Below are 143,159 nucleotides of genomic sequence, written 5' to 3' on the forward strand. Positions count from 1 at the left end.
CTCCAGACCTTGGAAGCCTGCGCAGGAACACACACTTTAATCGTGACACTGAAAGGTATTTTCTCTTGTACAGGCAATTCCCTCTGCAGCTCCGACCGTGCAGCGCCTCCATCCCCAAGCCCCCGGGCAGCCCAAGCAAAGCCTTCCCTAGAACAGAGGGTGTCTTTCATCTCATCTGTCAGAACCTCCCCTCCCCGAGATATTCCAGTAAATGTGACCCTGCAGGTGCTGCTCGGGCCCGGTGCCGTGCCCTGGGCGGGGGTCCCCGGGCAGCAGCAGCGGCAGCAGCGGCGGCAGGAGGCGCGGTGAGCCCGGCCGGGCGCTGAGCTCACCTCCCTCCGCCCCCCCCGCTCCCTTCTCCCTCCCCCTTCCCTCCCTCCTCCTCCGCCTCCTCCCGCGCCCAGCCTGCAGCCGGGATCTCAGTATTATGGCATCGAGGAGAATGGAGACCAAACCCGTGATAACGTGTCTGAAAACCCTCCTCATCATCTACTCCTTCGTGTTCTGGGTGAGTGCGGCGCGGCGCGGCTCGGGCATACGGGGAGCGCTGGGCACCCCCGGTACCCCCGGTACCCCCGGTACCCCCGGCACCCCCGGACCCGCTGCCCTGCCCTGCCCGGGGCGGGGGGCACCGCGGGCTGGCACCGCCGGGCGAGCGGGGACGGGGCAGGTCGGCCGGAATATGGATCTGCAGGCACACACACATATATGAGCTCACACACATATACACACACATATAAAAAATGATGGGTTTTGCCTCCCGGCGCGACGAGCACATCCCCCCGAGCCCCCGCGGGGAAAGTTGCGGGGTGTCCCCCGAGCCTGTCCGTCCCCCCGGCCGGACCGTGTCCCCTGCCCGTCCCCCAGTGCAGGGGATGTCACCGAGCCCCGCTACCTGCGGGGCTGCAATCACCCGGCCGCGCTGCCCGCGTTTCGTAACCGGGCTCGGGCTCCCGCAAACCATTCTCCTGACCCAGATGCATTAATTGAGTCGCCGCGATTGCCTGCCGGGCAGCCCGGCCGTGTTTTCCAGGCGAGCCCGGGGGCTGGAGGTTTTCGCAGCGCCCCGGCCTGTTAGTCAGCAGATCCCCGGCGGGAGCCGCGTATCGCGGCGGCGATCGGCAGGTTCAGCCCTTGGAATGGCACACGGTGACAGCGCACGGTGACAGAGCTCGGTGACAGCGCACGGTGACAGCGCTCGGTAATGGCCCCGCCGTGTGCCTCTCGCAGCACCGACACCGCGCGTCCGCCGCTTCCAGCCCGGGGAGATGGTTGTGCTCCCTCGGTTCGGTGGCTTTGTGCTGGGGAAAGTGTCTGTGAAACACTCGAGTCTTCATCTTTCTGCTTAAAGAGGCGTTCTAAACAAAGAATTGCTTATTCATGGCAATAACGTTTGACATCCTTACAGTGAACGTAGGACTTCAACTGTTTCAACTTTAACTTCACAGGCTTTTTTTTTTTTTTTTTTTTTTTAGCATAACCAAAACACATTTTGCTTATCCTTACTTAGGGCAGTACCTTGGTGTTTTTGGCCCCCTCGTATCCCCTCGATATTTAACATATCCCCCCCCCTTTTTTTAAAAATAATTTTGGTGGCAGCAGATGTGTCTGATGACTGAAACGGATAGGAAGCCGGAATCATCTGTTGGATTTTTTGTTGGCAAGTAGATCCTTCACAGTAGTCACAAGGAGGTAGGAGGCTAAGTTTATACACTTACCACAGTTTCAAGATTCATCCTTTGCCGTGCTGGTTCCTAGTGGATCTGTAAGAAACCCCTCTTCATCCTGTGACGAGTGAGCAACTGCGGGAGCTCAGGCGAATTCATGGCATCTTTTAAAATTGTATCTTTTTTTAAGCGATCGTTGTATCTGCCGTAGCCCGAGTAAACAGAGGACTTAGATCAGCATGCCCGTTGAGCTAGCACATTTCACCAACGCTAATCTCATTTTAAAAGGGAGAATTGTGCACTGAGCCAAGCAGCTGGCTGAGGGCATTTGTGCCGTAGGCTGTCACGCTGCCAGGCCAGGTTGACAGCTGGGACCTCGTAGGGTGAATAAATAACACAGCTGAGCTCTGCTTTGGGCTCCGGCAGCACGGCCGTGCTGGTGGGATGCTCTGCTGCAAATTCTTTTCCTCTGAACTGTGGGTCAGGCTCCTGTGTGCTCTGAGCTTCTCCAAGGGCATGGCCCACTCTTCCAGTTACTTAACATTTGACTGCCAGAGTCTCTGTTTGTCCTCTTCCTTGAGCCTGGAGAAGGAGGAGATCAGTGGATGGGCACAGAATCCTGCAGCCATGATCAAAGGGGAATGAACAATCACGCTTGCTGTTGCATCTGGCTCATCAAGGCACCAGCCTAGGGACACCTAGGCAGGTCTCAGTGGGAGAAGACAGCAAAGGATTTGGTAAAGGTCCAGAGCATTTGACAGCAGATCCTAAGTCTTTATCAGTTCTTCTGTGCTAAAAGGAAGAGCAAAAACTAATTCACATTTTTGTCACCTTTCTGGGCTCTGAATCAATTTAGGATACATTGGAGCAGGATGCAGTTATATCGATGAGGAGAGCAAAAACAAGGTGTGCTCTGGCTGTATGTTAATTTTCTGGGGTGATTTTTGTACTCTTAGAGGCTGCTGGTTCCACAGTCTGTGTAACTCAACTTGAGTCCTTGTGAATTCTCAGAGCTGAAAATATGGGAAGGATCCTATTGGAGGAACCATTAAAAAAATTTATTTCTTGGACCGATCTAAATACCAGAAGGAAACCGTGCCAGCGCCACAAATGGCTGGTTTGTAAATTTTTATTCTGACGGCTTTCCCACATTTTTTGGAGAGGTTGTAAGCTGATTTCTGAAGGAGAAAGCTCTGTGTTGCTTAGCTGCAGTTTGTGTGGGTTTTTTTCTAGCCATGGGAATGGAGCTGCAATACAAGACAGGGCAGAAACTCGTCCTGTGGCAGGGTGGTTTGTGGTGGCAACCCTAAGAAGAAGCTTCTTAGCACCCAGTGAGCTGTTCTGAACCATCATGAAGGACTTCTGTGTGTTTCACATTGTTTATGAAATAAGAAAATCTGTGTATGCAGCATGTTCCCCCAACAAGTGATTTTTTGTCAGGGTTAAATATGAATTGCATTTATGTCTGTGGGACAGATGTATATAGGTGAAGGCTTTTAGCTCACGCAGTAAATGAGGCTGCACAGGTTTCATGGGAGCTGTAGGACTGTAATGAGGAGACACAGTTCATTCAAATTTCATACTGCATAGCTTATTCCTTTCCAAATGGGTTTTGTTTAATGTAACTTGTTATTTTGATAGCTTCCTCTCCTCCCCCTCACCATACTTCCCAACTTCTTTCTGTAAATGTATCAACATGGCAAAAAAATTCCATAAACAGAGATAACAAGCTTTTTGTGTGCTCATATGTATTGTTATTCATAGAACACATTAAATGCCTAAGGTTACCGCTTTTGGTCCTTAAGGGATGTAGCAATAAAAATTCAACAGCCATTTTTTTCCTAATCAGAATTCTGTACTGAATGCATCTGGCTTGGAACTAGTAGATTAAAAAAGGTGATAAAAGCTCTGCTTGGCTGCTAGCTATTTTTATTTTTTCCTTTTGGGTATCATAAATTGCTTGCATAGAAATCCGAGATACAGCCTGTCTTGTTTTTAAGAGAAGAAGAATTTTGGATTAGAATTCTAAGTGAATTTTTAATAGGAGAGAGAAACCTTGAAGCACCCCTCAGTACCTTGTACTTCTCTAGTACTTAAATAACCTTTGGTCTTAAAACATGTGTATAATTAATATTTCACTATAGCCTTCTAAATATATTTTGTTTCCAAATTAACTGCCTGCCTCAGTGTGTTTTGGGAGGGAGCTTTAAGGCTGCATGCACTTGTCCTTAAAGTTATATGGCTGAGGAAAATGGGTTTTGCCTTCCATGCAAAGCTTGCTGGTGCCCCAAATAGGCACCGTAGCAAAGTGATTATTGATCCTGGGCCCTGTGAGACACTTGGCACTCAAATGAGAGCTCTGTGTGTGCTGTCCTGCTGGAACTGGGGTTTCTGCTGTCAGTTAATGTAATGAAAGCTTGTAAGTCAGGTTTCCATTTAGATAACATTCCAAGATGGACACTGATCTGAAAAGCATCTTCCAAAATTTTTGGGGACTGCATCAGGTTCTTAGAACTTTGCGTGTCTTTGGCTGTGTGACAAAATCAGAGCTAAGGTGGGTACACATAGTCAGTGGTAGTTTGGTTTTATGAGTTTTTATTGCTTTGAAAATAGACCTGTGCATGTTGGTGTGAGCCCTTGAAAGTCAGCAGGTGGCAGGAGAGTGGTGGGGCAGGTAAGTGTTGCTTGGCTGTGAGGACACACCAGGGCTGTGATTTTATAAAAGGTTGAAATTGCATGTTTTCATATGGTTCCTCTTCTTTCAGCCAGTTCCTCTGGCAATGTGGTGTCACTGGTGTGGAGGGCAGGGGCTCTGGAGATGGCCCCATGAAGGGTGATGGGCTCAGCGCCCTGCTGGCATGGGAGGTGTGGAAAGTCTTGGGGAGCGCTTTGAAGTGCCTCCCCCCATTTCCATCGTCTCAGAATTCCCCCAAAAGTTCACCTGTGGGTGCTGGGAGTGGCTCTGCTGTTGGGACAGGCAGCTCCTGCTGTGGCAGGGGGTGGAGGGGGAATTCCTCCACCATTCCAGGGGCTCACAAAGCTGTTTTCCAGGAAATGGCCAAGACAAAAGTGAGTGTGGCAGCCTGCTCTGGAGCACAGATTTATGGCTCTACTCCTGACCCATCCTCAAATGCAGCCATCTGAGCTGTGCATTATAATGTGGGATTAAATTTTCTTGTCCCTTTGAGTTACTAGTGGCATTAGTCATCTCCCCTGTAAATGTCCAGCTGGATTGCTAAAATAACTGGTTTTCTCCCCAAATATTCTTTCCAGTGCTTCTGCATTGGTTCCTGCATGTTTCTGGTCTTTTTAATACCTCTTACCATGCCTGTGTTTCTTTTCTTTTAATTCTTTTAAAATATATGTTAGCAGATGGTTTTAAAGGAAATATTTAGGGAAATTTTTAGCTTTCCCATGTGGCTTAGATTGCTCAATCTCTTGGTGGTTCCATTTGATTGCAAAGTCAACATTGCTATACTTTTAGAAGGAAATATTATTATTCATATGTAGTCACCTGAAATACAGGTAACTACATATGAGTGAAAAACCCAAACTCTCAGAAATGCACAGTAACCCCCCATCATTGCAGATTTTAAGTGCTCCTTTGGTCAGGCACAAACCTCATGCAGTTGCCTCCTTAAGTCAGTTGTTTCCTGTTCTGTTCTCATAATGATATACATGAAAGATTAAAGATAATGGTGTTTTATGGTAAGCATAGCCTAAGGTGAATTCTGTTGGCTAAATAAATAACTGGATTAAAAAAAAAAATGGTGTTTGAAACCATAACTCCAGAGTCAGCTTTCTAAGTTTCTTCTTGGGATGTGTACCCAGCTTGGCTTAATTTAGTGGGGTTTTGACTGGGATTGCCACATTGTGAAAATTGTGTGGTTTTGGTACAAATTAGCATTTTACACCTCATTTAATGGAATAATTGACTTTGCCGTAGGCTAAATGCTCCTTGTTTTCTGTTTGTGGAGCTGTGCTTGCATCTCAACCCCTCGACCTTGGAGTTTGTACCAGGAGTTTGAGCATGGTGACATTTCCTTATTAATGGGTCAGCCTGCCCCGGTGAAGGGAGATAGGGAGTGGCTTGGAAGTTGTTTCAGTTCTGTTTGGGAAGGCATGGGATGCATTCATAACCAAGCAGTGCCAGGAGCCCTTGTTTGTCCCAGGAGGGGGGTGAGGCTGTGGGGAGTGCCGTGTATGTGTAGTAAACATTTGGTTGTTCAGCATTCCCTCCTGCTCTGAGCAACCTGTTGTGTGGCTAAGCAGGGTAAATATAAATTCTAGGGAAAGGTGCTGGGGAGTCTTGTTAGCACTTTTCCATGAAAACAGCAGTAGAGTCCTTGCATGCTGGTTCATTCCAGCCTTGCTTGTCAAGGAAACGGAGGCAATTATCGTAGGTAAACCAAGGGAATTTAAAATGGATCCAATAATCTGATTTTATCTCTGATTCTGTGACTATTTATCAATTCCCTGTGCTGTCAGGGAGGGAAATTAGGTTACCTGGTACCGTTAGTTGTCTCCATCTCTGGATTCTTATCATCATTTCTCCTGTTGTTGCGACTGTCCTACAAATTTACGTGCCAGTGAGTTAATAGATGAATATCTAGAAAGGCTCTTTGTGCATGTGAGCTTGCAGAAACCTCTCCTTCAATCTTTCACATGCTGTTTAAGCCCAGTGATGCTTGTTACAGAGAAGCTGGCTTTGCTGTAGTGCTGAGTCTGTTCTGCAGCCACCAAATTTGCACTTTGCAGCTCTGTTGATCCCAGTGCCTTGCAAACCTTGGCAACTAAATATTTAGAATAAAATGCAGGACTCCAGAAGTGGGGGAGCAGATGACAGATATTTTACGGCCATTTTTATTTGCACAGTGTTACTTCTTCAGGCTCATTTCTATTAATTAGCATTTAATAATCTCTCAGAGAAGAGATCCTTCACATGGGCAGAGCAGGCTTCTTTCCATCTTAGCTCTCTCTCACAGTGGTGGGCAGATGGTTGAGATGTTCTGTCTCTATTACAGTGCTGGGTTAGGAGAGGGAAGCATTTGAATTTCCCTTGCACTGAAGCATGGCACACTTGTGTCTGACTGGATTATCATTACTGCATAGCTGAACTGGTTCTTTGAGCTCTGGGAGGAGGACACAGGGTTTTTAGGAGCTGTAATAAAAGAGTGGAAGTTAATGTTGTTAATACTAATCTTGCTGTAATTTCCACATGGTGTTTTGCAAGATGTTTTCCAGATGTGCTTTTTTCATCTCTGACTTTCTGGGGACTGTATTAAAATCTTTAAAAGAAACAAGCAGCCCCCCTTCCCTCTCTGTTTCTTGCTTTTCCCATCTCCCTGAATTGCTGTGCTGAGTTCAATTGGTGGCTGGTCACTAGCAAAAGCATCAACCTCTCCCAAAAGCCAGGCAGGATTCATCACATTCACAGCAGCCTGGGCTGAGCAGAAGGTTGAAATTTTGTCTTGCCATCATTTATTATTGGGAGATATTTGCTGAGAGCTTTGAGGAAAGGTTGGGTTTGATTTGGGCTGAATGTGGATTTGGATGGATCAAACAGAAATGTTATTTTTTTGTTTTATATTCACAAAGGGTCTTGTTTAAGAGTTTAATTGCTAGGAGAATGTGATGGGGTGAATAATGACGTGATGGACTTAATCTGCAGAAGCCTCTGGATTGTGGGAGCAGACCTAAGGAAAAGGCTGGCATGCTTAAAAGGTGCTGCAGTGAAGTCAGAAGAGGGAGTGAAATCCTGTAAATCTCACAGGAAGAGGAGCACTTACTTTTCCCTAAAACTGGGAAGAGAAGGAAGCCCCTGGTATCTGACCCACATAACCACTCAGTGCCTTAATGCCTCTGAGCAGAAATATCAGCTCAGACCTGCTGCTGCCACAGGACTGGAGCTACCAGTGAAGCTGTCAAATTCCTCAGGATCTTGTTCCTGCCTGCATTACAGGCACTGCTTCAGAGAACGCAGTGCACAGGAGCAGCAAATTGCACTGAATGCCACCAGCAAAGCATGTCTGCAACTCAGCACACGAGAAACTCTTACTGCAAGGACCTGAGCACATCTCCTGCAACTGAAGATTCAGCTGGGCCAGGCTGGCTTAGTCATTTGATAAGTTTTAAAAATGTCATTTGGATGGAGTTTCTCATGGGTTAGCCCCCATCTGGAAGCAACTTTGAAGTGTTTGGAGAATTCCTTTTAGCATTTTTTGGCAAAAGAATATGAAAAACTGCTCATTTTGTATGTTTCTAAAAGTAAATGGGAACTATATCAAAACCTGACATTTTTTGATGGAGGTAGTCTTCTCAGCAATAAAAATGTAGTGATTTGGGAATTCTTAAAAAAAAATGAAGTTTTCAAAGAAATGAGAATTTCCTGAATATGCCAGGTAGTACTGAAATTCCCGTTGGGCAGTGCCAGGGCTTCCAGGCTGTGTCTGGGGCTTGGAGCCAGGCACAGGTGAGGGTCTGTGGCAGAGATGGGGACTGGGTCTGCAGGCCATGCAGCCTGCAGGGATGTGCACTGCACTGGGATTTTTGTCCATGACTGAAGATAATACAGAGATGCAGAGCAGTGTGCAGCTTGCTTGACTGTCCAGATACTCTGCTGTGACCTCAACCAAAGAAAAGGTGGAGGACATTGTAAACAGATTATGGAAACACGTCCAAGTCAATTCCAAAAGCTATTTGAGATGGAGCACTGCTGCACGTTTCCTTCAATGGACTACCCATGATTTTTATTGTCTTTTCTAATAGTTTCCTGCCCAAAGCATTTTTATTACAACTTGCTGTGGCCACCACTGAATCAGAAGACAGTCAACACACCAGAAATGTGTCACACAAGTTGTGCTTTTGATTCTTGGAAAAACAGGTTAAGATAGAAGACACTTTCCAGGTATGCATTAACAGAAGAATGGGTAGAAACTCAATCCTCCTGTTTCACTTCAGTAGTACTTAACATCTGACTGGCTCTAATTAGGCTTGGAATGGGAACATAATTAAGTGCATGTCTGTTTCCCTTTGAAAACAAAGAAAGGAAACAAATACAGGTGGGTTACCTCAGTGCCTTGATGCTGTCCCTGATGGCTCTATCTCATGGCTGGGCTCATTTTCACTGCTGCAGCTGCCCTGTGCTGGATGTAGCATTTATTGCTCTGTGGTGTGCACTGATTGGAGGCAGAGCATGATTCAATTTACCTGCAAAATAATGTCTTAGAGGAAACCAGCAGCTGATATTATTGCATGTTTTTGAGATTTTGTTTTTTTCAAATTTCCTCTGTTTTCAGATCACTGATGCTGTGCTAGAGCTTTTTTTTTTTTTTTTTTTTTTTGTGTAGCGGAATCTTTGAGTCAATTAAAGCTGATCCACCATGCAATTGCTTGTAAATGTTGAGTGTTACCTGGAACTGAGTTCCTCTTTCCAGTATACTTCAGGAAAACTGCTAAGTTAAATTGTGTGGCTCAGATAATCTAGAGGCTTAAACTGATCTCTCTTGTCCCAGAATAACCTGTAGGCCATCTGTGCATCACCTGCAGTCTTCAGGGTTTTGGTTTTATTCTATGCAAGTGTGATCTAAAACCTCCTGGAGAAAGAACCAGGACCTCAAGATGTTGGAGAGCTGACTTTAAGGAATGTTTTCCTATTATTTCCTGGAACATACAAGCCAACCCTCACTATATTCCTTGCTTCTTGTTCTCATAAAACAGGAGCTGATGCAAAGGGATTGAATCAGGATTTTCCAACAGAAGGTCACACCATTTAAAAAGAAAAAAAAATGTAGTTCACAGAGACAACCTTACAGGTTTATTTCTGTCATGGCAGGTAGGACTGGGACAGAAAACAGCCTTTCTAGGAGGCAGCATGACCTTGCTGCATTTTCTGAATATGTGCAGGGTGTCTGTGCAGCTTCCAGAGCACTTGTGCAAAACTCTCACTGGCAGGATGGGGCAGCTGCTGGTTTTGCCCCTGGCCTTGTAGATAAATAGTTCCTTATGGGAAAAAAGCCACTCCTTTTTAAACCTTTCCCTATTGCTCTCCAGCCTCCAAGTGATGTTTTCACTGGGCATCCTCCCAGCATGGAAAGGGCAGCTCAGTGCCCTGCTCAGCACTGACTTCACCCACCCCCAGCTGTGTTTATTGGCATTCTCACCACAGAGACCTGCAAGACAGGGCCACTGGTCCTTGTCCCATCCAAGGTGGTCCCTGCCACAGCAGGGGACAGCCAGCAGCCTCCTGGCCAGCAGGAGAGCACTGCCAGGCAGCTGTGGGCTGGGGTCTCCTTCTGTGCTCACCAGCCAGTGAAATTACAAACTGCAGGAGATGTGCTGGACCAGCCAGGGTGGTAATAAACAGCATTTCATCCAGCACTTGTGTAATTTTCAACCGAAACCAGCAACAAAAATAAAACCTCCCACTCCCAGGACTTTTGTGTTTTGTAAGCAACAGCTAGTTGCTTTGTGACAAGATGGTTGTACTCAAAATAGGCATGGCTGTGGTAGACAGAATTTTCATCTCATGGAATTGATCAGAATGATACGGAAAAGTTGCCTCAGGTTCTGTGAGCTGGCATGATATGTATGTAATACTCCTCAACACAAAACAAACCTGGTTCCTGTTGTACAGAAAGCTCAGCATGCTGCACCATAGCTGTTTTTTAACAGAAGTATCAGATTTAATGTGTTCCCTTCCCTCCTGCTCACTGACCTCAGATTGCTGGGAGTCCAGACAGGATTAATCCCTATGCCATGAAGAATATCCAGTATCAAAGCAAGGAGCTTGGTTGTTTCCTCGAGCAATGCAATCCCCAAATGATAAAGAATATAACTGAACCACAACCACTTAGTTGATTTCTTCTCTCAATTTCACTTAATTTCCGGTGTCATACCAGGTGTTGGACCAAAAATTAATTCCTTTTTTTTTCCAGCATTATTGAATATGAAAAATATTTGAGATTTCAGACCTCTAAATCTGAAGGATATAGAGAAGAATTCCATGCTAAGTCTTAGCTCTTAGGCAATCAATCAAGTTGTTAATGAAACAAGAGCCACCTCATCAGGGAGGAGCAGAAAATTACCCAGTTTTTCCCCTAGTACCATTAATCAGTTTATCAGTTGTGCCCCAAGCCCAAGTCTGTAGGGCACAAAAATTCCCATTTTGAAAACATATTTGCTCTACATCATATGATATGCAATACTGGTAAGCAAAAGAATATGAAATAAAAAGACATTTCAAGAAGAATCACATCAGCTCTGATTGATGAGCACATGTGGGTGGACTCAGCTTGGTCCATATGAAAGGTGTAAAATGTCTTTCAACATCATCTTGCTCTCCTTAAATTCAGTGGGAAATAAACATGACCAAACTGTCTTATGCAGTCAGGCAATGGTTTTTGAAACTCACCTGTGCTTAATATTCATGTTGAGTGGAACAGACAGTTACTCTGGCTTGGATTCCACAGAATTCCTGTGGACATGTGGTTGGGAGGGTTTATCACTCATTTGTGTGCTGGATATCTCAACAGGATAAACTTTCCTCCCTCTGTCAAGTTAAATTCTGCCTCTGGTCTCTAGACTTGCTTTGGTTACCCCGTGATTTTGCAGCATTTTTTACATCATTTTACAAGAAGATATGCGATCCGCTGGTGTGGTGGTCCCAATGAAGCTTAGATGGACCCCAAAAGAGGTAACATTGTGTTTAAAATTTTGCAGCTTGTATGAAAACAAAGCCTAAACTAAAAGAATGCAAGAGCAAAAAACTTATCTCTGTGTTGATGAGATGGTGCAGTGTGAGACCCCACGAGTCAGCTGGTGGAAGAATAAATGCTGGCTGTTATGGCTGGCATCAGAGGGCATGGCAGAGTGGATTAAATTCAGGAAAAAACAGACCCTGGATGTACCCTGTATGTTGATAAAATGGGATTTTTTTACAACATCGATAGCTGTATGTTATATTTTCTCTGTTCTTAAGAAGCATTGTGTAATTACTTATGGCAACACTAAAGCTTTGGATTAATTTACCAGTGGTAGTCCTTAAAAAATAATAGTTGGCATGTCCAATTGATAAGACAGAGGCACTGATGCAAGTCAGGCAATATGTCTAAGATGTGGCACAGCTGTGGGTTAGTTATTTTAAGTCCCTAACTGTAATAATTATTATGTTGCAGCATTCACTTTGACATCTTACTCCAATTGCAGGAGTAGCAAGCTGAAATAAAAATTAGGATTACCTGAGGTTGCTTGTAGAGTATGGGAATGCTTCTGAGAAGTTTAATGAATACTGCTTGTGAAGACAATTAAGATTAAGATGGAGCAGCTGAATCTGAGCTATGAAGTTGATACATCATGATGCTTCTTTATTCTGAAGCTGCACAGACAATGCTCTGAAAAAAGCTTTCAGGCTGCCCAGTATCCCGGGAGAGGGAGTGGAGCTGCTGGTGCATGAGAGCAAGCCCCAAGGTGAGTGGGATTCCACAGCTGGGAATGATCCACACAACTTTCCTGGCTTCACAGATCAGGCAAGCCCTGTTGTGGGGGGAAAAAAATCCTGTCATACAGGGAATAAGTTTTCTGTAGATGGATATCCACCTTTATTTTGGAAGATGATTTGACTGGGGCACAGGCATGTTGGCACACTTCCCCAAGGAGAGGAGACTTGGTGTACCTGCTTAGGAACGTCCTCATCCTCTTTGTGCTGAGTGCCAGCGATCTGTTATCTCCGTGGTATGTTCCACGTGTGGCAAGCAGGATCAGGTTTAGGTGGTGACCTCCAGAATAAGGTGGCTGGCTTACTCTTACCCTGCTGCAGACATGAAGACACAGAGGAAGGTTTTGCTAATGTGGAGTTCTGGTTAAAGACCAGTGTGCAGAATTTTGTCATTTGAGGATTCTGCCAGGATTTGTGAGTGGGATTGTCAAGTGCTTCTAGGAACTGGACTGACTTCTAGCTCCAGAAGGGTTTCTCTCTAGTTTGCTCATGCAGTGAATATTATGACAGCTGCAAAGAGTTATTGGCAGTTTTGTTTGATAAATTGAAATCAGGCAGCTAAAAAGAGCGCTCTGTGTGAGGATACAGCTCTCAGGACTGTTTTAGCACAGGAAGAGAGCACCAGCACCTGCTGGGGCAGAGGCTGTGCTGGGAAGGACAGTGGGGGCTGCCCAAGCTGTCATTTATGGCTACAACATGTTACAAGGAAAAGGATATCAGGTAACTTAGTGCTTGGAGGAAACTTTTAATTTGGGGATTTCTTCGCATAGAAGGGAGATTGTTCATGCTGAGAGCCTATTTTGTAGCTTGTGCTTTCTCCCACACCTCAGTGAGACCCTTCTGGGAGAAATGAATGCTGGCTGCTCTTGGTTTTGTGTCAGAGTTAAATTAAGGCTTTCCACTAGCCTGGATTAAGGTGTATTTTGGTGTTTGGTGAGTGTGGGCGGTGACAGCTCATGGAAAGATGTGATCATTCACCCTAGTGTGCATCTTGGATCTGAGTGGGTGAATGACAGGCTGGTTTCTTCTGATGGCCTTGCAGTTCTGAAATCCCCTGTAATGGCTATTGCCCAGCTGGTCAGGCTGAGAGCAGAGCAGAATGGCTTAGAGCAGTCAGTGTTTTGTTCTTATCCTCTCCTATGGCTTGGTGAACAAGAGGGCAAAGGGCTCAGCAGGGACTCAGCAGAAGGTAATTAATTTCTCTGGCTTTCCTGGACCATGCTGCTTTTAGGCAGAGAGAATTTTCAGGTTAGCCACAGCATGATTTCTGTTTCCCACTTCTCCTTCCCCCTGAGTGGGTATCATGTAGGGACAGAGATTGCTCTGTGGCGTAGTTCATGCTTTGTTTTCTTTTATCACCTTATGTGGTGCAGTTTAAATTACACTTTTCAAATGGCAAATTGCTTAGGAAAGACTTCTTAATGCCATTTTTCCTGGCAGTTTATTTCATACTTTTCATGCAAGTCGTACCAATCAAATGTCTAGTGGGGCTGCCTGCTAAGCAGTAACAGATGGCCCATGCTAGTGAGGACAGGAAGGATCACAGGGGTAGGAGCCAGTGATATCTACATATGTGTTTTGGATTGCATCATGAATGCTCCCCAGGAGGAAGCACAGCTGGCACTGGAATTGCAGAGACCTGAATTTTGACACTCTCTATTCCAAGTCTTGGCATATGTGAAAATCAAGTTCATGTTGGGCTAGATCAATAATATTGAAATTATACCTTTTTTTTTTTTTTTTTTTTTTTTTTTTGCTTATCCTGTAATCCAAAGCACTCTGTGAAAATACACAGAAGAGAGCAGCCAGGTCCATGATACAATCTTGTTTCCATGTGTGTTCTACCACAGGATGGCCTGAAAATGGAGTAACTAGAGCAAAACTGAAGGAAGAAAACCAGAATTAATCATAGATAGTTTAACCAGTGTTTTCCCCTCTAGCTTGCTCTGGCACTAAAATACTTGGGTATCACAATAGGCAAAAGGCCAGAGAGGAGAGGGGATATGTCAGAAAGTGGCTGCCTTGCAGAACTCGTGTTCTGGGGAAGTTTCTTCCTCCTGCTGGGCTGGCAGCATCCCCTATGCTTTGACCTGGTTTTCATCTGCAGCAGTGGGCACATCTCCAAGGGGGCAGGGAAAAAGCATGAATGAAGAAAGCTGTGATCTTAAACACAGTCTGTGGAGGCCAAACTTTGATTCTGTCTGAGTAGCCAGGGTTTAGCCACAGCCACCTTGGCTTTGTGTACTGTATTATATTGGATGTTTGTCCAGGTGCCAACAGTAGAAGGCCAAGAGATCCTAGACATGGCCATGTGATTAAGATTTGGCACATGAGGCCTTTCAGAGCACTCTTATAGTCTGTATTGGTACCTGTCTTCTCTTCACACTAAAACATAACATGAATAAAAATGTGAGAAACTTCTTACTGAAAAATTCATTATCATACAATCACGGGAAATTCATTCTTTTGGGGGGTTTTTTTGTTGTTGTTTTTTGTTTGTTTTGGGTTTTTTGGTTTTTTTTATTTTGTTTTTATTGTTTGTTTGTTTTGGCTTGCTTTTTTTTCTTTTTGTTGTTGTTTCTGTCCTAGAAGCCTTCAGTTTAGAAGATAGCATTTCATTTGGTTCTGACATTTAAATAACTTTCCTTCCCCTGCATAGACAGAGGCTAAGCAGTCCCTGCTTTGTGTAGGGCAGCTAGAGCTTGTGTCAGTCCTGGGATCATGCAGTCATGGAATCACAGAATGGTTTGGATTGGAAGGAACCTGAAAGATCCTCTGGTTCCAATCCCCCACCAAGGAGAGGGATGTCACCCGCTAGACCAGGTTGCTCAAAACCTCACCCAGCCTGGCCTTGAACTCTTCCAGGACTGGGCAGCCACAGTTTCTTTGGGCAAACTCTTCCAGTGCCTCACCACCCTGTGGCTTCTATTCTCACCTGTAGTAGGTAAAACACATTACAGCTGCTCAGAGAATGATGTGGAAGATCTTAGGAAGATAACCTAAAGCAATTCTGTCAGCATATTGCCCTTGCCCTTGGGCAGCTGGACAGGGGAAGATCCTTCTTGGCAGCCTGGCCTGGAAGGATTTGTCTCACAGATCTCTTTGTCTCTTGCCTTATGAATTTTGCACTTTCCTGGTGCTACATCACTGTGTTGCCCATGGTTCCTGCTGTCTTGATGTGTGTCTTTTCGGCATAAGCAGAAAATGTTGGCAGTGTGTCGGGAAAAAATCCATGAGAAATGCCTCTAAAATGCCCTGGGAGAGAGGAGGAAACCAAGCAAGGTGGTGAAAATTCCTCCTCTCCCCCTGGCCCATGTACACAAACTTGCTTGGGTCGAGGATAAAGCCAGATCCTGCATTCACTTAAAAGCTTTTTCACCAACAGCCTTGTGTGTGGAGACAGGACTAGAAACACATTGCTGGTCATTCAAGGGATGGGAAGATAATTTTATCCCCAATTTGTCCAGGGGACAGGGAATACAGAACAGTCAAATAAATGCATTTAGCCTTGATGGAGGTGGCAGCTGGGTATTCCCTGGTTCTCCTGTTCCCTGTTAGCTCTGTAGTCCCATGGAGAACAGCAGAGGAGGGAGCACCTGCTTTTGTACATAAGCTGCTGAAGGGATCAAAGTATTTAATGAAAACTCTCCCTTGCACTTCCCTCCCTTAAGCTCTGTTCTTGAGAAATAGCTCATTAATTTGTTAGTGGCTTGATGAGAAAGGAGGGGGTGGAAAGCCACTAAAAAATGGCTTTGGTCCAGGTCAGGTCTCTGTATAGAGGAGGAACCTGCTCTTTCCCCCTGGTTCCAGGGGGGAGATCAGGAGCTGGATGGTGAGGAAGTTTTTTCCCCTACTAATCCATAGACTAGTTTGGCTACTGCTCATACACAGGTTGCTGTATCTAAAATTTCTTCTTGATGGACATGACAAGTTACCTAAGAATGATGTAAGGGCTGTAGAACTTCCACAGATTCCAAAGTTGACTACCACCTTCCTCCCAAAACTTCACACCAGACTCTAAATGGGGAACCTTTCTCTCCTTTTCAAAGATCTGTGTGTATATCACAAGTCAACAGGCAAAAAGATCTTTATCATAATACTTTGACCTCATAAATCAGTCTTGCAGACAGATGGAAATTGGCAGGTTCCTTTTGCATGGGATTGGCAGGCACTGCTAGAGGAAAAGGGAGTTCATTACCTCCTTAGGAAGGACAATATCCTTGCCATCACACTGTCCTTCGCTGGCCTTGTCTCTGGCTCACTGTTACAATGAACCATGAATTTTTTACCTGACTTTGAAACTGGTAAGAAAACAGAATGACTTTAAAATATGAGTGTTTGTACTTGGTTCCTGTTGTAGGAAGATGTGGATTTTCACGTTACATATTTCAGATTGGTCAGAGAAAGTGAGGAGGCCTGTAGGGACAGAACATTTTACTGTGCTTTCTGTTACAGCAAACAGTATGTGAAAGATGATTCATATAGAAAAGTTGGAAGAATTCAGGTAACTCAACCTGATGATGTTGATATTTGAATAAAGAAAAACTCCAGCGCTGTTTGTTTTGAAACTCTCCTTATGAAGGGACAAAGTTGCTCACAAGTATCACACTACTGAAGTTTTCTGTGTCTTTGCTCCTGACAGACCTGCCAGTGTTTCTACAGCACACCTGGGCTGCACTTTTGAGGCACTTTTTAGGAGTAGAAGAACAAATGGTGAACAGTTTGTCTCGAAACATTTAATGATAAAATGTATTTCTGTATATCTCTAACCCAAATAGTAACAACAGGAGCAATATTTAACATCCTGGACATAATCCCAAAGTTCAGAGTTCACTCTTCTTCTGATGCTTCTAGCAGAAACAGTTATCCCATTTTTAATAATTCTCTTTGGCTAACCAGCAGGTTCCCTCTGGTTTTATGACCTGCTCCAGAGGGAATGCCTCATCCTAAACACTGTGTGCTCTTGCACTTCCCCTTTTCCTTTATTTAAAAAACTGATGAAATCATCTCTCTCTTGTTGTTATTCCTCTTCTCCACCCCCCAGTTTAAAGGTTTACCACATGTTTTTGGGTTAGTTTAGAAAAACTTGCCTTCCCCTTTGAGGTCTCCCTCTATTTGAAATTCTGCCTAGCTTGTCAGAAGTCCAGATGCTGGGACTTTCAGGCTGTGGTACAGTCTGGGGATCCAAGCCCTCATTTGCAGGCTGTTTTCCCTTTGCTTTTGTCCTTGTTCAGCGTTCTGGGAGGGCTCTGTCTCTTGGGAACTGCTAAAACAAGAGAGGGGGCAGCTGCACTGCAGTGGCAGGGGATTCTGCTTCGGGGCATGGAGGGTTTATAGCAGTGCTGAGTAGCACAACCACGCTAAATCCATCCTGTGCCAGCTGTATCTGGCATTTTTAATGCTCTCCCAGTGAGGCTGCAGTTTTTTACTGTGTGTGCTCTGTGGATGACTGCCCTGCCCTCATCAGTGCCTGTGCCCTGAGCAGCACTGCACAGCCTGCACACCCTGCACACCCTGAACACCCTGCACACCCTGAACACCCTGCACACCCTGCACACCCTGCACACCCTGCACACCCTGCACACCCTGAACACCCTGAGCAGCACTGCACACCCTGCACACCCTGCACACCCTGAACACCCTGCACACCCTGAACACCCTGCACACCCTGCACACCCTGCACACCCTGCACACCCTGAACACCCTGCACAGCCTGCACACCCTGCACAGCCTGCACACCCTGCACACCCTGAACACCCTGCACACCCTGAACACCCTGAACACCCTCCTGCTCTGCCCTTCAGGTGTTGGTTTGATGCTTTTCCTTCATTCAGCAGTGTGCAGGGAAAAGAAGGGGGGAAAAAAAAGGGTGCATTGCATTTAAAAAGGGAGGGGAAGGAGTGAGGAGAAGTGAAAAAATGGAAAATAAAAGTGTGAAGTGAGGTGCAAGAGCACACACCTTGGTGCAGTGTGTGCTGATGCAGGGGGATGGCATCAGATGAGGCACCAGCACACACAGAGGTGTCAAACTGGGCTTCACTCCTGACATGTCTGTGTGTGCTGGTGCCTCTCCTGACACCTCATTCACCCCCCAGACAGCACAGTCTCCCTGTGCACACACAGACTCTCACTGGCTGTGTGGTTATTGGCAGCAGCACCCAGGTATTCCCCAGAGGTGCTGGTGTGGGCAGGCTGCCTGGGGTGCAGCTCACACCCTGCTGTTTGTTTGTGGCATCCAAGCATCTCCCCCCGTGCCCAGGCAAGGCAAAGCTCATTTTGAAAACAAACAAGTCGAGGCCAGGGCTGCCTTGTGTGCTCCTGTGTGATCCCCCAGCAGGCAGGGAATGCTGTGGTGTCCCTGCCAGGTGGCTCTGGTGGGGCAGCAGCCCTTTGCTTGTCCCCAGTGCAGGGTGGGAGCAAGGCTAAATCAGGGATCCCTGCCCCTCAACCCCTAATGCCATTTTCAGAGTTTCTCTAAGGCCATAAAAATAGATAGGAATTCCTGTCTTTCCTTAGGGCTTTTCTTCCTTCAGGCAGCTTCACCTGCCAGGAGTGAGTGTGGGTGCTGGTGCTGGTGGCTGCCTGTTTCCAGCTGTGTGAAGTGTGGACCCCAACAAGGGACTGAATTTGGTTGTGCAGGCCAGGATGCCAAAGCAGAAAGGGTGTGCTAACAGAAAGAGAGAAAGGGGATGCATGCAGAAGGAAGGCAGAAGTTAATGGAGTGGGCAAAGGGAAACAGGTAATTGTGGCAACCAACCAGTAATTGTTGGCCAGTAAAATAAGTGGCTAGGCAGAATAAATCAGGAAGGTGGAAGAGGAGATAAGGCTGGCAGGGCATTCTGTTTTATGGCCCTGTTCACCTTGCTTTCCACTTCTGTATCACTGGGTTCGGTGCTTCTCTGTGGGGCCATTCATGGCCCTCTCTGCTCCCCCTTTGCTCCCTGTGCCTCAGGGTGAGGAGCTGCTGCCCCACTGACCCCACTCTGGTGGAGGGAGGAGAAGGGGAAATGGTGTGGGAGCAGGATAGTTTGTGAGATTGATACATCTCAGGGGTTGTGTTGGGAGAGAAAACCCTGGGAAATGGGTAGGAGAAGACATCCCTGTGCTTCTTTCCAGCTTGTCCTTGTGGCATAAAACCCCTTTATCTGTGGGTTTGTCTGCAGCAGAACCAGAGGGGATGGTGGGAGGGGAGGCAGCATGGCCCAGAGGGCAGGGAGGGAAATTCCAGTTGTGTGGATGCACAACTCCTATCAGTCCCTTTCCCAAAGAGCTTCCTAATGTTGTCCCACTTGGTGGCATCAAGATTCACAGTGTTTTCACCAACAAATCAATGTACCAATGGCATTGGCTATGAACATTGTCACTACAAGGCCACCTGTGCCTTGAATCCAGCCCCACACCTTTGGACATGCCTGTGTATTTTAAAGCTTTTTGTGTAGAAAAAAGGAGTTCACAGCAAGGATACTTAGGAAGCTTCTCTGGCTGGAGGAACTTAGGTCACCTTCTGGGGGACTCATCACAAAGCCAGCTACAGCAACATCCTTGTCCAACAGTCACATTGCTGTTGATGAGTGTGAACACTGAACCCCCAACGAGCCAAGCACTTCAGTGGCTGCACCCCGTGTGTCTGTTCCATGTGCTGAAGGTGTTTGTGCAGTGGGGCTGGGGCCTGCAGTGCAATCCTAAAGCCAAGGGGTTCTGCATGGCTAGCCAGCTGTGCAGGAGAGCAACCTTCAAGGGTCTTACTTTCCATTCCTATCAAAATTCCATTTTCTCCCACTTCCTTTTCTTCTACTGAATTAAAAAGGCAGTATCACTAATAATCCTATTTTTAAATATAAGTTGCAGAAATTCTTGGGCTGCCTGTGTGGGACAGAGCATCTCTTTTGTTTCAGGTGCAAATCATTAGATCTTTGCCAGACCATGCCAGTTGTGGAGTAGCTTAAAGAGACTTTTCTGGTGACATTAAGGGACAGAATATGTTGAGACACCCAACAATAGTGAAGTTGAGCTTATGGTGAGCAAGTCTATGCTGAGAGAAGAGGACTGCTTCAGAGCATTTTTACTGATGAACTTTCTTTGTGCTCTGCTTGTTTGTCTGCTTTGTTCTCTTAAATGATGGTGCATTACTGGATAATTTCCTCTGCTGGTGAGCTACCCCCATCAAGTTGAAAGTTGTCTATTTTTAAAATGCCAGCTGCCTCTTGGATAAAAAAGCCAGTGCTGATGTACCGTTGCTTGCAATGCATTATTCAAAGTCCTTTTTAGACTCTCTCAAATAAAGAGCTTCATTAATATTTCAGCGGTGGCTGTGATTCTCTCCAAGGGGGCTCCATTCCTTTCTCTCACTTGACACCCCTGTATTTCTCTGTGTAGTGAAGATGATTGGATTTCGAGTTACCTTTGGTAGAGCAAACTCATCGTTTTCTGTGAGAAGTGGATCTTAAAAGAAAATTTGACCTTGAGATTGGTGCTAAGCAGATAGCCAGAATCTTCTCAGAGCCCTCAGGAATGGGAGTGGTTTGGGAGTGGAGGGGCTATTTTGTGCCCCAAACCAACTGTTGTGCACCATCATTCTGATAATTTTAGCTGGCTTTGCTGGCTTAGAGAGGAGGTAGGGAGGGGACTGGAGAAGGAGAATCACAACAGGTTGGATGTTTAGGCAAAGATTTACTTGATGAGGTTTTCTTACTTAAATATTAACTGCATTTTCCCTGATTTCATAACCACACTAGGGGTTATCTTCCTTTGTCTCGCTGTTAGGTTCAGAACCTGTGATAAAGCTGGGCTTTTGAGCAGGAGCAGAGTGATTTCCTCACTGGAGGTAGTGATGGAAAATCGGTAGGAGGCAGATCTGAAAAAAGTGGGTTTAGCTCTAAAGAAGAAAGGCTGAGACAAGAAGTACCAACCCTTCCAAGCTCACTGCAATATGATCAGGTTTCTTAACTTAGAGGGTTCTTACTTCTTTCCTCGTGATGCCAGAAATAAAGATTCCTTTGGCTTGATTGTGCATGACGGGTTCTGATGCTGGGAGATGGGGATCTAGTGACACAGAGCTGCGGAATAATTGTAAGAGGTAGTTCCTCAATACATCAAGCAATTAAGTGTCTGAAGGGAAGACAGGCGTTCAGAGCTGCTGCTCACCCGTGAAGCAAGAGCAGGAGAGAGAGAATGGGTGCTAAAAACCAGCACTGCATCCCCTGAGTGCACGGGAGCTGCGGGCTGGGGTCTCTCCTGAGAGTGGAGGAAGGGATGATGAAGAGGTTGATTAAACAGGGTGGGGACCATCAGTTGAAATACAGCAACCACAAGCATGGAGGGGATTCACACTGTGGACACCTGGACACTGTGTTGGCTGCCTACAGCATGCCTGGTTTGCATGTCAGGAGCTCTTGCACTGTCAGCCCTCTTGTCAGGACACTGTGCAAGGGGAATCCTGTGGCTTTGCTTGCAAAATACAAAAAATGCTGCAAGCTGCAGTTGCTGAGCATCCAGAAACTTAAATTCTGCTTTGCTGTTGAAGAAAATGACTGTGACCAGGCTGGTTAAGAATAGCTTGATGTTTCTGCCCTGAGTCAGCAGTAAAGTGATATTCTGGACAATAAATAAGTGTTCGGTTTGGGGGGTTTTGTGTTTGGGGTTTTTTCTGTGCTTTGAAATATGGTCTGTGTTCAGCTACCTTATTCAGCATGAAATTAAATTTAGTTCCATGAGGTGAATGACAGTATCTAAAAGTCGTGATTCTGCTTTCCCAAAATGAGCAGAAGTGTTGCTTGTTCCTTTAGGATGCAAATAACAGCTGATATTCCCAGAAAATAAAGATCCCCTCTCCCCAGATACACTTCACTGGAATCATTCGTGGCTTTTCCAGTGTAATTTTTTTTACAGCAGTTTTACAGCACTTTAAGCTAACAAGCTAAAAATGGAGATGTATCTTTTTCTCTACAAGACCATTTAAGGGCCAACTGTCCAATTAAGAAAAGCTACTTAAATTATTTTTACTTTTAACTTAGTAACTAATTACCTGTGGCTTGCAATGCTGATTTTTTTATTCAATTAAACAAGATCACTTAGACTTATGGAGAAGGTGAAGAAGAAATTTTCACCCTAAAACTTTTTTTAGCTTTACATATATACTAGTATATTCTAAAATTTTAGATTTTAAGTTTTCCTCTGTGTGATATTACACACTTCTATTTAAAATACACACCTGTGATTCCAGTTTTAACGTTTAATTTTGGAAACCTTCTCCACAGCATCAGGTCAAATGCAGTGTTTTCTTGGGGGTCAGTGCCTGTCAGGACAGAAAGCTAAAATTTTCAGTTTCCAGGGTTCCAACAGTCCAACACCCCATGGAGATCACACAGGGCAGGATTTGTGCCCATCCCTGTCACAGAGCAGAGATGTTTGAGGACAGAATTTGTGCCATATCTGTGTCACAGCTCAGAGATGCTGGGTGCTGTGCTGTGCAGGATTTGTGCCTGTCCCTGTCACAGCTCAGAGATGCTGTGGTACAGGACAGGATTTGTGCCATGTCTGTGTCACAGCTCAGAGATGGTGCTGTGCAGGATTTGTCCCTGTCACAGCTCAGAGATGCTGGGTGCTGTGCTGTGCAGGATTTGTGCCTGTCCCTGTGCAGATTATCCTGTCACGCGCTCCAGGCTGACCTTAATCTCCCTAATACGGGATGGCTGTCCCTGGGAGGGACAGTGAACAGCCCAGCCCCGCTTTTCCTGCTGATGGTGATGCCGTAACCGAGCCCTGAGCTCCGGGAGGATGCGCTCGCAGGGCGCTGGGATGGATGGACAGAGTGCCCTGGCTGCTGTTTGCTCTTTTAAACCACTGGAGATCTCTGCTTCTTGTTTCTGTCCCAGGAAGGAGAGCATCTCTTTCCTTTGTGTCCTTGCCCTGCTACCGCTGCCTTTCCTTCAGCACACTGTTAATTACAATTAAATGCCTGTTTTACATTTTTACATTTAATGCCAGTCCCTGTGTAATAGTGACTTGCTTCTGCAAGGGTTGCAGAAGGGTCCCAGCCCAAGGGAGCTGTCTGAGTGGTGTCTGGAGCTCCCATCTGGTTGTTAAACACTGGCACTCATTATTTTACCCAAATGGTGGCTGCTGGAGAAACCAGGGCGTTGTATTCCTGGACTGATGGGGGAGCAGATGCTCAAAGAGAAAAATGGGTGCTTGGGCCTGCCTGACCTTGCAAATGGCTTATCTCAGGAAACAGGAGCCAAATCTCTTCCAAAAACTCTTTAACATTTGCTAATAGTGAATCTTTTTTCCAGCATGGGAAGCAAGGGCTGTGTGCAGGAGTGGGGAAAGGACAGTGATCGAAAAGCAGAACAGGAATTGTCTGGGCAGATTTTTGATCCAGTGCCTTAGGGGATCAGGTTAGCACATAAAGAGGCCTTTTTGTGGCTTTAACCACTTCTTTCAGTTGTGTGTTTTCTGGAAATATGCTACAACAGTCGATATCAGCTCTGATTAACTCCACACACCACCCAAATTTGGAAGGCTGAGATTTTCATAGAGGGACAAAGGTTTTAAGACTCTTATAGTGACTTACATGGTTCTGTCTTTTTCCTGTCCATTTTCCTTTCCTTCTTCCAAGCCAGTTCAGAAAAAGGTCTCCAGGAATTTTTTTGCTGAGTCCCCCTCCCAATAGGAAGAAGACTTTCTGCAAGCCTCCTGACTCCTATTTGCTCAGAGAGAGACCAGGAGATTTAGTCAGAAAAGCTGGTGTGGTTGGAGGGCAGCCAAGCAAACAGACACTCACACAAATCAGTGCTGCTGATAGAGTGAGGCTCTGCTAGAAGTGACTCAGAGGAATTGGCTAATACGTCCTGCAGCTACAAAGAAGTGCTCAGAGCAGAATGTTGTTGTCAGCAGAACGTCTGATGATGCAGTAGGTAAACTTGTTTTTAATGGAAACTGGGAAGTAAGGCTTGGAAAAATGTCAGGAGCAGCCTTGTTGGTAGAAATTGAATGGTGTATTCTTGGATGTTTGCAAGACTGTAATGATTCTTTAAGAGAGTAGAAAGTTAATTTGTTAATTAAATGTTCTGTCATCTTTCTCCTCAGTGCCAGCTTGTCTGAGTCACCACTTATCAGTCCAGCCTTCCTTCCTACAAGTGTCAGAAGCTTCATTTTTTACCACAGCTTGATCTTCATGTACTGGAAACTGCACTCTGCTCAAACCCGTGCAAATATAAATGCTGCCTGTAGCATACCCAGTGTGGTTAAAATTACTTCTTTTGTGGGAGACATGTCAAAATTGGCTTGGATTTTCTTCTGGGAATAACTGCTGATGGCACTACAGAAACACTGTTGGGTTGTACCAATGGGCAGGCAGAAATTGTACCAATGGGCAGTGTTGGCAGGGTTTGGTGGGTCTTTGGGAGCACCAGAGACCCAACTGCTGCAGTGTGAAGCAGTGAAATGGCACATCACAAATGCCTGTAGTGCAGTGTCTGCATTTCCTTCTGGTTTGTGCATCCTTGCCCTGGAGCTGGGGGCTTTGCCAGGCATCAGTGCAGCCCCACGCAGCTGCAGCCTCTTCACAGCCAAGTTTTCAGTGGAGATCCCAGCAGGGAAAGCTTATGGGAGGCTCAAAAATGTAACTTGGAGCAATGAGAAAATCCATGAAGCATCTGTCATGCTGCCTCTTGCCTGGACAAATGTGTGGTTTTCAATCTCTTTGGGAGGATGTCTGTTTGGAGCTGAGCTCTCCCAGCTCTGGGGTGCTTTCAGGAGGGATCTCTGGTTCAAAGTTGCTCCTTGCTCTTGCAGCAGACCAGAAAGGAGGATTTTTGTTTCTGAAGCTGTATGAACTCAAAGGCTTTTGCAGAAGGATGCTGAGCAGAGCCTCTCCTTCCACTGGCCATCACAGTGGGAGCTGGGCACCTCACTGCCCTCCAAGGATGCCATCACCACTGTCACAGTGCTCTTGCTTTGCTGCTCTCAGCAGCTCATGGCATCTTGCAAAAGCAGAATCCTGCTTGTTTGCCCCTCTGGCATTAGGTGAGGCGCTGGTTAAGTGTGTGCACTGCTGATTTACAGCCCCTGCAAGAGCATCAGCAAAAGAGGGCACATAATTTTGCTAAGTTTGTGCATAGCTACCTCAGTCAGTGGCTCACAGGCTGAAAGTTTATTCCAGACGAGAAAGTGAGCCTCCTGTCCTGCAGGCTTTTCAGTAATGCCTCCAAGGGCGCATTTCACTGGGACAAAATGGCTCTTTGTGATAAGCACAGTGACAGTGCTATGACTGCACAGTAAATTAGTCTTGGGTCTGAAATTAAGCTGTTTGGACTTTTTAACATTACTAATAGGAGAGATTCAAAGGCTTTTTCCCTCTTTTCTTTTCCTGCTATTTTCCCCCATACTTTCCCATCTTTGCTTTTACATCTGAAATGATGTAAAATTGCCACAGATGGACCTTCTGGGCAAAATTATCCAGATCTGGGCAGCATAAAGAATGACTCCTTGTTCTTGTGCCCATTAGTCTAATGGGAGTGAGGAGTGAAACTCTTTGCCAGGCTTTGCAAATGTACCTCTGTGCCTGTTTATTTTGTGTCCTGCAGAGTCTTTACCTTCTGCTGATGCAGGGACAGCTCTCTGGCCCAGCTGAGCTCTTGTGTGTCCAGACCTGGGCTGGGGAAGCCACTCTGCCTTGCAGAGTCACTAAACCAAGTGTTCAGCTCTGAGGGAACTGTGTTGCAATTTCTTCTCTGCCCACGATGCCCAGAGTGAGCCAGCTGTGATGCTGTGCAGGGGAAGGCTGGTTTTCTCTGGGTGAATCACAGCTGGGTTTTATGGTCATTTCTTTGCTCCCACCCTCCTCTGGATGCGACTGCTGCTGATTCCCAGTGTGCACAGGCCATTCTCTGGAGCTTTATTACCCCCACTTTATGGAAATGTTTGTTGAAATGTGGATCTTGATGAGGTTTGCATCAACACTAGTTCCCGAAGCACTAAAATATTAAATTATTCTGAAAATAATGATTGAGTCATTAAAATAAAATCAGAAAATAACTTCTCTAGAAGACCTATTGGGTAAACAGGTGAGAAATCCAATAATATAGCTAAAGAGAAAAAAAAAATTAGTTGTTCTGGTTTTTCTTCTTTTGTAACAAATTTATTTTGCAAAAGATTAATGTCTTCCTAGCAATTCCTGTTGACTTAGAGAGCCTCAGACAGTGACTGTGCAACTGCTGATGTCTCTGTGCTTTGCTGGTGTTCAGGAGAACCCCTGAATGTCTCAAGGCATTGAAGCCCATCTGTGGAGAGGACACAGCAGTGCCCTGCATGGGCCCATGCCTTCAGCATGAAGTGTTGTTTGGAAAATGCAGCTCCTTGATTGTGGGGAGAGGAGACTGACTGCCTAAGGAAGCTGCACAAATGTCTAGCTGCAAAGTACAGTTTACTGTCAGTGCAAAACCACAGTCCCTGGCATAATTTGTCCTTAAATGACTAGTGCCATTAACTTTAATGGCTTGCATAATCAAGCTCTCACATTATCTTACCCCACACTGTATTTTAGTTTGCTTCTCTTTCTCCTGCAAGCCCATGAAGAGTGGTGTGTGCTGGATGACACAGGTAAAAGTGCACAGGCTCCACCTGGCCATTTGGGCACCTAAGAAACAAGGATGGCAGGCTTATTAATTTACCCCAGACAACCTCTGGAAGCATGTTTTACTCTAGAAGTAATGTCAGTGTTCATATTTCTGTTCTCAGGCTCTGTCACCATCAGTAAGAAACAAGGGTTGAGACCAGTAGAGGATTTGTGTGATGTGCACCCAGCACTGGGAAATAATGGGAGCATTGGCCTTAGTCCAGGAGAAATGTGACCCAGTAAACTTCTTAAAAGACTGCTCAATCACTCTCTTTATTGTGCTGGAGCATACAGGCTGTGTACAGGATGAATGGCATTTTCCTAACTGCTGCCAAAGGAAACATTTTCTGTGCTGTGTATAGTAATTTTCTCTACTTTGCAGTCTGGGCTGGCAGCAGAAGAGGGCTGCTCCTCACCTCCTCACAGGGTGAGTGGTAATGGTGCACCTTGAACTGAACCAGCAGTGATTTAATTCCATCAAGCCTAAGCACAGCTTCGTTGGTCTGTGGCTTTGCAGAGGAATCCACTGCCTTTCTGTAGTCATGTAGATTAGGAGTGAAATAATAGAGGGGATAAAAAGTTTTATTTGAAGAAAACCAGTACAGGCCATGGGTGTCTGGATGGGAGCAGCAATGTGGTTCTTGGCTGGAGGTGCAGAGAGATGCCCAGGCACCTGAGAACTGTGGGCTGCTCTTGTAGGAGGGCTGGAGCATGCAGCTCCTGCAGGCTCCTTCCCAAAAACCTCCTCAATAACATCAGAAATAGCACAGTGTCTCCAGGTGGGGTTTTTTATGCCTCTAGCCTTTGCCCTTCCCTGTGGTTTATTGCTTTCCCAAAATAGGTTTCCTGGGAAAAAATTTTCCACTAGATTCGCTCTGAAGCCAGAGTGACAAGCTGGTTATTTATTTAATTTGGTTTATGTTCCAACCAATAAATTAATCTTCTCTGTGTTTGATTTTTGAGTAATCAAAACTAAAAGAAGGGGGAGTGCATACCAGAGATGTGGGGTTCTCTTTTTCATGTTTTGTCAGCTCTTTCTTTAAATAAAAAGTTTAATTAAGCCTGTGTTTCTCATTACAGTCTGTGTAAATGTGGCACCTAGAGAACGTGAACTGGGCTTTAGAATAGTTTACTGTTCTGTGCAGCCCATCATTTTCTTTATGAGAACAATTCCTGCCTGTAATAATTTTGTTATCCCAGTGTATTTATCTTTTACATCTTCATGCACGACTCTTGGAGGTTTTCCTGGCATTGTGACAGCCTGAGATTACCCAGCCCTCAGACTCTATATTTCTCACAAGCTTCTGAAACTGCATTAGATTTGATTTTTTTTTTTCTTACTTTTTACTTACTACATTTGTTTTTTATGCATCATAAGCCACAGTGCTCACAGTTGTGTGTACAACCCATCTGCACACAAAACAAGAATGAAATATGCGGGGTTCATTAGTCAGATGTGGTGAATGGCTTGAAATGTTTAATTAAAGAAAAGACACAAAAGGCCCAGTGAATCAGATGTTCACAGAGCAATAGAGGTGGGGAAAAAAACTTCATGAATAATTGCTTTTAAATGTAGGCTCCCTTATTTGCCCACAGTTAGTTCCCACCCATTTTTTTTGCAAGGAAAATCAGTCAGTAAAAATATATGACATCAACTTTTTATTTCTTATGGAAATTCTGCTATACTAATTCTTTTGCCTTGATGTTAAGTCTTTTGTCCTTGATCTATTTTAAAGCTAAGCATTGCTGGATTCTACAATGTACCTTTGTTTAAGAATGTAATGCCCATATATTTCCTAGCAATGGCATGGTGATTTTGTCTTAGAACTGAAGCTTTGGGAAAGTCTCTTCCCACTTAGGATGAGTCTATTCCCACTTAGCTCTTATTAACTAGTTTGCAAAACCAAGCTGGTGACATCCTTGCTAATCAGCCCTTGCAAGATTTAAATTTTAAAAAAACCCACAAAGAAAAAGCAAGAGCTTAGTGTCTCTTGTCTTGCTGTTAAATTTGAGTGTATTTTTAAACCTTTGCTGACGATTCATGCTTCTTGTGAGCTTCTCATCAGCGGCAAAGCTGAACAGAACAGAGGTTATTTCAGCTAATTGCAGGGTGACGTTCTAGCTTGAGATGGAGGATGAGGAATGAACAAGCACTCTGAGTGCTCTGCCCATATCCCATTCTGTGCAGGCATGTTAATAGCCCTATCTGTTAGTATATTTTTAAGGCTGTGTTCAGTCTCAATAGGGTGATGTTTGTCTGTGGGCCTCCCTCTCAGTCTGTTTGTGCCCAGTGTATTTGTGACAATGCCTGCACTGTCTCTGTGCCCTGAGCCCAGTGGGTGCCTTGTGAAGGGGACTGGGATGTGAGACTGGGCTGTCAGTGATGCTCTTCATTGGTATTCTGCTCAGGGGGCCAAGCCACCGAGGAGGAGACGTGCCAGAGTGCTTTCCTTCCCTCTTTAATTTTCCTTTGCACTTCTTTACCCCAGTGAACCTTTCTCTTTCAAGGTGTGACTATTCCTGCAGCATGGAGCTTGGCTGTAGAGGATGAAACAGATAGGATGTGCAGTACCTACAGACCAGGGAGTTGTTTGGGGCTAGTTTATTTTTGGCTGTGAAATGTTGCATTAGGAAACAGAGAGCTGCATTGAGAGCATCTGGTGCCTGCCCTCTTCCAGCCTGAGAGGGGGGTTTTGTGTGGGCAGAGAAATGTGAAGTACATTGTGGAGTATGGCCCGTGCAGAGCTGCCTCTGAAGCAATAGCCAGCTCAGCTTTTTAGGGAATGGCCCATGCTCTTGGAAACCCATGAATGAGAAGCTCCCAAAGTGTTGTTGTTTTAAACCAAAAATGCTGGGTTTGCCCTAAATGTAAAAGGCTGCTCGTTTGAGACCTGACTTGCTAATGCAGTGTGCTTCTCCTGAATGGTGCAGTGATGAATCCTCGGTGCTGAGGGGATGTGCAGTGTCCTCACCTGCTCAGCTGCTGAGAAGTGCCAGCCTTTGGGGAGAAGGAAGGATGTTTTAACAATATGAGGTAATTCTGCTACTGAATTGATGAGTACCTTCCTGTTCAAGACCTTCTGAGTTTGCTCTGTGGTTTTCTGGGATGAGAAGGGTGCTGATTTTACATCCTGTCATTTTACATCCTTCCTTGCTTTAACTGCAGCAGTTTCCAAGCCTGTTGTGCCATGGTCCCGTTTTTGGGACTGCTGATGCAGCACATCCCCCTGGCAGCAGAAACCAGCAGCACCCTTGAGCGATTCCTTGTGCTCCACACTGACAGAGCCAGAACGCTCCAGCTCCTCTCCTGGCAGCCAGTGATTAATGTAAAGTTCAACAGCACCAACTTTCATCTGCCATGTGAGCTGTCCCCACCAGCAAGAGAAAGGTCTGACTGTTCTGCTGTGGGCTGCAGTCTGTGTTGCTGTCCACATGCTGGTGTGACTTTTCTCTCCTCCATCCTTCCCGCAGTTCCTTTTGCCCTCTGCCCTTGGAGACTCCTGTGTAAAGGTGAGATCCAACAGTCACCCAGAAGGGAAGAGGCAGAACAGAGAAAAGGCAGTTTTGGTGAGGATTGCAGGTCATATGTCAGGTCAAATCAGTCTCTGGTGGAGACAGCAAAGAAAAATACAACATTGCAAGAGCAAACGTGGTTTTGCTGAGGAAAGGTTCGCGCTGGTTTTCATTGCTTCAGGGTCATCTGCACGGCTGCCTACAAACCCTCTCTGCACTTAAACCCATGTGGTGCCAAACTCTTCCCAGTGAGGAGAATGAAGATCAGGAGGAGGTTGCTGGATGCTGGCCAGGGCGAGTGCCTGACCATTCGTGTGAGCCAGGTCAGCACCAGGACAAAGCAGCTCCTACCTTGGCATCCCAGGGAGCACCAAGGCATGACTGAAGTACATTTCTTGTACTGTACTGTTGTTTTCCTCTGAGCCTCCCATTGTCTGCCCACTTGTCCTGGAAGACAAAGATCTAATTCTAGATTTTGACAGTCACAGGTTGAATCACGGCCAGTTGCAAACTCCTGGGTCTGTTCCTAAAGAAAACTGTTTTCTCCTTCTAACTTCTCTGGTTTTTTTGCTTTCTTCTTGAGTTTCACCAGCTTTTGGTTTGGTGGGCACTGCAGGAGACTGGCTGTGTTGCTGCCAGTATTAGGAAAAGAGGAAATTCTTCTACTTGGAGAACATTTTGGATGAAGGCCTGGTAACCAAAAGAAGGTTCAAACAAATCCTGTATCCTGAAGCCATGCTAAACCCACACATGTGATGGCACAGCAAGCCCTTATCTTCCTGGCCTATGAATGAAGTGACTCCTGATTTCAAAACAAAGAGAAACCTAACAGAAAACCAGTTATTTGTTGTATTCTAGTGGGAATGTGGATCCTGTACACAGAGCTGGAACAATCATGCAGTAAATCCTGTTGCCACATTTCCTTCATCACTGATGGATGCAGGGAAGCAGACTGAAAGGAAGCCACATCACAGCAGGTGAAGCAAGGCAGAAATAGCACCTGAGCCTGTTTGGTGCTAAGATATTTGGAACTGATATCAGAAAAAGTATCAGAAAGAGGTCCCAGCATGCTGTGAGCAGAGTGGGGTGATCTGCTGAAGTCCCAAAGCACTGTTGTTCCCATGCATTACACATTTGTTTTTGTTGAAACAATCACCATGTCAGTGGAATTTTCTTACATAATTAGGAGGAATGTGATCACCTTCAGCCCTGAGAGCAAAAGAGCTTCTGCAGCAGCAATTCCCATTCCTGTGTGCACTGCATACCAAGGGGAAGAGGAATACAATGGGTTTTATGTGTCTGAGCAGAGCACAGTCTGCAACTGGAAATGCCACTTCTTGTGAAGCAATTTTATGTGCTGGTGACTGGACATTTTTCATTTGAAATTAAATTCCTCTTGGCCTTGCTGTATTGGGGTTTGGATTGATGAGTAATTTCTCACAAATCTGTGCATCATCTCTGTTTTGCATCTTCCCTTTCTGCTGCTCCCAACACTGCAAATTGATGGCAAGAAGAGAGCATGACTCAAATTGTTATTTGCTAAGCCTTCTGGTTTTCTCTAATAGAGGAATTTTGCTATTTGAAGGTTAATCTTTCAACCACAACTAGACCTGTGCAAAATTGATAAACAGGTGAAGGAATCACCCTGTCCCAGCAACAGGCCAACAAATACAGTCTGTGGTACTGCCTGAGCAAAGCCTGTGAATTAACTGCATTTAAATCAAGTAAAGTGCATAGCTTGGGTTTGCTCTGTGGCAAGTGTTTGAGTAAAGGATCAGCTTTCTGTTTCCCAATATTCTCAGCAAGCTTAGGAAGGCATTCTGGAATTAAACAGGCAGCCTTCCCCAAAAAGCTGTCCTGACTGCAAGCTTTCTAGATCCTTAAGCCTGATCTCACTGCCTCTTTCTCATACTTCTGACTTCTGACTAGACTGAGCCTCTGATACAGATGTCAGCATGTTCCCAATTATTATGGCAATGTCCTTGAGTGGAGCCATCTCCAGTCAGAAAAATCTGTAGAGTTGAATATAGCAAAGTGCTATTTCAATTCAAGTTTGGCTTACTTCCAGCTGACATAGCATGTGTTCCCAAAGTCAATTCCAGGACAATTTTTTTTCCCTTTTCTCTTTTTTCTCCTTTCTCTGTTTCTTCCCCCCAAAGCTGTTTCAGAGAAGAAAAGTCACTTAAGTTGTATTCACATCTGAAAGACACAGCTAAATATGAATTCATGGTTATTTTTCAGTTGATTTTTTGTGCCATTTTTATCAGAAATCTTTTTCACAGACTCATCTGTGAGGGGGGTGGGGGGATATCTGAGTGGAATTCATTTGGAATTTTCATATTTAGAAGTTGCCCTTCTTCCCCTTTAGAGATGGATGAGTTGTCTGACTGGCTGCAATGTATCTGTTGGCATTACTGCACTGAAAAACAGAAAAATGTCTCTGTTCTTGCCTGATAATGGCTCTTTTGCTATGAAGAATTTTTGCCAGAATCAACTCATCTTGTACTGCTGTGTGAAGTTTCCAGAATAATAATGGATGCTGACTTCCAAATATTTAGAGTTCTCTAATTAGAAGGAATTATCTCTGTGCTCCACAGCAGGGGAGTTGTGTATGCCTTCCTCGCCCTCCCAGCCCCAAGGGGGCTGGAATGAGTGCTGGGTGTAAGAAAGCAACTCCTGTACCCTGCAAAAGGCCATGAGCTGTGGGACAGCACTGCCCTGGCTTTGCAATGGTTTCCAGAGAGGCCATGCCCCACCAGGAGAAAGCCCAGTGCAAATGGGCAGACCCCAAACCTGAAATGCAGTCTGAAGGGTTCTGCTTTTCTTACTTGCAGGAAGCTAAGCCTGATGTTCCAGTGAGGATATTACATGAGCTGTTCCTGGCTGGTAGCTTCCCAAGTTGTATCTTGGAAAAAAAAAATAAAAAGGCTCTGGATCCAGGGCTAATGGTACATCTTTCAAAGAAGTGTTTCTCTAAAAATAAGCTGACATCCCATATGGAATACCATCAGTGAGATTCCTGAAGCATGTTGGGATGCTCTGCTCCCTTGTGTAGTAAAGGTTACAGCCAAAATCTTTTTAGAAGAGAAATGTAAAATCCATCTGAAACCTCACGTGCCAGTGCTGTGCAGCATCTTCTCTGGCTGCAGTGATCAGGAAGGTTCTGGAAGTGTCAGGGTGGGTTTCTGAGGGGCTGGGTACACAGGGACTGTTTCAGTGCACACAGACAAATCACCCTGTACTACCTGTACACGAAATCTCACAGTTCCAGCCAAGCCCTGAGGTGCCTGCCCAGCCAGCACAGAGCACACCCCTGACACAGCCTTCATCCCCAAGCAGGTGCTGACCATGGGTATTTGTCTCTGTTGACTCTGCCAGGGGCTGACAGTGATATATGGCTGGAATTTCTCTTCTTCTGCTAATCCTGTGCCAGCTGAATCATGCCCTTGGTAAAAGGCACTTCCCTGCCATCACATTGACCAGACAGCACAAACCATTTGTGATTTAATGGTTGGTGTTAATGAGGCACTCAATGCATGTAAACTTCACTGAGGTTTGTGGTAGCTCTTATGGTTATAATATTGTTGTAGCACTTAGTGCTTACAGTTGTACAGCTTGAGATCTGTGGAAAACTGGGGAAAAATGGGGTGGAGGGAGAATGCCATGAGGTTGCCAGGGTCCTCTTCCTGCTCCTGGGTATGATAAAATAAACAGTGCTTCAGTGTTGCACCACTGCTGTTAATTTACCCTGTGTTTGGAGAACTCTGAATAAAATCTATTCCTGTGCTTTGTTATCATCATATGTAGTTTTTATAATGTTTGATCTGAGTCATTCTTGCTCCAATTTCAGCCCATTATTCCTTATCTGCTGTGGTTATGGAGAACAGATCGTTCTATTGACTTTTGTAGCATGTTTCTATGTACACAGCAGTCCTTTATCACCCTGCTCATAGCATTCTCCTCACTAGATAAAAACAATGCCATTTTCTCTAACACCTCCTGACAAGTCATATTTTCTAGATATCTTTCCTGTTTTTGTATTCTCTTCCTTTGGTCCCCTTTCATTTACTTGAAGTACTCAGTGTGAAGATAATACTTCATCCAAGGACTTGGAAGGCTGAGCAGAGCAGAAGAGTGACTTACACTGTAGGTGATGTGGGCTCCTGTATTTATTTAATCCCAGCTTGCTCAGCTTTCATAACAGTATGACTTCACCAAGGCATGTTCTCCTTGGAGTCTGCTGCACTCCAATTCCTCTGAAGAGCTGTTGTCTGAACAGTTTTCCCCAACCTCTCTTTGTTGGTGGCTCCTGAGTGCCTGTATTAACTGTACTTCTGGCCGTGTTGAATTTCAAAGCATGTCTTCAGATGATGAAATAATCTCATATAATCTTGTCCTCTGGTGTAATTGCGTTCCCTCCAGACTTGTGTGCTGCAAGTTTTAATAAGCATGCCCTCTACTTCCTCCTCTCCTTCACTAATGTTAGTGGGCAGTAGAACCAAGAGCAAGAAAAAAAAAAAAAGGAGGAAACCTACTTGACATCTCTTTTTGCTTTTACAGTGTCCCATTAATGACACCCATGTGTGTTCTCTATTTGTTGCTGGTTTTATCAAGACTCTGCTTCCTTGGTTGCTTGTTGGAACATCTGGGAATGCAGCATCCAAGGAAGTGTGGCTATACATGAAGTAAAAACTATAAAAATATTTTTGTACAGAGCTATCTGGAGCCTTCCTGCAGAAGAGAAAACTCATGGGCTCTAATATACTCTCTTCCTCTTCAGTTTGGTTGTAGTCAAGTTGCAACAGCGAGTGATTGTCCAAAACAATGGGGGTGTAAGTGCAGGTTCCTCACATGAAAATCTTCATATGAGACAATAATGCTGCAGAGAAGTGTAAATCAGACATAAACATAAGGATTTTGGAAGCTGGGAAGTAGCAGACATTGGATTGGCTGTACTCCTGGTTTTAAATGTTCAAAAACAGGAAAATAGAGCTGGCATTCAGGAAGATTGGCATTGAAAGCTCCCATGTTAAAAGGCTTCTTAGATGTGAAAACTAAATTATTTCACAGGCTGAAGGCAAACGTAGGTTCAAGTGCTATGTAGGTCCCCAAATCCCTTGCCAGTGTGTGGGTTTTGCAGTGGGTTCTGTTCATAGTACTTTTGCACTTCTCCATGTGTGACAGCTGGGGAGAAGATGGAGATGGGTGTGTGGCACCGACAAGTGCTCAAACTGAAATAATCCTGAGAAGAGAATCTTCGTGCCACTTTCTCTCTGGGTTTCTGATGAGCACAGCAGATGTCTGCAGGGATGGGAGATGAGGCTCCTGCTGGGAAAGACTGTAATAACGAGAAGCATTTGATGAGCTGTGTTTCTTTCTTACTGATGAGTTGATACTTTAAGTATACAAATTATTACAGCAACTTTGATCAGATTTAGTTTAGGTGCAACTACAATTGATTCCAAGAGAGGCAGCTTGCATGGATAGAAAAGTAACTAAGATGTGTTTACTGGCTTTATTTTCCATTCCTTCCTCATCCCTGTTTCCCCATCTACTTAGCACTGATTTTATGTCAAGTATCTCTCTAGAATTGTCTTGTTCTGCAGTCTTTAATGTTTAAGGTTGTGTGGCATCTTTTTGGTTGCCTGGTTATCACAAGTATAGGGAAAACAGTCTTCTTGTTAAATATGACTCTTACAGAGATATTCTGGCAGAGTCAAATTGCAAATCCATGTGTGCCTTGTTGCCTGGCTGTGTATGGAAAGGAGCCTGGGAGACCTGTACAGGGTGAGAAGTGCTGAGGCTGGGGCTGATGCTGTCCTTCAGAGTAGTCACTGGGGCTGGTGGACTGGAACACTTCCAGGAAAAGGGTACTGATACCAAAGTGTCTTCACACATCGCTGCTAATACTGGGAAGGAAAGTGCCTGAGGGAAGGACAAAACTCTGTAAACAACTCTGAGATGGAAATATGTGCAGCAGCCCTTTCGGTGGCTTTGACCAAGGGCAGGCCAGCAGGAAGTCTGTAGCATGCTGTTGCTTTCTCCAGGTCAAGGAAAACATTTGAGGAATAGCCTCCCTGTTTTAATTTGCTTCTCATTCTTGGGAAACAGCGGGGTTGGAGAACAAATGGGCAGCAGTTGCTGCTTTGTGGGCAGTGTCCCAGGGAGGTGGGTGCAGCCTGGTAGCTGTGCTGCTCTGTGGTCACCTGCCTTCCTGGGAACACTGCTGCAGGCAGCTCCTGCTCTGCCAGCTCTGCCAGCTCTGTCTCCACTTCCTCTGAAAGATTCCCCACATCTGGAGTGACTTGGGATATAGATCCCTTTCCCCATGGCTAAGGTCTTGCCTTGAGCTCTCTCACATCAAGAAGGGCCAGGTGCTCCCTGCCAGCACCACACACCTGTGAGGACGTGGGGCTGGAGGAGCTGCCATGGGCCAGCACTCCCAGAGCTGGAGCTGCCATGGGCCAGCACTCCCAGAGCTGCTGATGCCATGGACCAGCACTCCCAGATCTGTTGATTCCATTGCCCAGCACTCCCAGAGCTGGAGCTGCCATGGGCCAGCACTCCCAGAGTTGGTGACCAACACTCCCAGAATTACTGATGCCATGGGCCAGCACTCCCAGAGCTGGAGCTGCCATGGGCCAGCCCTCTCAAGCTGGTGGTGGCTCCTGCACCGCTCCCATCGCGGCTGGAATTAGACAGTGGCTGTGAGGTGGAGGCGGGTGGGTGCAGGTCATTTTTGGAGAGCTGCTGGTGAATGTGTCACAGAGCTGCTGCCTTCACACCACCCCAGCAGCCAGCCCTGCCTGAGCCCAGTCTATAATTAGCTGGTGGCAATCATGAGCTGCTGTCACAGGGATTCAGACTGACTGCAGCGGCGAATGCGCAGAGCTGCGGCGCTGGTGCTTTAATGACTGAATTTTCCTGCTGCCAAGGCCAGCTGACTTTTCACCCTGGATTTTGGTCTGATTTGCAGCTTTATTTGTGCAATTCAGGAGTGGATTGGTCTTTGCTTTCCCCAAGTAAATTCTAGGAGATATGCTGAAGCATTAATAGGCTTTACTGACGTTTCTGTGCAGCCCCTTGAATTTACAGGAAGCTTTCATCAATTAAAAGACCTCACTGATTGGAATATGTGCAGATCTGTTTCTGGAGACAGCCTCAGTGCATTCCTTTAACCCATGTCCTTACCATGTTAGCTCATTCTGTTTGAACCACTTGGGAAGGAACCTTTCTGAGGTTTGAAATCCTGTTTTATGAAGGCATTTCTTTATGTCGGAAGATCCTGGATCTGTTTTAGCTGAGATTGCTCTCAGCACTGCTCTTTTGGCAAAATTATGGATTCCCCCTGACCTTCTGATTTTCATAATCTACCTGAGAAGGATGGAAAAGAGATTGTGACAGTGCACACCATCATATGTTTCTGTGGGAGCCAAAGCTAGGAAAGGAGGATACTGCATTCTGTTCACTCTATTTTTATTTACAACATGATAAGCCGGTACATCAAGATTGTACTGGCTTTTAATAGATTTCAGGAGTGCAGTTAACTTAAATAGCTCTCAGTTAAGGCACCATTTCCATTATTTTGTTCTGTGGTGGTAGGAAATGTGCTTCCCCTCTCTGAAAATGATCTCTGTACTAAGGTTTGGGGTTTTTGCTGGTATGTCAGTCTACAGCACAAGCACTTCTCTGGCAGTTTTTAAGAGCTTGATTGTGGGAAGGGAGAATGAGGTCTCACATCTTGGTGAGCAGGGTAGGATCCAGAAATCTGCATTACATCAGACTGAGCAAGACTGATTTTGACCTGATTCTATCAAACTCAAATGCTGGCAGTAGGGGCTGGAAACATGAACTCCTTTTGGTGCCTGCAGCTGCAGGGTATGATCAGCTTGCCCTGCATTTGGCTGGAGAGCTGGACAAACAGTGTCTGGAAGTAAACTGGGCACTAAAACCCTTTTTTAAGGGTGGAGGTTTTTTGTTCCTCAATCTATCAAATAATTTCAAGTTTGCTTACTGAAGGATTTGTAGTGTGCCCTGACAACCCTCCTTTGCAGCTGTGATCAGCCCTTGGAGCACAGCTCTCCAGGTTTCACCTTTAATTCAAATTACTGGTTTGCATGGAGTCTCCTCTAATGCCTTCATGCAGCCTCCTGCTCTCCTCTGCAGGGATAAAGCCATTTATGTGAAAAAGCCCACAGCAAACTCAGCAGGTCTGTGCCTGGATCTCTGTGGTGAGGCTCTGAACCACTCATTTCTCCTGTGGTTGCTGATGTGCATTTGGAAGAGTGAAACGACATCATAAGGCTTTCAGATGACTGTATAGTCTTATCTTTCTCAAAGTAAATAGTTTTTTCTTCAAATCCATACATATGTCAGAATCCTGGGCACCTTGTTTGTACCCATCTCTTCTCTTTGTGTGCCCTCTTCTATGAATTACTCACTGATTTGTAAATAAAAAAGGATGCAAGTACATTTTGGGAGATTTTTCAAACGTTATTTTTAGAATGAATTTGTTTGGTACGAAAGAGCTCTAAAAAGCATTTGGCATCAGATAACAAGACTGCAATGCTAAGGACCTGCTTCACACCCAAGCTGCTATGACCTGGAGGAATTTTTAGGAGGCAGTAGTGCTTGCAGTGTGTGATCCTAGAAGTGTGTGCTCCTGCCGTGCTGTGGAGCTGGTGCTCAGCCTCGGCGGCTGTATTTATAGCAGGCACCAGCCAGACCCACCACAGCACACAGAACTGCTCTTCAGTGTCGTGGGATTTCCTCAGTGTCTGGCTTAACACAAGGATGGGGACATCTCCTCACTGAGACATTTGGAACTGGAGCCCTCTGAAGCAGTTTTCATTGGGCTGTGCCGTGTGCTGTGTGTTCCGAGTGGTTTGTGCCGAGGCTGGCGCAAACAGATTTGTTGACGCTCTGTTTTCCTTGTGCTCCATGCTCCAGAGAGCAAGGGAAAGCAGAGCCTGCTGCTCTCATCACCTGGGAGAGGGATTATGAGGGGAAGCAGAGCATCCAGTGCAGCTGGAGCTGCTGCCCATCTCTGCTGCTCACATAACCGATAATCTCCCGGTTCAGCACGAAGCATCCGGAACAAAGCGCTGCCCACGCTGCTCCCTGCTGACACCACCGCTCCCGTTCCCATCTGCTCCCAGCTTCCCAGGCCATCAGCTGTGCTCCCAGCTGCTGGCCCTCTTCTCCTGCCACCCAGTCCTGGGACAAGCTTCAAGTTGCCCACTAATCCAAGCCCTAGGGGCTGGCAGTTTACCGCTTCAAAACACAGCTCCTTAGATTTTTTGTTCGTGGATGTCCATGTGTATATTCATTGAATGCAATGTATAAAATCATACATGCAGAACTTCTACAAAAAATTGTTAATTTGCCATATGCTATTGGCTGCTTTGCCAGGCTTCCCTTTTTTCACCTGATCCCTTTCAGCCCTGTCTCAGCCTTGAGTGTCTTAAACCCTTAGACGTGTTTTTCACTCACTCACTCTGCCACAGAAACGTTTTTCTCCTCTGGACCTCCAAGTTTCTCTGCCTGAAGCAAGTCAAAGGTGTAATTTAAACAGCCATAGGCTTGAGCATGTTCTTGGACTGCTCCTCAACAAGATGTGCACTGCAAGAGAAGCAGGCATTTTCCCCTTCCCTTGTAGCACTTACATCTTACTTTGGAAAGGACCCAAGACACCAATTTTTAAAATTCTTGCTCTCTTTACAGGAAAGTGTAAGTGTTCTACATCATGTAACAGACTTCAGCATGCTCCAAACCTTCTATCCATCATATTGAAGGGATACAGAAAAATAGTTGTGGTAGGATTTGAAAAGCTGTCTGATGCATTTCTGAAAAGGTGACATATGCATGATACAGAGTAGCTCTTTTTTAACATTTCTTTTGCCATCCAAGCCCAGTTGTGGCTTCATCACCTGTGAACAATCCAAACTCATGCTGCAGTCACCTTCTATGCCCTTCCTTCCCATCACAAATTCCAGTTCCTGCTCTCAGACTCTGCCACAGAGTGACTTGAAGGGAATTCTTCAATTTTGGCAGGAACATTGTGGCTGCTATAGAGCCTCTAATGCATCCTTCTGCATTTTATTCATCACTGAAATAGGATTTGGAAAGGGTGGGGATTCTGAACAAAGTGTGTAAAATTTTGCTGCCAACAGCATGATAATTAAACAGAGAAGATATAGCAGAACATGTAAAAATATTGCTACATGTGCACAAAGCAGGGCTGATCTTAGTGTTGGAGGCTGGGTATTTCTGAGCCGTGTGCCTTTAAGACCTACATAATGCTGTTACATTACCTGAGGGTTTTTCTTTTGAATTTCCAGCTTCAGAAAACCAAGCTTGATTTTCCTTTTTTCCTTCCATCCCCTGACAATACTCTCAAAACCTGGGGGTGTTTATTTGAAAGAAGACTCCCTGCATGTGAGATATTACTGTGAGATAAGACACGCTGCAGTAAATAGGGGTGGAATCATGTGGACATCCCTGTCAGAGCTGCCATGGCCGGGTGATGTTACCTCCCCTTTCCAATGCCAGCTCTGTGATTTAGGGCAGGCACCACTAATTTTTCTCTATTGCTCCCTGACATCTCGTGGCAGCACCAGGTAATGCAGTTAATTGCTTAAAATTTTGCCAAGAGAGTAGTTCCAGTATGAGATTTTAAAGCTTCAGTAGCTTTGCTGGAAGATAAAGTAACTTAGATGTTGGTATTGTGTTTTGGAGTGATTTTTGCCCCTGTGGGGAAGAACACTTCTCTAAAGAAGGATTTTGAACAGGCCAGACCTTCCAATAAATTGGAGGGTGGTATATAGATATATAGATGATAGAGTAGAGATAGACAGAGATAGAGATAGAGATAGAGATAGAGATAGAGATAGAGATAGAGATAGAGATAGAGATAGAGATAGAGATAGAGATAGAGATAGAGATAGAGATAGAGATAGATAGAGATAGAGATAGATAGAGATAATGTTAGACATTAAATTAAAAGCTTGCACTAACATGGTGCATTCTGTTTTAAAATGTTGCCAGTGAAATTTCACTAAGAACTGCTTTGATGCCTGGAGAGGAAGAGGTGGATGTTAGCAAATGCTGCAGAAGAGCTGAATGCCGTTGGCTGGCTCTTTGATATTTTCTTGTTCTAACACTTAATTCCCCAAAAGAGTTAGAGTTTGCTGCTTAGCTTTGAGAACATGGACAAGACTGGGAACAAAATTATGCTACATTCTGAGCTAGAAAGAAACTTACTTTTGCTAGAAATAACTGAGTCTTTTCTATTTCTTTACTTTCCTCCCTTTCTTAAGTGCTGAGTAAAGACAAAAATGAGGATAAAACAAGCAGAATGGGCAGTAAATGCACATGTTTGTGTGGCAGGTGCCACAAAACTTAAGACTTGATGATCCTTCTGAGTCCCTTCCAACTCAGACTATTCTGTAATTTCAATAGCTGAGTTCACTGCAGCTCCAGCTTAGGGGTTTGTGGTTTGTGTGTGGCTGCTAAGAAGGTGTCAGTGAACCTCCCCCTGGTACTCAAGTTCTGTGTCAGAAATAACAAGGTTTCTCTGTGAAGACCAGTAGCAGGAATGGATGGATAAAGCATTGCTAATAGGAGGGCTGGCTTGCTCTGCAGTGGTTTGTTTTCTGTTCACAGGTTTCCCTTGTAATACCTGGTTTTGCCTCCTCTCTGGGTAGGAGCAGTGAGACCTTGGTGGGGATGTAAAGTGACAGTGAATAATTTTGTGTGGCACGCTGCAGATTGGACTCCTGTTCCAATTTTAGGTAGAGTGCCTGAAAATCTGTGTTTTCTTTTCCTCTCCAGTCCCAAGGTAAGAAACCAGCCAGCTAACACTGGGAAGTGCAATCCCCACAGCTTCTTACTGTGCAGTGAGCAGTGCTGTGTTCCAGAAGGGGCTTTTCCACCACCTTTCCTGGTTTTGCACTCTGTGCCATCTTGGCAGCTCTTTTATATGGATGGCATGGAATTATCAGCAGCTTGTCCCATCTTTCTCTGGCAATTTAATGAGCTAACAGCTACAAGTGTCTTCCTTTTATTCTCTTCCTTGTTTTTGGAGGTTTATTCTTTGCTTGTTCCAAAGCTCCTCCATCCTGGATTTTGCCCAGAGGTTTCCCACCTTTTCCTCTCAGGCACTGACATTTTTTTATCTCCATGACTCCATGGCCACACATCCCAGCTTTCAGTGTTTGAAGGGAGGGCAGAACAGGAGCAGCAGCTGCTGGCTACCCACAAAGAAAACCCAAGGCAAGTGCCAAGGTTTATGTCCAGGGCTGAATTCTGCACAGAAGAGACTTCAGGAAACACTGGCTTTGTTCAGCATGTGGGGCAGTTGTGTGGCAGCCTGAATTTCACCAGAGAGACCCAGTGTCTCTGAAATATATCCCATTGAAATGTCCCATTCTGTGGGACATTACCTGTGAAGTCCCAGCCTTCCAGCATCACAGAGGATGTTTTGGAGAGCAGAAATGCTCCAGGACAGCAGGAGATACTGTGCCTCTGAACCAAGCATCTTATCTTGGAAGGCTCTGGCTGATGGGGTCAGGCTGGGACCAAAAGGAGTGAGAGCTCCATGAGAGCAAAAAACCAGAGCAATATGAGGATACCTTGAGTGTATTACCCCCATCCTCTGCTTTGTAAAGTTTTAACAGAAATTGTGCCATAAGAAGGTGCCCAAATTAGTGTTTCCTTCCCCCTCTGTCCTGTCATTGGTCAGACCATGACCTTAGTCTATTATTTTGGAATTATTTTCCACAGGGACTTTGGTGATAACATCAGAACCTTGTTCTAGCTAGACTGTTACAGAGTCATTTCATCCTTGTTCATGGTGTCAGTGTACCATCCCATGTAGAAAACAAACCCCCTAAAAATTAAAACCTGTGTTTTATAAAGATGTTTGTAGTCTGATTTATGCTAAAGTCCTTTATAGCTTATTGGGTAAAATATTTACCATAGGTGAGCTAGACTGATAATGAGAGCTAGACTTGATTAGGTGCTTAAATGCTCAGATGTTTTGAATGAAGAATCAAGGGGAGGCTCTTGGTTGGTGGCAGAGGCAGCATTAAGGGACAATATCAGCCTGTGAACTGCCACAGCATCTCCCAAGCAGTAAAACTGCCCTCTGCAATCTTTTGTGTTCAGGATGACTGAATCTTAACCTACACAGCAACAGTTTCCTGCTCACCAGGAACGATGATCCCATGAAAGTCTGTTCAATCCTTTTGTGGGGAAGGAGTGAGTGCAAAGGGTTTGGGTTTGCAGTGAGCCCAGGGGCTCTGCCTCCTGCCCTGGGGAGTGGTGTCCCCTTCTTATCAAACACTCTCCTCTCCGTGGCAATGAGTAGTTTCTCCTCTCCTTCCTGACAGCTGGCTTTTGTGTGGAAGTGTAATAAACTCGTTGTGCTGAAGGTTTCATGCAGTGCAATGGCTCCAAATCCTGCAGTGCAGCCCTGCCTCAGCAGAGGAGTTGTTTCATGGCACTTCAGTATTGTGTAGCACCCCTGGGGTCGTTACACCAGGCACCTCTGCACAAAAGTACTAATTTTGTGTATTTTAGCTGCATTTGCTGCAATTTAGCCATTGGTTGTAAATAGCAGCAGGACAGCTCTGTGCTTGCTGTCACACAGGAGGTATGGCTTGGGGGCCAGCAGCTCAGCTTGTTTGTGAAAACATCCCAGCCCTGCTGCCTTTCAGCATTGCTCTGGGGGGAATGAGCTCAGGACCTTGCCACCACTGACTTTGCTGCTGCCTTCTGTACAGAAAATGCTTCTGCAGTGGATAGATGATTTTGATTTAAAATCTTCATTTAACATTGGAGAGAGATTTTTTTCCTGCCTGGTTATAATTGTTAAAGTAGGTCAAGGTTGAGATCCAGATCATTATAAATCACTCCTCTTTAAAGGCAAATGTTTTGCTTTGTGGCCTGAGGGACTGAAATCAAGCCTGACAAGGAGCCCAGACCTGCATTTTATTCTTAGCTTTTTCTGTGCTGCCTCTGTCATTTTTTTCCCCATCTGGAGAGCAGTGCTTACCTTGTTCTGCTGTTGTGGGGATTAATTAATCCCTGTATTTGCACAGTGCTTTGAACACGCCCAAACGAAGCGCTGTTATTTTAATTGTCTCTGTGCAGCCTCCTGTGACAGCAGAGGCTCAGGGATGAATGGATGGGCAGAGAGAGGCCCTGGGCCACCCCAGGTGCTGATTTTCTGCCCCCTCCCAGCCAGCCAGATGGAGGGGACACCAGGAGTGACAGACCTCTAGGCTGGGCAGGGTTTGTGTGCGTTCCTGGACTGTTTTCTGGGACCAGCTGGTGAGGAGCCTTCAGCAAGACTGGCTTGCAGGTTACAGGTTGCTCTGCATCTAACACTGACTGATAAGAATTTAAATCAAGAGCCAAGTGACTATCTTAAATTACCTGTTGGTGTTTGGAGCCCATTAAGGGATTTGACCTCTGCTTAGAAGATGCCAAACCACCTCAGGATGACAGTGTAAGCATCATGTGCAAGGTGTCTGAGGTTGAAATGGTCATTGCCATCATAAATGTACATTAACATTTGTATGTGTAACCTACTAGGCATTCAAGGTCATAAACCAGATTACTGTTTTCAGAGGGTATTTTTTTTTGTGTGTATTTTTTGGCAGAGGGCTCTTTGATACACTTCTGATCTCACCTCCTGGAATTTTCTTAGTTTTACTGGTTCCCAGTAAAACAGGGGCAGGTTAAAGGTGTGACAAGGGTATTGCCCAGCTGTAGTTACAGCAGGAAGCATTTGCATACCAGAGACTGATTTTTCCTAGCATCTCCTTCTACAAAAGAGATGCACCAGCAAAGCATGTAGGGCTTCACAGATGGGCTGTAAAAGAACAATAGGAATATTGTAGCTGTGTTTGCTGTGTCATTTCCTTCCATCTTTTCATTTGCTGTCTTACTCCATCACTCTTTTTTTTTTTTTTTTTTTCTCCTGTCCTGTCAGTCCCTATTTGCTTTGCTCCTTGCTGGCAGAGTTATTTCGAGTGGAAGTGGATGGTTCACATCACATGCTGATGCTCATGCAGTACTGCCCTCACCAGCCCAGCCATCCTGGCTGTTTGAGAGCTGCAGAAAATGCAGTGCACCACATGGGATAGGGACCCAAAATTTACTCTGCTGCCATCATGACAGTGGATCCTTCTCCAGTGATGTATTCAGGACACTTGGATGCCAGTGGGAGGAAACAGAGAATAAAAAAAACACAGAGGGAAAGGCCTCCAGACAAACATCTGAGTTACTAATGATGTGCCAGGAAACAAATTTGGGATGAGAATGCTGCATGGACAGGGTTGTCTCTGGTCAGCCCATGGTGACCTGCTGGAGCAAGTGTGGGCTTTTCCTTGCAAGGAAGAGGAGTATGGAAAAGACACTTTCCTTAAGGATGCTTTTAATAAGCAGAAGAAATGCTGCATAGGTGTAGCTTTCAGAAAATTCACTTCAGGCATGAAAGAGGAGCTTGTAGAGAAAGCTCAAAATACTCCACTCCTCTGAAGAAATAAAACAAAACTTGATCATAGTTACAAAAATCAATCCAGGAAAAACCACATTGTGTCACCATGTTTCTGTGACAAAGTGCAGATGCTATTCTGGCCATGAACATGCTTACTGCACTGTCTGAAAAGAGGCATTTTGATACAACTGGATTTCACCCACCTTTATTTTGTGAAGATATGCTGCATTATGCATTCCTGCTAACTGGAAGTTTTGGTGGCCGTGGGAACTATGGTGTGAGACCTGGATGTTTGTTGGGAAATCAGAGCTTGGAGCTGACAGACTCACCCATGCCTCACTTTGAAGTGATACCAGTGTGTTGTGAGGCATGGATTGCTGTCGTTTCCATCTTTCTCTGTGTGTTCTGCCACAATTTACAGAACTTAATGATGATATTTGATATAAAGCAGCACCTGTGAGAAGGATAATTGATCATCAGCACAGATGATTGTCCATGTATGTGTCACTGCAACATGTACTGGCCTGCCTTCTTCATTTAAAGCCCTGCTCCCTCTGCTTTCTTCCTGCCATGGGCTACATTCCACAGAATGACCCAAAATTCTACTTGAGGGCACTTTCTTAGTCATCAGGTTCCTGTTGGCCATCCCTGGAGCTGCTTTGTACCTTCTTGCCAGCATTCCTCATGCTAGCTGCTCTGATGTAAGCTCCTCCTCCAAAATGAAAAAATAAAAATTAACCCAGTTGCCTTGGGTAATGTTCATTCTGCTAATGCACATTGCTACGATAAGAGGAATGGCTTGTCACTTGAGATAGCTGGAAAAGGAAATGAGGAATTTATTCAGCAGAGTGCAAATTGTATTGCTTTCTCTTCCAGGGAGGCAGCAGGTCCCAGTGGTTGGTGTGAGGTGGAGAATGGCTTGGTGCTGGATGTGTGACTGGTCCTCACCACACACATGCTGTGCTTTGTCATTCATTGCTTGCTTCTGTCTCCTTTCCCCAAAAAATGAAAGGATAGAAGCCACTGTCTTTTATTTTCTGGCTGCTGGAAGAGCAGCCTTTACACTTCTCTTCCTGTGCATTTTTTTTGTGTCCTTGCTGTTCAAACCTCCTGCTCAGCCCAGCAGGGAACCAGGGCTCCTTTCCATCATCCCTGCCTGGGCTGGCACCATGTCCTCACCACACCTTGTGCTCTGGGTGTGGGAGGCTGAGCCTGGGCTGGGGAGGCAAGGTTTACATCTTGGCTTTCAGCAGAAGTGCCCAGGCACTCCCACACAGCTGTGGCTGCTGGCTCAGTTCTCACTGCCCTGGGTTGGGTTTGGTTTGGTTTGGTTTGGTTTGGTTTGGTTTGGTTTGGTTTGGTTTGGTTTGGTTTGGTTTGGAGGGAGGAGGCTGGGGGCAGTAATCCCTGTGCCCTGCCATTACCCTTCCTCTGGCTTTACCCTTCCACAGGATGCTTTTCCTGGCTGTCTCAGCCTCACCTGCTGGTGTGGGAGCTGTGAGCAGGGCAGGGGTGGAGGTGTCACTGCATCCTTGCTGCTCTGCAGCTCCACCTGGGACTCCAGCAAGGCTGAACCCCCAGTGTCACCTTCAGCCACCTGGTGCAGCTCCACACCTGCCAGTCTGTCCTGTGCTCACTCCACCCACCAAACCTGATTTTAGTCTCCCCTTTCCAGGATGGGAGGCCTTGGTCACATCTGTTTGGACCAGAGACCATGCATGAAGGGAATTCTGCCAGCAGGGACAGCCCTGCAGGCTCTGGCTTGGTGTCCCAGGGTGTTCTGGCTCTCACCTGGGTCTCATCTCTGCAGCCCTGAAATGAGAAACACCCTCTTGTTTTTCAGGCTGAGATCCAGAACCAAGGCAGGACCTTAAGCCTGGACTGCACTGATGTAGAATTTTGTAGGAGAAAGCCATTTGAACACAGCACACCAGGTTTAGTTGTGAGTTTTTGTGGGGTGAAAGGAGTGGCTTCATGTTTAGTTTTGATCAAAGTATTTTTAGAAGCAGGTCAATTACACAGAGCATTCCTAAGCTTTCATTTCCCTGTCAGTCATTGGAAATGCTGCATTTTTGTTGTCTTTCACCTCTAAATTGAAATAAAGAAAATAAATTTTATTAAAATGCATTTACCATGCTCTCTTTCTACCTCTTACTGCTTAAAGTTGGTTCAGAACTGAATATTAATAATTGCATTGTATTAATTTATTTTAAACTTGACTCTAAGCCTGAAAGCAACCAAGCAGAAAAAGTATTTAATAACCAACAAACTTAGAGGAGCAGAACACATAGCCCAGTGCTGTTAACATCCTTCAGCAAAAAAGATTAAGTACTGCTGTTGTCATTTAAGCTTTGGGGGGAAGGGAGAGAAGAGATGTCTGATCCACTTAATGCAAAGTATAAATTGATGTCATTTTAATTTTCTTCTTATAAAATTTACCACTTTACATGTAAATACCAGGCAGCACTGTGGCTATACTGGATTTCTGATTCATATGGAGAATGTGTTCATCTGCTGGAACTTAACTGATCACACTGAGTTAAGGGGAGGATAATAAAAAGCTATGGAGTGAATAATGGAAGGATTTAAAAATGAGGCATGGGGGGCAGAAGATAGGATACAGAGTAATTTTGGAGGTAAAACTACAGTTGAGATTAACAATATATTTCTGGACATCTGGCTGATCTAAAGTCTGTCTGATGATTGTCTTGTAATTGTTAAACCTGCTGCCTTTATGTGTGGGATTAGGCCTGTTTAAATATGCATGCAAAAGGCAGAATAGTTATTGATTCTGTGCAGCATAATTTGTGTGGATCTTAGTTTGGAGTCAAATGGAGTTTATTTCTACTTTAGTTCACACATACTCAGTTCTTGTTTAGCTTTTTTCTCAAATGCTATGTCAAAATGAGCATCTGTGAGAAGCTTAGTGATAGGGAAAAAGTCTGAAATAAACATTACCATTTTTAGAGGGATTGATTTATAAAGGAAAAACGAGTATTTTATTAGTTACTAAAAGTGTATCTTCTGAACAATTGTATGAAAGTTAGCATCTAATAATCCTGCATCTGTATTTAATCCCTTTCACTGCCACAGATCTTTAATTAAAGACTCTTCTATCTTTATGCCAATTAGTTTGAGATCCTAACCTTTGTGCTTAACAGAATGGTTGCAGCTCTGCTGACATCCTCAGTGCTGTTTGTAAAGGAAGAAAACTCCAGGAAAAACACATCAATATCAGCCCCCATGGAAACACCCGAGCGTTTCATTAGCTGCTGTAAGCTGGAGGGAAGGCTTTATTAGGCCAGAGGTGGTAAATGGAAAATTGGCAGCAGAAAATCAAAGTTTGGTCATGAGCAGCCCCTCACAACTGCAAAGAGCATCTCAGTGTTCGAGCGTTTGCATCTCCACCGTGCCCTGTTCACAACTGTGTCAGGCCACGTAATAAATAAATAACCCAACCTTCACGGGCGAGGAAAAAGCAGTGTGATGGCTCAGAGCCAGCAGAAGCTGCTCTGCAGCCATCTGCTCAGCATCAGCCCAGCACCAGCCTGCATGCTGTGAGCAGGGAGTACAGATCATTCCCCAAGGCCTGATGGTCAAAATGTCACTGATTTTATGTTCTTTGCTGAGTGTATTTAATGTGATCTTCTCCTTACAGCAACCATCTCTGCTGGTGTTCTAGTTACATGTCTGTATTAGAAATGCACTGTAAATATGTTGTGTCTGTATTAACAGGCTAAGGGTAGGGAGCTGGAATACTGAATACTTTGATTTGCTGTTCTAAGATGGTTTAAATGGAAAAAATTACATGTCAAGGGATGTAAGAGAAGAGACAGATTAATGCTGGCATAAGAGTGGTCAGAAAAAGTGATGTTTATGTAGAGTCACATTTCCATTTAGGTACCAAAAAGTGCTGATAGGTCCTGGGGTTTCCAGGTGGTCAGGCTGCTTTGTGCAATGAGACAGCCTTTGGAAATTGGGTGCCTGTTTTCTACTCCATTATCTCTTCTGAGTATCTTGGTGCTTTTGAAATGCCCTTATTTACAAGATAGGCTTTTTTAATCTCTGGCAATCTGGTTTAAGTAGGTATGGAAGCAGCAGCCTCTGTATTTCATCCTCTGCCCTGTGATGCTCATTCTTGGTGCAGTCTTTATGCTCTGGTAGTCCTAACAACCAAAGTCAACACTGGGTTTTTGGACAAGAGATGGAAGAAGGAAATAGGGGACATGGGAACTCACAACTCTGGTTTAGGGTTTAGGTACCTGAAATCTGTTAAAATAACGACCTGTAGTCTACAAAGTATTTTTGTGGAGAATTCTAAGCCTTTATTTCAGTGTTTCTGCTGTCAGTTCAGGCAATATTTTGTGGGTGTGGATGCTCTTTGTCCTTGGGGGAGCTAAACACTCTCAGGTGTTAAAAAAGTAAAAGTGACACCTGAGAACTCTTCAGGTAATTCTGAGTGGATTTAGAGAGGGCCATGTGCTTGATGCTTCAGAGGTGGAGACTGAAAGTGGAACAAAAATTGTCAAGTGAAGCAGGAATTGTCAAATTGGAACATCAAAGCTGTAAATGAGACTGAGATCTATCTTTATTCTATTTTTTCTCAGCCAGCTCTAATTTGAACAGGCTGTGTAACCAATTTTACATGTGATCCACAGAGTCACGTCAGCCATGCGTGCTTGCAAAAAGAAAAGAGTTAAGAGCATGACAAACCTGCCAATAAAACTGTCCTTAGACCTTGCTCTTTCACTGTGGTGAGCAGCACTGGTGCTGCTGCTGAAGGAAGACAAGGAGCCCCCTGAGCAGCCTAGAAAACTGTGTTTCTGCAGCAGCCATGGTGTGTTCCAAACTCATTGTGCAACCATCTGAACGTGGACAGCTGGAATCACACTCTGCTCCAGAGAGGATTTCATCAGGGCTTTGCTCTGTAGTGCCCATTTTTCCATGTGCTGGAAGTACACAGTTTGCACAAGCATTTTTCCCACCTGCTTTGCCCTGAGCAGCTGGTGCAGATCTTTAATCTGTGATTCCTGAGCACTGAGACCAGGCTGTGCCAGGGGTCTGTACACACATACTCAGGACATTACACAGCCATTCAACTCCTTCTGTTTTGGTGGGAAATGCCTCCACTTCCTCCAGTGTCCTCTGTGTGACAGTGCTGGCCATTTTCATCCTCAATAAACTTTCCTTAGGATGTCCCTCATTTTTTGTGGCACTCCTAAGAGCAGTTCAGTTCCAATGCTTGCAGAATTTCTCTAATAGCTCCTCCTGGCACGGGTGATTGCAGCTTGCCCTGTGTTGCCAGCTCCTTTGTCATCAGGCTGTTTCAGTACAGCTTTTTCGTGTTTTCCACGTGGTGCTCTGTCAGCAGGTTTCCTGCAGGGAGCTCAGATGGTTCCAGCAGTATTTCTGTTGTATAAAAAGTGAGTCAGCTTTTCAGAAAGAGTTATTTGGGTTAATTTGCAATAACCAAGCTTCAGCGAGCCTTGCTTTCTGCATGGTTTTATCCCATTTCCTCTGTGCCTTCATTTACTACAGCAAGTAAGACAAGCTAGAAAAAAACATTTTAATGTTAATTTTTTGGTGGTCAAAATAGGACACCTGTTTAAATTAATAAAACTTTTTTTTTTTGCTTCATTTACCTGCAGTAATGCAGGCAATGCTGCTAAAGATGCTCACTGACCATCTGGATATGAAAACTAATGCTAGTTGAAGTTTTGAAAGGAATATTTTCATAATTTGTTGCATTTTGATGGGACATTGAGATTTAAGCAATAGCTGTGGAGATAATACCTTGCTGGTGGTTTGCTTCCAGGTGCCCCCCATTCCAAGAAGTGGAGGCAGTGGCTCATACCCAGTGGTGTGACCATGCCTGATGGTAGATGTTGCAAGAATATTATTTTCTTTTCAATAGGTAGGCCCTAGTTTCCCATTTATATTGATATTTTATCAGCTTGTACAATGAAAACTATATTAACTTTTTTTCTAATATTTCTAATATAATTGTTTTACTTTCTTCTTGTATTTACATTCTTAAACAATGCAGTTGCTGTAGTGCTGCATCAGGGGTGTATTTACTTGTGCTGACATTAGAATAGCCATTTGAATGAGAAAATATTTTCCTCAACAGAAGTGTAAATGTGTTTTAGAAGCCCTTACATTTCTGTGTTGATCAGCAAATTTGACTAAAGTAAGTTCAGCTTACTTTGTCATGTTGGCATAAAGCATTTGGTTTTGTTTGAGCAATTCTGTTGGGGAAAAAGGCAAAGTATGTAGAAAGAATATTTTTTCATTATAGTTTAAGCATTGCTTTGCTTTGAGGCATCTCTTGGGATGCACTTGCCTGAACTTTTGTTTTTTAAGGCAGCTTGCTGTCACAGAGGCATCATTTATCCCATGTGGAGTATTCCTGGGATGTGTTCTAATCTGGACACCATTTATGAATTTGTGCCTTAGCATCCAGCCATGATTTTTTGCCTCTATGAATGACATGCATTTAAATTTTTAAGTTCAGGTTTCTCTGCTAACCAAAGTGCTCAGCCCTGAGCCAGAGGGATCATCCAGACCTCCCAGTCATCCCTCTCCTGTCTCTGGCAACACCACTCTGCTCTTGGAAGGGATGCATCAAGTCCCTTTTCTGTGTCTAGGACATGGATGTGGTTGGTTGGATGTTTCTTCTGTAATTTCTCTAGGGAGATACAAAGTGGGAAGCTGGAAGATGAAGAATAAAAATGTGGTGGCCTGAGAGACAAAGGTTTTTGCCTAATCTATTTAAATGGCGTAATGGTAGAAGGTGTTAGTTCTAAGCAATTTGTATTTTGCAAAGAACTTTGTAGGTCAGATTTTTTTGTCTTTCTTGCTATATTACAGACTGGTATTTTTTCTTTAATTAACAAGGCATTCATCTGGAGTTTCGTTCATGGTGTTTGGATGGCTTACAGGTCAGTGAGTTTCAGCTCTTCTGTGCTTAATTCACAGTGTATCTGGAATATCTTTTGAAAATACACCCCAACTGGCACAAACAGAAGAAGATTAATTTTTGTTAGTTTTAGATATTCACATTTCTTGATGTGAATGCAAAATGCACTGCAAAATGCATCAGGACTTTGCAGTGTAGAAACTTGCAATTGAAGTACCAAGATTAATGAAGTGAATGGAAATGGCCATGTGGGAAACTGCCACAAGAAACAGCAGAATAAGGGTTAAAGGAATGGCATGTTTTGGTGTAGAGGATCCTTTCTGTGAAATTCAATCAAGGAAGCAAACAGCAAGAAAATAAAGAATTATATTAGACTCCCAGAGAAGTTCCTGTTCCTTGTTGGGTTGTGTCTTCTCCAGACACTGATTTTGGAGCATCCCCTGTTGGTAACACTTAGATGGGAATAGCATGTTTTGGTTTTGAAGAGGCAGAACTTGCTGGGACTGTTTGACAGGGCTGTCACAGCTGGAAGCAGCCTTTGCTTTCTCCCTGTGAATCCTAGGAAATTCTCAATGCCCAGGCTTTGACCTCTGCAACATTCAGGCAGGAGAGCTCCCCAACAGCCTGATGTTGGAAGCTGTAGGGTCTCCCTTATAATACAATCCATATCAAAATGCAGGTCCTTATAATTTTGCATGTTAATTAGGTAGGAGCACATGGTATTTTAGTGTATGCCTGGAGTTGGGAAGAGAACTCTGCTGTGGCAACATGAGATGGAAAAGGTGTGTCTGGTCTTTTCCCACACTGTTTGGTGACAAGGTTTTTAATTTTTTCTGTAATTATTATTGTTATATATGGATGAGTGTAGCAATTTTATTTTTGTTTCCTTCCCTGCTGGGACTGCTGCTCTGTCATCCCTCCCAGGCTCTGATTCCTGAGCTTGGAGAAGCCTGTGTGGTAAACACTGTGGTGCTGGTGTGTCGTCCTGGATTAACAGTGTGCATCAGCTACAGCCAGCTAGGATGGCAAATTTGGGAACTGCATCCCTGCCTGGAGCCACTCACAGCACTGTCCTAGTGACAGCTGCTGGCAGGGTGTAGTAAGAGCTGGTGAAGTAAAAGAGGAAAGCTTGGTGGAGTAATCAACCAGGAATTTTTATGGCTCATGCTCAGCCTTTTACAGTTTTCTATTTTCTGTCGTTAGTAGGTGGTTCCCCAAATTGGAAACTATAAAGAGCATAGATGAGGCTTGAATAAGATCAACTGGCAACAGTGCAAACATGAATTTTACAACAACCAGTCAAATGAAATAAAACAGAATGATGTGTATAATGATCGTAACATTAGCTTGCCTTACTGCTCATATGAATGCTAGTAAGATAAATATTGAATATCTGTAAATAAACTAGCATTATACCAGCATGAAACCCCCCTTCAAACTGTAATTCTTCTTGAGAAAGATGCAGTGCTTTCTTTAATCTTTTCAACAGGGGCCCTACAGTGAATCATTTCCTTTAATTGCTGTGCTGAAACACATAACAGGTTTTTTTATGCCTACTTTTTATATTTGTCTTTTTTCTTTTCGTTAATTGCAGTACTTCCATTCAAGCTTGAAAATGAAATTGCTTCCTCAACGTATTTCTTCTCTGCTTTATGTAAACATAGTGGGGTTTATTAGCCCAATTTCCAGGGAGGATGGAAGTGCACTAACCCAAGCACACAGAGAGGCTTCCTCCAGTTGTTGCAGTCACAGGCACTTTAAAGGAAACTCCGAGGAGTTACCAGGCAGAACAAACCTCCTCTCCTTCTCTGACTCTTTGGAGTTTATCTCGTGCCTGGGGGACTGCAGAGCAGCACCAAAATCCAGTGGGATTTTGGCAGAGGTCTGCTCACCTCTGCCTCCCCAGTGCCTGCTCCAGCAGGCTCAGAAAGGCTTTGCAGGTTGCACTCTGGAGCTGTGTGCACCAAAACCAAGAACCAGATAAAATCCTTCTCTCCTTTTCCTTTAAACAACCACCTTTCTTAATTCATTTGCATTGATTGCAGGTTTGGTTAGCAAGAATGTTAACTGTGTATCAAAATCTGATTAAAGCTGATGAGATTAACAGGAGTAAAGAAGTCTGAAAGTATTTAAAAATGAATCATCTTTCATAGCAATAAGATATGCAAAGTGCCATACAGTTTGGTCCATCTTGTCATTTAGGACATCATTGCAGCTGTTTTAGGAAAAGCAAACTTGAAGGATTAAGAAGCAAGGTACTATATGTAGAAATCTAAAAGTTTGATTTAAAACCCAAGAGTAATCCCTCCCTTCTGCAAATCTTATGCTGCACCTCAAATAGCAGGAGCATTCCTGCTCAGCTTTGGGGTGTTCTGGTGGTTTTGACAGAGGACAATTTTGGTTTTGACAAAGGGCTCTGCAGAGGGAAGCAGCAGCCATTCCATCTCCCAGGGCTCTTCTGCAGGGTCTGGCAGCAGCTCAGCCACAAATGGCACTGAGATTTGTGACAAATGACACATCCCATGACAAATGACACATCCCACAGGGGCTGTGGCAAAACTTCAGGTGGGTGAGGGAGCCCTGCATGATGGATCCCACTGCTTCTGGAGCCATGGCAAAGAAGGAGTTTAAGCAGTGGGAGACCTGTGGTTAAAAGGTTTTCCTGGTGGCATCAGTGTCCTGATGGGGAAGAGCTGCAGAGAGACTTGTGTCTCAAAAGGGCATTAAAGCACCTGCAGGATAGTTACAAGTGTGTTATCAGCAATATGGTAGTGTCACTTTGGTGTTGTAATTATCTGAATTATCTGGTATTTTTTTACTGTTTTTGCTGTTGTGGTGGTGGGTTTTGGGGTTTTGCTGTTGTCATTTTTCTTACTTGGGTTCTTTTGTGTTGCTTTGGTTTGGTTTGAATCTTTGGTTTGGTTTTGCTTGGGTTGTTTTTTTTTTTTTTTGTTTTTGTTTTTTTTTTCTTGTAGTGTTCTTTTGGTTTTTTTAAATAATCAAACATCTGGGTTGAAATGTTTGTTTTGTTTCTGCTCTGGCTGACTTTTTTTGGTTTTGTTTCAGCTGGAATTTAGCAGTTTGAGTGCAGGCTACATAGAAACTTTTTTTTCCCCATGCAAGCACATATAGTCATATACACTCAAAGGTGTCAGTATTTCAATTAGGCAACTCTGACATGCAGCAAAACCCAGATAATATATGAGGAATGTGCTTTTTTTTCAGGCACATACTCAAGTGAATACCCACAAACAGGAACTCCAGTATCTCAACCATTTAAGCAGCAGTATATGAGTATGTATAGGAATATAAAACACAATTCAGTAATTTCTTTTAATTCCATCCAGAGAGTTTTGATGAATGGTTACAGGTCCTAAACTATTTTAAAATTGTATTTATAAGAAATGGTGTGGAATTTTGATTTTGCAATCCTGTTGGGATTTGGGGCAGATATTTCCTTCCTCTCTCTAAAAAAAGCATTGAAGCATTAAAAGCAACTTCTGGCTTTGACTTTGGCTCCTGTAGCAGGAGCAGCACATGAAAACCAGAGCTGTACACAAATGAACAGAGCAGTATGAAAACTTTCATGTAGATGCAGAACCAGGGTTCTGGACGTTGGCTGGGCAAAACTGGGTTGATTTAGAGTAGAACAAACCTTATTTTTGCCATCCTTAGCCTTGTTCCTCTTTCACTTCCTTGACTGTGTTGCTGCTTGGGTTTGGGAGGACAGGCAGTAGCCAAGGTGTGGGAAATGCAGATGGTTATGGGGAGCATGGTTGGTTTTGAAGGACTGGCTTGGGCATGCTGAACTGAGAACATTTTATTTCTCATGTGAGCTGTACAACAGCCTAGTGGGGATCTGTGGGGATCCATCCTGTGTACACTGCCTCCAAAAGCAGAAAACACTGGAGCATGGTGCTTGAAGAACTCGAGAGGAAAATATGGCTCATGTGAAAGGAGAAAGGAAAAGAACTAGAAGTCTTAATGATGCAAGAAATGTGTCCTTTCTGGGGAAAAAAATAAAACAGCCCCACAGTAGGAATGGCAGTTCTCAACTCATTCTGAGTATGATTAGGAGAATGTAAATAACCAGTGATTTTCCCTAAAATGGGATCAGGACATGAGGGGCTTGGTTGCAATAATAAAATCCTTTTTAAACTTTAAACAAAACCTTATCATTACATGTGCCCTCAAGCTGATTTTTTGATGGACTGAACTGAAATTAATGCTGCAGCTGACGACCTTAGTTGCCAGAGGCAGCCTGGCTCTGCACAGATGGTGGATGGATGGATGATGGATGGATGGATGGATGGATGATGGATGGATGGAGATGGATGGATGGATGGATGGAGATGGATGGAGATGGATGGAGATGGATGGATGGATGGATGGATGGAGATGGATGGATGGATGGTGGATGGATGGACATGGATGGAGGATGGATGGATGGATGGATGGATGGATGGATGGAGATGGATGGATGGATGGATGGATGGATGGATGGATGGATGGATGGGTGGATGGATGGATGGATGGATGGATGGAGGATGGATGGATGGAGATGGATGGATGGATGGATGGATGGATGGACATGGATGGAGGATGGATGGACATGGATGGAGGATGGATGGATGGATGGATGGATGGATGGATGGATGGATGGATGGATGATGGATGGAGGCTGAGACCCTGCTGTCCCCCCTTCCTCTCCAGAGACTCCAGCCTTTTAGGCCTTCAGTGGGACCCCCAGCTCTCCCTTTGTGCAGCCCCCATCCCACAGTGCAGGGTGAAGCTGCCCAGCTCCCACCCTCTGCAGGCTCTGGTGGTGTTGCTGGCTTCACCTCCTTCCCTGCTGCACAGGAGGAAGCTGCTCCCAGCCTCCTTACCCTGATTTGCACCCTCACTTTGCTCCCAGCTGGGCTGTCCTGTGCCTTAACCAGCCCTCTCTGTCCTTGGAGTGTAATCCCCTTACAGGCAGGTTTAGCTCCCCTCACCCTGCTCATCCCAGGTTTGGAAGCCACGTGTCTCACTCCTGCTCCAGGGACTCTCCAGTGCCTCCTCATCCCAGGAGTCCTGCCATGGAGCTGGAAACAGCCTCCTCTGGAAATCCCTTGCTTTTGGAAATGCACCCCTGTGCCTTCTTCTGACTGTGTGTGCCGTGAGTGGTTCCTCATAAACACCAGGGTCAGCTGGTGTTCAGAAATCCTTTTCCTCCACTATTGTTTGCAAATTTAGGGGCTTGGAGCTGCTGGAATTGGTCCCAGCACCATGACCTTGCATTTGGTACTACTGAATTTATCATCTCACACCTCAATGCCATATTCTGCTTTTTTGAAGGTTATTAGGACTGCAGTTGCTTGAATAAAAAATGGTTCTGAAAGAGTTTCAGGCCACTGCTGTTGTGTGCAGTGACTAATGAGCTTGTGCATCTCTTTTTAATTCTTTTCAAGTTTTCTTACTGCTAAATCCAAACTTTGTAAGGCTGTTACATGTGCAGGGAGGAATTTATGTGCTGACTGATCCACTGAAATTACCAAAACTCCTTGACTGGAGTCTCTCTCAAAGTCTTCTCTGCCCTGGTCAGTCCTGAGGAACAAAGAACTCTTTCCACTGAAGTCTGACTCAGCCTGGGCTTTGGGCACAATCTCATGGGCATGGATAGCACTAGAGCCATTTTTCAGAGTGTTTAATTTTATTCTTTTACTTTGTTCACATAGGGATTATAAAAATTTAGATTTTTTTCCTTGATTTATTAGAAGGCAAGCAAACAACTAGAGCATTTAAGGAACAATAAAGTATTTAAGTAGGGGATAGTCCTGTTTCAAAACATTTTATTGTCTTGCATTTTTTATCATTTGAAGTCTTGTATCTCAGTAAAATGGGTGAACTGCTTTAAAATTTGAGTCCAAGCTATTTCATGCTGTTCAAACAATGTTTCTGTCGCCCCTGTGTATTGCTCCTGAAGGGATTTGAAAGTGTGAGTGTGAGGGACAGCTGCTGCATTTAAGCTTCCAAAAATTTTCAGGCCCCACAGGTAAATACTCCCTGGCTGTATCCCTTTGCTGATGATCAGTCAGTTCCTTCTGTTCTGTGTACTACCAGACCTTCAAAACCACCACAATTCCTCTGGCTAGGAGTGTGCCTCAGCCTTGCAGAGTGGGATGCTGCTTTTGAAGTCTCCACTCTCTGAGTTCTTTTCCCTGAGATATTCAGTCATGCATATTTAAAGCTACATTTCAAGAAATTGGGTCTGAAAATTCCCAGCAGAAATGTATTTTTGCGTTTTATTTTTATCCAGAGATGACCACATTTTTGTCTGCAAGCTGCCTTAAAAGACACATCAATTAATAGAGCCACTGGTGGCTAATCTGTAAAGCAGAATATCTTCTCTCATTTAATGAAGAGTCTTACATAAAAATAAGTATAATTTTCATGATAAAGAACTTAATTTTACTGAGATTTCCAACTTCTTTTCTCAAAGTGCAAGGTGTCATGAACTACACCTTCAGCATAAGAATATGGCTGTTTATTATAACTGTTCATCATGGGCATGATATTAGTATAGAGATCAGGTCCCAAATGTCCTTATTCTTCCTACAAGTGGCATGTAATCAATTGTTTCCTTATAGAACAGTTCTCTAAGAATAGGTATTTGCACTGTATTAGCAAGAAATCCTTAGTTTTGAGCATGCTGCAAGGTTGTTTTCAAGTTCTTGTCTCCCCACTGCAGTCCTTGGTAGTGCTCCTAGGACTTTTTGGGCCATGTCCAATCCTGCAGCAAACAAAATTACTGTGATGTTTTCTTCCCTGCTGTTCATTAAATGATCATTGGCCTCTTCTGGTTGGAAGGAGGAGGCTGCACTCACCTCTATGTGATTTTTGATCTGTTTTTCCATGCAGAGTAAGTGATTCAGTCCTGGTTGTCATTTCTGCCCCAGCCTGCAAGGAAAGCACTTTTCACCTTGGAGTCTGGTTGGTGTATGGATGGGTGGGGCTGCTGGGAAACACTTGGATTGTTTATAAAATGTTCACTTCCTTGCAGAGGTCATTTAGCTCTGTAGTTGATGGAGGCACTGTTAAAGTTAGGGATTAGTACACAGTCTGATGTCTGCAGTGTTGGTGGTGAGTAGCCAGATCAGCTCCATGATAATTTGGTATTCACTTTGCCATCTGTGTGAGAGCAAATATTTTAATAATTTTTTTTCCTTTTACCAGCATGACATTTGACCTCTGAGGACCTTAATCTGATGTCAGCTCACTTGGGACAACTATTCATGTACTTGTAAAAGTGTCCCAGCTAGGACAAACACTGAAAATTAAAGATATTTCTGAAAAGGAAATAGGATAGTAGTCCACTTACGAGAAGGAGCTGTGCAAGAGCAGGTGTGTCTAATCAAAATCTCCTCTGCTGTATTTCAGGGCAGACTCAGTGGTTTTCCCCTGCCTTGTGTGCTCTGGATACTCAGCCCTGACCCAGTGGGGACAGGAGAGCAGAGGCAGCATCCCCATTGCTGTGGTTTGCATGTGCTGGAATCCCTGATGATGCTTTCCAGAGGGAGGACGTGGACCAGGAGTTTAAATACACAGGAATCTCAGTTTTGCTCAGAAACAACCAGGGCTGTGGTGGATAATCAGTTTTGTGACAGCAGCTAGTTCTGGATGGATGCTGAGCAGCAGGGATCATAACTCAAACAGATTGCTGAGGTGAAGGGATGAAGCAAGATCCATTGTGCTGGACATTCCACACATGCAACAGGGAGAGGAAACCCTGAGCCCAAAGCGTGGCAGGGATCTCAGAGAGGAATGAGAATTAATCTCAGGGCATTTTTCCTTTAAATCCTTTTGGCTGTGTACTTTTAGGAAGGAATTATTTACATAGAAAACTGTAAGGAACAAAGAAGAGGGACAGGCCTGAGTTACAAGAGCAGTGAGACAAAATAATCTTGTTAGGTACTGGGGCAATGTGTTAAGAAGTGATAAGTCAGGAACTAGAAGACACTGGAACAGTTACATACAAGAATGGCCACTGCAGGTGTTTTCTGCTAACACAGTGACCTTTACAGGCTGTCTAACAGCTTGCAAAGAGGCCAGAAATGATTCTGTATTGGCTTGCAACTTGCTGCCTTTCTCCAGTGATCCAGCTGATGGCATCTTCATTTCCTGTGCAGTCCAGCAGAGATCAGTCCTGTGCAGAGGTGACCCAGGCTGGGTTTGCAGGTGTGGTCAAGATCAGATGTGAGGACAGAGAATTCAGGTGTGTTGCTGGCTTACAGGCATTCCCATGTTCTGTTGTATCTTGGCCTGATGCTGTGCCCTGCCTGTGCAGAGCTGACATTGGAGCTCAAAGGAAGATTTATGTTAGTTTTAGAGCTGAGGCAAGAGAAGACTCAAAGCCAGCCACTCCCAGTGCCTGACAAACTGTAAAGCAAGAACATTCTGAATGTGATCCATTGCCTATTTTGGGAAAGTTATAAAATTTTCAGAGGTAGGCCAGTTATTTTTAAGTCTCTCTGGACACGCTTTTAACGCAGGATTTGTTCTGGATGTTGTCAAGGTCGGACGTTTTCATCGTGGAAAAGTTCCCCCCCTTTGGGGAAATGTCTGGAAGAGCTAATTAGCTGTGTGCTTTGCTCCTCTCTCATTTCCTCACAGCCTGCTAAACCTATTGCTGGCCCTTTCAGCTTCAGCCAAGATGGATTGAGATAGTTCTTGCCTTTCCCTGGCTTCACCCATTTTCTGCACAGCCTTTCTCTTTTGAGGAGAAGGGTGCAGAGACAGCATGTCTGTACCAAAATGCAGGGGGGCTGGTGTTGGGAAAAGGGAGTATTTGGAGCTGAAAACTGAAAATACTAACAACATGGTTCTTTTCCTTGTATCTGATTCTTTGCTGCTGCTTTGAATTTCCTTTTTAAGTTGCCCACATTTTACATTCATTTAGCGATGTTGAAAATATGAAATGAAATATAAGAACTGTACCTACAGTGAGATCCTCATTAGTGAAGTTGCCCTCCTGCAGCTCTGTTCTGTAGATAAAGAGCTGGTCCAGAGAAATGCTGAGCTCTTCCTGCTGCTTTTGGGAGTAGGAGGGATTGCTGTGTGCTCTGCAGCAGTCAGGATTGGCTTCCAGGTTTTATTTTGACAGGACTTGGGAATCAAAATAGCTCACATCAGTAATGAACAGGAGGACATGAATTATGTGGACCAATAAACTAACAATTCCTGCTGCACATTTCTCTTCACCTCTGTAACTGATAAACTTTAAATATTCTGTATGAGTATAAATAAGGGTTTGAATTAGGGTCTTGAATCTCTGTGGATGTGAGTGTGGAACCTTCCATGCCTGCTGTATCAGCAGCAGCAACCTTCACATCATGCCACCAATGCCTGGGGGGTTTGGGGTATGAAGACAACACCACTTTTAGGAGTGGTGTGCACCCAGTTGAAAGGAGTACATAGTGTTTTCCTGCCTAATAAAGACACTGCACTTTCATATGTTATTTTCTCAATACACCTCTGCATGCTTTGCTGCTGTTACCTAGAAGAAGGAGGCTGATAGTTTAATCTTTGTTTTGATAGTTTAATCTTTGTTTCAGCACTATTAAAAGAAGTAATTCTCAGACATTTTTCTGTTGCCTTTTATTGAGAAACGGCATGTGTTTAGTATTAGTTCTGATTTCAGCAATGTCCAGTGTTACCAGAACATCACCCTCCCTGTGTCCTGTAAAGCTGTGGCACATACCCCTGTGTCAGTGCTGTTGTCTGTATTTTGTGTGTGTCTCTAAAAAGCAATTGGTTTATTGGACAAGTGAAGTTTGAGCTGAGAGTCAGTTCTGTTTTATTTCTGCCTGCCTGTGGCATGGGAGCTTTTCCAGCACATCCAGAACTGGGAGCAGTACTGCTGGTAGCACTGGAAACATCTGTATTGATGCTGAAGGAAGGTAAAAGGACTAGGAAACCTGCCTTTGGCTGAAATCAGGGCTTGGTGGGATGTACTGTGATACCATGCTTGGGGGGAGGCAAGAGGTAGAGCTGGGGGGTTGGTTCACAGATTTTTTTATTATTTTTTTTTTTTTTTTTTTTTTTTTGTAAACCAGAGCAATCCAATTAATCTAGATGAAAACATTCTGTGGGAACATCTTGATTTCAGTGGAGCTTTTCTTAGAAAATGTCCAGGTGGCCCACCTGCTTCATTTCCTGCCATCTCATTGAGTCAAGGGTTTCTGGGGTGTGTTTGCTGAGCCTGAGCTCAGAGGCACTGAAATGTGAGACCTGCTGGGGCTGAACAATGCATTTCTACTTGTGTGTGAGCCTTTACAATCCTTGCCCAGCTTGGATATCTGCTGTGTTGGTTTTTATTTTCTTGTAACCTTTAAAATTTTGTCCTAAATGAAGGGCAGAACTCAATGTTTTATGGAATGCTGCATCTCTGGTTTCCTGGCTGAGGAAACACGAGTCCAGGAGCTTCCACCACAGTGAACCTTTGTGAGGAAGATATCATCCACCTTTGATGAAATCCAGAAATAGCTTTCTAATAATGGTGCAAACTAGAGAAAGAACACAGAAGAGAAACAGAAGATGCAGAAAAAGTCCATCAAAACAGTGTGGGGGGCAGGACAGGGTGCCAGCATGGAAAAGAGACAACCAAACCCAGCACAAACCACTGCAAGCCCACTGCTGGACACAAAACCTGTCTGAGTTTCTGGGGCTTGTTATGATCTTAGGAACTGGTTCTAAGCAAGGATCAATCAGGCCAGCCCTGGCTGCTGGCAGGGATCTCTGCAGTGATGTCTGGGTGGGTGTGGATATGAACTTTGCCTATGTTATCCAGGGAGGGCTATTAGTGCTTAAACCAAGGCTTGTATGAAGGAAAACTCCTGAGTTTTTCCTGAATCAAAAGCATCTGGTAAGTTTGTGACTGGCCTCAAAACCTGGTACTTGGGGTCGTTTTTATCTTCTGCTTTCCCTTAAAAACACCAAAGGACATAATACCACATGTCTTTGCGTTTAGGTAGGATGTCTCTGGCAGCTTTTTAGAAACAAACTTCTTCCTTTTTTTTCTTTTTTTTTTTTTTCCCCTTTGCAAATGCTGGTTTTTCTGTACCACTCCAGATGTCTCATTTGGGGCATCGTGGGCTGTGCAGCTGCCAGTTCATTTCTTCTGTGTCTGCTGAGGCTCTGCAGTGGGGTTATGACACTCTTTCCTCACAGGCTGTAGCTGTCATGGCATTTCCAGGGCAAATCTTAAAATTCTTGCTGGGCCATAGGAATGCCAGGTTTTGCTGCAGAAGTGCACTGGTGGAATTTTACTGCTGCTCCCGTGCTCCATGTGTGCTGGCTCTTCCAGGTGCTTGTAAATGAAGTTCCTTTGGCTGCTGAATGCTCAGAGGGGCTCTAAAGGTCGAAGGGCTGGTACTCACTGTCCTCTGACTGCCAGGATATCTGAAATACTTTGTGCATCTGTATGATGATTGTCTGAATTGAAATTTTACAGTGAAAAGGGAGTGGGGAAGACTGGGGTGGGATTGTGTGTTTGAGAGGATGCTCTGAGTTTCCTTTTAGACCCTTCAGGTGCAAATGGACCCACAGCACCCTGCTTTTGCAGCTATTGAGCCTGACCCACAGGTCACAGAAAGAGGCTGGTGGAGAGATTTTGGGTCAAAGGAATGAGACAGAGGTAAAGGGAAGGTGAGTGTCAGGAGCAGTGTCTATTCCTGCTGCCTTGTTCTCAGGCCAGCACTGTCCTGGTCTTCTCTCTGCCCCTGTCTCTCCTGCTTTTAAAGAAACATCTAAACACCAAACGAGAAACCAGTACATTCATTATTCCCTAGAATGTGATGGCACAGAGAGATAGTGATGAAAAGTGTGCCTTGGAAGTAAGGAAACGAGGCTTGCCTTGGGGTGGAGGTAGGCATTACTCATACCACTGCTTGTGCTCTGCTAGGTAAAGGTCAGGAAAAGGTTTGTTGGGAAGTCTTACAGTTTTTCATATTCATAAGCAAAATCCCAGCCAGCACTGCTGCAACCCAAGGTTTATTTTCAGCGTGTCTTTGTGGAAATATCCCATCCCCTCTGCACCGTGCCAAGCTTCCTAGGGGCTTAGACCTCCCAACAAACTCAGGGATTCCCTTAAATCCCTGTAAATCAGAGCTCTATTAAGAAGCAGAGGGGGAATAAACCACCAAGAGGCTTTCCTCCTTTTTTTTCAAAGTCTGTGTGTGCCATAAATTGAATAGCACCCCCCCCCCCCCGAGACCTGAGGAAACCAAACTCTTAAAATGCATAGTAAAGAGTTAGTAATTGTTTCAAACAGCCAACTAAAAATGCTTTTTATTAGGAGGCTTGAGCTCTCTTTCATATGTGAAGCTGCTTGTTCATTTTGGCAGTGAAGGCTGCTTTCATGCCTCCCAGGGGACAGTGGTAAAACTTTCAGCAGCTTAGGCACAGAAACCAGCCCTTTGTGGAACTGGAGGCGAGAAACCAGAAGTTGTTCTGCAGATTTCCCAGTCCCCTGCAGCCTGCTTTCAGATTTTGCTGATTAATCCACTTTTGTTCAGGACAAGGAGAGGTGAGGACGGGGCTGTGCAGGGATGGGACCAGACTTGGCAAGGACATTGGATGTCTGTGGGTTGGTAGGCAAATTGGTGTTGTTTTCTGACATTCAGCTGTTGGGTGCAATAGCAAGGAATCACACTTTTCACACAGTTGCACTGCAAGATGGACAAGAGCTGGATTTATTCTTATTGCCACTGTGAGCAGGAGAGCAGAAATCTCTGGTAATCCTGTCCCAAAGTGGTATCAGAAATACCAGCAGCTGCTGAGGCTGATCAAGGGGAGCAGGGGACACTCAGACAGAGGGACATGTGGAGTTTGTGCCTCAGGAGACTGCAGGAGCAGGGAGCTGTTCCTGCAGGTGGTGCACTGCACCCTCCCTTGGCAGTGATTAATCTTAGATGTTTGTCCTTCAGTGGCAGCCTTAATGTAACATCTCCATCTGCTGGAGTTTAATTTTGTCTGTCTGTCCTTCTGGAGCTCGTAGAACTTGAGCCTTCCTCCTGCCAGCAGCACAGCACCAGTGCATCCCTTCAGGATTGTGTGTGCTCGCTTTGGAGGCTCCCCCAGTGGCTCCTGGCACTTTTCTCCCTTGCTCTGTGTCCTGGTTTGGAGGACAGGTGTCTGCTGAGAAAGGCAGGAGCCTCTCTTTGAAATGGAGAATGTAAACCCCCTCCCTCCAAATTATTATAATTTTGAAATCAAGGGGCTTTCAGGCAAAGATATGGGAATTAGGAATAACAGTTCTTTACTAGGGAAATTAAAATAGAAATGCAGCACTACAAAGAAACAAACCCCAAACCCTGACAAAGTCAGAGTACAACCTGACACCCTGTCAGGCAGGGTGTTGGCAGCAGTCCCATTCCATGGTGGCTGCATCCTCCTGCAGTGACAGATGTGGCTCAGTTGGAGCAGTGCTCCTGTACAAGGTGCAGTTTCCCTCCGGAGCAGTGGTGATGTGGAGAAATCCGGTTTTCCTCTGGAGTCCAGTGGAGAAAGGGGCTCCCTTAGTGTCCCAAACCCTCTGTTTTTATCTTGGTAAGAAGTGTTGGGCTCTTCCCCCTGGCTGGAGCAACTCCCAATGGGATGCAGTAATTTTATCAGTGCCACAGTGGGACTCAATGGCCATGAGCAGAAAATGACTGGCTGGAGGAAGGATGGGTTGTGAAAAGATAAAGAACAATGCCCTGCCTGGTTTCAATGGATGGCCCATTAGCAGAGTATCTGCCATTGAGATAAGGATCACTGCCCCCACCCTCAACAGATGGTGATAGAACAGATACCTTTTATCACACCCTGTATTGTAACCCCAGACACTCTGGAGGTTTCCCCAGTGGCTCCTGACCCGTCTCTCCCTTGCTCTGCAGATCACTGGCGTTATCCTCCTGGCAGTGGGCGTCTGGGGCAAACTCACCCTCGGCACCTACATCTCTCTGATTGCTGAGAACTCCACCAATGCCCCCTACGTGCTCATCGGGACGGGCACCACCATCATCGTCTTCGGGCTCTTCGGCTGCTTCGCCACCTGTCGCGGCAGCCCATGGATGCTGAAGCTGGTGAGCAGATATTAGTGACACCACCTTATTAGAGCCTCCACTTAGTAGTGGCTGGTTGCTTTTTTTTTTTTTTGCCTTTACTCATAGTTAGGATTTTATGCATGAGAGATGGATTTTCTTGTTCAGACTTAGAGTTTTGTAGCACTTCTAGCTAACAAGCAAAAAACAAAAAAATGTTGGTATGTTTTGCTAGTTACAAGGTCTTTTAAGGGCCAACTATCCAATTCAAAGCTAACATCTGTATTATTTATACTTTTGACTCAATAACTAAACACCTGTGACCCGCACTGCAGTACCTTCTAACCAACTAAAACCTACCTGAAATCATGAAGAAGGAGCAAGAAGGAAGAAGAGCTGCCACCTAAGAACCTCCATCTTGTTCTATATCTGTTACTATATTCTAAAACCCCAAATTCTAAACCTTTCACCATGTGGTATTACTCATTTCTATTGAAATTACACACCAGTGATTCCAACTCCACCACTCAAATTTGGAAGCCTTTTCCACCTCCTCAAGTCAAAAGCAGTGTTCTTCTGAGTGCCAGAAAGCACAGAAAGCTCAAAACTCCCAAGCACACCCAAGTGCCTTAGGAGGGGAGGAGGGGTTTTGATCATTTGGGATTCCCCCCACCCCCTGACAGGTGTGGTTTTTAGGCACATAAGATAGATTTTATTAATCTTTATGTTCAACATGTGTGCCTTTAGCACAAAGAGGGGGGGAAAAATCCCTTCACCAAAACCAGTTTTCTGATTGACTATGAGTGAATTTTGCTACATATGGTGCATAGGCCCAGGAGTTTGGAGCAGGCTGGAATGCTGCTGATTGGCTCTGTGAGTCGTTCTGCAATCATTCTGGTTTTCTGTGACCCAGACAGATAAATATATTTACAATCTTAAAGATGCCCAAAGCATCACAACTGTGAAATTCTTTCAAACTGTATTTTAAGGGGTCAAGTTTAATACCCTGATGAAATTATGGAATGAATAGTTGGTACCTCATAAAAGCCACCAGCTCTTCTTTTTCTCCTAACATTGACTAGGATAGAACAACTCCACCAAAAAGCAGAGCCCTGTATCTCACAAGCAGCAGGGGCTCAAGGTGCACTGAGCACAGGAGAAGCTGTTGTCCCTCAATCCACTTTAACTCTGTATGAGTTTTTCTGTTTGAGTTTTACAGCCTACTTTAAAATTCTAAATAACTACAGGTTAAACAAACTAACATGAGAAACTGTGTTTCTAGGCATATTTAGGAGCAAAATCCTGCATGTGCAATGATTTGAAGGGTGGAAATAACACTTGTGAAACAGTGAACTAGTGAGAAAGGGGCTGACAGTGCAATGCATCTCCCATTGTATTTTGGAACTGGTTTTCTAAGGAGATGGGATGATTTTTTCCAGATCAAACTGCATTTTAAAAAAGAAAGGACATGTTAAAGGGAGTTAATTTCCTCAAGTGATGGCAGGGAGGGGGAGGGAGAGGTAGCAGCTGCAATTCCATCAGCTGGTGGCCAGCTGGCAAGTACTTCTCTGCTGTCTCTTGCTGTCAGCATGGCCAGAGCCTTGCTGGAGCCACTGCAGTCGAGATGGGAAAGGGATAAAGGTGAATTATGATATAAATCCATAAGGAATCAGGCTCTGCTAGCTGCTCTGTAAATCATTTAACTTTCTTAAGCTATGCCCCTAACAGTAGCATGTGCTGATTCCAGCACGTGGGTTTATTTTCATTGTACATATAAGAAATATTCCTAAACTTCTTTTCTCTCCTGAACAGCTGCATTAATTGGACACTTTTTTTTTTCTAGTTCTGCCTTCACTGTTGCGCTCCTTTCCCCAATAACCGTTCCTTAAAGCTAAGTTTCTATTTCTCCACTAAATCCTGCATTTAATTTAAAATGTTTCCTTTCTTAATTGACAATTACTTAGAAGGTGGAGTAAAAAGGTAATTTTTCCTCTAGAAGATTAAGCCCCAATTTCAAATTTTACTATCCCACTTCACATTTTTTCTTTATCTTCTTTATTCTGCGTAAATATATTTTTAGTACTTGGTGAGTGCCTACACTGCAAGCACTGTTCTCAAGGTTTATTTAGCTGCTGATCCAAATGCTGCACCTAAAGCCAAATATGGACTTTGGCTCAGCAAAGTGTTTGGAGCATATGTGTAGTGCTACTGTGAGAATATTTCCAGTGAAGGCAATATTTCAGTTCATTCATTGGAGAAACTTCAAGAATCAAATCCCAATCTGGCAGTGAGATAAACAAACACAAACCACAGCACTGGGGAATCCTGCTGACCTCAGCAGAGCACCATGCAAACAGGAAGGGTCTGTTTATATTCCTTATAGCAAGAACAAAACCTGAGTGACTTGGATTCACCTCTGGCATGTGAGTGTGTTTTAGTTTATATAAGAATGCTGAGAAATATGGGAACAGAAATGTCAGAAAAGCAGTAATTAAGCAATATATATCAGCTGTGAGTTGTATAAGCACATGTATTGCATTCAGGTCATCACCTGTGTATCTCCTCCAAAAGACCTTTGGTTTCTTAACATCTTTGAAGGGTGCCTAGAGGGGAAAGTTGTATTTTATGTGATAATATCTGTGCTGAGACAAAAGCCTATCGTGCTCTGACTTCTCTTGCCTCCTGCCTTTCCAGTATGCCATGTTCTTGTCCCTGGTGTTCCTGGCTGAGCTCGTGGCTGGCATTTCAGGGTTTGTCTTTCGCCACGAGGTAGGTGCAAATGTGCTGAGTTTGCAGCTGGCAGCGCCTCCCTGGGCAGGAACTGCTGAGAACTTCCCTGGAGCGTGGAGAATGTGTGGGGTGCTGAGCTCAACAGCTCCAGCACATCTCCAGGGCTCTGCTGATGGGCAACAAAAACTTGTGCAGCTCCTAAAAACCAGTGTGATTCCAAATGGAGGGATTTGGGCAAAGCTCTTGCCCTCAGCTGCCTCATGATTTGCTCTTGAGCTGTGAGGTTTTGTGTGTCCACCATGTAAGATCTTCTTTACTCTTGCTGAGGGCTGCAAAATAGATTAAATGCTTTTCTTAAACACAGCTTTTTCAGCCAGGCAAATGCTAGTTTATGTAAGGCAGAGACAACTTCTGCATCACACCAGATTTGCTGTTTTGTAAATATTTTCCCTTTTTTTGGTGGTGGGGGGGAGAGTGGGTGGGGAGGGAGTGGGATGGGATTTCATTTCTATCTTGAGAATAAGGAGAGATTAGAAGTAGAGTGAGGAAACTGGGACAGGAAGAAGCTTTAAACAAGCATGATAGTTTGGATTTGTAGTAACACTTCTGCTTTATCCACTGTAATCAGTCTATCTGTAAGTCCATGGACCTGCCTGCCACTGGTGCTGAGCCAGAGCAGCCCCAGAGACCCTCCTTGTCCTTTCTCTTTGTATTAGCTGGTTTTCCAGTCTCTTTGGACATGACATTTCCATTGCTATGTTTTGTTCACCCTTGCAAGCAGTGGATTGTGTTTAGTGTGGTCCTGAGGTGCCTGTGCACCTGCTGAGCATTCCCATTTCATCCCAGATAACCTGCAGCAGCCCCAGGGTCAGACTGCTCCTTTTGGGAGCATTTTCCAGCTGAGGGACCTCTTACCCAAATCCTTTGGTGCTGGGGATGCCTGGTCAGGAGATTCATGTCTTACTTGTGTCCCCAGGGTGCTTTGGCTCCCACCTGGCATCCATGAGCAGGGAGAAGCATGCAGATTTAGTGCTGGAACAAAGTGCTTGGGGGAAAAGCATAAAATGATACCTTTTTGATAGGTTCAATCATTTTATAGTATTTTTTAAAACATACCAGTTTGCTGGCATAGTCTTGTTTCTGTGTCTGATATCCCACTGGAAAAATGGCATGAATGATTCCTGACAGTTAAAAGGGAGCTCTACCAGCTCTAAAAACACCCTCAAGAACAACTGAGAAGGGCTAGTTTGGATGTCCTGTTAGGAAATTTGGAAATGCATTTGCTTCCTGCAAAAACTGCTTCAGATGCTGTGTTTCTTGTTGCTCACATGGACTGTTTTTTGGGTTTTTTTTTCCCTCACCCTCACAGATCAAGGACACTTTCCTTAGGACATACACTGAAGCAATCCAGAATTACAACAAGAACGATGAGCGGAGCCATGCAGTGGATAACGTACAGGAAAGTGTAAGTCTAACACCTGACACCAAAAATCAGTCAATAGAGAAAGCATGGATTTGATCCCAGAACATGAAGTTTTCATGGCTCAATTTGCAAGCAAAATTAGAGGCTGGACAAACTGATCTAAAGGAAAAGCATTTCAGCTGAAATGATGCCCAGGATGCCTAAATTTTAGTGAAAAAGCTGCCTGATAAAGGCAGGGCTGTCCCACTGGCTGGTTTTGGTCCCAAATCTTGAATTAGTTTTAGGGAGCAGGTCTATTCCTAAAGAGCACACCTTCCTAAGGGAATTTGCCAGTAAGATTATAAAATGTTTTAAATTTGAGCTGGATGAGGCAGGGTTTTAAAATCTTGTGTCCTGCATCACTGATAAAGTGCAGCAGCTCTCTTCACTAGCACGGTGAGAGGCTGGAAAAGGAGACCTGGTGAGTTAAGGAGAAGAACTGGGTGTGTTTTCTGCAGAGGTTGGCAGTGGCAGCTGTGCTGGAGGGATGGAGCAGGAGATGGTGGAGAGGAGCCTGTCTGACCCTCATTGTGGGTAGCAGGGCAGTGGGGATGCCTTTCCTTCCAGCAGGGCACAGGGCAGGGGCAAATGCCACAGCACAGCCAAACCAGCTGGGGATGCCACCACAAGAGACCAATTCCACCATAGCACAGAGTGATAAAATTCACATTTAAGTTCCCACTGGAAGCTCTACCATAGCAAGAAGCTGTTCCTTCAGTTTGCAGTACATTCTGTGAGCCAGTTTCCTTTCCATATGATTGTAACTCAGTGAATGGCTGCAATGTCAGTGCCATTGCATCGATGACTTCTAGACCTTTAGGAATTGTGTTGGACCCTTCAGCACGGTTGGAGCTGTGCTCTAACCTGGCTTCTCCTGGTTAGCAGATTACTGCAGTGCTCCCAGCTGGGTATGTTCTGCTGTCAGATTGTCTGTTTGCATAATGCTGACCTGTATTTTAAATTTCTGATTCCTTGGAGCTGACCTAGCAAAGTAGTTCTGAGTAGTTTTAAAGTGTTCCTGTTGTAGCAAAATGTTCATTTCATTCATAGTTCTCTTTTTACAGGAACTGCATTTATAAGCCCTTTCCATGCAGAAAATTTAGCACATACTCCATGCTTTTGAGTGTCTTCTAGCTTAGGATCTAAATCAGAACATCCTTCCCAATTTAGGGTTTTCTAGCTGGCTTCCTAGACACACCCTGTGAGCATATGGTCTCCTTCTATTCACAGCTCAGGGAATTGTCCTAGAAATTATTTTGGTGAGTTAGAGAAGCTTCACCTTATTGATTTGTGCTAGTTTGAACCTGTATGTGTTACATGTAATTCTGTGTAATGCTTTGAGGTCTTGAATTTACAGGGTCATCTTTAATCAAATAAAAAAGCAAAGAAAACAAACAAACAAGAACCCAACAGACTGTCAATTTAAAAAGATGGGTTTATGGCTGGACCTTTGTCAAATGTTACAAATAACAGTTCTGCTCATGAAATACCTTCTTTTTAGTAGGTCATCTGATCCCATGTTCTGTAAATTACATCCCTGGTACTGTTGTAATTAATGGGGCAGGGATGGTATCTGCTGTTCAAAACCTGAGTTGCCCTGTCTTTATTTTGATTATGAGCTTACAAAGTGTGCTGAGATGATTCTGCTCTAGTTTCGATTCTGTTTTGCTTGTTTGTGTGTTTTAAACCTGCCTCTTACCCCCCCAGCTGAGCTGCTGTGGCATTCAGAGCTACACCAACTGGAGCACCAGCCCTTACTTCTTCAAGCACGGCATCCCCACGAGCTGTTGCATGAACTCCAGCGACTGCAACACTCAGGATCTGCGCAACATGACCGTGGCTGCCACTAAAGTAAACCAGAAGGTACCAGCAGCGTTGTGCCAGAGGCAGCTGTGACACATCCAGCAGTGTGTGGAGTGTAGGGCTGCCTGCAGCTGCACTTCATTCCAGATGGCTGGTTGGTAATGTGCAAATGAGGCTGGAGTGATGGTAGGATGGGCTTGGTCCTGCACTTGCTGCCTGTTCTTTGAGCTGGTGTTTCTCAAATCCAGTCCCAGATGCAGCAGTTCTGAGGAAGCACAGGTGACTGGCAGTAAATGATGTGGTTGGTGGGTTTATTGTGAGTTAAAATCTTTGTAGGTGTAGGGCTGCAAGCACAGCCCAGCCAAAGTGACCCTTTCCCTGGGGTCACCTGAAGGAGCAGGTTGGTGTAAATGGGTTAGCAGCACCACCTAATTAGTGGCTTGTCTTCATTTTCTTCTGCCTTCACTCAGAGTCAGGATTAAAAACCCAAAGGAGATGAATTTTCTCATGTTCAGGCTTGGTTGTTTATGAAATCTTATCTAAAGTACAGAGAGTTCTGCAACACTTCTAGCCACTACCTAAAAATGGAGACAAATCTAGTTAGTTACAAGGTCTTTTAAAGCTAAACAGTCCATAAAGAATTAACACCTATATTATTTATGCTTTTGACCCAATAACCAAACTCCTGTGACCCTCAGTGCAGCACTAACCATCCAACCAAAAATTACTGCCTGAAACCATGAAGGAGAAGAAAGAAGAAGACAGAAAGAGACACCACCCAAAATCCTCCATCTTGTCCAATACCTATTAATGTATTATAAAAACCTCCAATTTAAAACCCTTCACCATGTGAAATCACACACTTCTATTTAACTACACACCGGTGACTTTGACTCCATCACTCAATTTTGGAGCCTTCTCCAAGGCCTCAGGTCAAAAGCAGTGTTCTCCAGGGGGTCAGTGCCAGAAAGCACAGAAATCCCAGGTTTCTGGGATGCAACAGGTTGGGCAGACATATGGTTCAGAAGGCAAGTTGGGAGAACAGGAAGAAAATGGATAATTAGAGATAATTATAAAAAAAGGAAGAATAAAGAGAAAATAATACATCATCTATGCATTAGACACTGCTGAAGAAGTGCAACTGAAGTTATTGCTTCAAGTGCTAGTGTGTCATCAGTTCTTTCTCAGTTGAGATTTGCAAGACAGGGAGCAGTTTGTTGACAAGAAGAATGATGTTGTGGCTAAATCACCATTCTAAGTTGTAACACAGCTTAGTCAGACTTAAAGATTATTTTCTTTTCTGTTTTTATTTTCAGAGATCTATTTAAAATATAAATAGAAGTCCTGAGTAGACAACAGAGGAAATATGGAAATGCCTCTGTCTCTTCTGTTCCTTTTTCACCTCAGTCACTTGTGACTCAGAAGGTTGGGCTGGTGGCTGAGCACAGCCTGAAACATCTTTGAAAACCAGTCAAGTAGACAACATTTTCTGGCATGTATTGTAAAAGGGATACTAGAGGATTATTTTCCACTAAGCCTTTCTGGTTTTTTGCAGTAGTTTAATGAGAGACACTTGTTGCAGATGTGTGGAATGTTGGTGGTGTCCAGTGGTTGAGTAACTCCCAGTCACCACCAGCAATCTTGCATGAGTAGAGAGGGTGAGCCCCTCTGTTCAGCTGCTCTCTGTGAATTTGTGCTAAGTGGATGTTTTTGTAGAAGGGGGAGGAAGGTGAGAGGCAGGGCAGGGTGGATCTAGGGCATGTGCAGACAGCGAGCACCACAGCAGGACTGTGCCTCGTGGGCAGCCCACCCTGAGCCCTGCTCCTCTGCCAGCAGGAAAGCTTTCTGTGGCACTGGTGTTCCACCAGCACGTCCCAGCTTTGCACTTCAGCACTTTCCTGGCCCCTTCCTGGCTCATCACCATTTAGGTACCATTTGCACTCCCAGCACTGTCTGCTGTTTCCCCCAAGTGCCAGGCTTGCTCTGCCTGCAATAAATCTGCAGTTAAATCCCTGTCCACTTTGGGTTCCTCATGGCACAGGATGCCTGCTGAATCTGACTGAGGGATCAGTGTGTGCTAGTCCAGGGCTAGTAACACATTTCAGCCACTCTTGCTCCTTCTCTCCTGTCAAATGCACAAATCACCTGATAGAAAAGGACTGCTGATTCCTCAGGAAATAGTTGAAGTAATTACTTGATTTAATTACCCAGAGGAAATTTGGATGTTTGGAAGTTCATGTGGTCTTGTCTCATTTTCTGACATAGCCATTGAAAACCAAAAGTTGCAGATTTCTGTTCAGCAGTTGTGAGATCTTAGAGCTGTCCCAGACATTTGACCAAAGTGGGATGCTTCTCATGGGAATAAAAAGCAAGGAGGAGAAAATGTTGTTTGGCCCTATCCTTTCACTTCAGATAGGTAGCAAACATCATTGCCTCTGACCCAAGCCCCTTGCTCATCTTGGAAACAGGTCCTTTGCTCTCTGTGTGGTGGAGAAAAATGAAAATAAATTTATTGCCTGTGTTCTGGAAGACCCTTCTCACCATGCCTGTGAACAAAGTATATTTGGATTACATCTTTTGGTGCATCTTGCAAAACTATCAGTAAGATGAGTTTTCTATGAGCTAATCAAATTACTAGCAGTTTCTGAGGACTAATAATAAATTAACCAAAGAAGATTAAACTAATAATATAATTACAGGCCTAAAAGACAGAATTCCTGGATTTTCTTTGCCAATTCTGACCCTAACTTGCTTAGTGACCTTGGGTTAATTATTTAGGCTCTCTGTTTCTTCATCTGAGACAACACTAATACCTAACTTTAAGAGCTGTCATTAGGATTAGCTAATTAATGTTCATCTAGTGCTTTTAATCAGAGTTGTTTACCAAGAAACCTCAAGAACTATTCCACTCTAAAATCTTAAGAAAGGAACAGATGCATGGAGTCAAGAAAGATCAGATCCTTAGTAAACTGTCCCTTCTGTGCTCTGGGTCTCTGGATCAGCACCCAGAGGTGCTCACACTGTCCTGTAATGCAGCTCATGGGTGCTGCTTGCACTCTCATGGCAAATAAGCCATATAAAAACATTCAGTAAACAGATTATTGTGGCTTGGGAAAGCAAAGTCTCAGGTGAGGAGGGTGATCAACACTCTGCCATTGCATGTTTTGTTGACAAGATCTTCTGACTCCCTCAAATTACCACTGTGCTTCAGCGTTGCATCTCTTGAATGCTCTTCAGCAGAACAGATTTCAGAAGAGCTGGGAGAGCATTAAGCCATGTCAGACACAATGAAAATACTGCTTGGGAAATCTGATCTCATTGCAGAACATGTAAGCACACAAAACTGTAGTTGCTTGATGGGTTAAACAAGCAGGCTGGAATCAGACTTACTGTACACTGTGGTAAAACACAGTTAATGTGTACACATAAACATTTCAGAAATTAATCAGGACCAGCTGTGCTGGTCCTCAGCTACCATTGGGTTCAGCACTTCATTACTCTCAGGATTGAATGTCTTGTGTTGTTATAAAAGAAGTTAAAGAAATGGTACCATTTATTTAATAAATGGCCTGTGTGCAATAAAGGACATTGTTTGTCCTTCTTGCTGTTTTTTTTTACAAGCACCTGATGCTCTGAGGTCATAAAGAGTTCCTACAGTGCTTGCAGAATGAGGGGTGTGTGTCTGTAAGTGAAGTGTGGAGACACTTCTCTTATGGGACAGGAGTCCAAACTGGGAGAGGCAACTCACTGTTATTTCTGTTTTCCAATTTCTGATAAAAGTTATGATGCATAAAACTCCTCAGGAGTGGCCATAAACCAGTGTTGCTCATTTGAGGAAGGTGGGAAAAAGGGCTGAGCAGTGACTTTGGGTTGTGGGGACAGATGGGTTAATAATGAGAGAAAAAAGGGATGGCATCTTTCTTTTTTTCTTCATGTGTCAAGTAACTTGTTTAGATGAATTTAGGCACCACAGACTAGGACATCATTTCAAATGCATTTTTGGGGGGTCAGATAGGTGAGGGGAGAAACTTGGCAAAGATTATTGTACTGAGGGGGAGCATCTCAAAAAAGTCTATCCAAGAGAAGGGCAGATATTGTACATGAATCCTGTGGCCCCATCCTGAGCTGTGAATTGAGGTCTGAGAAAGCAAGAGGCAGAGAGAAAATTCACTTTGGGGAGCAGGACAGGGAATTTTATGTCCAAGGGCAAATGAACCAAGAAAATTCATACAAAACCCTTGATAATTTTGTTACATGGTTTAAAGTTACATGCTGTTCAGTGCTTTGCCTGGTGTCCTTTGATGGGTAAAGGCAAGCAGAATGCCTCAAGGGACACTTTATTAAATATCTAGAATATTAGGAAATCAGCATCGTTTTTTCATTTTTGACATCTGTATTGTATTATAACATTGGTGCATTGTTACTGGTTTGGTTTCAGGTCAAAACTATATTGCTTTTTAACTAACTTTCTTTAAAAATGAGTGCAACATCATATATAGATTTTAAAAGTATTGAAATGCATTTGTTTCTAAAGGGAGCTGGTTTTGCCACAATTCCACATCATTCACTCAGAATTGATATTTTAAAAAAAGGTGACACTTGTTGGAAATTACAGCAGAAATACTGTGTAGCCAGAGTTCATCCTAAATGAGAAATTGGTATGTATGCATTCATGGCAGGGAAGGTCATACAAGGAATGATGATGTTTGTTTTCCAGGGCTGTTATGACTTGGTGACCAGTTTTATGGAGACAAATATGGGAATCATAGCTGGAGTGGCTTTTGGGATTGCATTCTCACAGGTAAGTGCATAAACACTCCCCTTCCCCCCCTTTTCTTTTCCCCTCTTTTTCTTTACCTGGACTTCAAGGAAGGAAGGATTATGGAATGGGACTGAACTCAGCATGCTCATTAGTCCTGAGGTCATCTGTTCATTGATTTTCTTTTTTTCAACTTAAATGAAGTTTCTCCTTGGGAATATCAGTTACGGTTGAGCTAATGACTAGCTCAAGGAAAACAACTTGTCCCTCCACTGGGTCAAATAGAGGTTAACCCAATAAAACATTGGCTTAAATGGAGCATAAACAGCTAAGAAGACAAATAGCTTATCCATTGTTTGGGTAGGTTTCTATCTTCTGAGTACTCTTATTTGTTCTTAAAGGACTGAGGAGTTCAAACAGTGCACCCTCAGGCCTCCCCACCCTGGACCTGGAGCCTGCAGGGGACACTTTGTGAACAATTTTATTTATTTTCCCTTTAACACTGAACACTGAGAAATGTTAAGTCTACCAAAATGAGATTGTTAAACCAGCTCCTTGTCTGCACCAAAAGGAGTGTAGCACAAGAGTGATGAGAGCTAAGAAGGGATTTTCTGCTCCATGATATTTAAATCCATTTATATAGACAGGAACTGGGGAAAGTACAGGTCTGGTCAGATTGTTCTGATCAAGAAGGGGCAGGAAAACAGCTTCATGTATCAACAAGATGCTCCTTTTTACCAGTCACTGCATGTGTGACTGCAAGGACTCTGCTGGAAACATGCAAAAATGAGAGAGAGGGAAATCAGCACAATTCAAAACTGTCCCCAAGCCATGTGGAAAATGACCCCCACATCCTCTCCATCAGCATACACACAGCCTGAGGGTGCCCTAAAATTGTCTGGGCTCACACTGGCTGACTGCCCTGGCCATACCTGGAAGCCTGATGCCCTGGGCATTGGATGTGAGGAGCCCATGGTTTGGTGTGGGTGGAAATTTGGTTCATCAAGGAGCAGCTGCCCAGAGCATGTGCCTGCATGTCAGGTTTGTGGATCCAGAAAAGGTGAACAATCTGGAGCTGTTTGTGCATAGACAAGGGGAGGTCAGGGTGTTTTTAATAGGCTATTCTAGTTCTTGTTGAATGGTGACAGCATTGAAACTTCTCCAGCCTTGTTTATGGCTTGATTACTGCTATTGCTCCAAGCTTGGGTTTCAGTTTGGTTCTAGATAGCCAGAAGGCTGTAAAGCATCTTTTAAAGTGCCTCATGTAAAGCTATCCAAAAGAAAAATGAGATGAGTAGAATTGTAAAATATGCTGCTGGGGGGAAAAATCAGGACAATACTGCCTGAAAGCCTCTAATGGGTGTTCCATGGCAGGCTGCAGGCAGCACTCTGTCCCAGTGACTGAGGGCAAAAACGAGGTGTGTTCTGGTGTGGTGATGACATCCAGCACTGCTGGTGGCACCATGAGCCCTGCTGCCAGGTGGGAATGTCATTCCCCAGCGCAGGCACTGGGCTCTGGCACTGTGAGGGCATACCCAGCTGCTTGGGGAGTTAGTAAATGTGTGAAAAAGAGAAGAGAGAGGCTGCAGAGCAGAAAAATGCAGCTCTCCCAGGCTGTGAGGAGTAGAAGGTGGCCAGTTGTAATTTACTGCCTAATCTGTTTTGCTGGCCCAATCAGGGACAGTGTTTACAAACTGGTTCAGGGTAACATGGATGGCAATAATGCCAGGCAGGGCTCCAGCTGCAGGTGAGGTTTTGCTGTTCCTATTGAGAAGAGGTTTGGTCTAAATAAAAGACAAATTAAATCATGTTGCTCTTGTACAGTAAAGCATGCTCAAGGGCCTTTCCTTCAGGTGATTTGTTAGGTGTTGACTAGCATGGGCAATGTGCTGATGCCCAGAAAGTTGATGAAATGGCATTGGAAATCTTACAGGCCTGGCACAGACCTCCCCATCAGAGTCAGGAGTTTTTATAAAAACACTGTGCTGCTGACCTTGTCTGCTCTGCTCCTCGGGTTTGAAATAATGACAATGAAATAAAATTTGATTGTTTTTGGACTTGGATGCCAATGTTGACTTCCAGCTGGAATACTTTCCCTTTAGCAGGTGCTCTTCAGAGCAGAAAAATTATTGCTGTGTTGTGCCCAACAGAGAATAAAATTATGCAAACTGCATAGATGGTGGAGAGCTGTGCCTAGATAAAACTACAGTGCAGGCATTGGCTTAGGGAATGCAGGAGACACTGTCTGGAGGGGTTTGTAGATTGTGAGTAGGGGAGACTCAGTGCAATGTTCAGGCCAATTATTCCCCTTGTGCTGAAGGACTGAAGGTCAGGTGCTCTCCACATGCTCCAAACCAGTTGTTGAGCATATACAGGTCCCATCATTCTTAGATAAATTCCCATGCAAACATGAAAATTCAAATTGCAATTCAGTTTATTTCTCTTCAGTATAAGGTATAATAAATAAGTCAGGCAGAACAGCTTCCAGTCAGTGCAATAAGTGTATTAAAAAGCCTCCTACAGAATAAGTGTGTTAAAAAGCCAGTTATTATGTGTACAGGAGGGATAAGACTGCTACAAAATATGCTGTGGATGGTTTTCAATGGGAAGAACCAAAATGTGCCTGAGATTTCTCCTAGAAAGCATGAGAAATTCACTGTATTCTGCTTGCTGGAATGACCTGTGACCAGCAGGAGACACACCTGAAGGGTGTGAGTTTCCCAGTTGTCTAAACCAAAGAATTTGTCAGCATTTTCAAGTTTCCTGTGGCAGGACTAGTGTATGGAAAAAAATCTCTGCTTTCTATATATTAGCTCAGAAGGCCAAGACAATCTTAGGAAGAAAGGGAAAAAGTAAGAGAGAAGACAAATGCAGAGCCAAGTCTGACATCTTAGCACTCCAGAATCAAGACAGTAAAATCAAATAAATGAGGAAGTGGATAAAAGTTGAGATGGGGCATTTGAGAGGCAGTGGGAGTGCAGGGAAATGAATGCAGCTCCCAGCAGCAGTTTCTTTGTGGGAATCCTTTAACACCAATTCTTCTGTTTTTTCAAAGGAGCTGCAGGGACCTGGTGCACAATAGGATAAGGAGCTTCCTCCTGCCTGAAGAGCAGAGGAGGCAAGTGGGGGAACAAATGCAGAGAGCAAGGCAGGGTGGAGAGTGCTGATTTGTGCTGCACAGCCTGGGAGCCTCTAGCCTGACTTAAATGCAGAGGACTGTAGTTATGCCTGTAATAAAGAGCACCATGAAGAAAATTCAGCAGCTCAGTACAATATTGCCTCTTTTTAGCTGCAGGAGGAACACTGCTCTTGCGGTTAAATGTGGAACTCAACACATCGAAAAATACATGTTTTAATATGCATTCAGAGTATCTCTAGAATATATATTACAGTTCTCCTAGGTCCTGGTAATACTTAGAAGTGCTGAATAAAATGTGTGTGCAATGGCTTGATATGCTTGCCATTATTTTTTAAATACAGAGTTAAATATTATGTCACTATAACCACTTAAGTACCTAAACCAGCCTAAGGTCAGAGCCAACAATCAATAAGTGAGCCAAAGATCATGAGGATACATTCATTAGTGACCTGCCATTTGTCTTGGGAGTGTGCTGAGTAAAACAAAACAGCACTGCATGCCTGCAGATGCTCCAAAGTTTAGACACACTGATTGTTAGAGTTACAGAACAGAAGAATCCCTAATTAGAGTTGTCTGGTGAAGTCTGCTCCAGCTGAAGGGGGAAAGAAAATCCTGTGGTTTCCTATTTGTAGAGGCTACAGCATCTTTCCACTTGTAAACCTGATACAAGCAACAGATTGGGGTTAAGAGAGGTGGCTGTGATCTGGGTGCTTGTGATGCAGAAAAATAAACAAACAACTTCAATGTTCATACATTCTTGGCCATTGGAGAGAGGAACTGATTCAGGTCTGGGCTGGAATTTGCTCAGGGAAAATAATTTGGATTAAATACACTGTGAAGTTTGTCTTACTGAAAAACACAAGTAACTTCAGGGTCCAGCCAAGGAAGGTGAAGAAAGACTGAAAGCCACCCCAAACACAGAAAAGCAGCAGTGAAGGAGGTGGGACAGGGCCACCCAGGGGCACTCACTCTGTTCAGCCTGTCAGAGCATGGAGAAATACATAGCACTGTGCAAAACAGAAATCTGATTCTCCAAAATCGAACTGAGCTAAAGAAACATGAGCTAAAGTGCATGAGTCAGCTGCAGGAATAGAATGTGGTTGGTTTTCAGCAGCACCTTCAGCAATTGATTAAATCACCTCCCATTGATGAGTAAAAAAGGCAACAAAATGGCTAAAATGTCTTCTTGGTATCAAGTGAGATTTTCAGAGCTGAGGAGGGTTTTCACCACATTTTGTTTTGACATCTGAAACCACAGCCCCTGGACCCTGGTAGCTCTGGGTTTTGTTGGAGGTTGGTCAGGAGGTGATACCCACATGTACTTATAACCAAGGCAGTGCCATCCTTGGTGCCAAAATCAGGGGGTGCATGTGGGTTCAACCTGCTTTTAAATGTCACCCTCTGCCCTTTTGAAATTCCCAAAACAGCTCTGGTGGCCACTGAAACAGGAATCTGAGCGAATTTCTGGCAAAAGAAGTGTGACCTGACAAGGACTGTGATATCTTGGAGACAGTGAACAGTTTATCCAGATTTGAGCTACCCTGCCTGGCCTTGCTGTGGGCTGGTGCCAGCCCAAATCAAGCAGTTGCCTGGTACAGAAGATGTGTTTTGATGATGATTGTGTTAACAGGGAGCACTGCCTGGTCTAGGGGCAGGGACACACAATCCCAAGGAGTGAAATAGGAGGAGCCAGTTTGGGTGAGCACCCAGCCAGTCTTACCCAGGCATGCTCTGGATATGCTCAGGAGTTAATTAATTGACCAACCCCAATGAGAAAAGCAAGGTTGAATTATTTACAGCATATTAACACTGTTGGCAATGCAGGAAGCACTAAGAAACTGCATTAGACAAAACACTGGAAAAACTGAGTGCTTATTGATGAGTGGAAGCCTGGAATCTGTTTTCAATAATCTGAGTGACAGCCAAGGCAATAGTGAATGACTTTTTAAAAAGTTATTTCCAGATTTACAGCACTCATTTCCACAGTGCTGCATCACATGTAAAGGAAACATAACCACTCTGGGACATCAGGAAGCTTTTCCCTGGCACAGTGATAAAGAAGTTAAAGGCACCAGCTCTCAGGGCTGATGGGTGGTGGTGAGGGATCCAGGTGGAGCAAGTGAAACACAGCCTGTAACATGCTGATAGCCCCAGCAGTTTATTCATCCACATCTGGCTTGGCCAGACATTGACAAGGGATTGAAAAACACCAAAAAGCCATGCTGCATGCCAAATAAATGAGAAAAATCAAGAGGAAGATCTGACAAAGAAAGATGACAGATTTTAATGCTGTTTTTCTAATTAGAGGGAATAAATACATTGTGCATAATAACTCCAGAACATGAAACACATGTGTATCAATGCTCTGCACTGATGTAATTTAACTCAAGTTCTGCTCTGTCTCTGTCTCTCCGAACAGTTGATCGGGATGCTGCTGGCATGCTGTCTGTCCCGGTTTATTACTGCTAACCAGTACGAGATGGTGTAACAAGGTGAGCTTTTCCCATTTTCCAGGTGGTAAAACTGTAAAAGCCTTGCTGTGTTGTGGCTGTGCTGCTTCTGCTGAAGGCAGCGAGCAAGTTTTACATTCTGAGCATGTTCATTGAGAATTAAACCTTCCCATAGGCTTCTTTGCTTTGGGATTTTCATCACAATTTTGTGTGTGGTGGATGGAAAAAAAAAAGGGGGGGAGGGTGGGGAATGCAGTGTTGAATCTCATAATTTCTTGGAAAGAGTGAGCAAAACACCTGCTGTGAATGCTGTTAGCAACCCAAGCGACCCACTCGTTGGTTTGTTGTTTCTTTTTCTTCTACCCTCCCTGCTCCCCAGTCTTTCAAGAAGTGTGAAGTCCAGAGCCTGTGTGACGACCAGGAGCTGCAGAATTGGAGAAAGACTGCCATGAATGTTCTAGCACACACTGTCTCTCGCACGCACGCACACCCCCACGAGCAAGCCCGTGCGCGCGCACACTCGCACCCCCCTCCCGAACTGTCCCATGCGTAGTGTCCCATTCTGTGAAGTTCCACGGTGCCACCGAGAGCCCACGAGGTCCCCTGGGCCTCCAGAGCCAGCCCCCACCCCATGGCCCGGCCCAGGACGGCACCGTCTGTATGTTCTTGGTCACACAGTAGCTGCATCGTAAGTTAACAAAGGTAACTCATTAACAGCATTGATCGGGCTGTGCATGTAGTGACTGGAGGGCATAATTAGCCTCTCACCATGGTTAATAAGTGTTGCACACGTTCATATAAACCGGTATATGAAATATATATTCTTTTGGTTTTATCTTAATTTCTTGGTTTGTTTATTGCTTTACTAAGGTTTCCATCCTTTCCTCCTCCCCCGGCTCCCCCCCCTTTTCCCCAACGAAAAAAGGAATCAGTAACATAACATAAAGATACTTGAAAATGATGTTAAAATGTTGTGCTTGAAGGGAACTGTTATTCCTGATGTTCTTCTACATCTTTGATTCTTACTCAGTGTTGTATGCCTAGTGCGTATCCCGGTAGGCTTTGTCTAGTGCATTTTGCCTCGAAACCTGATCCTGTGTACTACTGTTATTAAGCTGTGTTGTTGCTTACTGTGAAGGCAGAAATTTTTGCTCCCTATATTTTTATTACGTAGCTATGAACTAATTGAACTGTGCTGTACTGCGGCCTTCATACTTTTTTCCTGTTCTTTCTTTTTTTTCTTTCTTTTTTTGCATCGAGGTTGCAGCCACCAAATACATTGTTGAATCAAATCTAAATAAAAACACACACACACAGACACAAAAAAAAGAAAATCACAAAAAAAAACCAGTCATATGAAATATTTTTGGGGGAAAGCAAAAGTTTAAAACCTTTTTAAAAAAAATAGGACTTTTTTAATAATGCCTCTGTCTAGCATGCCAACGAGAATGCATTGATATTGTGAGTATTTGTGATATACGTATTAATAAATGGAACCATTACAGATTTCTAGCTGCTTCCTTCTCATTCTTTAGTTATAAGAAAACTCTTCTTTTGGGAGTGGGGAAAGTTTAAACATGAAACACTCAGGCACAGCTTGGCATGATGTCTTTATGCATTTTTTAACAAATAATTTGCCCAAAAAAAAAATGTTACTATGCTGGGGAAAGAAAACAAAAAAGGAGAAAGAGCTGGAATTGCTTCAAAACTCCTTCTACAGCTGGTTTCACCACGTGACAAATCCATACCCTCTGCTTTGCAATTTTTCTTCTTGCAATTGTTAAAAATCTGCAGTGTTTAATTATCCCATCCTTAGTGCTGCGAATGATTTTGACATTAAACATTTCTCTCTTGATTTTGGTGAGAAAGGAGAGCAGAGAGCTTTGGGGTGGCTCGTGGAAAGGCAGACAGTTACGTCTTTCTCACTTGAATAAGTGAAACGTCACAGATCTGACAGAAAACCCATGGAAGTTTAAACCTGGGAATTTTGGGCCAAGCCCTTAGGTTGTCAGTGTGGGCAGAGAGGGAGATTTGAGAAGTCCTGGAGCCTTCTGGTTGTTGGGAGCTGTGCAGCTTCTGGAGTCCCAGTCCTTCCTCTGTCTGTCTGTCTGTCTGTCTGTCCATCCATCAGTGCCACTGTGCCCTGCCTGGTGCCTCCAGCATCAGATCCTGGTGAACCTTGAGTGCTGCTGGCGTGGTCAGGGCACTCCCACCACAGCTCTAAAGGGTTCACATGGACAGAAACGTGCCAGCAGATCTTAAAAAACCCAGTAGCATCCTCTTCAGCTTTATTCAGAGAGTGCTCCCAGAGCAGGAAAGAGAGAAAGAGCTTTGCAAATAGAAGAGGAATCTGATCCCCAATTTTAAATCTGCCCTCAGTAAAATGTCTGCCATGAAGGGAACAAGACATTTTTAAAGGTGGAGATGCCAGTGCAGGTCGTGCATCTGTGCTGGGCAGGCAGGCAGGATGGTGCTGGGGCACTCCCAGCACTCCCATTTGCCATCTCTGCTGAGGGGTTCAGAGCCGTCACAGCCGCGCTCGGTTGCTGGGGCTGCGCGATGCTGGAGCGATGCCCTGCTCCTGTAGGCACAGGATGTTCACAGAGCCATGTTTTTCCATAGCAGGAAGAACTGGCCCAGCAGCTGCCCCAGTTTCCCGGTGCTATTCACTCCCAGGCAGGTCTCCCCCAGCCCCACGGAGGGGAGGGAGCTGGGTGAGGCTGCCACAGCCTCCTTCAGGAGCCACCAGTGACCTTCCGGAGCACAAAAGCACCAGCCTCTCCTTGCTTTTCTTTCCCTTCTTCTTCTTTTTTTTATTTTTTTTCCCTTTCTTTTCATTTTCCTGAAAGAAAGAGCTGTTTGTGCCAAGAGCAGTTCCTTTTGAAGATGCTGATGTTGGGTGACAGGTCAGCAGGCCCCCAAACGTGCCTGTCCCCATTCAGGAAAGCCGAGCTGTGCTCAGCTCTGAGGCGTAAGCGCTGAATTAAATCCATTCAGCAAAGCCCTTCAGTGCGTGCTCGATTGTTTCCCTCAGCACAGCACCACTCCTGCCTTTATGGGGTAGGTGTGTTAATTGGGCTCCTGGCAGCTTCCCTGAAGAGGATCTGGCTGGTGGAGGAGCTCCTGGCTGGGGCTGGGACCACACAGGCTGTGCTGGCTGGCACCATCCCCTGCCCCGGCTGGAGCATCCCTGCTCTCCCTCCCCATCCTCCCTCCTGCAGCTGGGGTAGTTGGGGCAGGAAACAAAGCTGGAGTTGCAGAGAACTGATCAGTGTCAGCCAGGCACAAAATCACAGATTTTCCTTGCAGAGGTGAAGCTGCCACAGGTAGCAGAGGTCTTTGCCCCAGGGGCTGCAGTCCCTCTGCTCCCTCTGGAATGAGCTGACTGAGCAGCAGAGGAATCAGGCTCCTGCTGGCTCTGGCTGCCTCATCCCTCCCTGAGCAAACTGTGTTCTGTGCAGTCAGCTGGGCCAAAGGAGGGTGGGCAGGTGTGGCAGTGAAAGCAGATGATGGGGCAGCCAGAAAAGCCCCAGGAGGGGTGGGAGGAATGGGGCATGGCTGGGGGTCGAGGAGAGTGGGGAAAGAATCATTTAGGATGAAAAACACCTCCAAGATCAGTCCCAGCACTGCCAAATCCACCACAAAATGATGACAACAGAGGAAGCAGGACTCTGGGAGGAGGAAGAAGGGGTTTGGTCCCAGGGAGCTGCCAGCTTGGTTTGGCTGCCAGCTGGACCAGCAGCCTTGGCTGATGTGTGTGCTGGCCTGAGCTGCCTCCCAGGGCTTCTGCTGAGGACAGCCCTGAGCCCTGCGAGGGGACAGGATGCTGTGAGGGGACAGGATGCTGTGAAGGTGATGCTTCATGGTGTCAGGGAACTGTGGCAGCCCTTGGAGGCCTTGCTGCCATCCTTGCTGAGCATCCCTGCAGAAAAAACTGGATTTGCTCTCAGGATTTCAGACTGCTGCTCCTTGGAGGACCCAGTGCAGCCCCTAAGATGATTTTGTCCTCTGTGATTCTTCCCTTGACTTTAATGGCTCACTACTGTTGAAGATAATTTTAAAGCTAGGAAATTAATTTGCTGCCAGCCTTGCAGAAAATACCTGGCATCCCTCTGGAGGGGAAGGATTGATCAGAATATCAGACTTCTACCAGGGCTGAGTGAGGCCTGCTTCACTCTGAACCTGCATCACAAAAATAAAAATCCTCCTATTTGGCATAGAAATGACACTTCTCTATTTTGTAAGTAAAAGTGTTTTGCCCTCCAAACGTGTAAAGTATGGTCAGCTTTCTGCAAGCTGTTTCTAGCAGCTTGGCTTGATTTTGAAGTCAAAAGCTGTTGCTTTTGCCTTTTTCTTGTCATTGCACCTGTTCCTGTTGCAATCAGGAAACATTTTATTCTAAATTCATTTCAGTTTTGTCCAGTGTGACTGGGGATATTTGGTAAGTGCAAGCTCATTAAAAGCAAGCTGCACTGAGGCAGCAAGTCCTCAAGCTCTGGAGTGTGTCCTGCTCCCTGGAAGCTGCAGTGTGGTCATTTCTGGTGTCTGGAGCTGTCTGTAGGTGGCACCGAGGACTTATTTTAGACTGTGGTCCTCCCTGTGATCAATAACTGAGGAGTGTGTGATACAGACACAAAATAACCGGGCCAGGTTGGATGGGAAACCTCATCCAAGGGGGGATGGAACAAGATGATCTTTAAGGTCCTTTCTAATCCAAACCATTCTGTAATTCTGTGATTCTATCCCTGGTGCATTATACAACAGCACAACTCCAAACATTCCCAGAGCAGCTACTAAATCACCTGAATGGTATTTTTTATTCACCAAACTTGGCCAAGACTTGCAGAAGCAGTAGATTCCAGGCAACCCCTGGAGGTATTTCCAGAATCCTTTCAGAAAGTGCCAAACAACCAACTTGTTGTTAATCCAGCCCTCTCAAAACCTCTCAGGGCACTGAGAAAAGTCATTTCTGAAAGCCCTATCTCTTCTTAAAATGGAGATCGTTCAACCACGTTAAAAAGCATTGTTATTTTTAAAACTGTGATTTCCAGGGGGAAAGACAGCTTCCTGGCTTGCATGTGGAGGGCATGGTTTGTGTGATTTGTCTTCTTGAGTGGAGAACCAGGAAGTATGATGTGAGAGAAGACTGATGCCCTGAAAAACTGCTAGGGTGGGACAGGAGAAGTCAGAAGGGTTGGAAATGGGAAGTATTTCCATCTGATTGTGTGTCTGACAGGAGCTCCAAGGCTCAGCAGCTCAGGTCTCAGGTCTGGTCTGGTTGCCTGCCAGGACACCTCTTACATCCCCTGGGTGGTGAGAGCAGCCTTTTGTGGGAGCCTGTAGGTGTCAGACACTAAAAATTACTCCAGTGCACATCCAGTGGGAAACCCATGGCACCTCCTGAGGCTTTGCAGGAGCCTTTGGATCCTGGTAGTTTCTACTCTGCCTCCCACAGGCTGACTGAACTTCTGTGGGGTGTGCTTTTAATGTAGTCCTGGTAAGTTGTTGCTTCCTCTGTAGAACTAAAAGGACTTGGTCAGTGCTTGTGTTGATTTTTTGGCACCTTCAGCCTTGTAGTTATTTGTAAATAAAAGGAAATAAATTAATATCTGGAATTTTCTTTATCTTGGAGTGCAAAGATCAGGTGAATGAGTCTTCCTCCCAGGTGTAGGTGCTGCTCCTTTTGCCCTCGTGCAGTCCTGGTGCTTGCAGGGCCAGGGGTTGCCTTTCCTGCAGGGCCAGGTGGAATTCAGCTCTGCAGGGAACCTGCCTGAGCCTTGTGCATTCCCTCTGCTCTGCCAGAGCAGAACTCTCTGAGGCCTGCCAGAATTAATGCTTTACCTTGGGGGAGCACAGAAAACAGGTCTCCACCTGCTTGGTGGAACAGGAAGGCAAAAAACCAGAAAATCCTGGCCAGCAGCACAGCAGGCTGGAGCACTGAACTGAGCACAGACTGGCATGGTCCACTGGTCTTTGTAATGGTGGGGTTTCCTCCCCATGCTCATCTGGATATCCTAGCTGTTCCCAGCTTCTTTGGACTATGCATTAAGCGTTACAATATGAGAGGGAAATCAAAACCATCAAAATTATCTCTATGAGACCCATTCAATAAAATAGTTATTGGCAATTAGCACAGATTTTTTTATAAAGAAGTAATTAGCCCTCCTGCCCTGAGCATTAATGAATGTTTTTCATTACACCCCAAGGGGTAGTCAACCCAATAATAATCCACTTCAACACAAATGTTGTTATAAAACAACATTGTTTGACAACGGAGGCAGCAGGACAGTCACAAACAGGAGGCGAGCCTGCTCTTGTGAGCACTGGAGCTGGTTGCATAAAAATGAAAGATCATTAATAATTTGCTTGGATTGGTGCTGTGGACTTGTCTTCTTATTCATAAAGGAGATGAAGCAATGGATACAAAAACAGGGTCTCATTTCCTGTGGTGAAAGCTGAGAAAGCCAATGGAGATGGAGCAGTGCTGGTCACAGCCCTGCATTGATGGTGGCTGTAGAGCCAGGACTCATCTTATGGTCTGAAGGTGTTCAGCTGTTAGTGGCTCCACATATTAGTGTCTGGCTTCTTTTTTCTTCTGCCTTCACTCAGAGTCAGGATTGAAGCACAAGAGATGGGTTTTCGTGTTGGGACTCAGTTGTTTCTTAATTCTTACCTACAGTACAGAGAGTCTGCAGCACTTCTAGCTAACAAGCTAAAAGCAAGAAAATGGAGCTGTATATTGCTCATTACATGGTATTTTAAAGGCAAACAGTCCAATTAAAAGCTAAAATCTATATTATTTATACTTTTGAACCAATGACCAAACACTTGTGACCCACACTGTAGGATTTTCTATCCAACCAAAAATTACTAGCTAAAACCAAGAAGAAGAAGGAACAAGAAGGAAGAAAAAGACAATGCCCAAGAACCTCCATCTTGTTCCATATCTATTACTGTATTCTAAAACCACAGATTCCAAACCCTTCACCATGTGATATTACACACTTCTGTTCAAACTACACACCAGTGATTCCAACTCCATCACTCAAATTTGGAAGCTTTCTTCAAAGCCTCAGGTCAAAAGCAGAGCTCTTTTGGGGGTCAGTGCCAGAAAGCAGAGTTCAAACCTCCCAGGCTTCAGGGCTCCAACATCCAGCAGCCAAATGGCAGAGGGCTGTGTGTCCCTGCACTCTCCACTGCTCAACCCTTTGGCACTACAGGGAATGAGCACCTGGTGACAGCAACCCTTCCCCTGCTCCTGCTTGATTGTTGGCGTTTTCTCGTGAGGTATGTGTTAGTGCAGATGCAAAAATCACACTGATTTCTCAATTCAGTGGTTTTCCTGTTCTGACAGCCCATCACAGCCACCTGGCTCTGCTCAGGGTGGTGAGCACAGCACGGTCAGGGCTCTCTGTCAGGAGAAAGCCCTCACAGACTAAGCAGATGAACCAGCACTTTCCCTTCCCCTGCTCTGGGAGCATCCTTGCTGCTCCTCCCTGACCCCTCTGCAGCCCTTGCTCAGCCCAGGTCTGGTGGGAAGCCCAGCTGCCACTGCTGGCCAGGGACTGCTGGCACAGCCAGGCTGCAAAAGCATCCCTGTGACATTCACCTGAGGGTTCAGGGGAGCAGCTGAATCCTCCCTCCAAGCTGGGCTGTCAAATTAGGAAGAAGTGGTCCAGGATGAGCTGGGGAGCTTGGCCCCAGGGCTTTTCCCTGGGGAAAGACAGCCAGTAATGGGAAGTGTAATTAAGGAGGAAAACAGCACATTTGCATGTGCTGCTGGAAAAATCTTCCTTGCCCTCACCTCCCTCTGCTATTTCACACTTATTTTCTGGGGAGCCCATTCTCACTCCAGAGCACAAAGATGCCTGCAGTTCTGCTTGGATAGCTGGATCATGGGAAGCAGTGACAGTCCATCCCACGGTGGGGATGAGGACTGTGGGTCCCTTCCAGCTTGGAATATTCAATTGTAAAAAAAAAAAAGAAAATAAAAAAGAAAAATAAAAAAGAGAAGATTATTAGGCAGTGTGGAGGTTGTTGGGATTGGGGCAATGAGCACAGAGCTGTATTAGACTTGCTTTAGGCAATCTCAATTTTGGCATTTGGTAGATTATGGGTGCCTAATTTCACAGCTGTAAGCTTCTTTGAGCGCACATTTGTTTTGATGTAATCACTTCAAAAATAAAATACATATGGGAAAATATTTTTTTTTCATGTGGAGCCATAACCATCCTCTGAGGTACCTTTAGCAGGGCTGCAATCCCTGCACCAGCCCTTCAGTGCCTGTCTCACCAGCCCTTTATGGGATGGGAGGTGGGATTGTTCAGCTCCTGGCCCTAAGGAAAAGCTGCCTGGGCTGTGGGGTTGTGGGGATGGAGGGAATGCTCCCACAGAGCTGATTTCCATGCTGTGTCATGATTTTAGTATAAAGAGGAAAAAGGTCCCTCAGTTTAATACTCACTGGAGTTTTATTCTCTGTTATTGCTTGGCAGACCCCTAGGGAAAGTTTTACAAGGGGGAAAAACTGATTTTTTCCAATGCAGAAGTTTCCAAAACCTCAACAAGCTGTAATTAGCTTTGAAACATCAACTAGGAATCACTTAACTGCTGCATTTAAAGTATCTGGGGTCAAGGATTACATTTTTTTTGTAATATGAAGGTATTTTAAATTAATATGACTCTATTTGCAGTTTTTGTTTTTGAGAGATTTGTCCCTTTTTTGGGTTGTATGTCTTGCTTTTCTTGGATTTTTTTCTCTCTGCCCTTCCTTTTAATTGCAATTATTATTAATATTAGTATCACTTTTATTGGTTTTTCATATTTTACTTTGTTTTGATTATTAATCCATCTTGGCCCACAGTTGAGTTTTACTTTTCTTTCCCTATTCTCCTCTCCATCCTCCTGGGGTGGGTGGGGAGTGAATGGATGAGTGAGTGGTTGTTTGGTACTCAATTGCCAGCTGGGTAAAACCATTACACTATCCCAGGAGGATTTCAAATGCTGGATACCCTGCACAGTTACAACAGTCAGGAGGCAAATTCCACCTGGGGGACAAATGAGCTGTTGTGTTTGTTGCTGACTTATTTCCAAACTGGAAAATCTATGGCTGTGACTGTGCCTCAGCCTTCCTAATTCTCTCTTGCCAACCTGTGTCTTGTATTTGAGAATAATTGGACTCTTTTTTTTAATAAGTAGGATACATTTTTCAAGGCCATGTGAGTCCTCTGCTTGTGGTCTAACAAGCCATGCTGTGTGCACAGGTGCCCAAAAATCACAGCAAACTCTGTCATCTTTCTGAGAAAAAGGTAAGCTGCTTTTCAGACATGGATTGAACAAGGCACTACATGGAGTGGGGCTCTGAGCAACCTCATCTGGTTGGAGCTGTCCCTGCTTGTTGCAGGGGAGGTGAACTAGGTGATCTTTATGGTCCCTTCCAATCCAAACCATTCTGTGACTATGGTTCTGTAATTCCACGATTCCTGCTGCCTGAGGAAGGCATGTTTGGGAGGTGAAACAGGAGGGCTTTGCACTCCTAGAGCCTCATTTACCTCGTGGTGGGGCTGCATCCCTCCAAGGGTGGCTGTGCAAGGGCAGAAGCAACACCCACACTCTGCTCCAGCCTGAGATGCTCAACCTGGCCCCAGCACGCCAGGATGCAGCTGAGAAATGTCCAGGGAGGGCTCAAATCTCCCCTCTCACAGGAGTTTGGATCCCTTCCCTGGCTGGTGGAGAGCACAGCTTCACCTGGTGCTGTTATGGGGTCCCAGCACTCAAAAGACATTGAAAATTCATCCCTTCTGCAGCACATCCACCTAAATGCTGTGGCTGCAAATAGGAACTGACCTGGCTTTTCTGCAGTCAGTCCAGTCCACCTGACTAAACCTGAGTCATGCTGCAGAGGACACAGCCCAGAGCCCCAGCTGCCAAGGTCTACAAGAACTGCATTTCCCAGTTCTAGAAGTCCACTCCCATGTTGGTACCAACAGTGCAATTTCCAGTACTGCATTCCAGGACCAAGCTTTTGTAATTTCTCCACCAATTAATGTTTTCAACATTTTGATTTATTGAGAAAGGTGTGTTCCACCTGGGGAAGGTACTAGTGAGGGTGCACATCTCTTCATCTAAGGCACAGTCTTAAGAGAGCTCAACAACCCATGGCTGATTGATTTAAATAAAAAACTGAATGGAACTGGCCTGAAAGTGAATGATGGGCACAATACACCAGCCCATCATGTGAACCATACCTTCTTCATTTTATGCAGGTTACTGAGCAGAGGGTCCCATGGAAAATGTTATAAACACTTTCCAATTTATCAGTGTTCATTATTTTTACCAATTACCCTTCAAAGTAAAAATATGATCAGATAAACTATGCTTAGGTGATAGTTCATATACTATTTTCTATAATGTAAGCACGTGGTGGCACTCACATCTGTGTACGTGTAAAAAAAACAGCTATTATGCCATTTATCATCATCATCATTATCATCATCATCATTGTATAATATACCTGTTTAACTTATACTCTGATTGAAACTGAATACATTTTTTGCCTTGTGGGAAGGGAAGGCCAAGTTGGAAGTGTCTGGGTGCTTTTAAAGCTGATCTCTGAGACACAGCTCTAAGGCAGCAGAGGTTTGGCAGCTCCCAACAGCGGTCCCAGACACTTTGTTTGAGATATTCCCACTCTAAACAGTCCTCTGCTTATTCTGGGCTGTAAACAAGGTCAGTGCTGAGTTTCACAAGGCCAGGGTTGCTCATCCCTGGATGTCACCATCGAGGTGCAGCAGCAGCAGCAGCGGAGCCCCGGGTGCAGTGTAACATCGCACCCACGCAGGAGATGGAGAGGTCGCATTTCAGGTCTGCAAGCTGTGGCAGTGTCCCTTTCAGCACTATTGCAGTGACACCTGTTACACCAGCTCCCTTCATCCCCGCTGGGTGCTGTGGCAATGACAGCTGACAGGTTCCCTGCCTCTGCAGATCCGCTTGCTAATCGCATCGTGCTGTTGTTTTGGTGGCACTCGTGCTTGTCTCTGCTAAATGACAAGAGGCAGCTCGTGTTCTGCTCGCTGCCACTTCCCTTCCAGGCTCCACAGTTGTGCTTGCCATTTCACCTGGTGTGTGAGCCCAAGCTGTGCCTCTGTGAGATGAAGGCAGCTCCACCAGGGGAAGGATGCTCGGGGGCATGGCCCGAGCCCGCAGCCCTGCCAGCCTTCAACCAGCTTGGAACCCACAGCAAACTCAGGGCAGCCACCTGGAACCCTCCCTGCTTGGCTTCTGCTCATTGATCTGGCAGAAAACAAGTTGTGCTGGATAATTATTTGTGGGTCCACTCCCTTCACTGCAGGAGTGCTTTTCATCAGGGTCCAGGGGGATGGGTGAAGGGAGAGAGGAGCCCTGTCTCTCCAGCAGTGGCTGTTCCTGTAAATCAGCTCTGCTCATGAGTCCAGGTGTAAGTGAGGAACTGCTGAATGCACAGTTAGACACACTGATCATCAGGGAAACTTGATATGAAGATCTCTGCACCAAACCCACAAGGTTAAAAAAGATTTCTCTTTATATAGTTAGGATTACGAGTGCAGAACTGAGGATTTAGATACTCTTCTGTTAAACAAGTTGGTTTACCAGCACAGAGCAGCTCCAGGCTCTCCCAGGCTGGGCTGTGCCCCTCTCACCACGTAGCCAGGGCTGGTTCAGGGCTCTTGTGGCAGTGCCTGAGCTTCCATGCAGCTCAGTGCTTGGGAGAACGCTGTCTAATCGAGGGAAGGTGCAATCAATAAATTGCCTTTGTGTGTGGGATCAGAGCAACAAATATCAGAACTTAATAATAGAATTCCCCACCGTGGCACAGATCAGACATCTCATTCAGTGCAGGGCAAGGCTCAGTCTCTGCCCAGAGCAGAAGATCCCTGGGTTATCCCCAGGGAAGTGTTCAGCCCAGCAGCAGTTCTGAGCCACTCTATCTCCTCGTGGGTCACTGTGGGGCACCGAGTTTCCAGCTGACTTTGGACACGGAGCTGGGAAGCAGCTCCAAAACACACCCAGACTAGAGCACAGCAGTGTTGGAGGGCTGTGTGCTGTATGAATTCACTTTGTTTACTTTAGAAATCTTACTACAGATCAACCACTGAGCGTAAAAGATTAAACATAGGGAACATGGAAGCATGCCATGAAAAATAAATCAGATAAAGACCTGCCTCTTGGTAGGAAAATGGGAAAGAGCACAGTCAGTGTCACTCTGTTGGTTTTAGTGGTGGAAGTTTAGAGCTGAGGGTGAGGGGAAGAAGGGAAGAACATTACTTCAGAAATTATACATTTTACATAAATGATCTACCAAAGATCAACGTTCTGCATACGAAGTCAGAGATTTTAAAAAATCCTACATATTTAAAACAGACTTAAAAGAAATAATTAGCCTTGTTAGTCTGGCACATTAAAGAAACCCCCTAACTTCAAACTGATCAGTTCTTGACACATCTTTGTTTAGCATCCTACAGGCATGCAGAATGTCTCCTGTTGGGCTATAGAAAATAAAGATACATAGAAAATAAAGATAATAGAAAATAAAGATACTGGGCAGCCTCTGTGTGGGTGCAGAGATCACTGGGCAAAGCAGAACTGAATGAACACATCTGTAATGTGGTGCCCAGAAAGCATCAAAAAGCATGTGGCTAGAAACATCAGAGTAAAGCAGACAGAGGAAAAATGCACAAAAAACCCGGGGGAAAGGGGAAATCCTTTCCTACAAGGAGTGATAGCAAGACAGATTGGATGAATACTTTGAAGAGCTTCCAACCAGAAAGAATCACAAGAAGCCCAAAATGGGAAAAACTGGAGGTGAAGGTTAAATGTGGATGGTCTTTACAGGAAAGAAAGGAGCAACTTCAAGCACAGTGAGAAGACCATCTGTCAACTTTTAAGGCTCTTACTTGTGAAAACATCTAGTGACAGTCAAAGTTGACCATGGCCAGGCAAGCAAGCACAGGACTCCAAAATTCAGGAAATTTAGTATGAAGATAAAAACTGCTCATGCCAAACTTTCCAATGCGTGACATCTCTAGATTGGGTACCTGTCATTTAATCCACTAAAGTCAATGAACTTGACAGAGAAAAGCTGTAGGTTGTGAGACTGCATAGGTCTGAGCTGTTAGGCCTGAAACCAAGAGGGTGCACATCGCCAAAAGCTACAACAATAAAAATCAAAAATTCTTCCCAGAAGCAAGGGGCCAACTGCACCCATAGGAAAGGCACAGGGCTGATCACCAGAAACACAAGAGTATGTCATGGAAAAGATGAGCCCTGTTCTTGTCACCACCTGCATTGTTTCACAAACCTGAAATTAAGGGATTAAAGGAAGCATTGCAGATGAAGAGTGTAGATAGCCCAGCTTGTAACACATGAAATGAGAGAGGGTTCCATAACAGTGTGCTGGTTTGGCTGGGGTAGGGTTAAATTTCTTCACAGTGGCTGGTATGGGGCTGTGGTTTGGATTTGCTGAAAACAGTGTTTACAATACAGAGGTGTTTCTGTCATTGCTGAGCAGCACTTGCACAGCATCAAGGCCTTTTGGCCTTTTCTGCTGCCCACACTGACATGCAGGTGAGGGGGCTGCAGGTGCATGGGCACTGGGAGGAGACACAGCTGACCTCAAGTGACCAGAGGGATGTCCTGTACCATATGGCATCATGATCAGCACTTAGAGCTGGGGAAGAAGGAAGGGGGAGATGTTAGAAGTGATATTGTTTGTCTCCCCAAGTCACTGCCCTGCTGTCCTGGGGATGGCTGAACACCTGCCCGGCCATGGGAAGTGGTGCATGAATTCCTTGGTTTGCTTTGCTGGCACATGAGGCTTTTGCTATTAAACTGTCTGTATCTCAATCCATGAGTTTTCTAACTTTTCCTCTTCTGATTCTCTCCTCCAACCCACTGGTGGGAGGAGTGAGTGAGCAGCTGCCTGGGGCTCAGCTGTCAGTTTGGGTTAGCAATAAGAAACAGCAGAGGAGAGAAGGGGCACAGGAGGGGAACCAGGTCTTGCTTTGACCCTTTGGCAAGATCACAGACTGCAGGAAGAAACCAAATTCTTCCATGAATCAGTTTTTTGTCAAAATTTTATCAGCAGTGAAGGACCAAGGGACACTCCAAACGAGACCTCTGGCTGGGTGTGAAGGTGAGTTCACCAGTCCTGGAGAGCTCACAGCCCTCCTGCAAAGGGATGGGGACCCTTAGAAATTCCTCTAGCTCAATGCAGTCCTGCTGGAGGCTCCAGCATGCACAACAGCTGAGGCTGTCTTGGAATAACCTTCCGGAGTGCTCTGAGAGCCAGAAACACTTCACTGTGCTGTGACAGCACAAGGGAGTCTGCAGGAATGAAAGCACCCATTGATGGTGTGCCATGCCCGGGCAGGCAGTGATCAGAATCCCAAATCAAGGAGGACATTGAGGCAGCCAAGAAGATGCAACCCAAACCTCAGCAGAGCCAGATGTCAATCGCAGACAGTTTAATTGTGTCTGGAGAAACCAACCACAAAGGCAGTAAAGCCTGCTGATTACAAGCAACAGTGAACAAGCTGACAATGAAAGGGGTAAACAGGGAAATTTAGAAATTGCAAAGGAGGCTGAAGTAGGTCAGTCTGTTCACACCCAGCCTTGCAACTCAAACCACTTGCTAAAGAAAGTGCATTGCTCAGATGCAGAGTAATTACCACAGCCAGAGCAGTGGACATGGTCCCTTCCAACCTTTCCCATTGTGTGATTCTGAGACAGCAGGGACCTGAAGCATTTACAAACATCACCAGTATTCCTCCTCCTTCACCCTCCTACCACTACAATCAGGCTCATGCTACAGGGCAAAATGCAGCTGTAAATAAATAATAGGATTTTGCCAAGCTGTGTCAATGACTGCAGAATGTTCCATGGTCTGCAGTTCCCACCTTCACAAGTGTGTCTTTCATTAGGATGGCCATATTTTCGCTCTTAAACTGTAATCCATCAAGCAGTGTCACATCTGTTGATGTGCAGCACAGACTTAACATGCTTGGTGAAGCTGAGAGGATGATCAAGTGTCTCTGCCTTTGGAAAGCTGCTAATCTGAAAAAAAATGACCAAGAGCAGGATATCCACAGGGAGAACTAAAGAGAGGAGAGTGGTGTGTCACCTAAGAAATACAGGCTCAAGCACCTGTAGCCTGTGGGCTTCACATGAGGCACAGCAGGGATGGGAACAAGTTTGGGAAGCTGTGCCAGGCCATGTGGGTCACTGTACATTCTTCTGATGGCCATGCCCTGACTCTGTGGCATCCCAATATAAATTGCACCGAAACCAGAAAAGGAAAGGACTGGGGGAGCAGCAGCTTGGCAGGTAACCCTGAGTGCCTTTGTTAGCAGGTTGAAAATCTGGATGAAAAAGCATGTCGATTCAAAAGAGCAGCCAGCATTCCACCTGGTAATTGTCAGCATGTTCAGCATGATGAGATACAAATGATTTGGAGAAAGCAGAAGCCTCCCATGTGAGCATAAGGCCTAATGTGCTGTATCTCCAGCAAAAAGGGGAGAGCAGGGGAAGAAATGCAGTCAAAGAGGAAATACTGTAAGAGCAACAAACCCTCAAAGTACAGGATGGTGAAACGATCCCCCCACACGAACATTCAGTCATTTAGGAAATACTCATGAAAAGTGTGGGCACAGTATTTCCCACGATGCTGGAAAGGAAGGAGTGGAAGGGGGAGTGTGGGAAAGCACTTTGCAGTGACTGCTCACTGACACTGAAATGGAGAGAAAACAGCCTGGGAGTTGCAGGGTGGACAGGCAGAAGGACCTCAGTGTGTGCCCCAAGGCAGGGCTCAGGTCAGGCTGTGAAATCCCCCCTGTGCTGCTCCTCAGGGCATCCCAGCACTGCTCTGCCCAAATACCCCAGCAATGCTCCCTAGAAATAATTCACATCTGAGGCACAGGAGATCTGTACACAAACAGTTTACAGACTTAATGTCAGGCTGTGACCACACATTACCCACAGCTTTTTGAAGTCCAATCTGCTGGGATTTTATCACAGCCAGAGTATCACTGTCCTTTCCAACTACCAAAATCTGACTTCTGAAAAGGCTTCCATCTGTCTTCCATCTTACTTTAATTTACTAAGTTGTGCCATATCCCCATCTGGCTATTGGCTGGAATTTTGTTTTGTTTTTGTCCCCTTGAGTTATTCAAGGAGACACAGAGCTGGCTGAGTACATTAGATCATTATATGTCTCTTAAAGTAGTTGTTGGATTTATTTGAATAGGGATTAGCAAGATTAAGAATGTTTTCTTTAAATTACTGTAGTAGCCTACAATTTTCAAATGGTAATTTTATCCATTATATTGATTTGTATTTAAAGGACTTTGATGTTTTTTACTACAGTACAAAGAAGGCAGTTAAGCAATGCTCCTGTGAAAACCAACAGTTTTAGAATTTTGTTCAAGACTGAAATAACAGATCCACAAATCCCATTAAAATTCGATGGAAATTGACCTCACACCTCTGTAAGTTGCTTGAAAAGCTCATTTATAAAACTTCCAGAAGTAGCTTTACACACAATTGGTGTTTCCTACCAAACATTCTTCATACAACTTTACATATTGTTATTTTGGAGAGAAAAATAAAGAGCATTCCTGGCACAGCATTACTGCCATGGAAAAGTGCTTCAGCCCTTCTGAAAAGTGCTTCAGTCCTTTCCTTATCTGTCTGTGTCTCTCTGAAGTGCTGGACCTCAGTTTAGCTATCTGTGCTGATTGCATCAACACGGTACAGAAGGAAGCCTCAGTGCAGTTTATCCTTCTATCATCTCAATTCCACCTCCAGCCACATCCATTATTTCATTAAAAAAAACCAAAACAAACAAACAAACAAAAAACCCCAAAAAACCAACCCCACCAAAAAAAACCCACACCACCAAAAAAAAAACAAAACCCAGCCCCCTCCTACCCTCACTGGCACACAGGGAAGGCCCAAGCTGGGCTGTCAGAAAAGAATGCTTAATTATTTGCTGCTTGTCTCCTGCCCAAAGTTCTGTGTGAAACCATGGGATTTTGTTCTCCTTTCTGGAGGGAACAAGATGGAGGGAAATGAAGTGCTTGGAAAACCTTTTCTTTCCCAATCATGCTTTGTCTGCCCAAATTATTTAGCCATTCTCTGTGCAGGCTCATTGGGAGAAAAATAACAACAATAATAACAATAATACTAATTCTTTAATTAAATACTGTAAAGATAAGCTAATTAATAAGTGTTACAGTACCCTTTCTGCTTGTTTTGCAGGCAATCATTGTCTCTGTGCTGATAGCAGGCAAGTTCAGCCTCCCCTCAATGCGTAACTACCATCAATTTTAGAATCTCTAAAGTATAAAGTATTCAGTAATTTTTCCTCTCTAGCTCTTTGTATGCATATCCTAGTACATGCAGAGACTCCACAGCTCACATTTTTGTACGAATACAAGCAAATATCCTGCCCCAAAAGTTAAACTGAACCACAGCTCAGCAGCAATCCTTTCAAAAGCTTTTCAATGGCCTGTTCTCTGCCTTTGAACACATCTTTGGCATTCAAGTCCTCAGAAGAGAGGCATTTACTGGTTTGGATCTGAGGCATTATCTGGTGTGTGCTCTGGATGTTTTAGGAGCTGTGTGATCGCACATCACTGCACATCTCATAAAATCAACATTGCTTCTGTACTCAGAGCACAGCTCTGATCCAAACCCAGAGATTGGCTTTGGGGTGTCTCACCTACAATGATGCTCAGTTTGCCCAGTCCAGCAAAAAACCCTACCGAATAAGATATCTCTCTAAGTCCTATCTTCCTTGCTTTAATATGAAAGAAGCCCTGACATTTTATGATAAAGCAGGAATCTATCTGAATGTCTCTGCCTAAAATTTCTCTCCCTCCACTGACATACATGTGATTGTCTTTGTCCTATCCAAGAAGGGACTGGGCTATGGCAACACTGCAAAAATTGCAGTGAATTTTGAGAGAATTACTCTGGAAGTGGAGAAAAGAAGCTGCAAAGCACTTAGAGCTGTAAGCTATTGCGTAAAAGCTGAGCTGATATTTTTATAACTTTATTAGTCATTATTGTTGATAATGTTGGAAAAGCTCGCCAGGCTTAGAAAAGGTCATGCTTTCTGCTGCAATAGAATCCTTTTATGAAGGCTGAAGTCTTTATCCCTCCAACTCTGTGTTGAATAACTCGAGTTTGCTAAGGGAAACAGACTAATTCAAGCCATTTGTTGATTTTTAGTCCAGGTAACCTCAACAGTTTTCAAACTTACTACCCAGTTTAACTAAATGTGACAGAGGACCAAAGATGTCTAAGTCAGACATTTCCTGTGGGTTGCATGAAAGCAGGAAAGTGGATAGAAAAGACCTTATTGATATTCCCAGCTGAGGGAAAGGGTACAGTGTGGGCATTACTGCTGTTACACACTACAAATTCCTCTTAGGTGCTCAGCCTTAAGCCATGAATCTGTAGAAAACCAGGTCTCGCTGGATCTTGTCTTCAAATACTTTGTTGTTCTCTCTTGATAGCAAACCAAATAACCTCTTAAGCAAAGATTTGAATTGTAGATGACAATATAGCCTGTGCTAGCATGTAAAATGAAACTTTGCTATTATTCATAGCTCACCAAGCCTACAGGGTGTGGTATGGCTTTACCTGGAACCTGCCACGTCTTCTTTGTGGTGGCAATGTGTCGCCCTGTTTTCCTGTGCAGCAGGAGAGGCATTTTGAAAACAGCTCATTAGTTTATTTTTATTGTCTTTACCCTTTCTGACTGTCTCAGTCTCCAGCTTCATTTAGTCTCCTTTTGCTTTGCCTGATCATTATCTACATTTTAAGCTGCTTGGCACACAGTTTATGGGGTTGTCCTTTACCCAACCAATGCCAGCTCCTCCCTGTGACAATTTCTCAGGCCTGTAAAGATGTTTGTGTGGATCCAACCGCTGAATGAAATTTTACATAACAAAACCAGAAATTATTTCTAAACTCAGGAAACTGGTTGCCAACAAAAAGATTGGGTTTTTTCCTCTTTAAGGAAATGGTATTCAAAGTCCAAACCCGTCCCTGTTAAATTCAGTTCATGAAGCATGAGACCTTTTAGTTTTACATGCTGGGAACTGATTGTGAGGCAGCCAAACTCACTTATCCATGCCCTCTCTATTTCAGAGGTGACTAGAATTTGTTGAAATTAAACCTAAAATGAAAAGGTTCAGCAAATATTAATTTGTGCTTTATGGGAAATTAGGTTGGATTTGCATCTCAGGCATTTTTTCATATCTAGTTATAGTCTTAAAAATGTCACAGCCTCAAAGTTTGTAGACACAGCACTCTCTAAATGAAGAGGGGAGAATTATTTCAGAGAGTAAATCAGAAATTCATACACGTGGGTAAGCACTGTGTGTCTGCACCAAAAGGCTTAGTTCAGTGTTCCTGTGCTTCCAATCAACCAGCTATAATTCCTGTGACTCCAGGGCTCCCCAAACTGCCTGCACATGTCCTCTGTTCACTGAAACTTTTGACCCGTTCATATAGAAGAATGAGTCAATGGGAGAAAATTGTGGGCAATTTCCAGGTGAGAGGGAGGGTCCACAAAGCTGATGGGATCCATAACTCAGTGTCACCGAAATGGATTCCCCTGGCTCTGCTCCCAAGCCTTCCCCTGTAAATCCTGTCCCTCCCCGCCCCGAGCAGCCTCATTTCCCAGACAAGCTGAGCTGCACCTTCGGTTCCCTCACAATTCCAACCCTAAATCAGGAATGTCACTAAATATCCGCTTTTAGGGCACTGCAAATCAGCGAGGGAGGGTTTCCCAGCGAGCCACAGGCAGCTCGTGCGGCCACAGTGATTCATTCCCTTGGCACTGCTACGGACCGCACGAGAATCGCCTGGGCACTCACTGCGGCACACAAAATACTGGCGTGAGTTAATGCTGAAAACACCCCAAAAACGGCCCGAGCTGAAGTTCCGGTGATTCCAGCCGGGCCCTAAAGCTGTTTTTCCGTGCGATGCTGGGCTCCTGCAATCCGGACGGGCGGCACTAGATGGCAAAGCAGCGCCAGGTTTGGCAGCGCAGCCCGGGCTGCGCCTCCCCCAGCCCGGCAGGGTCCGGTCCCCACGGGCACCGGGCCGAGGGGGGACTGAGCATCCCTGCCCTGTTATCCCTGCCCTGAGTATCCCTTCCCTGAGCGTCCCTGCCCTGTGCATCCCTGCCCTGAGCATCCCTGCCCTGTGCATCCCTGCGGTGTGTATCCCCGCCCTGAGCATCCCTGCCCTGTGCATCACTGCCCTGAGCGTTCCTGCTCTGTGCATCCCTGCCCTGTGCATCCCTGCCCTGAGCATCCCTGCCCTGTTATCCCTGCCCTGAGCATCCCTGCCCTGAGCATCCCTGCCCTGAGCATCCCTGCCCTATGCATCCCTGCCCTGAGCATCCCTGCCCTGAGCATCCCTGCCCTGAGCATCCCTGCGGTGTGTATCCCCGCCCTGAGCATCCCTGCCCTGTGCATCACTGCCCTGAGCATTCCTGCCCTGAGCATCCCTGCCCTGAGCGTCCCTGCCCTGAGCATCCCTGCCCTGTGCATCCCTGCCCTGTGCATCCCTGCCCTGTGCATCCCTGCCCTGAGCATCCCTGCCCTGAGCATCCCTGCCCTGTGCATCCCTGCCCTGAGCATCCCTGCCCTGTGCATCCCTGCCCTGCCCTTCTGCATGCCGTGCCTCCCTCCTTCGCAGGGATCATTCCCTACAGATCAGGTGCAGCTCATAAACTCCAGAGGTGAGGGACTGGAAGGATGTAGACGTGGCTGGTTTTCTTATTGCTGGTTTTCTTATTGCTCTTGCTGGCATTAGTGGCTCGAGTTGCAGGTGCCCTCAGAAGCTCAAGATCCCATGCAGGACAAGCAGTCCTTGCTCCAAAATAGATTACACAGCAGCTGAGTGGTAAAACTTGTCTCATCTCCTTATTGAACAAAAAGAGATTTACATTTCGTAGTCCCAAGTGGAAACACCTCTCCTTTCAATCTCATGTCAGTCTATGCTCTGGAGGGAAGCTACCATCTATGCACTTAAGGTGTGAAATATTTTTATTAGGAGTCTGTTCTCCCTTTTCCCTTGTGTGCAGGTAATACCTATTTATGCTAAAAGGAGTTACAGAGGGAAAGGTGGAATCCTCAGGATTCAGTTTTGGATCGTATAACAAAAACCTTTTAGGTCTAAGTAAAAAAAAAATCTCTGGGCAGGTCCGTAAATCCCTCTCTATTTTTTGTAAGGGAGTGTCATGGTTTAATCACTGTCTTAACAGGGAGTTAAGGTCATGTCAATAAACTAATCCTCACGACTGCAACACTACAAATTATACCATTTCAGGTTACCTCTGTTCTCCCACCATATCTACCTGTTAGACTCCAAGGATCAACTTAAGTTAGAGATTGCAATGTTTACAGTTTCATCAGAAGGGGATATCCAAACCTCTGCCCTTTCAGTGCTTGTGGACACAGGATTGATGGCAGGAATGTTCCTCCTCTCCCCAGCAAGAGAGTGTTTAAGGCTCTGGATGCTGATGGTCATGATGTCACCCTGCTGGAGGTGTCCTATGCATGGTCCCCTTCTTGGGAGCAGCTGAGCCCATGTTGCTGAAACACGATGTTCAAAGCAGAGCTTTCACTCAAAGTCTTGCAGAAGCTTTGAGCTTTGTCCCTCCCTTTAATTTTTCTCTCCTTCTTTGCAATATTCAGTCCTTCCCCCTCTCCCTTGCCTTCTATGAGCTGCTGGTGCCAGTCCCAAAACAAGCTAGGAATCTCAGAAAACTCTAAGTGACACTGCTGTACCAAGTCCCACACTTTGCACTTGGGGATAAAAGGGCAGCAGTGAGCCTAAGTGGGCAGTGCACACACACTGACAGGAGGGCATTTGCTCTTCAGGGCTGAAAGAAGCCAAGATACTTGCCAAATCCAGAATATTTCTACCTTCAGGACAGAACAAGACTAACATGAAAAAAAATCCTACTTTCTCCTGGTGTGGGCTTTTAGTATGATGTATCATGCTTGTCCTTGGCTATTTAAATAACACTGTCTCACTCTGTATAAACCAACTTACAATATGGATGAAAAAAAGAGCTATGGATCGTGAAGCAAGTGGGAATGGATAATCAATTTTTATCACTAATATTGTGTGTATGACCAATAACTCTGAATGAGTTATGGAAGCCTTTGCCCTGAGCAGATGTGTCTCCTTTCAAAGCAGTCTCTTTCTCGCACAGCCTTAATAACAGAAAAGTGTTGAAAACTAAACAAACATGTATTTTCATTGTCCAATATGTTTTTTCTTAAAATGTAGGAATATGAAATTCTCAGAGGTGGGCTGGCTGTAGGAGGCACAACAACAATGGATTACAAAACCTTTCAGCTTTACAAACATGGGTTCAAATCAAGCTTAAGTAAGTGACAGGCAAAATGGGGCTATTGATTTCCTTCTAGTCCCATTTGGCTAGAGCAAAAACTGGGCACAACAGTGTCTTAACACTTAAAGGGATGGCATCAGCCAAAAGATAAAGCTTCTGCAGGAGAACATTTGCAGTGTTATTTACAGCAATTGAGATTACTGGATCAGTTGAGATTGCTAGAGCTGAAAGACATCAGAGAGTAAATTCACATCCCCCCCATTTTGGGAGGTGTTCTTACTTTCTGAGTTTTCTGGCACCCCTGTGCCCAAAGCTCCCTTCCAGTTACATGGCAGAGCAGCCATGATCCATGTGTGCAGGATAGGCTGGGAAATGTGCTTTCCTTGCTACAGGCCTGTCAAAGAAAAACATTCACATTGAGTCAAAAATCCTCTGCTGGCCAGGAACCAACCTGCCAGACAAGTGATAAGGTAAGGTCTGCTGATTTTCCTTCCTGCCCATGCACTCATGCTACAAGAAAGCCCCCCCCAACAGGTCCTTGAAGCAGATGTGGTAGCCCAGGCTGTGTCTCCTTGCAGGTGACAACATCAGGAGCCAGGCCCTGCCTTGACTGAGAGGTGTCAGGAGTAGAGCTGTAGCTGGGGTGGATCACAGCTCCGGCATGAACTTGTAAGATCAGACCTTAGGGATCCTTCTTCAAAAACTCCCAGCAGGCCCCACCAGGACTTGGTTTCTAAACACCCTGATGCTCTTTGGGAGTGTAAGGCAGGTCCAAGGGGCTCAGCAATGAGCACAGGAAGCTCTGTGCAAAGCCTGGCCTGCACTCTGGCTGATCCACACCCAAATGTCTGGCCCAAGGCAACTGACTCAGGACCACTGAAAGAGTCAGGGCTAAAATGCAGGAGTTTCCTCCTCCTATATTGCTCTTCTACCTTTCTGAATTAGGTGCAGCTCTCCTGCTGCTGTTTAAAGACACAGCAGGACTCAGTGGAAGGTTTTGTGTTGTCCTCTCTGTTTCCTTACATCAGGGGATTTGTGTCAGAAGTTCAGCATTGCCAAATGTCATTTTGAATGATTTTGTAGTTCTAGGTCAATAAACTGCTTACCATCAAAGGGGAACTGAACCATGAATTACTCCAGTTGCTACAGTGCATCTTTTTTTTAGCCATGTACATGAAGGGTGCAGGTCAGGATTCTCAATAGCCCTACATTTTCTGATTCATATTTTTTAATTAAATATACAGTAATTTCATGATTGTAAGCCACACCATTTTGACTAAAATTTTGGTCCAAACCCAAAGTGCGGCTTATAATCAGGTGCAGCTTATATATGGACAAAGAACAAAAAGTTGCTGTTTTAGTTTGGAGGACAGGTGTCTACTGAGAAAGGCAGGAGCTTCTCTTTGAAATGGAGAATGCAAACCCCCTCTCTCCAAATTATTGTAATTTTGAAATCAAGGGGCTTTCAGGCAAAGATATGGGAATTAGGAATAACAGTTCTTTACTAGGGAAATTAAAACAGAAATACAGTACTACAAAGAACAAACCCCAAACCCTGACACAGTCAGAGTACAACCTGACACCCGTCAGGCAGGGTGTTGGTAGCAGTCCCATTCCATGGTGGCTGCATCCTCCTGCAGTGACAGATGTGGCTCAGTTGGAGCAGTGCTCCTGTACAAGGTGCAGTTTCCCTCCGGAGCTCCAGTGGTGATGTGGAGAAATCCGGTTTTCCTCTGGAGTCCAGTGGAGAAAGGGGCTCCCTTAGTGTTCCAAAACCTCTGTTTTTATCTTGGTAAGAAATGTTGGGCTCTTCCCTCTGGCTCGAGCAACTCCCAATGGGATGCAGTAATTTTATCAGTCCCACAGTGGGACTCAATGGCCATGAGCAGAAAATGACTGGCTGGAGGAAGGATGGGTTGTGAAAAGATAAAGAACAATGCCCTGCCTGGTTTCAATGGATGGCCCATTAGCAGAATAACTCCCACGGAGATAAGGATCACTGCCCCCACCCTCAACAGATGGTGATAGAACAGATACCTTTTATCACACTCTGTATTGTAACGTGCGGCTTATAATCAGGTGCGGCTTATGTATGGACAAAGAATGAAAAGTTGCTGGTACCCAGATGTGCGGTTTATACTCAGTGGAGCTTATAATCGTGAAATTACTGTAATTTTCTTTCTTCTGTTTCTAAATAGGCATGCTGTGTTGTTATATCTCAAGGACCACCAAGATGCGACTATCTCAAGACATCATGGCTGCAAAGCTCCACTCTTTCTGCAGAGAATAAAATATCAGAGAATTGTGAAATAGAAGGGCAGAGAGCAAGAATGTGGTTTTTTTGTTAAATTACAGGGATAAACATCATATTAATTCAAAGTCTCTTTGCAGTGACCTCTCTTCAACATTATCTGAAGATTATGTTCATTTCTTATTTACTGAGGCTCCCCTTCAGAGGAGGAATAGAGTGAAAACCCCTCCCAACCCGGGGAAAACCAGGATGAAAATAAAATATTTGCTGCTGATACTCTCTGCAGTGTAGGAGGGAGCAGTAGTGTGTGGTATGTACCTTCCCACACATGTAAGGGTGGATTCACAATCTTCTGAAAATTATCTAAAACACATGCAATGTTATGTTTTATACTCATACATCATTTCCTTGATGCTGTGGAAGACAAATACCCAGGGATGGCAAAGATCCTTTTGGTGCCTTAGACAGCTGAACGCTGTATGTTTCTCCTCTCAACTCACCACTTCCTCCAGTTTGAGGCAAGGAACACATTTTATAATTTTTTGCCGACTTTCCTAGGTGTGAGCCAGGCACAATGGCCATGATTTACTTCCCAGTGGTGTCCTTTCCCTTGGAAGCTGAGGAGCAGCCAGCTTTTGTTGTGAATCCCACAGTAGGGACGGGAAGTGTGGCTGCTCCTGTGCCCGCTCCCATTCCTTCCTGCAGGCACCACGTTATATATCCCTCACAAGCCCGACCACAGCTTTCAGAAACATCCAATAAATCAACAGTTAAAAGGGAAGAGTAGACATGGGGAGCAGGTGCTTATTATGTGTGCATCTCTGGAGAAGAATAACCCACAGTGTATTTCCATGCCCATTTGAAATGGAATACGACCATGACCCTGCAAGTGGCTCTGCTTGAATTGTTCCTGGCATGATGTTTTACTCCTAATATTTTCATTGTCTGCCTCCATCAGTTTTACCTCCCACTGTAGCATTAATTTTGTATGTGAATATGGAGGCTGTGCTTTAAATAATACAGCATATGCTTTTTATTTGCCATGTAGAATAATATTTTTTTGGTTGATTTATGTTCCACCTGGACAAAATTATTTTTTATGACGGGTTTATTTCATTTATTCCCACATCCCCAAATGGGAGTGGGGGGAGAGAGAAATCTTGTAAACCACCAATAATGATGGACACAAAAATCTGCTTTGAAATACAAATTTACTGCAAAAACAGATTCTCTCCAGCCATGTAAATGAAAAAATGCTGTTGTAATAATTTTAAGGCTGCAAATGCATGTTACTACTGGAGAGAGTAATCTTCGGGCTCTTGTGTCATCCCTTACACAATGCTGGGAGTATGGAGAAATTCACTGAGCCATAAGCTGTTCCAGTAGAACAAAATTACACATATGGCTGCAGCATGGATTTAATTTAGCTCTTTTCAGAACTTCATCAAAGCCAGGACAAAACCCTGTGGTCTTTTGGTTTAGAGATTTGCCCCAGAACTTCAGAGGCTAAGCTGCCAAATCTACCTTATTTCCAGTTTTCACAAGGACTGCGGAAAAAAACGTAACTTGCCATTGAAACAAATTCCTTTCAAACAGATAATCTGAGTTTCAATTAAAAAAATAATATATGAGGTACCTTGTGTTTTACAACCCTGAAAAACTGGCAGTATTTTTATGTTAATCTATCAGTTACAGAAATATGCACTATGAATAGATATATTGAAAAAAAAAAAAAAAGTTATATGCAGTCCTTAGCACAACTTTGTTCTGATTTTGACTTCCAGCTTTTGGTGCTTTTTGTAGACCAACTAAATATTAATCCTGCAAATTCCTAATAGTCATAGCATTCGGGAAGCTCTGGTACTATTTTTGGTTGTAATAGTAGTCTTTAACCACACAGCATCTTGCAGCCAAATCCACACTATAATAGGAGTGCTTATAACAAGGACACAACGCCTCCATGTCAGCTCCGAACTACAGAGCCAGGAAAAGTAGGATATTCTTTCAGAGCAGCTTCTCTCATCATGCTGAATGTAAAATGAAGAGATAGGACTTTCACAGGAAAATTCTTCTGCTTCTAGTCCGAATTCTGCTGCTTCTAGTCCCACCCTCGAGGTCCCCATCAGATGGCAGAAATCTAAGCTGATATCTTCCCCTTGGTATCTTCTGGCACAAGCAGATTTGTTCCAAGGCAGGTCCCCTCCTCCTGTCACAGAGCTCTTCTCAGTCCCTCGTCCTGCCATGGCCCCAGGTCTTGCTCCAAAGGAAAGCTTCAGTGGCCGCCTTTGTTCTGCTCCTTCTCCTTCTGAGCGCTGGGAAGTGAAGAATCCATCCAGCGCGGCGCTGAAAATCCGTGACTGGTTTACAACGAGGAATCACAATTTGTAGGACTGTATGGACGAGTACTGTGTTTGTTTCGCCATCTGGACAGCTCCGAGCCTTTCCAAAGAAAGCGGAGCTGCCGTTTTTGCGGCAGTCCCAGAAAAGCGCAGTAGATGGAGCCGGAGGGATGCGGCACAGCCCGCGCGTCACCTGAGGATACCTGCGAGATCTCCCCCTCCGCTAAAGCGGGTTAGAAACTGTGCAATTTGGATTTATCAGTTCAGGAGGGAGATTCAGATAAAAACAGTGGAGCCGGTGAGGTTGTTAAATGCAGAGCCCCGTGCCGAGACTGGTGAAGGGGAAGCTGCACCCAGACGGGAGCAAGGGGATGGAAGGAGAGGGGGAACAGCTCGAACAGAGACCTTCCTCCACCCAGGAACTCTTCAGATGGCACCCTTGGGATGGGGACGGCAGGAGCAGCAGGAATGGTGTGGGTCTGGGTCCGTGGGAAGCACAGGTGGGTGTTTCCCGCTGTCAGCCCCCGTGTATCAGCCCGGAAATGTCACAGAAAGGTGGTCTCGTGTATTTAATTTGATCAGGCGGAAGAACTCTGATATATGCTGCGCTCAGTTCAGCGCTCCCGTGCAGATTTACTCGGCGCTTTAGCATGCGTGCTGCCTCGCTGACAGAGATTAAAGGCTCTCCTCAGAGCCCCAGGTATTACGCTCAAACGTATAAATCAGGGCTTAATATATAATATTTGTCCATAAAAATATATCACAGTGGCATTCGTTTGACTATCCGCATATTAAATACCATTACAGAAAAGTCTTGAGCTTTTTGAGGATTACTTTGCTACACCAAAGTCTCCTGCCATCCTAAACAGGTTTCTTTGCTGCCAGAGCATGGCAAAGAGGAAGGGGCAGGTTTTGCTGACACAGTTTGTGACCCCAGCCATGCAGAGCCGTGCCAGGAACACGCTCCCAGGCAGGCCCTGGTCTCTGGATGGCCGGCACTGGCCAGCCAGGGCAGGGATCACAGTGGAGACGACACCGCAAGCTTCTAAAGGAGAAAATTGCATGATGCATCGCCACTCAGGAGCACCCGCCAGAGAGCTGTTTAGAGTGAGATTACAGTCTCAGAGGAGACTCTCATGCCTCTTGGTCACAGGGTTACTAAGATGATGCAGTTGTAACTTGTATGCGGGAGGTAGGAGGGATTTAAGTGAAGGCCAGAATGAAAAGCTGGATCAAACCTCCACAAACTGTACTCAGATTAACCCAGATTCCTGAGTCCTCAGCTTTCAAAGACTTGAAATCAGCCAAATTGCTTCCTTTCCCTTGAACAGAAGACAAAAAGTGTGAGGGAAATGACAAAGTTTATACTTGGGCCACAGGTTTATGAGCAGCATTTTAGAACTAACAGAAACAAAGCTCCCCAAAACAAGAGCTTGTGCAGTACAGAGGTCTCGATCCTGCTCACGCCAATTCCATGTTAGCACAGCTATAAGGATTGCTCTGCATTTGCTGCTGGCTTACAGAGATGCAAGGCAGAAAAAAAATCAGACCCAGTTGCAATCTTTTCCCCTTCATCCTCTTCGTATTCAAGCCCTTTTTTTTTCCTTGTAAGTTCCTATTATTAACAGAGGAGAAAGGGAAAAAAAAAAAAAAAAAGAATCCCTGGGATCCCTGGTGCATCCTTGGAGTGGCTGCAGCCTCATCATGGATGACTAGACAACCGCCACTGTGCCACATAATGAGGAGCACACATGCTGCACCGGGAGATACTAATGAGGGAGCTACAGCCCCCTTAGCCCTCTCCAGTAAATCCGTGTCTGCAAGCCATGTTTTATTTATCAGGCTTATTATGGCAGCACTAAGGAGCCATTTGAAAAGGGCCGCTGCTGTCCTGGGCACTGCACACTGCAGTGCCTGCTCACACCAGCTTCCAGGGAAGATGGATGAGGCTGGCAAGAGATGGGGAGAGGGATGCTACGCTCACACCATGCAAACAATCTGTGGCAGCATTTATCCCACCAGCTCCTTTACAGAGGAAGAGGATTCGGCCTGTTTCAACCTCACGGTGCTAGCTAGATGATCCCAGGCCCTGAAAACACACAGTAACTGGCAAACAGATTGAAGCTCTGTGTGTAATGATTTCCAGGGAAGCTGAGGAAGCAAGGACTTGACAGACCTGGAGAACTCAGAGGGGCTTTGCAGGAGCTCAGCTGCCTGAGAGAGCTGCCTACCTGCCCAGCACTGTTCCCTGATCCCACTGCCAGCAGAGCTCCCGTTGGATCGCCCACTTTTCACCATGCACTGCTGCTCTGTGCCAGGATGTGAGGATGCAGAGCTCTTGTGCTGCTCCTGGCAGCGGGCAGTCTCGTGCAGATCTGTGCGTGTGCCAGAGGGAAAGGGGATTTACCATCACTGCTGCCTTCTCCAAACATCCTTCTGACCCCTCTGCACATCCTCACAGAGGCTTCTGTGCACTTCAGAGAATCACTCCACTTGCAGAGGATCAACTGAAAGGAGTAAAAGACAGCTAAGTGAAAGGTAGGAGAGAGATGAGTAAATCTTTGCAAAACTTACACTGCAGGTCTCAGCAGGGCTCAGACAAATTGGTCTGCATTCCTTTAATATATTAGATTTCTACTTACCCTGTTCATTAGCATGTTAAGCTACAAGGGCTGATTATATGAACCTCATGGAGAGGCATCAATTAAGATGATAAATTTACATACATTCCTTCTGGATGAGAAATGATGGGTTTCCCCAGTTCAGTGTTTCATACAACTGGACTCGCTTTCAGAAAGAGAGAGAAGTGTTAAATGTGTGCATCTGCACTGCTTTCCAAAATGATGGGAGCAGTTCACAAGTTTGAGCAAAAATGTATGTCAAATAGGAATACAAGGAAACAACTCACAGTTTCCAAGGCTGAACTCTAATCTGCCATGTCACATTGACAACAGATTATGAGAGGAAGTGAAATTCCCAGGAGATGCTGCCCTTACAAGGCTGGCCCAAATGGCGCTCCCAGCCTGAAGAATGCAACACTAAATATTTGCACATATTTATCACTTCTTGCCCGCACAAGATCCCATCTTATTTTGCAAACACTGTGCAGCAGAACAACTTCATAGCCACTAAAGTGTAGCCATTTCTGGTCTGCAGCGTGCCAGTGGCACCTCTTTCATGCCAGCACGTGTCTTGGGAAAGCTGTGAACAAAGACGGTTTGTTATCCTGTTGCCACTGAACAGAGAAATTAGATAGGCCTTGCAAATGGTATGAAAACCCACGCAAGCTGACAGAATCATCTGTCTTTACTTGAAAAACACTGCACAGCTGCTAATGTTGCCAGAGGAGACAGGCCAGTAGCAGCTCTGCTCCTACAGCTAACCTTTGTAGCACTAACCTCAGTGTTCCTGGGGCTGGTTTACAGCTAAGTCAAACAGTTAATGCCATGAATAGCTCAGGAACAGGAACAGCTAAATAGTAACAGCTATAGCTCATCCCTGTTCTTCTTCAGGAATAAGAAAGAAAGCAGGCTCTTGTCCAGAAAGGGTTGAACATCACCAGCCCTCATCCATTTCAGAGAAAATTAAAGGTTTTTAGCTAATACTGTGACTTTTATGTGACTCCTGCTTTTCTGAATAGCGGAACCAAGTGTATTTGAGCAGAAAGGTGTTTCCACCTCACATTTCTGGGCTGTACATCCGGCTGAGGTGCTGGATAAAGATTACTGTTGCATGTTGTCGTGTTGGTTTCCTTATCCAGGACCATGCTGGGCAAAGGTACAGGTTTACACTTTCTTGGGCTGCCAGATAGCAAATGTGCAAACTTCCTCATGGCTCAGGGCACGATAAGGGGTTTCCATCTGATTCCCCTTCCAGGGCCTGCACGGCCATGATAACAAGATCATTCTGAAGAGGACACATTTCAAACAAATGCCACTTGCATATAAAAGTTTTTGCCTTAAATGGGATGATCTTTTCCTCAAGAGGAGTGGAAAAAGTGCCATTTGTTTTTCTCTCATGTGCACAGCCATGTCAATTACATACCAGTGGAGTAAGGAATATGTGCTCCTTTATTTTGTTTGAACCTAAGAGCAATCAAACCTACCCAGACTTGTGTTCATGATGCACATTATATTTACCAGGGACATTTATGGCACATATCAAAACCAATCAGAATATAAAGATAGTTAAGAAAACCAAAAAGAACCCCCAAAACTAATTCCCTTATGCTGCTAAGTTTGACTTGAACATTATCTGTCTCAGCCTAACAGGTGAGGCACACGCCTCACTAAAATAAGGAAATATTTACAGCCAGTCTGGAAGCAGAATGTGTGGTTATACCTTTTGGGAAACAAAGGAGATAGATGTGGGCAAAAATTGTTTCATGCTCAGGCCCTAATTCATACATACCACCACACTGAAGACTTGGGTACTTCCCCCCTCTTTGCAGCTCCAACCTGGGTTGTTTCTGCCAACTCTTCCTCCTCTCCAGTCAGTATGTTGTAACCTCAGGTAAAGACTTCAGTTTTAATTTGTTCAAATGTTTAATTGTTGTAATTTGGAAAGTTGGACAATAAACCAATTCCTCTTGTTTCTAAAGATTTATTGCTTTTTCCAATTTATTGAACGTTCAGTATAGGCTGTATTTCAATTAAAGGCAGCAAAACTGTTAATGGTCTATTAACGACACATTGCATCTATATAAAGACGCAAATATAAGTCGTGGCCAATTTTCTGGCCCGGTGAGATAATTTCTTCTTTTCCACGTAGCGAATTATCTGCGAACAACTCATAATTTTATACCAGCCCGTATATCTGGCTACCGCTTAACCTCAAGTATCGGCAGCGCACGAACTGCCCGCGGTCCCATCCCTCGCACAGGCGTTTCGCCACCCAGGGAAGCGGCCTCCAGCCTTCGGGAGCCGGGACGGCGGAGCTGCGGGGAGCGGGAGAGGCAGGCGCTGGGGCAGGGCGATGGGGCAGGAGCTGGGGCAGGGTGCAGGGGCAGGGCGATGGGGCAGGCCCCGGGCCGCTCTCGGGCCGGTGCCCGTTCGCGGCATCCCCGGCGCGCTCGGGGATGCTCCGGCCGTTACCAAGGCAACCGCCCCCCCAACCCGCGCCCTCGGCCCCACGTGACCCGCGGCGGCGCTCGCGGCCAGCCCGCCCGTTACCATGGCGGGGGCGCGTGGGGGGGCGCTCTTGTTTCCGATTGGCTGCTGCCGGGGCTCGCTGATTGGCGGGGGGCGGACAGGCCGCGCGCCCATTGGCGGGGCCCGGAGGTGAGGCTGTGGGGTGATGCCGGCCGCCCCGCGCAGCGCCGGGACACAAAGGCTGCCCGGAGGCTGCCCGAGCCCCCCCCGCGCCCCCCGGGCTGGCGCGGCGCGGGAGGCCCGCGGGGGAGCCGCGGCTCTTGGCGCGCTGCGGGGAGGTGGCAACGCGAGCCTGGCCGGGCGCCCGCAGAGCCCGCGGCCTCCCCGCCGGCCGCCCGCTCCAACTGGCGCTGGGGCACGCGGCGCGCGGGGGGGGGCGGAGCCGCTGTCACGCTCGCCGCGCGCCCGGCAGCCAATGGGCGGGCCGGGAGAACGCGGGCTGCACGCGGGGCCCGCGTGTCCCCGCGGCACGGGCTGTCAATCACGTCAGGCACTCGCCCCGCCCGGCGATGGGGCAGGGCCGGGCTCGATGCTCCCCCGCCCGGCGATGGGGCAGGGCCGGGCTCGATGCTCCCCCGCCCGGCGATGGGGCAGGGCCGGCCCGCGGCTCCCCCGCCCGGCGATGGGGCAGGGCCGGGCTCGATGCTCCCCCGCCCGGCGATGGGGCAGGGCCGGCCTCCAGCGCCGCTCGCTCACGGTGCCTCCGCTGCGACCCGTGCCCGGGGCGGCACCGGCGCTGGGGAGCGTTCTGAGCCCGCCGCGGTCTTCTCCCGGGGTTGGGGTGCGGGGCAGTCGCCGCCGCACTGGAAGGGCTCCCCGGGGGCTCAGCGGCGAGCCCGCTCGGCCCGGCCCCCTCGGGATGCCCGCGGTGCGGGCTGCGCTCCCGGCGCCCTCCCCCGGTGGGGGCGAGAGGCGGGGCCGGCGTGGCCGCCGCCTGCCGCCTTTATCTGGCGTGGCGGCGCGGGGGGTGGCACTGGGGAACACCTTGTTGTGAGATACGCGATATAAATTCGGCGCCGGGGATGGGAGCGCGGCCACGGGCGGCGGGGAGCAGCTCCGGACCACGGTGGGTGCCTTCCCCGCGGCTGGGGACCGCTTGAATTTTAATCCACCGGTGCGGGGCTGCCATCCCCTCGGCCACCCCCAAACCTGGTTCCCGGGAGGAGTCGCGGGGGGAATTCTGCGTTTTGCCTCCTTTGGCACGGAGGGGAGGCGGCAGCACCGAGCCCCGGCGGCTGCGGCAGGGCAGGCGGAGCAGCGGAGGGTGAGAGAACGGACGGGCAGGGGAAGGCTGAAGGAAGGATGCGGGATGAAGGCGGCGGGGGAGGAGGAGAAGGCTGGCGGGAGGGGACGGGAAGGCGGGCTGGGGGAGGGAGGAGGGAGAGCAGCCTCTAACCCCGGCGCCTCCGCCGCCGCCTCCCAGCAGGACTCTGATCGCCGGCAGCCGCTGAGCCGAGCCCGCCGAGGAGGGCGGCCGGTGCCGCTAGCGCGGAGCAGGAGGAACGGGACGAGGTCGCCGCCGGAGGAGCCCCGCGGTCCGGTCCGAGCCGCGTCGCTGAGCACGCCCGCCCGGCCGCCAGCATGATGCAGATCTGCGACTCGTACAGCCAGAAGTACTCCCTCTTCAACGCCATGAACCGCTTCATCGGCGCCGTCAACAACATGGACCAGACGGTGATGGTGCCGAGCCTGCTGCGCGACGTGCCGCTGCTGCTGGAGGAGCTGGACGCGGCGGGCGCCGTGTGCCCGCCCGGGGATGCTGCCCTGACGCCCGGCGACCCCGGCGCCTACTTCTCCCGCAGGGACATGTACAGCCACTACATGCTGCTCAAGTCCATCCGCAACGACATCGAGTGGGGCGTGGTGCAGCCGCCGGCGGGCGAGGAGGCCGCCCGCAAGAAGGACAAGCTGGGCGGCGGGCCCGCCGAGGAGGGCGAGGGGGAGGAGGACCTGGAGCAGCAGTTCCACTACCACCTCAGCGGACTGCACTCGGTGCTCTCCAAGCTCACCCGCAAGGCCAACGTGCTCACCAACAGATACAAGCAGGAGATCGGCGTCAGCAGCTGGGGGCAGTGAGCGCCGGGGGGAGCGGGGTGAGCGCTCCGAGCCGCGGGAGCGGCGCCGTCCCCGCCCGGCGCTGCCGCTGCTGCGGTGCCCGAGGGCAGCGCCCCGGGCCGGGGCTTCCCTGCGCGCTCCCAGGACTGCAGCAGGTTTTCTACCAACGCACAAGCGAGAGAAAGAGATGTAAATTAATCAATACTAGTTTATTAATTATTTTGACCCCCCCTCCATGGTTTTTTTGTTGGTTTTTTTTTTTTTTCCCGTTGTACGGTGCGGGGCGAGCAGTCGCTGTGCCCGCCTGGCAGGGAGGCTGAACCCGTACGTGTACGAGGGGTGGCATTGCTGGCTCATAAGGAGGCTCCACTCAAGCCGATGAACATAACGAAACTGGCGCAGAATTGCTGCTGTCACCCCGGAGGGAACCCAGTGAGCTAAGGAGCATCCCTCTGTTTTGGGAGAGATGGCGGGTCCCATGGCTGTACATGTACTGGAGTTTATTTAAACTTTTTTACTCAGATGTAGAGTATATTCTAAAATAAATGCAAATGTATTAACTAAGAGTGACCTAAACTTTTGGTATGATTTATCTTTCTTTAATTAAATGATATTTTTAACATCTGGAATTCTTCTGTTTTTCTTCTATGTTACATTCCGAGTTGCCTTACTAGATACAGAAATCTCTGTGTACGAGAGGGGATTTTGTGCCTTTTTTTTTTCCTAAAGCAATTAGGCAGTGATGATAACTTGGCGAATCTAAAATGTTTGAATGACCATATTAAAATTAACCATACATGGCCTGAAGTTTTAGTGAGCTGTTCCCAGCTGCACAGTGCAGTTGCTCTGTGAGTGTTGGCTTGAAGGTCAGTGCCTCTTTAACAAAATCTGAGAAGATCGAGTCATGGTTACTCTGCAGGCAGCGATTCATGGAAGTTGGAGCAAAGCCTAGGAATGACTCTTGCTTTTTTTGGGAAGTATCTTAATGTACTGTGGGAAGCTCTTTTCTCTCCCTCTGAATAGGTCTGGCAGACTTGCCTCCCCAGTCTCTTGCATTTCTTTTTTCTTTCCTCTAGTCTTCGTTGGATACCAGGAATTAATCGGTTTTATGTTATTGTATTGATTTCTTTCTACTTTTTTTTTTTCATTTCATGAAGTAAAGTACCACAGAATTGGGTGTCTCTATTGTGTTCTAATACTAAGTTCTGATACTAAAGTGCACTTGTGGTTGTGATACAATATACAACAGAGGATAAATGTTTAATAAGTATGTAAGTCCTTACATTATGTAAGTTTTCTTCTCAGGCACTGAAATTCTAAGTTTGCAGACATACTGAGATTTCACCTTGTACTACTGTCATCAAATTTAGAGCTTGTTTGGTGGTGTTGGTTTGGCCTTTTTTTTTCTTCGAAAAATAGAACAATTTTTCCCTCAACTTCAAGGATATTTTTGTTTAAATTCAGATATTCCTTAGCACTTTACTTTTCAACTGTTAGGACATAGTAGTAAAGCATGAGCACTCCAGACATGGTACTAGTTGGCAGATGTTTGTAAGTTAAAACACCCACCCTAAATCTATGTTTAAAAATACGTATTTTGGAAGGTTTTTTCCTTCTGGGGTAAAGAAGAACTTTATAAGGCTGGATAATTTTTAGTTTGGCGATGCTTGTTCTTTTCATAATGTTTTTAACTCCTCTTCCCCTCCTCTTTTGGGAATATGCCAGGAAAAAGTCAGGAACGAGGAGAGGGATTACCCTGGTTTCCTAACATGTCATCTTGCCAGTCTTTCCACGGTCAAACTAATGCAGTGCAGTAGAAGCAGTGCCCTGTGCTGGATGGTGAAGTTTCGTTCTGAAGTGAGAGGTGAGAGGGAGAACCTGTTCTGCTGCGTGGCTCCCTTCTGGCCCTGCACTCCATCAGCTGGAAACCACATTACAGCCTCTGCTGGGGAGCGAAACCTCAGACAAAAGCAGCTCATGCAGTTTCACCCCTGAGCCTTTTGATCTCCTGGTAACTTCTCCCGGTATGGGTTTAGACAATACTGTTTAAATGTTGCACAAGAGACAATGTGATGCTGATTTAGACTGTGAGTAATGTCAGAAAAATAGTGTTACATTAGTGCAGCACAGCCCTGAGAATGGCATCCATTCCATTTGCATGCTAAAAAAAAGCACAAGAGGAAAGTTTTGGTGGGAGAGCAGCAGAAATCCGGCTCTATGGGGCAGCAAAGGTGGCATTTCCTTACAGGTAAAGCTTTGGGTGGCAGGAGGAGGAGGATTCTGTGACTCAAGGCTTTGCCTTGCTGTGACTAAGCTGCAGTTGCTGAACTGTGCGTGGCTCCCATGCCAGCTCTGGGCTGGCAGCAGCCCCGATAATCCCAACTCAGCCGTGCAAAACCTGGGGTCACACCAGCTGAAAAGACTCCTGCCACCTCCCACTTGGGAGCTGCTCTAGAATTTCCCCTTCTCAAGGTCATGGGAGAGGATTGAGGCTCTTGGGATCAAGAAAGCGAGCTCTTAATGCTGGGGGAAGACAACAACAGATAAAACCAGGGAAGTATTTCTCATGCAAAGGACAAGGGATGGGACTGTGCTGCTGGATGTTGTGTAAAACAACTTGCCCTAAAAGGTGGGGTGGTCAGGCAATTACGTAAATGCTGACTCCTGGCATTGCAGCAAGCAAAGATGAGATTGCAGATTTTGTGTGTTAGATGCTGAATTAGGAAAAATTTCCATCAGCAGATGGAAATACAAATATTTATAAATATTAATATTTGTATCTTTTTATAATACATATTTATATATTTATAATATATAAAACAATTAGGTTTATTATTAAAGAGTTATGTTCCCTTTTGAGGGACTGGATCACTTTAAGTCTCCCAGTTGTGTACAGAGTTCAGCAAACCTTTAGGCTGCTCTGGTAAAGTGATTCTGGTACTTGTGTTAATGACAAATTACATCAGTCTAATGTAAAAAGTATCTTTATGATCTCAAATACTTTGGGAAGTGACTTAATTTCTTAGTCACACACAGGCAAAAAAAAGACTTGCCAAACTACCCCAGCTGTGCTCAAAACGGGATATGCAGTGTGAGAAGCAGTTGTCATTTTTAGCTCACTTAAGTGAAATACACTCCATACAGAGTAAGGCAGCCATCAGAAGAGCAGTAAATAATGAGATTCAGAGCTATTTGCACTAACAAATTGATTACAGCAGAAGTTACCTTACAGCCAAGGAGCCTCAAGGACATTGCTCGTGGCATGCATCAATTAATATATGAAAGTGCACAGTATCTATCATTACACTTCATGAGTCAACTCTTGTTTTTGTCTATACAAAAGGAGGACAAATGAGGGGAAATCCATGCTTTTCTATCTATCTATCTCTCCATAAAAATAAAGGCGTTGGGGATGGGTGTGAGTTCCAGGGAAAGAACAGGAATCGTGGGCTGGTCAGTGCTTGCTGGAAGCAGATTGGGCTGAGTCAGGCTAGGCTGTCACCTTCCTACTTTCCCTCTGAGAGCTCTTCCTTGCACAGGGTTCTAACTAGATCAAGATATGCATGCTCTGTGGTTTGTGTCCTTTTTCCCTGCACAGGCTCTTGCACCAAGACAACATGAGTCATCAGTAGATTGGCTTTGCTGAAAGATGCACGAATGTTGGTGGTCAGAGGGAAGGCTGTGTTAGGATCTTGTTATCATGTACTTAACCACTGCACCCTGTTCTACCAGGAAAAAAAATATCACAAAAAAAGGAAATAGAAAGCATCTCCTTTCTATGCCTTTGGATTTGAGCTAATCTCTTTGCAGAAAAGTCTGCAGCAATTTTCCCTCACTGACTTATTTCCCTGAAGTATTGAGTATGGGAGGGGATTGAGTGGAAGTATTGCTTTTTAATGTTTTTATTATTTGTATCTAGGTAACAGCCTGTTAGGTACCATATTCCAAAGAGCTCCAAGATTATAAAAACAGAATTGGATAGAAAGAGGTGTAGTTTTAACCCCCCTGCCATGGACAGGAGACACCTTCCACTAGCTCAGATTGCTCAGTGCCCATCCACTCTGGCCCTGAACACTTGCAGGGATGGGACATCCACAGCTTCTCTGGCAACCTGTTCCAGTTCCTTGGCATGCTCACAGTAAAATAATTTCTTCCTAATATCTAATATAAACCTATTTTCTTTCAGTTTGAACCCATTTCCCCCATCCTGGACACAGGACATGCCTGCATTCCTCTCCAGCTTTCTTGTAGCGCTCTTTAGGTTCCAGAAGGTGCTATAAAGTCTCCCTGGAGCCTTCCCTTCTGCAGGCTGAACAGTCCCAACCCTCTCAGCCTGTCTTTTTGGGAGAGGTGCTCCAGCTCCTCTGATCATCTTTGTGGCCTCCTCCAGCAGGTCTGTGCTGGGGACTCCAGAGCTGGATGCAGCACTGCAGGTGGGGTCTCGTGAGGGCAGAGGGGCAGAATCACCTCCCATGACTTGCATCTTGGGATGCAGCTCAGGACACATTTGGCTTTCTGGGCTGTGAGCACAAATTGCTGGATCATGTCAAGCTTTTCATCAAACAACATCCTCAAGCTGTTTTCCTCGGGGATGTTCTCCACCCATTCTCCACCCAGCTTCTGTCTGTGCTTGGGATTTCTCTGACCCACATGCAGCACCTTGTGCTTGGCATTGCTGAAATTCCCAGGGTTCACACAGGCCTGCCTCTCAACCTGTCCAGGTCCCTCTGCATGGCATCCCTTCCCTCCAGCACAGGGACCATACCCACAGCTCAGTGTCACACCCACAGCCATTGTGCATATGCTTTTTATTTGCCATGTAGAAGATTATTTTTTGGACTGATTTACATTCCACCTGGACAAAATTATTTTTTATGATGGGTTTATTTCATTTATTCCCACATCCCCAAATGGGAAGGGGAAGAGAAATCTTGTAAACCACCAATAATGATGGACACAAAACTGAGGGTGCCTCAGTCCCACTGTCCCTGTCACCAGATGTGACAAAGATGTTGAACAGTGCCAGTCCCAGTACTGGCTCCTGAGAAATACCTTTGGTCACTGCTCTGCACTTGGACATCAAACCACTGACCACAACTCTGTGAGTGCAACCAACCAGACAATTCCTTATCCATGGAGCTGCCCACCCATCAAATCCATGTCTGTCCAGTTTAGAGACAAGGATGTTGTGTGGAACAGTGTCAAATGCTTTGCACAACTTCATGCACATGACATCAGTTGCTTCCAAAGATCTTAAGTGATAGCACACACGGGGAAAAAAGAAGAGCACCGTGGGTTATAACCTGCCACAAAATCTGAGGGAAGTGCAATCAAGGTCAGCATTACAAAAGCATCTCCAGTTTGCATGCATTTTTCTCTTATTTGTAATTGTCACCCCTAAAAAAGCAGAAATACCTGAATGTGTTAGTTCTAATGTTGCAATTTTTTTTTTCCAGACCACAGACTTGTATGGCAAGTTTGAGTCAAAATTGGTTTTAAGGAATGAAGCTATAAACACCTTTCCAAAAGGAAATTTGCAAATAGGAGTGAGGTAATTGTATATCTTTTTGTTGGTAACCAGCTGCCAGAATGGGCACTCTTTGTAAAAAGTAATATTCCTTCCCTGTTCAAACATCCTTATTTGACCCAGACTGATAGAATGAGGAAAACACCTTCCAGTTTTTGTGCTTTTGAATTTTGTTCTGGAAGGAAGGTACAGTAGAAGCTTAGAGAACTTACAGAGAAGCTCTGTGTGTTAAATCACAGAACAGTGAATCAGCTTGCCCCATATTTGTAAGGTCTCTGATAGTACCAGCTGTATCTTTTAATCATGTATATCTACATACATCTGATTCTTAAATGATTCTGTCTTTCTGTCCTGGCCTGTTTTATCTCAGCAACTTTGGGATACAAACAGCAGGCTCAATATCCCACAGGCCCAGACACACCACTTCAGACACTTCAGCTGAGTCTATTTTAAGTGCATCTCACTTTCCCATCTGTATTTGAACTAAGAAGATGGGCAGAATGCCTAAAGCATGATTCAGAGTACAGGAGCATGGCAGCCCCCTTGCTCTGGGATTACTTTTTGGTCATTGGTTTATGTGCTGGAGCAGGGAGACAGATGCAAGGTGAACCATTCCTTCAGGGATTTACTACAGGTTGTACAGTGATGGGAAGGTAGAATAGCAATGGTGAGATTTCTCACATTCTAACTAATATGTGTCCTTCCCAATTTCTTTTCCCCTCTCTCTGAGAATTTTCCTCTCTGAAATTCCTAGTAAACCAAGATTTTTTTGTCACCCAGACACCTCTCAGTTTTTAACTGAACTACAATTACTAATAACAGGAGCATTAAGTGATTTCATTATATTTTATTGTGTGACTTGTATAATTAAACCTGGCTTCTTTTATTAACATGCTGTTATTCATGTGGAGGCACTTTTCTTTTTAAAATGTTTCAGTAGTGATGGCTGATCACCAATCCATACTTTGAGAAATATCAATGTCTAAATAGCTGCAGAGCCAACAATGGTTTTTGTTGTTAATGTGTGCAGTGCTCATCTTTTGACGAGCCCTAATAATTGCCATTTGTATTAACTGTAGCATCACACACTGAGAGAAAAACACAGTCTGTAGCAAGCCTGAACAGAGACAAGGGAAAGTGCGGGAGCTGGCAGATCATGGCCTTGGCATTTCTGATATGAGCTTTTATGTTCAAGTTCAGTGTAATGCAATAAAAAAAAAAAAAAAAAAAAACAAAACCTCATTTAAAGAAGTTGAGAAGTCTGGAGATAATTAAACTGGCAGTAGGTTTCTTTTACTTTCACTGGTATTGGTATGTGGTATTTTGCAAACACTGAAATAATTCCTCATCCAGGTGAATACAGTCATGAAAGCCTTAATTTCAACAACCAAACACAGTCACTATTTTTGAAGGTCTTTTTGTTGTAAGACCCAGCAGGGACTATTTCTTGACCGGTTTAAGCTTAGGCAGTGCCAAGAAGGCTGGTCCTGTTCTGTCCCCTGACTCCCATCCCAGCCCTGTGAAATCTCCAGTTCTGTTGTGCTGGCACCTGCACTCATGCAGCAATGGAGCTACCAGACTTAGGGAGCTGATCCAGATCAAAATTAGTAGAGGAGAAAAGCTTTCAGCTGTACTAATTCCCTCATTCAGCAGAAGGTGTAGCTGCATTATCTGCAGGCTGGTGTTGGAGGAAGGGTTGGGAACACGCTGCCAGAAGGCAGAGTTGGACCTCCCCTCTTGGCAGCCACTTTCAAATAGATGGGATTAAGCATGTTGTGAAAGTGTCACCTGAGTCCCATCTTCCAAAGAGGTTTGTATGCTGATGAGTTTCAATATCACTGAAACTGGCGGCTGCCCAGGGCTGAGGTCCCCAGCAGGGATGTGCCACCTCTGCCAGGCACCAGCTCCTTGTGCCACAGCCTGCAGTCCCCAAGGAGGCAGTGCCAGCTCCCCACGCCAACCTCCTGGCAGCCAGGACACTCAGCAGGGCAGCAGGAACTGCTGGGGACAAGCACTGAGGAGGTTGAGGTCACACCTCATCCCTCTGCCTCCTGGCTGCCTCAGTCCCCTCGTGGTGGCCATGGAAGAGAAGAGATGCTCCCACATGGAATTAAACAGCCATGACCAAGAAGAGATGCTCCCACATGGAGTTTAGGAACCATGACCAAGAAGAGATGCTCCCACATGGAGTTTCAGAGCCATGGCCAAGAAGAGATGCTCCCACATGGAATTAAACAGCCATGACCAAGGAGAGATGCTCCCACATGGAGTTTAGGGTCCTCCAGAGCACAGCCAACAGCACTGCTGCCATCCTGCCTCTGCTGGTGTCCCAGCTTCCCAGAGAATTCCTGTGAGATTCCATGGGACAACAACGCTGAGTGCATCATGGCAGCAGTTTTGCTTGATGGTAAAGGGTTTAATACTTTTGGATTGTGTGTGAGGGAAAGAGGAAGGGACAAGAGGAGCCCTGGTGCATCTTGTACACAGGCACTGCCACAAGGCAGACCTGCCCTCCCTGGGAGCGCCCTGAGCACAAGGTCTCTCCTGCTCTCTAATTAAAGGATGCCATGCAAAGTAAGGCTTGGGCAGGAGACTGAGAGCCAGGAGAGCAGGTTGCTCCTGAAGTGAGGAACCACTCTTAAAGAAACCTTGAGAAGTGAACTTGAAGCTACTTGGAGGGTTGAAAATAAAAATTGCTACCCCTTGAAGGTGCCAGTGGGTAAAAATAGTATTTTTTGGGGAGTCCTTCTCAGCAGATGTGCTGTGAGACCACTACCAAGCCTAAAAGCATTTCTCACAGGAGCTGTGGTTTAGTGGAGTGCAGATTTTGGCACAGTTCTCTCCTCTGGCTCACCTTGCCTTCTGCTGGAGGTAGGATCTGACTGCAGTACAGGAACAACCAGACTTCTCTTGCCTCCACATCACTGTGCAAGGTAAAATTTTCCATTGCTGTTGCTGCAACCGTCATGGATGAAGAGCAAAGGAAGGCAGCAAGAATTTTGCCTAATTCTCTCTGTTGGGTAGGTAGTTCTGCCATGGCAATGGCTTTCCCAGCCAGCCTTCCTCTCAGTCCCTCCCTGTGGCCCTGGAGCCTTGCCATGCCCTACCCTCACTCTCAGCTTCTGTTGCCTCCCTACTCTTTGAGCAGCCACCTGCAAGGCACAGGAGGCTGCAGGCAGGAGCCTGTGCCCCCAGGAAAGAGAAGGAGAGAATGCCTGTTGATTTTGCCATAGGATGCTGCCTTCCTGAGAAGAAGCAGAAATGAATCCACTGCAATGGGAGCAAGAGCGCTAACCCACAGTGTTCCCCCAACCTTGCTGCCCAGCTTCCTTCACACAGAAAGCAGAAGGCAGGGGACAGTGTTGTTTATCATGCCCTATCTGACCTTGAGTCACCATGTGGGACGAGGAAGATGCCTGCACGTCCATGGTGCCCTTTTGGTCTGCATGTGTGTGATGACTTACTCAGACAGTTCTGGAGAAGAGTTTCCATCAAAACGTGGCTGAGGGCTCTGCCCCATGGCCTGAATCACACAGTCACACAGGGTGAGGGTATTGATCATGTTGGATCAAGGGTTGGGCTTTAGGGGCTGCCACACCAACTCCCTCCTCCTCCCCTGACTCAGTGCTTGGGGACATCTCCAGGTGCAGTGGCTTTCTCCATGACAGTCAGGCTCAGGAGAGACTGGCTGTCAGCACTTGCTGCTTTTGACTGTGTGTTTTGGCCAGAATCCCCTTCCATCTGCATTGATGCAGCTATTGTTTGTATACATGGTTTTAAGAAGGAATTTCACTTCCTTCCTTCTCCTTTTAATATCATGTAGCAGCTAGAAGCAGGGAAAAGAGACTGGCACCATATGACCAACCAGCTGTCTGTGGACTGTCAGAGCATATTGAGGGGAACACAATGTGACTACCTTGGGTGCTTGATCATTCAGTCTGTTGGCTAAGCTATACACTGTCATCCTCCCACTCAATTACACTGAATGTCACTGGGTCAGTGCATGAATTTAGAAAAAAAAAGTAACGTGATCCATGTCCAGTGCATGGTAAGAGCCCCTTTCTAGGAAAGCAGCATGAGTCATGCTGGCAGAGCCTCTACTGCCAAGTCATCCTTTCTGTTGCCTGTGATGTCTTCACTTTTCCAAATTGCCTTTAAAGGCAGGAGCGTGGGTCACCTTTGCTCCAGCTTCAAGGTAGCAAACATAAGTGTTTAGGAACGAGAATACCAAAGATGTGAAGCAAAGCTAAGTATAGATGCCTCACATTGACTAATGTTGGAGAGATAGTGAGTTGTCTTTGACCTCAGTCCTCTCAGTTTTCTCTGCAGAGGAAACACAAATGCATTTTAAAGATCTCTCCCATTATTTGTGTTTCAGGGATGTATGCAGACATGAAAGTATCCTTCAGGTTCCACTAGAAATCAAGATGCTTTTACAGAGGGAAAGGAAAGCACCCTGAGGTGCACAGGCAGCAAAGGGCATGATCTGTCACTGGTGCAGTGGAGCAGAGAAAGGCGGTTTGGGGGTACGAGGGAAAAGATAATCTCTGCCACTTGGGGAATTTATCAGGTGAAGGGAGGATGCCTCCTAAACTGTGCTCTCTGACACAAGCAGTCTCCAGAACCATCAGACACAAGTTCTTCAGGTTAAAGTTTGATGTGGGGAGATTTCCCAAGAAATTGACCCAAAGAGAGGAGATATTCCTTAAGGAAAGAGCAAAGAGTCTTTTCATTATTGATTGGATGAAATGAGTAATTTCTAGGAAGCCCCAGTTTCTCTGAATTGGCAGATTTGAGTTCCCTCAATATACAGATGACAGTATTACACTCTGCACACTTTGCCAGCAGACATACTGCCTTATTTACTCAGGAACATGTCGTGTTTTACTTGACAAGTGGTAAAAACATGGTCTGCTTTACTTCTCTTTAACATTCTATTTTTTAGGCTGCTGTGGCTTCTGTGCCTTCACCTATTCAAGGATAGGTTCTCATAAAAACTGTATGATGATTATTATTGATTATGAACAATTATTTTTGTCTGTCCCTTCTTCCTTCCCTCTTGCATTATTTATACTGCAATCCTTTTCCTTCTAGTGACAATCAGCGTCATTGCCTCTCTTCACAAGTTACACACTGATGTTTCTCAAGTCTACAGACTTTCGCAAGCAAGTTTCCAGTTATTCTTTTGGGGTTGTAATTCATCTGAATGGGCATGGAATTATTGCATTTTCCTTCCTGCAGGTATTTCCCTGCAGTCATGGAAGTCTGTGGAAAACCACACCACATAAATTCAGCGTTGTGGACGGAGACTGGGACATGAGCTGGTCATGTACCTGCTGCAAAGCCTCAGCACGGCAGAAGGAGCTGCTAATTGCACTGCCTGGAATAGAGAGCTTGAGTAATCAAGGAAGGGGAAACGGTCACAAGCACATGAACAGAGGTTGTTCATCATTTCCATCTCAGCTCCTGTCATAGGAAAGGAGGAGAACTAAAACCTAGTTCTGGTTTCAAGAATATAATGGCAAATTGCACGTAATTTACTGCTGATGCACTTAAAGAACTCTGGTTTCTAGATAAGGCAAGTCAAAGCAGTTCCAACTCACTAGCAAAATTTGCTTAGCATAGCTGATCTGAATTTTTGTGAATTAAGATATTTTGAATTAATTTTTTTTTATGATTTTTCTCCTTCTGGATATTTTCTTTCTTCCTTTGTCTGTCCTTCTCAGTGAAGCTGTTTGGCAACTTGGGGTGGTTTTCCTGTGTGTGTTTTTTTTACATTTAGCCCCTGTGTTTTGGAGAAGTGCCAGCCTGCAGCAGCCTAGACAGACTTCGAGGGCTGGAAGCATGTTTTCTAAAACATGGATGTAAGTTTACTTCACCTTTGACCCTTTTCCACTGTGGAACTGAAGAAACCTCTGAAGAAATCCCAGGGCTAGGTTCAGTTCTCTGCTCCCCATATTGCTCCTAAACATTACTGCCTTTCCCAGGCAGATGTTTCACAGCCCAGGAAAATCTAGAGGAGGCTCTCATCCTTGTCTCCTCTCTAAGAGGAGGGCAGGAGATGCTCCTGTCTCTCAACTCTTCTTATTGATTTCTGTTTCCTTCCCCTCCTGGCCCCACAGAAAGAGGGGTACTCCAATAAACATCTCTCACTGTGTTCTAGTTTTGGGGACAGAAAGGAGCAGAATCCACTCCTTTTTGTTATTGTCAAGGTTACTGAATCCCTTCCAGACCTGTTTATATTTCTGTGATCAAGTTTGGGTGATACACAAAGTTTCCCATTTCCTTTTTATTTCCCAGAACAGCACGGAAGTTTGAGAGAAGCAGTGGCTGTGAGAAAATGACTTTCCTATGAACTTTGAGAAAAAAAACAGCTGAGCTCATGATGGGTGGATCCTCCTTCACCCTGCTGTCTAGATCAGCCTCCTAGAATAACTTCCCAGGAAGTGATAATTTGTTTCAGTGACATAGATTGCAAGGGAGATCCTGATTATGAGGGAGAAGATCATGTGTCAGGTAACATGGGCTTCCTCTAATATTCCCTTTTATTCCCATCTTCTACAGTCCTCTCTCCCATCCAGTTCTTTTTTTTCCCACACATCCTGTGCCAATCTCTTCTCCCCAGGGTCTGTTCCTGCTCCTGTGGAGTTCCATTTCAGTCCTTGCATGGATTTGGATGATATTACATCTGGGGGACAAAGCAAGACAGCAAATCTCTCCTGTGTTTATCTGGCTAATTATGATTTTGTGGAGCCCACATCTCTGGCTTTGTGTTTCTCCAGGAGAGCTAGGGAGGAGCAGGGAAGGAAGAGGCAGAACTGCAGAACAAAACCCCACAGCACAACGAAACCTTTTGGCATCGTTTGTGGAGGAAAAGGGAGAGAACAGGAGAGAGATCCTAATCTTGGTGTACATTAGGTGCTCCCATCCAACAGCGCTGGGTGGGGACTGAAATGCTCAGCAGCCAGCGAGATGGCAGATTAGGCAGATTGTTTGCTGTGAGGTGGAGGGAGGGAAAAGAGCAGCAAAGACTCAAGGAGGGGCTGCAGAAGGGTGTGAGGTAAGTAAGGAAAGGAAAGTTCAAGTAATTTCCAAAGAGGTTGAAAATGGAAGCAGGAACTGGGATTTTTTTGTCTGGGAACAGACAGAGGATGCAGGGGAAAAAAAATAAAAAGATGGGAAGATGAAAGCCATGTGAGTTAATTCAGCTCCTATTAAAGCTGACAGCATTACTATTTACAGATAGTAGGCTTGGCTCGTAGGAAGATTTTGAAACAGGACAGAAGGAGGAAAGGAGGGCTGGTAGACAAAAGACAGACAGAGCAAGGAGAAGGAATATGCAAAAATGGAAATAGGAAATAGTTGAAAATGAGCACAGGGAAACATACTCTGTACATTGGAAGTATGCTGGAAAAGGGAAGGGAGATTGAAACCAGAGCAAAAGAAAAAGCATGAGATCATTTTGTGATTTCAGATTTACATCCTAGGGAATATGAGAGTCCTGCCTGCAGAGCTGAGACCTTGGGAAAAACCTGTGGCAGATGTGAAGAGGTGCAGGGCAGAATACAACTGCAAACTATAAAATGTATTACTTTATGCAGATACTTTCCTCTTGAGCTGTAAACCCCAGGAGTGGAGTGGGCTCAGAGAGTGTGCTGGGGGCTGGGAAGGGAAGATGGGAAGTAGCAAGGAAAAGAGCTAAAATGACCAGATGGTTTGGTACAGGTCTGTGTCTTGTGGTGATCAACTCTGACATCTCAGGAAATGAAAGCTTCAGCTGAAGCTCTTCAGCTGGGGCACTATCAGGTCTGTCTCCACGTTTTCTCTAGCACAGGAGCTCCCTGCCAAGAAAACACGACCTCATGCTTCAGTCTTTTCCCTGGGGAGAGCATGAATACCCAGCTGCCTTTCCCACAAGACCTGCAGAAGCCAGGTATCTCTGGCTGTATCTGGACTGTGAAACCCCCAAGCCTCTGCATCCCCAGGTTCCACAGATTTACTCTGGCCCTGTGGCAGGGTAAAACACAGTCCAGGGTCAGTGCCCCAGTCCCTCCAGCCCCAGGCTCTGGTTTCCAGAAGAGGGAAATGTCCAGGTGAGGAATGTGATACCTCCACCAGGTCCCCTGACATTTACCACCTTAGCCCAGCAGTAAGTGCAGCTGGAAATGCCAAACCTGGTTGAGCTGGGCTGATGGATTCAAAGCTTGCTAAGGGACATCCAGGCATTTGTACATGCACGGAGTAAAATCATGTGAGCTTTTTTTTTTTTTCTTTTTTTCTGAAGACCAGGCTTAAAGCAAGACTCTTTATCAGGCATCATTCCCAGACAGAAAAATCAGCCATGGGCTGGCTGTGAAGGGAGAGCAAGCTGTGTGCGCCACATGGGCTGCTGGTCCCACGCCTGGGAGAAAGCAGGTCCCAAAGCTCAGAAGGGCTCTTTGTACACAAGGGTTGGCTGCCTGGATGCCTCTGGGGCAGGCATTGAGGGACCTGCCTGCTGCAAGGCTGGTGAGATCCCTGCAGTGTGCTGGGATGAGGGAAAACTTCCTCCAAAGTGTGAGCAGGACCTGTGCCTGGGGCAGCCTGTTGGGTTTGCTCTGGTGGTTAGGAACTGGATTCTTCCAACTCAGAATTTCCTGTGGTTCTGTGATTCTTCACTCCCTCAGCACCAGATCACTACCCCTGAGTGTGAAGGCTCTGGCTCCCACTCACTGCAGTCACAGAGTCCCCCAGGGAAAATTCCTGCTGGGATGGGCCAGACCTGCTCACACATCCACAGCTGGGCTGTCAGTGCCAGAAATATCACCTCACCCCACGGACCAGCCATGCAATTGGTGTCCCTGTGGCTGTAATCAAGGGGGACATTTGTGCTGAGACAAGGTGCTTTTCCATGTGCTCTGTCTTCTTGCCTATGCATTTCCGTGACATGAGCAGGGTCTGGTGAGATTATCTTATTTTTCTCCTCAGCATGGCTGCAGGAATCGATGGGAGTGGTGTTTAGAGCTTCACTGCCTGAGCTCCCTGTGCTCAGCCTGAAAAAGCACATCTCCAGCAGGAAAAGAGCATCTTAAACAAACAGGATCCCAAGCTTTAAGGAGTCTGGAAGGTTTATGGTAATGCATTTTGAAGAAAGAAATAGAAGCAGAATAAATATATATTCCATTACACGTGTTTGTTACACACTTGGTATGGTGCTGAGTGTTCAGGGTATACAATTGATGGGGACAAACTTCCCAAGGCAAATTCTTAAGCCTCCTCTTCTTGTAGTATTCCCTCCTACCCCATCAGGCAGGCATAACCCCTGAAAACTGCTCCCCAACTCTCCTGGGTTTGATCCCAGACCTAAAGAGCCATAAGTAGGATATGGGAAATATCAGATATTTTTTAAAGTAGGGAACTAAAGATGTGTGGGGGTTTGGCCACAGCAATTGACAGTTTAAGATCCCTTAATTTTTTCTTTTCCTGAGCCATTGCAGCTGTATATGCAGCACTAATTCCCCAAGGCTGGAGGGTTTGGGGTTTTTTTTAGTTTTCAATCCTGGTGTATTTTGTTCACTATTCTTCAGTCAGTTTATTGATTCTCAGCTTTTTTCATGGCTCTAAGTGCCTCTTACTTTGTACTCCTCCCTTTCCTCCCTCCCCCCAAAACACACCAGCCTGCAGTCACTTTGGCTGAATCTCAATTTATTTACTGCCTTTTTAAAAGCATGTTGGTTTTTTTTCTAAGGCTTGCTGAAAGAGAGCTGTCCATTAAAGTTCTTTTCCCACTGCAGAGAAAGCTTTGTCCTGTTTTCTCATGGTGTTTGTGGCAGATATGAAACTGTTGAAGACAAAATGTACTTTTGAATCGTTCAGGCTGAAGCAAATGAGAGCTGTGTGCAGGCAGATGGAGGAAGGGTCCCAGGGTACTTTTCAGCTCTGGGACAGGACATATCACTTTAGCAAATTGTTACTGGCATCTGTTTTTGCATGGGGCAGTTCTCTAGCCCCAGATAATCCCCTCTGAGTGCCAGGACTGGCTGTGCTGTTTGGCTGCTGATCTGTCACTTCCCAGCAACTGAATCAACTGCTTCAAAGCAGCACTTTGCTGCAAGATGAATGAATTTATTTAAGCTTTCTACATTATTGCCAAAAAAAAAGTATGGGACCAACGTATGAAATCTGCTCTGTGTTGATATTCATGATAAGGAGTAAGAGAAACCTTTGCCAATATTTGACCCTCTTATCAAAAAAAAAAAAAGAAATCAATGAAAAGTGCTTCCTGGTAAATAGCACGTTTGACATGTGGCCTGTGTGTCAGGGCATTGGAAAAGCTGATAAATACCCAGTATCCTTACTGCAGTGCTTCCCTGGAAATCAAACAGCCTGGGGGAGAAGGGGCTGTGCAGCTCTGCAGTGAGCTGTGTCAGTGCTCAGCACCCAGTGGGATGCTGCAGGTCTGGATGCAGGGATCCTGCTCCTCCCCCTGTTCCCTCTCTGCTCCCACTCCCCAGACCAGCAAGGGAATGCTGCTCAGCCCAGCCACACTCAGCCCAGCAAGGACTTTTCTGAAGGCTAGTGCAGGCTCTTAGTGCAGGAATACTAAACTATCATTTATTCATGATCCTAAATGTGCTTTCAAGCCCAGGTAGCACCATTTTCCAGCCTTTTCCAATCCCCTCCTCATGCCTCCATTTCCTCCAGAGCCTTGTCTTGCCCTGCAGTCAGCACAGCTCTGCTCAGAGGGTCCTGCTCTCTCCTCCCACTGGTGTAATGCAGGTCCAGCTATGTTCAGCAATACTTTACTCCTCTCATGTGCTGCTTTGCAATGTGTCTTCTTCTTCTCTGCCGTTTTTGATTAAGGTATGCTGAAAAAAATAGAAGTGATTGGATTGCTCTCCCCTGATTATCCTCCTGCTAACATAATTCATTGTCATTTAGAACATAATTTGCTGCTAGGGACGTGATTAGCTTGGATTAAGACACCATTAAATAAACAAGGCTGGGTAGGAGTAAGATGGCTGCAGAAAAAGACAGAGTTGTGCATCAGCTCACATCTTATAATTAGTTGTGATTTAAAAAGAAATGCCTGAAAATTTCTTAAGGGCTGAGGGAAGTCCTGAAGCAATCTAATCCTGTATTTTAGAGTTAGTCTGAATGTGATCAGTGCTCCTAAAAACAGTAAGTATATAATGAGTATACCTCCCACAGAATCTCCTGGATTCCTTCCTCATCCTCCACCCAGTGCAGCCCTCACTGGATGTGAACACCCACATGCTCAGTTGAAGCCATGGTTCTCAGTCTACTATGTGTTCCATAAAATGTGAAGCTTTAGGGAAATTCAAGTATCATCCTTTTTGGAATCCTTCTCTGGAGTATGTGGAGGTCGAAGGGGAAATTTGTTGAATCTTCAACAATGCTACAAAGTCAAGAAAGCCATCACTTCCACTCAGGAGCTGAAGGATGAGTTCTGCTTCAAGAGCTTCTGGTATTCACATTTCTGTTCTATCCAGGTGGAATATTTAAAATTCACATTTATCCAGTGGCTGCAGAAATACCTTAGAACAGCCAGGCAAAGTTACCATGGCTGTGAGCAGAATGCTGTTAACTAAATGGAGGACCAGACCTCTATGCTGCACATCAAATGGGAGTTATCACACCTTCTACATGTCCTTAGTAAAACCTAAGGACAGATTTAGCTGGGAAACAGAATGCATTACTGTAAAAACCAGTCTTTTATTTCTTCTCATCCTGAACCTCTGTGAGCCCAGCTCTGCCTCCCTTACAATAAAAAATGAACAGGTACTTCCAAATAAATCTGTCTGTGGAAAGAGTACTGTAAGTGGGTTCCCAAGTATTTATTCAGCAAGTTACCTGACCTGCTACCTTTTGTGTGCATTAATTTGACTGTTACATCTGATCCACAACTTCACTGAGAATGGCTCTCTTGAAAGTGCAACTCAGGCCAAAACTCCTATAAGAAAGTGTTAAAAAGCTACAGGTTTTGACTGTAGTCCACAAATTGTGACAGCTAATCTTTCTTCATCATGTGTAGAAACTCAGAATTAGAAACTTAAATATAGAATTGGCTGATTCACAAACTTAGTACAGTTAATGATGTGGATTAGCCTTTTTTGCAAATGCTTTTGTGGAGAAACAAAACAAACAGAGGAACTTTGTACTCCGATTTGTCTAAGTGTGTCAGAGCTAGAATGAAATTTGCTCAGTATATATTTTCCCAGTTAGAAAAGCTATGCTTTAGAAAAGTCTAAATGAGCTCAGTGGTGTCATTTGTTGACCCACCTGGAAGAGATGACCGGTCGAGGTCTGTTGACTTTCCTGGAATAGCTGGAGGAGGCTGTCAGGGGGACACTGACCTGCAGGCCAAGGCTTTTGGTGGAATATAATCTTCCTGTGTTGACTCTTGTGTGACATTAGAGGTGAGACTGACATTCATTTACATTCTTCTGTTAAGTAAGCAGAGGGCTCTCATGCTGCCTTAGCCCAGTTCAGCACAGTGCTTTGGGGATGTGCAAGGAAATGAGAAGCATGACTGCTTGCAGGGACAAGGGAAACATTAAAAAAAAGTATGTCCAGATCCCTCAAAACCTGATTTGAACAGGTGAAATTCCTTCCAGAAATACAACTGCATCTACTTTCAACAACAGCCATGGGAATTAAAGGAAAAATTAAAAATGCAGTAATGAAAAGCTTGAGAGGAAACTGTGCCTGTGCAGCATATGGGAGACATTTGGTGTGACCCTTCATGTGGTAGCATTGCACAGGAGCCTTTTGAAGGAACCCTAACAACCACAAATTGTAGCATTTTGGAGCACAAATCTGCCCTGAAAAGGGTCTGGTTAACTTCAGCCTCGACTGTTTTGCTTCCCAAGTCTGCCCAAACTGGGACAGCTGAATTTAATGACAGAATAAGTTGTTATGATTTCACTGCTCTTTCTCTAAACCAGATCCAGCTATGCTTTGGAAATGTGAGCTATGCTGGCCTTTGCTTTATAAACAGGAGCATTCAGTGGATTCTAGCTGTAACAACTCAGCTTTTGGGGGAGGAGAGCCAGGAATCATCCATCCTGATGAAAGGGGCAGTGGGATTTGCAGCATCTGCACAGTGGGAAGGGAGCACATCTCTGCAGAAGGTGCAGGTCCAGAGCAGTCCCTGCAGGGGCCTTGGTTGCAGTACAAGGAAACCTGCAGGCAAGCAGGGATGTGCCAGCCTGCTCCCAGGACTGAGAGTGGCAAATAGAGAGCAGACCTGACCCACAGTTTGGGTACATGGGGAGATATTTCATTTTATTTTCTTTTTCTGCTGGAGTTGGGATTAAAAGCTGAGGAGATGGTGTTTCTTGTTCAGACTCAGATGTTTATTAATTTTTATTTATATTACATTCTCTCAGACTGTGAGTTTTACAGTACTTTTAGTTAACAAGCTAAAAATGGAGATATATTTTACTTTCTGCAAGGCCTTTTAAGGCCAAGCTGTTCAATTAAGAACGGACACTTAAATTATTTTTACTTTTAACCCAATAGCTAACTACTTGTGACCCATAATGTGGACTTTTCTATTCAATTAAACAAGATTCTACCTAGACTCATGAAGAAGAAAGTGAAGAAGAAGAAAATCTTCTCCCTAAAACTTCTATTTTGCTTTATATATATTACTATATCCTAAATCCTCAAATTCCAAGTTTTCTACCATGTGATATTACACACTTCTATTTAAACTGCACATCTGTGATCTTAGTTTCATCATTCAGTTTTGGAAGCTTTTTTCATGGCCTCAGGTCAAAAGCCATGTTTTCCTGGGGGTCAGTGCCCATCAGCACAGAAAGTCCAAAATCCTCAATTTTTAGGGCTCCAGCAGGGAGAAATCTCTGCACTGCAGCCAGTTCAAGGTCAGCTGGACTTCCCCTGTGTTTGAGGTGCAGCAGAGCTGGTTGTGTCCTTCCCATGCCAGCTCAGCTGTCCCTGTCAGAGCTGCTCCCTGCACTGCAGGCACACTCTGAGCCCTGCACTCACATTTTCCAACCACCACTTCTCCCAGAGCAAAACTGTCCCTCAGCACTTCCCAATGCTCCAGCTGGAGCTGTCCTCCCCTGGTTTTGAGCTGGGGATGCCTCTGGCAGCAGGCAATTGCCATGCTGCAAATGAGAGAGGCTGCAAATGCAGGCAGGCTCTGCTCCCCTTGTTTCATACCTGCTGATCCAGCCCAGTAGATCGTGGGGTTGGGCAGAAGTCTGTAATTTCTACATGCCCCAGAACAGACTGCCAGGAGCCAGTACTTCCTCAGTATAAAGTTTGTTGTAGCACTGTGAGTGGATCTAATTTTCCTCCAGAGTTGCTCCTTACAAGAGGGTGACTTTAGAGAGGAAAGCCAGAAAGTTTTTCATGACCTTACTGCCTGGGACTCCACTTTTTCACTCTTATTCCCAGGTGGGGAAGTCTCAGGATTTTAGTGAGCTGAAGAGGTGTTTGAGTGTTTTACAGTAGCGTTTATCCAGCCCAGAACTGCAGCCCCAACTCACCTCTGGACCTCTGTAGCTCCAGAAACCAGGAATTCCAGGAGGGTAACATCTGGATCCAAAATTAACCATCCCAGAGCTGGCTCTTCTCACATTCAAAATGCTGCTGTCTGACCTCAATCCAGTGTGTTTGTCAGCATAGAGAGCCCCCAGCCAGAAAGCTGTAAAGTGCTGCACTTAAAATAGCTGAGCCACTGCAGAGTGGGAGCTGGAAGGTGAACAGAGGGGCTTTTAGAGCCAGTGCCCAGCCCTAAAGGATCAGACTGCTGTTTCCAGCTCACTTCAGGACAAATACAACAAGAAAATTAACACCTCTGTCACAGGAGAAGAGGCTCATCCCTTTGCCATGCACTTGAAACCAGCAGAGCTCCATCAGGCAGCCAAGGGGAGAGGAGCAAACTTGTTATTTGATTTCATGCAGAGTCCTGCAGTGAAACTCAACAGCAAAGGGCTCAGCAGCAGAGCTTCACCCAGCCCCAGCATTTCACATATACCTTGAGGGGTTAATTCATTATTATATCTCAGTATGTGGAGAACGCTCCCCTCGACATCTCAGCTCACAGAATTAAACCCCACACTCATCACCTCTCTGTGCCCTGTGGTAAATAATTGCAAGTTCCTTCTGCAACTTGTGAATTAATTCAGTTTCCTGGCCTGTGCTGCATCACAACTCAGTGCTCTCCTGGATATCTGGGTGGCACATGCATATTTTGAGATGTTTTGCATCTGTTATAGGCAGATCCCTTTTCTCAATGGAACTTTCTAAGCTATTCCCCCCAGTGACATCACGCCTTCTCTGCTCCCACAGCCACAAAGGCATTTATTGATAGCCATGACATTTTCCTTTAATGCTTTCATTGTTTCCAGAGCTTTATTTGGGTTGTTGTTGGAAATCAGAAAAACAAGACAAAAGGCAAAGCATGTTAAGAAGGAGACTTGGCCTGCATGCAAGTCTGGGGTGAGAGAAAATCTCTGGGGCAATTTTTAGGGAATCTGCTTTCCACAGGCTCCTCCACAGTGACAAATGAGTGTCATCCAAGTCCCTGGAGCTGCCACCTCCTTCCAGCAGTTTGCTGCAGTCCAGTGCTTGGGTTTGATGTGCTGTGCAGGGATCTGGCATGGGGATTTTAGAGCACTTCTCTAGATGTATCTGACTTGCTCTTCTTCCCTATCTGCCTCTTTAGATGCTTTTTTTTCCCTGAGAATTACCCACAGCACTTGCAGTGAGTTGTTGTCCAGAACGATGTGTTAGTTTACAGATAGATAAACTGACTGTTACATATTTCATTAAATATTCCTTAAGAGTTGCTTTGTGTCTAAGGGAGTTTGCAGACATCCATATAGACCCCTCTTAAAAGTTAATTTGTCTGGCAGTCTGGACAAAACAATACTCCAAAGGTTAATAAGCATGAAATGAATGGCTTGGTAGGCCTGGGCTAAATGATCATTTGGAGGAGGGAGCAGCTTCCACTCTATTACATGCTGCTGCTGTTAAACCTCAGCAAATCTGCTAAGTGAGGCAGAGCACAGAAGAGAGGGGACTTCCAGGTCTAGCCCCTCAGTAGCCTCTGGCTTTGGTCTCACACAGTGCTTGAACTGCTTGAGCTCTGCTGGAACTTGCTCTCAGAGAAGCCCTGTGGGTTTTAAAAAAATATTTTATTATTTTTATTTATTTGAGAGTGTTGCTGTTGTTGGGGTTTTTTCTGGTTTTCAATTTTGTTGTTGTTTGTTTGGGGGTTTTTGTTTGGTGTTTTTGGTAGTGATGGTGGGGTTTAGGTTTTAGTTTTTTGCCTACAAATTAAGACCCAGTTAACTGAGATGTGGCATGCAAGTACCATGAGCTCTTGGCAGTGCAGTCTCTGGTGAGGAGAGGAGACTGCAGAATAGGATAAAACCTGTTCACCCAGGCTGGCCAGAAGCCAAGAGCCACTGGAGGTGCTGGGAAAACCACCAAAAGTCTTCTGGAACTTTGCTTTGCTCTTTTCTTTAAATGTGGGCAGGTTCTCCTGCTTTATTTCTTTGACTGTTTTTTCTTTTCTTTTTTTTTTAAATGCATCTGAGCTGCTCCCTGCTGAGATGGAAGCAGGTGAGTGCCTCCCCACGTGCCTGCTGCAGAAATCACCTGCTGTTGGGGAGCAGAGAGCGTGCAGGTGCAGATTAGGGGTGACCCTCTGTGACCCTCTGTTCAGGGGTTCCTTCCACCCCTTGTCACTCCTGACTCTGAGGAGCTTGCTGACCTTTTCTGGCTTGCACTGGCTGTGCTTGGTTGACAGATTTTCGAGTACCAAACATCCCAGCGCTGCTGAACTCCTGCAGAGACCAGGGTGGTGACAACAGGGGTCAAGTCCCCGTGACATAATCGCCTACTGCAGAAACCTGCAGAATATTTATAACTTTCACAGCTTGTCCCTCCCCTGCAAGATTGACTCAGAATTTAAATCCAATGTGTGGCTGTGTAGAATCCCCTGTGCTTTACAAGGACCTTCAAACCTGTGTCCAGTAGAGCTCTCTTTGATTTACAAGGACCTTCAAACCTGTGTCCAGTAGAGCTCTCTGTGCTTTACAAGGACCTTCAAACCTGTGTCCTGTAGAGTTCTCTGTGCTTTACAAGGATCATTTACTCAGTCTGAGATGCTGTTGCAGAGCACAACTTATTTTTGCAGTAAGCAGCACCAGACCAGCCTATTGTTACCTGGCTGTGTGGCATTTACCAGGTGTAGATAGTGCTGTGTGGAGTGCAGCACACACCAGCAAGGGGCTGAGCTTGGAGGAAGTAACACGCCAGAAAGTGGGAGAGAGGGCTGCTGCGAGAGTGGGAGATGTGAGGGGATGACCCAACAGCAAGGTGAGGTCAGGTCAGGTCAGACCTTCCTCAAAGTGGCCTTTGTCACCTGGCAGCAGCAATCCTACAAGCCCTTTATATTTAGTTCTTCCATTGAATTACTTTCAGCAAACAGAAGTGAACTGGAACAACCCTGCCTTTTGCCCCGGTTTGGCTCGGGGAGCTGGCTCCGCTCTGGCAAGTGTCCACGAGGGCAGCTTGTGTCTGTGCCTGCACGTGTGCCCAGTGCTCCTCACTGAGCCCTGCATAGGCCTGGGGATGTTTAAATCTTACAAATCAGTGGCTCGTGTGCATCACCAGCTGTGTGGTGTGTCCAGGCAGAGCAGCCTGTCTGAGGGTCGGGGTAGTGACCAAGGAGGGTGCTGGGGCTCCTGTCCTGCCCTGCTGCTCTGTGGCAGGTTAAAGGAGCCCACAGAGCTGCCCCATCTCCTGTCCTGCAGAGTTTGGCCCCAGGAAGGTTCTTCAGGGCTTGCCAGGCCTAAGTCACAGCTCAGGTCTGAGCCTGCAGGGCCTGAGAGCTGCGCCCTGAGACCAGAGGTTTCTGGCTCTTGGCCAAGAGGAACCAGGTAATAACCATAGGACAGCTGGCACAGCAATTTCTTCTAAAATTGCAGTTCCCTGCAAGGCTGACAGCTCAGGATCCTGCTTTTGATGAGGTCTGTTGGCAGCAGACCCAGGAGACTCTGCCCAGTGCCTGGAGCATCTGCCCTGTGCTCACCTTGTTGCAGGCTGTAAATGCTGAGAGATCCTCCAGTCATCCCCTGTGCTGCCACAGCCAAGGGGACACACCAAGGACCTGGCAAGCATGGCTGGAGCCCCAGGGACTGAAGTAAAACACCCTGAATCGACAGCTCTCTTCTCCTCCTGGCTCCTTTCATCTCAAGGGAAGGAAGCCAATTTCCTTTGCAAAGCAATCTGAGCTCAGGAGTTCAAGGTGCTGTTTAAAGAGCTCGGTGCTGATGCTGCCCAAGGAGACTGCAGGCTGGAGAAAGCTCTCTGCATCAGTGTGTAAAAACTGGGCTAATAATATTTTTCTGCCTCACACAGGCTGGTGAGAGTTAATTAATTTTAAAAACAGTTTGAAACACAGTCACAACATAGGTGCTAAGTTTTATTTATTAATATTCCATATTCAAAATACAAGACTAATTATTTATGTGCATAGCAAAGGCTGCATTTCTGTGCTAGTAATTCAGTTTTAATGGTTTAGGTGGCACTTGCATTGAGCTGTACTAAAAAAAAAGTTTCATTAGGTAAAAACTGTGTGTAGGTCTCTCATTAAGTGTTATCTTCATTATGCTGGTTATTTCATGCTGAATTTGTCAGGACCAAACGTTTGGCTTTTGCTGTAGCACACGTTTTTTCCTGAATTTCCAATTCCCAACCAGGAGGAAGGGGCCCAGGAGAGTGCATGGAAGTGGAGGGGTGGGATGGAACCAAATTTGTTCCCTGTGGTTTTGTAGTCAGTGACAAGAGAGCAGAAGGGGTTTGCCTGCTGTGGAGAGGGATGTGGAGCCCATTTAGGCTCTGATCTGAGAATGTAGAGGTCTTCCCTATGCACTGATAGGGATGCAAGGAAAAACTCACCAGAGGGATTTCTTTCTGGGTACCTCATGGTCTTTGCTGGTGCTTTAACCCCTCTACAGTTCAACCATGTTTTCAGAGCTCTAACAAGTTTACAAACAAAAGAGTGGAATCTTGCAAACAATTATTTCTGTGTCAATGGTTGAGAGAAGACATCCCTGTTGTACATGCTGTGAGGCAGCAATTGTCTCTTCCTACATGTCTGAGCATAATTTAGAGTGGCTTGGCTCTAAACAGAGCCCCTGCCCATATTCCACTCTAGAGGAAAAAAAACCCAAAACAAAACAACCAAACTACATTTGAGAAAATCAGAAATGAAACTGAAAAAATAATATTCTTTGGAGTTTTTTCTCCTTACTGAGTCTGAAGAGATGAAGACGGAAAGGGTGCAGAAACCCCCTGGGAAGTCCAGCTGTGGTGAAATTTTAGCAATAAGGAGATACAGATACACCTTTTAATGTATGTAAGAGATATGAAAGAAGTCCTCTGCTCCACTTATCTAGGAACTGCAGTAAACTGACACTTCTTAGAGCTTCAACCACATGCACAGCAAGGGTTTCCACTAAAGGTGGTAGATAGGGCAGCAAAAGTCACATTTGCTCCCCTCTGCTTTGAAGGTTGTCCAAATTTCAGCTCAGTGAGGTTGTCACCAGGCTTAAGGAAGCTAAAATGTAAATGCATTGAAAGTAAAATGGCCTCAGTTTGGGTGATTTTTTAAAGAGAAGTAAGTAGCAGTGAAGAAGACTTGGTAATGCACAAAGTTCAAAGTTGGTCTTTGCATGACAGCAAAAGAGCCATGTGAAGGGTGACTCAAAATTATAAGCAGAAATTGGAGAGGTGCCCACTGTGATAGTCTGAGCTTAGCTTAGATGTAGATAAAGAAGGAAAGTTAAAAATTAACTTTAAGTTCTGCACGTTAAGAGATGTGCTGTATTTCCTTATGATTATTTAGTGATTTCACATTTTTCTCAAAATGTATGAATCTGAGACTTGTGTGCTGACTGGATCTATGGCTGCCTCACCCAAGCTTGCCAGTGCTTTTCTGAGAAATGATGTTTGCCTCCAGATAAATTCATATTAATACTGGCTCTCCTTTATCTATCCACAGGGTAAGGGTGGGGAGGGTTAACAACAGGCAGATTCTTCTATCCTGGATAAAAATGCCATTTGCTGATGGTGTCCATTCCACCCTTCTCATTCTAACTTAAATCTCCCATGGGCTCAAGGGGGATTCCACTGCCCAGTGCCCCCAGCAGCCCCTCTTTCAGTTCCTTGGTACCTGGGTTGGGATGGGGAATTTCCTCCCAAGGGACATATTAGACTCTTCTTTCTTATGGGGTTATGTGCATTTTCCTTCGT

At 45.4% G+C, this 143,159-nt stretch overlaps 2 protein-coding genes across 5 annotated transcripts; both read left to right on the top strand.

Moving 5' to 3' along the window:
• The first annotated feature begins 362 nt into the window (after positions 1-362).
• On the top strand, positions 363-84,628 carry TSPAN7 (tetraspanin 7). The gene is made up of 8 exons (XM_033051814.2): positions 363-508; positions 66,633-66,821; positions 69,474-69,548; positions 70,879-70,974; positions 72,679-72,834; positions 77,492-77,575; positions 83,092-83,164; positions 83,502-84,628. The coding sequence occupies exons 1-7, from the start codon at positions 428-430 to the stop codon at positions 83,158-83,160; spliced, it is 750 nt and encodes a 249-aa protein (XP_032907705.1). The 5' UTR covers positions 363-427; the 3' UTR covers positions 83,161-83,164; positions 83,502-84,628.
• A 31,552-nt stretch (positions 84,629-116,180) lies between these two features.
• On the top strand, positions 116,181-117,960 carry MID1IP1 (MID1 interacting protein 1). 4 transcript variants are annotated; one of them, XM_033053383.2, is made up of 2 exons: positions 116,181-116,540; positions 116,700-117,960. In XM_033053383.2, the coding sequence occupies exon 2, from the start codon at positions 116,858-116,860 to the stop codon at positions 117,350-117,352; it is 495 nt and encodes a 164-aa protein (XP_032909274.1). In that variant the 5' UTR covers positions 116,181-116,540; positions 116,700-116,857; the 3' UTR covers positions 117,353-117,960. The 4 variants fall into 4 exon arrangements, with proteins under 4 accessions (XP_032909274.1, XP_032909273.1, XP_032909276.1 ...); XM_033053382.2 differs by having other exon boundaries at positions 116,703-117,960; XM_033053385.2 differs by having other exon boundaries at positions 116,181-116,342.
• The last annotated feature ends 25,199 nt before the right edge of the window (positions 117,961-143,159 follow it).

The sequence above is a fragment of the Catharus ustulatus genome, chromosome 2 (genome assembly GCF_009819885.2).
Source record: "Catharus ustulatus isolate bCatUst1 chromosome 2, bCatUst1.pri.v2, whole genome shotgun sequence".
Lineage (NCBI taxonomy): Eukaryota > Metazoa > Chordata > Aves > Passeriformes > Turdidae > Catharus > Catharus ustulatus.

Coding starts and splice junctions, on each gene's coding strand:
- TSPAN7 (XM_033051814.2), top strand. CDS start 428: ATGGCATCGAGGAGAATGGAGACCAAACCCGTGATAACGTGTCTGAAA. Junction 66,822..69,473: donor GCCCATGGATGCTGAAGCTG/GTGAGCAGATAT, acceptor CTGCCTTTCCAG/TATGCCATGTTCTTGTCCCT. Junction 72,835..77,491: donor CCACTAAAGTAAACCAGAAG/GTACCAGCAGCG, acceptor TTTGTTTTCCAG/GGCTGTTATGACTTGGTGAC.
- MID1IP1 (XM_033053383.2), top strand. CDS start 116,858: ATGATGCAGATCTGCGACTCGTACAGCCAGAAGTACTCCCTCTTCAAC.